At 44.8% G+C, this 136,753-nt stretch overlaps 1 protein-coding gene and 1 long non-coding RNA gene across 6 annotated transcripts; both read left to right on the forward strand.

Moving 5' to 3' along the window:
* Positions 1-42,396: 42,396 nt before the first annotated feature.
* Positions 42,397-119,044, forward strand: STON2 (stonin 2). 5 transcript variants are annotated; one of them, XM_058655387.1, is made up of 7 exons: positions 42,397-42,676; positions 42,725-42,849; positions 43,575-43,850; positions 61,274-61,465; positions 109,648-111,486; positions 116,900-117,102; positions 117,651-117,993. In XM_058655387.1, exons 3-7 carry the CDS (start codon positions 43,709-43,711, stop codon positions 117,735-117,737), a joined length of 2,463 nt encoding a protein of 820 aa, XP_058511370.1. In that variant the 5' UTR covers positions 42,397-42,676; positions 42,725-42,849; positions 43,575-43,708; the 3' UTR covers positions 117,738-117,993. The 5 variants fall into 5 exon arrangements, with proteins under 5 accessions (XP_058511370.1, XP_058511369.1, XP_058511368.1 ...); XM_058655386.1 differs by lacking the exons at positions 42,725-42,849; positions 117,651-117,993 and adding an exon at positions 118,461-119,044; XM_058655385.1 differs by lacking the exon at positions 42,725-42,849 and having other exon boundaries at positions 117,651-118,007.
* Positions 119,045-122,795: 3,751 nt separating this feature from the next.
* Positions 122,796-127,393, forward strand: LOC131478031 (uncharacterized). The gene is made up of 3 exons (XR_009244260.1): positions 122,796-123,005; positions 123,046-123,305; positions 127,033-127,393. It is a non-coding gene; the product is annotated as an uncharacterized LOC131478031 (long non-coding RNA).
* Positions 127,394-136,753: the final 9,360 nt, after the last annotated feature.

The following is a 136,753-nucleotide window of genomic DNA, read 5'->3' on the forward strand; positions in this document are numbered from 1 at the left end:
TAGTCTTGACACTTTGAGTATCAAGAGACGCTCTACATAAAAGACTAATTTGTAAGTTTTACCACTATTTTATTTCTGTACTATTGTGAAACTTTAGAAAATTTCTTCAGTGTCCTGGTGATGATCTGATGATTTATTCAATTAAAGAGCTGGTTCGTGCCTCCAGGAAGCTTAAAGATTTTGTTATATGTTGGGAATTTGGGCGGCTTTTGGTTTCTTCTTGCTTTGTTTTCACTCCCTGCTCTGTTCCCCGTGTTTGTTCTTAAAACTGTTATGTTGGAAGTACGCATGGAGGCCTATGAATGAAAACCACAATTCCTTGTGTGTAGCGTGTATATTAATGTCTAACTAGATACGCAGGAACTCTTGCTAGAGAGGACTGAGCCATCACCTGCACATTTCAGAAGAGATGCGTCAGGCCAGCAGCCCTCCGCCTGCCACGGTGAGCACGGCTGTCTGTCCAGTGACAGCTGGTATTTGTTCTGAGAGTCAGTTCGACATGTATTACACAGTATTGTGACTAGCAGCATGCATGAACTAACCAGAGCAAAAGAAAACTTCTTCCGTTTTCATACAGATATTTTTCATTGGTCATCACTCTTACATGTAAGTGAAAATAAAAATATCTGGATGCTATACTGTCTTGGGCACTGCCTGGTTTTTAAATGATGTAACTTTCATGAAGAAGGAAAATTTCTCCATTCTAATGGTATCTCAAGAGTTTAAAACAGGTAAAAATGTTCTGCATTTTAAAGTGACTATTTGACACAGGTGAAAATCTGACGTCATGTGCGTGGCAAGGATCTCTTGGTTGTGTGCAGGGAGCCATCTCAGAGAACGTTGTTTTTCCTGTTTGGACAAACAGACTGACCCTCTTCTCATTGACTGATTGAGATGTGGATAATGATCAAGGCATAACCACTATAAATATTTAGGAGAGGAAGTTTAAAAAGAAAACTGTAAGCTGGCATTGTGAAGGAACACCATGGTAGACTTCATTTTGTAAATTTATTTTGTATTTAATGAAACACAGTATAAAGGGTGGTGAAGTGTAATATAATTGTGTACACAGATCCTGTTAATAAAGAGTTGTACAGATTTGTTTTGTACTGTATCTTAAACCTTGTGAAATAAAGATCCACCTCTGGTTATCCTGGATACTGTAATATACCACCCCGCCCCACCCCCGGCTGCACTTCTTTTTTTTTCTTTTTCTCTTTTTTTAAACTGAATGCTTCCACTTCTTAATGAACCTTTTGAGAAAGAATTTCAGGGAAACATGTGGCTATTTGAATCCATTTTCTTTTTTTACTTTTAACACTTGAAATTTAGATTCCTGTAAGTCTAATATTGCCTTAAGGAGAATATAGATTTTCTAACCAACATCACCATTTTTAAATATGTATTTTTTTCCTGAATCCATCTGTGATGTGTACAGTAAGTATGTGGTGTTTTTAACTTAGCCTGATTATAAGGTTCATGTATATAAACTGATAAAACTTATTTAGAACAAGAATAGAGAGGAAATTATAAAAAAAAAGTACTAAAACAGGCCTGACCTTTATACACAAGACAAATTATAAGTGGGCTATATATTTGGCTCTTCACTTCCCTAATAGCCAATGCCAAAAGACACTTGAAGTAAAATATTTCGTCTTAGGATATCCTTGGGTTGAGATCACGATGATACAGGTTATAACAAGTGAATGCTGATTTTTACTTCTCAAAGTGTAGTCAGTCCCCTGGGTAACCATTACTGACCTTAGGCCAAAAAAACAAGGTGAGGGCCAGTGAGGTGGCAGCACTGTCGCGTCTGCAGGCTGGAGTCGGACGTGGCACTTTTCCCGCTCACCGCCTTTGCTGCATCTTGAACATGAGGCGTGTGCTGCTCCGTGGCAGTGCACCGAGCCACGGCCGCGCGCTCTCCAGCTCCATCAGGACACTGACTGGGACGAATGACAGCAGCTTTCACATTGGCTTCTACGGACAGCGTGCACATGAGGTATATGCAGGTTGAATGTTGGAAGTAATTTATGTAACAAACTGAGAAACAGGAGAAGGGAAATTATTTTCTGGGTATCTTCCTCAAAACAAGAAACAACCAAAGAGCTGTAGAATCTACCAGCTTGACACAAGTACTGCTGGGTCGTGACCTCCGCGTGTTTCTTGTGTCAGTTCTGCAATGACTCTTAAAAATTGTCAGAATGAACAAGCTCATCCTGAAATTCCACCATTCTGGCTAAAAGCTGGCCAGTAGTAATGTGTTGTTAGTGTTGTATTTTGAGCAGAACTGATTTTCCTAAAGAACAAATGATCTCTGGGCTAGTAGGCTGAACTTCGTATTAGACCCCACATAATTTTGTCCCACAGAAGCTAACTAGAATGAAACGAGTCAACTCACATGGGAATATTTGTGAAATCATTTTCGTCCTTGCCCAGGCCAGTTCCTTTTGCTCCTCACCGTCACCCAGTGGAACTCCATGCATTGGCTTCTCAGGACTGGACCGAATTCCTCCAAAGTCTTGTAGATGGAGATTCAGGTCTCTGGAGGAAGGGTTGTGACTTTGAAAATGAAGCTGTCATTGAGCTGTACATGGGACGAGGTTTAAATAGGAACAACAGAAACCTCCTTCTTGGAAACAGGTTTATTTCAAAGTGTGAAAGTCAGCTGTGGGTTTCAACATTGGCCCTCTGGGTTTCCCCACACTCCCCAGAGCCTTGCCACAAGGTACCTTTCTTAGGAAAATCTGGTTAACTGAATTTGTTTGTCATGAACAAAGTCTCTTTTTAAAATGGTTGGGGAGTTGGGAGAGTCTTAAGTGAGGAGCGCAGGAAGCCTCCAGCGGTTTCCGTCCACGCGTGTTAGTCGAGTGCATTTCGATCTTGCTGATCTGCACATGTGTGTCCTTTTCATGGCATGCTGTATGGACATACTGGCGGGTCACATGCTACAGAGAGCAGGGACATTCACTTCAGGTTTCCTCGATGGCCGCCCTGTGAAAGGGCCCAATAAAGCTGGGAACAACAGCCTCCATTGTCTCAAAGGCAAGCGCAAGATCACGGAAGAAACCTTGTTTATTTAATTGCTGACTGTTATCACTCATGTGAGCTTAAGAGTGCTTAAAATGCCATAGCTTAAGGGATTCTTGGCGTTCTCATGTTCCATGAGGTCTCAGCAAAGAGTAAAGTTGGACTGGACATTTATGCCTTGGAGCAGACAAGAAGAAGGCCCACACACAGGGCTAAAACCATCGCTTCACTACAGAAAAACTGAATTGCATTCCATTAAACCTATTGCTGCTGTCTATTATGCAACCATTCTAGGGCAAGTCAAGTGTGGAAAAGGAACTAGAGACAACCTCCACGAGCTGTAGTTAGTTGGCTCTTTTTTTTTTTTTTTTTTTAGATTTATTTACTTTTTTTGCAAGGTCAGATATGCACAGAGGAGGAGAGACAGAGAGGAAGATTTCCGTCCGATGATTCACTCCCCAAGTGAGCCGCAACGGGCCGGTGCGCGCCGATCCGATGCCGGAAACCAGGAACCTCTTCCAGATCTCCCACACGGGTGCAGTGTCCCAAAGCATTGGGCCATCCTCGACTGCTTTCCCAGACCACAAGCAGGGAGCTGGATGGGAAGTGGAGCTGCCGGGATCAGAACCGGCGCCCATATGGGATCCCGGGGCGTTCAAGGTGAGGACTTCAGCCGCTAGGTCACGCCGCCGGGCCCATAAATAAATCTTAAAAAAAAAAAAAAAAAAAAAAAAAAAAAAGATCTTCAAGACCGAAATTGTTTCACGGGCTTTGGTTTCTAAGCTGCTCAGTGCACTGCTACCAGACCTCCCACATCCATTCTCCTGAAATAGCTGAGTCAGTGGCAAAGATTAATGGCGGGATATGCCTGTGCAGTGTTCATCATGCCTGATTCAGTTCTACCAGCTGCTCCCTCCAAAGGCCTTGTCAGGCCTGTCTTCCCTACCGCAGCCCTCCAGCCAGGCTCTCTTCCTGGTCTTTGCCCAGACTTGCCATGCCCACACTCACGGGGCCATCTGCTCCTCAGCCCTGTGCTTTCCCGTGACAGCTGTTTTGATCATTGATGGCAGGATTGCTTCGTCTGGACCTTCCTAGCGGTGAGTCTCATAAGCCAAGGCACCGGCCCCTCTTACCCAGCAATGTGTATGCAGAGTTTGGCATTTTGCCCTACACGCTAATAAACTTGGGCGTTTGGATCAGCAGATGGGCTTTGCTGCAGTAATCGCGTTATCAATAATGGTTACGATCTAGAATGGGCTCTTGGGAACATTTGCCTAAATGCAAATTTCCCTGGAGGGCTGCTGTGGCGGTATGTGACTCCATTGCTTTGCTTCCCAGGAGGCTCCCTGCATTCCCTGTCCACGTCTCCCTATTCCCAAGCAAGCAGGGCAAGTCCCTGCTGGAAAAACAACTTAGAAGAGGGAGAGCAAAGTGGTCATGTCCCCTAAGGTGCTTTCAACAGGCACGGGGGTGCCCGGGAATGCCAACTCCCATCTCACAGAGCAGTGGCCGTGGCCCGTGCTGCGGGCATAGCGGTTCCACACCCTGAAGGTGGCCTCTTGAACTGACAAACAGTTGGCCTCTGCCGACTGGCAAGCAGCAAACACCAAGTACTTAAACTGCCCACAAAAAGAAACTAAGACAACCTCCTGGCGGCAGTGTGCAATTCCACTCCATACCAACACGTGAGCCTTTGTGTCAGGATGGACGCCATAGGAGCTGGGACTTACTGGCCTGCAGATTCTCCCTAGGGCTGTTGTTGGGTCAGTGTTGTGTGTACATGTGAGGGGTTTGCAGAAACTTTGTGGAAGATGGAACTAAAAGTTTGAGAGAGAAAAAAAACTTCTGAAATCCACACTTTGTTTTTCGTATGTGCTTTTCTTAAGCTTTTGGAAGATTCCTCATGTGTCTGGTTTTCAAAAACTTTCTGCACCAAAAATAAACTTACCTCTTAATCCCGTTTCCCACAAGCTTCTTGAGGAGTTACTGGAGTTTTCTTAAAGCAACATAGTACTGTGAAAGATTGAAAACTCGAGATGTCCAGGAGCTCTCCCACCTCCCTCCCGTCTGAGGACTTTTTGGGCCAAGAAGACACACGGCTTTCGTCACGGGTGGTTTCCTTTGCCCGTAACCTTGCTCTGTTTAGCTTTGTTTATGTAAAGGAAAGGGAGGGCAGAGAAACAAATCCCTGATGTCCACGGCGTCCTCTTCTCTGTCCAACATAAATTCTCTCAAAGAAGGACAGGGAGCAGTATGGGGTTGTACCATATAATAGATAACACTCCAAGCTGCTTCAGCTGCCTTGATGTTCCGCCACCTGTCTCACACTCACAGGGCTGTTGGCAGTCTGATGTGTAGGGTGATTTTGTGGTTTTTTGGTGGTTTTTTTTTTGGGGGGGGGGGGTGACTGCAGTTACCACAATACTCCGCTAGATGTCACCAAAGAGCTTCCCGAGTTTTCTGACGGGCGTTGTGAGGATAGAAACCTGAGGAGCGTGTGTTCTCTGCTCCCCTACAGCACAATCGTTGTCGCTGCCAGAAGCCTCACGAATGTTAACAAGTACTCTGAACCAGCGACGGCAGCTGCCAAGCGGACACTCTGTCAGGCTTTCCTCACAGGATGGCGGCAAGGAGCCGACCTCCCTGCCTTCTCGAAGACGGTTCTAACCGCAGTGAGTTCAGTGGAGGCTCCCTAAAAGGCAGTTCCCTGTGCTCCTCCTGGAAACTGTATGCTGCGTTAGCCTGAGAGACCATTCTAGATGGTTGGGGTGGGCCCCGGTGAAGGGTAAGCAGAGGGAGACCTGAGACAAGAAGAGAGGACCGAGAGAAGAGATAGGAAGACACAGAGACTTGACGTGGCGCTGACCAGGCCAGCCAACCACACCTGCAACTACCAGCAGCTTCTCCCCTGGAGCCCCCTGGGAGCGCGACCCTGCTGACACTGCACCTGCCATGCGCTCCCGGCTCCCAGGGGGTGGGAGAAGGCGCCTCCCTTGTGAAAGCCACCAGGTCTAGGGTGGTGTGATAAGGCAGTCCCGGATGGCCAGGACAGCCTTCTTGGACCACGTGTTCTTGACAGGAGTGACGTGAGTGACCACTATCAGCGTTGACACTTTGGCCCAGCCCAGGACAGAGGTGAGTACGCATATCATCCCAGCCGATCATTTCGTCTGCTGACCACAGAAGGCCCACACGTCCCACAGGCCATGTCCCCACACCTCCTATGCCAGGGTGTTTCTTTTACATCCATGAGGCGTGGACAACCAGAAGCATTCGCCTGGTGTGTAAGCATCTCCAGTGGCAGGTTGCTGGGAGATGAGCCCCAAGGAGAGGGCAACAGACCTTTTAATAAGGTGGTCCCTCTTTCCTACTAAGCCTCTCCCACATGTTCTTGATTGTGGTTTGCATTTTTGTTTACAATGTATTTATTCATTTGAAATTCAGAATAAGAGAAAAAGGAGACAGAGAAAGAGGGAGAGAAACAGCTTCCATCTGCTGTTTTACTCCCCAAATGGCCACAATGGCTCGGGCTAGGCCAGTTGGAAGCTCGGAGTCGGGAGCTTCGTCCTGGTCTCCCGTGTGGATGCAGGGGTCCAGGTGCTTGGAGCGTCCTCCGCTGCTTTCCCAAGCACTGTAGCAGGGAGCTGCACCGGAAGGATAACACCCAGATCTCGAAGCACCGCCCAGATGGGACAGAAGCGTTACTCAGTACCTCTCAAGGTCATTTCCTTTATCAGGGAGGCTGACCATTGGGCACTGGATCTGCACGTGTTTTTCTGTTATTAATCGTGTTTTCTGCACACATTTATTGATTTCTGCGAGTTCTAATGTCTGAAGAAGTTTGTCTCTTGCCACTCAATGTGACCTTGGCTTTTCGACCTTGGCCATCATGAGTTCCCCCTGCAAAGGCTTGTGTCACATGGTCCACCGTGTCAGTCATTTCCTTCACAGACTCCAGGACCTGAGGGATCCTTGGAGACTTTCACCTTTTTTTAGTGCAGTTTTTCAACACACAAAGAAAGAGGATCTTGGAAGCGAGGGACACCCATCGGCCCTGGTGCCCTGCAACGGCTGGTAAGAGAGTCGTTCCGATCTCCTATTCGGTGATTCTTCATTTTAGTTCACTTAGAAAGCAGGTTGGAAGCAGCCAGAGGAAGACACAGGGAAGACGCACACCCAGCCCCTCTGACCCGGGAGGGAGCAGCTTCCTTGGCTGGGTCCCACCCCGCACTCAGACACACCTCTTGGGCCCGCCCCTGATGGGAATGCAGCTTGTGTACCCTCGTTGTATCTCCAGGGTTGTTTGTGAGACATTTCCGAGCCCCTACCCTGGGCCCACCACCCCTGTGGCGGCCTGATCCGATGACGAACGGGAACCGAGACTGTCTCCGCTGTCTGTCAAAAGCAGGAAGTTGGATGGTCCCAGGCAGGCCTGCAAGGGTCACCGGTGGTTCTGGAGGAAGCAAACAAGCCGATACAGGGACCACGAAAGGAAGCAGCTGGAGGCGGTGAGGAAGTAGCTTCCTCATCTCTGAGCCCCAAGGGCTGTCCGAAAGGCATGAAACCGCATGCGCCCCGCCCCCGCCCACTTGGTGTGTGTTAACCTACCCTGAGCTAGAAAAGGACCCGCCATCGCTGGGTTTGGCTTGGTTGTTAAGATTCATGTACTAATTTGAAAGGCAGCGTGACAGGGAGATGGCTGGGGAGAGATCTTCCACCTGCTGGTTCACTCCCCCACATGGCTGCAGCCTCCAGGGCTGGACCAGTGTGAAGCCACGAGAGCCTGGAGCTCCAGCCAGGTCTTCACTGGGGGAGTTAACCTACTTGGGCCAGCTCCCCCTGCCGCCTTAGCAGGAAGCTGAATTGGCTTAGCCATTGTGCCACAGCACTGGCCCCCAAAGTAGCCTATCTGCACACATATATAAGCTGTCCCTTTTTTCTCCCAAAACAGTTTGGGGACATCACATCAGCACAGAGAAGGAACCCCTCGTCTCTTGTGCAGTAAAGGCCCATGCTGCTTGGATATAGCATCGTTTAGGCATCCTGTCCTTTTGATGGGCGTGTATGTCCCATATTGTCTATTACAAGCCGGCTGTAAGGTGATGGAGCTGGTGGCTGGGTCCTGTCCCTGTGTAGGAGGCTTGGCTTCAGCTCTGGGCTCCTGGTTTGACTAGCCCAACTGTTAGGAGCTTTAGGAGAGTGAATCGCCAGGTGAAAGGCCTCTCTCTAAACACACACACACACACACACATTTGTATAGCTGTCTTCCTGCCTTACAAGCAAAAATGGAAAGCAATCATGGCCCTGAAATTCCCACACTGTTCACACCGTTCAGTGGTGTGAAAGTAGATTCTTGGCAGGGGTAAAGAACTATTTTTCTTTTCATGTGTAAGTACAGATATGCGTATAGCACATAAGCAAACAGTATATGTCAGACATTAAAATTTCTGAGGGAAAATTATCTGTTTCTCTGGCTTTCAAATAAGATAACATTTTTTTTTTTAAATGCTGGGTCTGGTTTTGGGGCATAGCAGGAGAAGGTGCCGCCTGCAGCATCCCCTAAGGGTGCCAGGTGGAGTCCTGGCTATGCTACTTCAGGTCCAGCCAACCCAGCTCCTTGCCAGTGGCCTGAGCAAAGCTGCGGAGATGGTCTTAGTGCTTGGACCTGCATGCGCGTGGCAGCCCCGCTGGGGAGTGGACCAGCATGCGCGTGGCAGCCCCGCTGGGGAGTGGACCAGCAGGTGGAAGCTCCCTCTCACGTGCTTTTTCTGTTGCTTTTCTAACTCAAAGAAATAAATTTCTTCTTTCAAAGGTGCACTTTGCTTAAAAATGTGGAAGAGGTTCTATGTGTTTTTATATGCCAAATGACCACGTAAACGACAAATTTAGGAGACGAGTGATCTTAGTGTGCTTATAGTGGGGAAAAAACTGGATAGAGCTGTAACATAAACTCCCAACTATGTAAAGTGAACTATGTAGGTGTATCATTTGTTCAAACTCTAAAGTTTAAAATTTAGAACCAGTGTTGTAGCATAGTGGATGAAGCCGCTGCCTATGAAGCCAGCGTCCCCTATGGGTGCCGGTTCAAGTCCCAGCTGCTGCATTTCCAATCCAGCTCCTTGCTGATGTGCCTGGGAAAGCAGTGAAGAACCACCCAAGTACTTGGGCCTCTGCACCCACACGGCAAACCTGGAAGAAGCTACTGGTCCTAGCTCCCACCTGCAGTCTATCCCAGCCCTGGCCACTACAACTATTTGGAGGGTGAACTAGCAGACGGAAGATCTCTCTCTCTGCCTCCATCATTGTTCATTTATATGACTTTGGGCTAAGGTTCTGTCACCTTGGGGTTTTCCACATCACCTCCATAACTGAAAGGAGACTTCATGCTGAGCTGGCAAGTGGAATTTCTCTAAAACTTCCCATTTCTCTGCTTAAACACACAGTCAGTTCCCATAGCTCCATGTTGAGGATCAAAACTGTGGTTCACTCGGTGACATTTCACACCTGCCATAGTAATTCTTCCTTGGGCAAAGGGTCATTTCCTGTTTGGCAAATATTCTAATATCAAGTATTTTCCCCAATTTCCCTACTTTTAATGATTCACTCCCTGCATGGAGACCAATAAGGATCTCTTCTCACACTCAGGGTTCTAGATCCTTCCCCTCCCAGTTGATTGATGCCTCTGTGTGTTCTACTGAAGCTTGGTTTGAGCTCTGGTCTGAACTTAGTCCTGGGATGGCTACCAACATCCATTAAATGAGTGTTGACCATGGGCTGACTCATGGGCTCAGCATCTGATGTTCTGCATTGTGGCTCTTGAGTGTGATGCCTGACTTAAAAAAAAAAAAACCTCCTGTGGAGACTTTTTGGTGATGGTTAACCCATAAGAAGTTATGCGCCACTGACATTCGTATCAGATGAAGTGGAGGCGCCGTGACTGTAGAGGCATGTCCACAGCTGTCGGCTGTCCACACTGGTGGTGGTGTTCTTCCACCGTCTTGAATTCATCAATATCCGATCTTCCAGTATTTGCAGACATAATCTTCAAAACTGATTCAGTGCTGGGCTGGCATTGTGGCACAGCAAGTAAAGACACTGCTTGCAATGCTGGCATTCTGTGTGGATGCTGGTTCACGTCCCCGATGCTCTGTTCCTATTCCAGCTCCTGGCTGATGGCCTGGGATAGGCAGAGGAGGCCGGCCCCAGTGCATGGGCCCCTGCCACCTTTGAGGGAGATCTGGGAGATGCTCCTGGCTTCAGCCTGTGTCCACCCTGAGCCTGGATGTTGTAGCCATCTGGAGAGTGAACCAGCTGAAACAAGGTCTCTCTCTTCCCGTCTCCTTTTTTCTAACTTTCAAATAAATGAATAAATTCTTAAAAAAAAAAAAAGGCAGCCCCTCAGTGCTGCCCCTCTGGCTTTGGTAGGTGGACACAGGCCGAACTCTAAGCTGTGGATGCATGGAAAGGATCAGTTGTGTTGCTTCCTGATGAAGTAGTAGGGTTTGTGGGGGTGAGCTGGGTTAGAAGCATGGGGCTAATGCCAGGAAGGGTCATGGTGGGTACAGGAGGAGCAGCTGACCCTCTAAGAGACCCTCTGGGGTAAAAGACTCAGTCTTCCCACGGTCCTACAGGCAAGTGTGGTCTGGCCATGTCTGAGGGGCTGGGGTACAGGACTCCACATCAGAAGCTGGAATTCTAGCCTTCCAGCTTTAACAGGTACCGGCTGGAAACTATTTCACTTTCTTCCCAAAGTCTTTGCCTAATAGCCTTTGCTGATTTTCTAACCCTACCTAGAAACTATCAAAATGTAATATACTTTCCATTTTTATGGAAGCCTCAATAGGAAACAGCAAAACAGAACAAGCAGATGGCTTTCGGAGCTCCCGGAGACAGCTGGCCCAGCTGACGGCAACGAAGCAGGGGTTCTCCTGACCGCCTGAAACTCAGATCTGTGGGCCCACCGCTTAGCTAGAGGAGGGAGGGCATTTGATGGACAGCATCACTTTAACTGCGTGAGTTTCCAAGGCGAAAAGAGAGTGTTCTAGACCAGGAAAGAGAAGAGGACTCCAAGCAGGGAAAAACCCCTACAGGCTGCAACAAATATCATGTGTACTGTTTAACCAAAACAATGGAAGGGGATAGTAACTCATTTAAGAACCCAGAATGTCTAGAGTCTAAAGTCAGGGCTCAAGTCTTTCCCTTGAGGAGCGTGTCTGAAGAACAGACACACTGATACAGCTACTGGTAAACTTGGATCCTGAGATAATTGTGAGAATTGAATGAACACACCCATAAAGCAACGGAATTCAAGAATGTGCAGCTGGGCTCCCCTGAGACTGTCCCGCCGGCAGCCTGAGATGGAAGAGGCTGTTAGAGTTTGTACCGTCAGTGCGTGGTTGTTTTGAACTTTCACTTCAAGGACCACTGCGTAAGAGTTGTCCTGTTTTATAGAGTCAGTGTCCACAAATGTGTTTGCCCGCCCCTTGCAATTACTCTGACTTCCACCAGGGGGCCTCAGCGGCAATGATTCTTGCCACACCATTTCGTGCTTTGATGATGTGAGCTCTAGAAATTCACTTAAATTTATGAATCCACGACCAGTGTAAGGATGGACTATACATAACTGCCTTGGAGATGAAAGGAAACCCTAGGCTCGACTCAGATTCTGACTGCCGCTCCGCTTCCGTGTTTGTCAGCTGTATGATGCCTGCCTGAGAACCTTAAGTCGAAACATTGGGCGTGATAATAACCAAGCCCTGCCTTTCTTCCACTGCCCGCTTTCCTAGCGTCTATGAGAACTCACAAATAAATGACCATGCCCCACCCTCAGATGCTGATGTAGTTTGGCAGCAAAGAATGGTCTCCTCCCCCCCCCCACCCCGCAGATGCAGGAGAAAGAGAGAAAAACTCCAAACTTTTATCCCACTCACTTTCCTCCACGCCTCGACCCTCTCTGCCCTAATCAGTGGCCCACACGAGCACGCATCCATCTGAACGATGTAAACCACACTCAAAATCAAATTAAATCAAAGAAAGAATGAAAAAAATGCCAACACAGAAAGACTGCTCCAGTCCCTCCCTGAGAAATTGTCATTTAGTAGGTGCGGGGTGAGCCTGTCAGTCTCTATTTTTAAAATGTCCCCAAATGATTCTAGTTTTCAAGCTAGTTTAAGATGCCCTAAATTAATTGATAGGTATGTATAACTCCATGGAAAAGTTTTCCAAGTTAGTGTACTAATTCATGTCCCATGATGAGATTTTTATTTATAAAACAGGATTCCGTGTGTGTGTGTGTGTGTGTGTGTGTATGTGTGTGCATACATACTGTGATGAACAGAAAAAAGTTAGGGAGAACAGAAGCCCAACTGCTCTGTTCAGGGAGAAGAAATGGGCTTTCCATTTTCATTCTTGTACTTCAGTGTTTGTTTGTTTATCTTTCATCTGGAAGAGGAGGAGTACCTCCTTGTGATTTCATCAGTTCGCAGCTGTTTGGAGACAGTGAAAAGTGGAGGAAGCCAGGGGTGTGGCCAGCAGCTGGGCTCACAGCCGTAGCCCTGCAGACCAGGGCTGACCCACGGTGAGGCCTCCTGGGGTGGAACCACCGTGTGACGGTGTCCTGTCTTCCCTCTACAGCTCCCCTAGTGTGCCACTCTCCTCCGGCCATGGCCCCCGTGCAGGGGCAGCCCCTGTGTGGACAGAGGACTTTGCAGCTCGGCCTTTGGCTGGCGGCAGCGCCACAGCAATGAGGTCACCCGGCACAGCTGCAAACTATTTCAAGGCAACAGGTGGTGGCTTTGGCCTCTTCCTAGGCTTGCAGTTTGCTGGGAGAGGATTCAAGGGCATCCTCAAGCCCCAGCCATGGATCCCTCCGTGAGAGGGGAAGAACACTGGGCAAGATTGGGGGGGGAGGCGGGGGGGGAAGGAAGGCGTGTCCCCAGAAGTCTGAGCAGGTTGCCTCCCTCCAGGACAGCGGTGGGGCCTGACTGCAATAGTCACTCAAGGGCAGGGCAGTGAAAAGGCTGAGCCAGAGCACACTGAGAAAATCCAGTTCTCCAGCAAAGGGCCCAGGATTCGGCACTTTGAAGACCCTTGCTTGATTCCTGTGTGTGGCCAAGGATATGACCACAGTCCCTGGGGGCATATTAGAAATACAGAATCAATCCCAGGCCCCTATCCCAGACCGTGTAAATAGGAATCTGCACGGACCTGAGATCTGCGGGCACTGTGGGATCTGTAGGAGCCGCTGCTGGGCTGGGGAGCGGGCTGAGGCAGGAATACACGGCTCTGAGCACGTGCAGCAGGGTTGAAAGGCAAGCCAAAGCCCTGACGTCTCTAAGGTGCGTTGTCCTCAACGATCCAATGAAAATACTAAAACTCTGTCTTGAACTCTTGTGATGAGTAAGCTTAGTCATGCTGGTAAAAGCACCTGTGCTTGGCACTCAGTAACTATGAGCTCTGGTTTTGCTAGGATTCTTACTGTAGGCAATCCTGAAACAACCTGCTCAGCTGGATAGCCCGGCACGGGCATGTGCTGGCTGTGTCTCCTGTCCAGCTCAGCTTGCATCGTACAGCGTCGGATGTCTTTTCTCTCCTGGGTCTCAGACACAGGGACCAGAAAGTTCATGGCTCTAACAGGCTGGCTCTAATTCCAGTTTTTTTGTTTTTTTTTTCTGTTGAAATCATGTGATGGTTTCATCCTTAGGAAAAGAAAAACAACAAGAGGGTGTAAGTTCTTGTAATTGCTGTGGAAGCTGCAAATGTGCTGTCTCTCCGCCAGCTGGAGAGGAACAGCGTTTGGGCAGGGGGCTTGCCAAATCCCTGCTTCCTGTGCTTCTTGGTTGCAGTTCAACTCTGGAACCGGAGTCTGAGAAGCTGTGTAGAGGCAGCCCAGCGATGAAGTGGGGAGTACTATGCTGATGAATCGTGGACCACGTTAGGTGATGCCATGCTTTCGAGGAAAGCACGGCTTCACTCAGTAATGATACTTTTTTTTTTTTAAACAAAGAGTTCTCTTTGTTCATTAACTAACAGTCATGATGCATCCTCTAAGTGCCAGGCACTGAACTATTATTTCATTATCAAAATTACTGCTTTAGGCTGGTATTACCCTAATTTTATAGGTGGGAAGCCAACTCAGAGAGGTTGGCATGTAGGCTCAAACAGCCCCTGGAGTGACTGCCTTGGAATCCATCCATGGGTCATCTGGGGTCAACAGCCTGTGCCCTTCCCGACCTGGAGGAAGTGGCATCGCAGCTGGAGCCCTTCCAGGGACTGGGTTGTTGCTTCAGTTTTGTGCCTTTTTTCTCCTAATCGAGAGAAGCACCATCTCTAAATTATTCTGCAAATTCCTCATCCCTTTAACTTGCTTGAATTATACTGCAGCATTTGCAAACTACAAGAGCTTAAATTTATCTCTTTCCCTCTTTTTCCACCCTCTCACCACACCTTTTTTCACACTTTAAAAAAATTCTTAATTATTTTATTTTTGATGATTTATACACATTTGATTAAGGTGATTAGGGTCAAGGGCTACAGGAAGGTGGGTGAGAATACCTTTTCCACATTCTCTCTTTTTCCTTCCTGTATCTGGGGGAAGAGGGGAGGTAAGGAGAGAAGTCACACCCAACCTCCCAACCACGTCTGTACCTTGGGATGAGGGACAGCCACCCGGTACCACCCCAGGGTCCCCAACGTGGGGCATGCTCAGAGGGTCCTGCTCAAGAGGTTTCGAGAGTTCAGCAGTTCCAAATTAATGCCAATCTTGCCACTCAAAGCACAATGAAATCTCTCCAGAATCCACTGGTTGACATAGATACCTTACCATCTCCGTTTGCCCAGTTATTCACTGCCAACACATGGCTGGGCTGGTTGATCGATTTGCTCTGCTGTCACCACACCTTCTTATTCAACAAGCATTCACTGGAAATCTCAGCAAATACACAGGGGAGATGAATCTTGTCCGAGGGACAGGAGCGGGCCAACAAATCCTGACCACTATGCAAATGAAGAATACCAGTTGGGGCAAATACCAGATCTGGGGCAAACAAAACGGCAGAGTCAAAAGCACAGACAGGAGATATACCTCGTGGTTTTGGTGGGGCCACTATAGGACCAGCTCCGTGAAACAAACATTGATTGATTTTTGAATTTTAAGTAAATTCAGATCATAAAATTGGCATTAGCTGATCATTCCTAACATCACACAGCAGGTACCTGCCTAAAATCCCAGTGTCTGTGCCTCCTCACCCAGCTCCACCTTGCCCCGTGGTTCTTGTATTGTCATCCGCAACACAGAGAGCTTGTCTGACATAAAATAGGCAGGACCTCAATAGTCCTTTGTGCGTCGAAGGAGTCTTACTGTGAGGTTATCACATTATAGGAGAAAGTTATGACATTCTAGATCATTGCTTTCTAGTTCAACGGAAGTTCATATGAGGAAGACATGAACACGAACCACAAGATGTATTGAACGAGTTAAGGATGTCACACAAGGCTTTAGATGGAAACAAGAAATCCAAATTAAGATTGTTCAGTGTTGCTTCGGTGTCTTCACAGCAAGATTTCCCACTGTGGGGAAGAGTGCAGAATGAATGCCCCAAAGAGCAGGGGCTGCCGCAGGGAAGTGCAGTCGGGACCGGGTCCTTCTTTCCTTTTACCCTTCCCACGATCCTCCCTATGGAATTTGGGTGGCATGGTCTATGATCCTTTGTATATCTAGTACATTTTACAAAATACATGTCTCACAGATATTTCTGGAATGGAAGCACCTTGCCATAAAGACAAACCTGATCTCCTATTATGGACTAAGGTTTGTTAAGAGTCACTGAAAGGAGGGTCCGGCGTGGTAGCCTAGTGGCTAAAGTCCTTGCCTTGCACACCCAGGACCCTGCACCCGTGTGAGAGACCTGGAGGGGGCTCTGGGCTCCTGGCTTCAGATTGGCTCAGCTCCAGCCACTGTGGCTGCTTGAGAAGTAATCAATGGACAGAAGATCTTCCTCTCCGTCTCTCTCCTCCTCTCTGTATATCTAACTTTCCAATGAAAATAAGAAAAATCTTCAAAGAGTCATCGAAAGAGAATGATGGGAGCAGTAAGGTCATCCAGGGTTGAGCTGGGCTGGGAGCCGTAAGCAGGCTGACTCCTGCTCACAGTGGGGCTAGCCGTCCACATGAGCTAAGCCGATCTACCATATCGATAGCTACTATCTGCTTGTGACTGTACAACTGAAATTCAGTTCTCTGAGTTGCACCAGTCACATTTCAAGTGCCCAATAGCCACATGTGTCTAGATCTTTTACACCGAGTAAGTCTGTTAAAGAATGCTTCCACGCTCACAGAGTGTGCAGCTGTACAGCACAGATCTAAGGAGTAGATTTCCTCTGGGTTGCTAAAGATAGGTGCACAAGGAAGAGACCAGACAGATTTCTTTCTTTCTTTTTTTTTAAATTTGAAAGTCAGAAAAACGGAGACAGATTTCTCCCATTTGTTGGTTCATTCCTCAAGTGCCCATGACAGCCAAATCTTGGCCAGGACCACCAGGAACCAGGATTCACTAGCCCGTGTGTGTGGGGGGCAGGATAGCGTGAGTCAGTGTCTGCTCCCTCCCAGGGGGTACATTAGCAGAAAGCTGGAATCGGGAGCAGTCAGGACTGGAACCTACGTCCTCCTGTGTGGAGCGTGGTCATCTCAGGCAGCATCTTACTGCTGCACTAAATGCCAACAGGCGGTACCTAACAGCGTCTCATAGGCTTCGAGAAGTTGCTTGATGCTTCCACACTTCAGCTGCAACTCCCAACATTTAACTGGCATCTGCCTCTCTTGATAGCTTCTACAGCCTGCCTGCCTTGTACGTTTGACGTAAATCAGGAGTTTGTAGTGTATTCACAAAGTTGTTAAGCTGTAAGCACTATCCAATTACAGAAAATCTTCATCACCCCAAAAGGAAATTCTGTATTCATTCAGCAGAGCTTCCCCATTACTCTTTCTCTGCAGCCCTTGGCAACCGTCAATCTGCTGTGTCCCTGTGGATTTGCCATTTCTGGATATTTCAGAGAATCACATGGTTTGTGGTCTTCAGCTTCCAGCCCCTTACTTAAGGCTTACAGGATTCACCCGTTTTGTAGCATATACTGGTATGTAATCCATGTTTCTGATTGAGCAGTATTCCAATATATGGATATACTACATTTTATCTATCATCAGTTGATGGCCATTTAGACTGTATTCACCATTCTAGCATGGTTTACAATGTTACGTAACACTCAAGTACAGGTTACGTGGCTTATGTTTTCCATTCTCTTAGGTCTATAACGAGGAGTAGAATGACTAGGTCATATGGTGACTCTTAACTGTTTTTTAAACCAAGTGCACTGTTTTCTCTTGTGCACATTGAAAATGGAGCTCATTCTTTTCTTTACCTGAGAATGCCTGGAGACACACCTGTTCACACTCTTGCATTGGATGAATGAAAATCTTGATTTACACAAAGTATGTGTCCAGAATGGACTGAGGGTGCCCCATTGAGGCCCAGGGTAGGTGTGTGACCAGTACCTAATGCTGCCCTAAACAAAAACACAACGGGAGAAAGGATAGTGGAGAACAACAGTGACTCCCCACCGTTCCTTTTTGTTCAACAAGCGGTGCTTCTCCACCCGCAATAGCCTTTCCTGGTGAAAATCGCTGCAAACTCAGAACTTGCCTCTCTTACCATGCCTTAGTGTTTTCGCGTGTTCCTTAGCCTGTGGGAGGCAGGGAGCTGTCACTTGGAACACTGCCTGGCAAACAGCACGCGCCAAGGAAATATTAGGCTCCTTGTAGCTTCAGCCTCATTGTCTTAGCTAGGTACTTAAATCTTTCTCGGTAAATGACGCTCCCCGTCTGCCCCCACAACACCTGGCGAACAAGACTAGTCGTTTGGACAAGCCGTTTCCCCTTCGCGAGCCCGGGGAGGATCCCAAACAGACTGTGTGTAGCTTCAGCTGAGTTGAGTCCACAAACTTGTCCTCCCAACATTTACTAGCTGCTGCCCTGAGCCATACACCCGTTGCAGAATTAAAGGTAAACCCTTCCAGCAGCGGTGAGGCCAGGGCAGCGAAGTCGGTGCGAAGGGGTGCGGGTGCAGCTCCTTGGCCACATCCGTTTCCCGCCAAGTCTGGCCCGGCGCTCCGGGCTCGCCCTTCTCGCGCCCCGAGCGCCGGGAGCGAGCCACGGGGTGCGGCGCGGACGCGGGGCCGGGACGCCCGAGGCTCGGGGCGCGGGTCCCGGTGCAGCCAGCCCGTCCCACCGCCCCGGCGGCCGCGGCCCAATCAGGGCGCGGCCGGGCTGCGCGCCGCGGCCAATCAGGGCCGGCGGGAGCGGCGCCGGGAGCCGGTGGGCGCCGAGCGAGCCCGGGCGTCGGGAGCCGACGGCGGCCGGAGCGAGCGCGGCGAGAGAGCACCCGGGCGGCTGCCCTGCCGGGCCCGACGAGCGCATGGCGCTTCCAGCGAGACTCCCGGGGCCAGGTAACCGTGCGCCGCACCCCGAGGGGCCGGTGCGTTCCCCCGGAGAGGGGCCCCGCAGGTGGAGCGGACAGGGGGGAGGAGGGTGGCGGGCCCATGGCAGGTCCTAGCGCCGCTCGGCGTCCCCTGGCGCCGGCTGCGCCTCGGCTGGGGCCACCGGCCGGGGCGAGCCTCCCTCGGGCCGGCCGCGGGCGTCCCGGGGTGGGAGGCGACGAGGCTGGATCCCGTGAGGCAGGCGGGCAGGCGGGTGGGGCTGGGAGGGCCACCTGCGACCCCCGCGCTGGTCCACGGCGCTCTTGGCCGCCTCGGCGCTCCTTCCTCGGAGACCTGGAGCGCTCGGACGGCTCGGCTGGTCTGCTGAGGGAGGAGGCGACAACAGGTGTCCCCGGAGACGACGGTGCCCCTGCGCCTGCAAGCCCGGCCTTGGCGTCGCGCGCCACCTTGGGGTGTCTGAGCCTGGACACCCCCACCCCCGGCTGGCCTCTGCGGCGCGCTGCCCGCTGGACAGCGCCCAGGGCCGGCCTGGACGCGGGGCGTTGGATGGAGTTTCTGTGCGCCTTGCCAAGCGATTTGCTGGACACCCGGCCCTGGCAGGGTTTGGGAGAGTTGAAGATGAGCCTGTGGAGGCGTGCGTGCGTGCGACTGGAGGTTTTGGTGTGACTGTGTGACTGTGACTGTGTTTTGTGTATGGTTGTGTTTCTTGTGTGTATAATTTGTTTGGCTGTGTGTGAAGTGACTGTGGAACTGTGTGATTTGTGTGTGTGGCTTATGTATGATTGTGTAACTGCACGTGTGTGTGTGTGAGGCAACTACCTATGTGTGCTGTGATGATTTCGTGTGTGTATATGGGTGTGGTATGTGTGTGTAGCTGTGAGGTGGCTGTGTTGTGTGTGAGGTAACCACGTGGCTGTGTGGCATATGTGTGATTGTGTCGGTGTGAAGTAGCTGCATATGTGTGTAATTGTGTAAGGTAACGTTGTGTACGTGTGTGACTGCAGGGCTGTGTGTGTCTGCTTGTTTCTGCATTTGTGTGTGGTTGTGTCAGCATGTGTGCGTGTGCATGAGTCCATGCTTGCCTGCGCTCTCAGGATCCGTCACTGCTGCGCAGAGCTGCCTCAAGGCTCAGTGAATCATTAATGGTCTCAAGCAGCCGCTGGCAGCACCCAGCCCCATGCTTCCTGCTCCGGGGCTTGCCCTCGGGATCTGTAAAGTGGTGATAATGGTTGCACTCGCCTGATAGCATTGCTTGGAGGACTCTGTGACCAGTGTCTAAAACACAATAAGCATGGTGCTAAGTACTCAATAAATGCTGCTTCTGATTTTTTTATTAGATGGACTGAGTTGTAATCAGGCATGTCCAAACTGGCCCAGCAACCATCTGGAGCTCCGAATAGCTTTCTACACTCAAGGGGAAAAATTCTGTTTTTTAATGTTACTGATAGTATCTTTTAAAGGTTGTATGTCCTGAAGTGAATGTTGGAGGTTTAAAAAGAAAAAAAACTCCATTCTGATGGTGGGAGAGATAAGTGGAAACTGAGAAAAGCTTTGTAAAAATTGGTGTGAAAGTTGCTTGAAAAGATTATGGTGCTTTAAAAAATATCCATGTTTCCAGTGACATGATCAATTTGGAGGAAAGTGTTTGAAAGTTTTTATGCTTTGTATTTCTTCCTTAAACATTGTGTGCTTGTGTATTTATAAGAAAAAGAGTGAGGGAGAGAGGCAGAACTCAACCAACCGTACAGACATTAGGTAGCAGCTCTCAGAAGCCTAAAATTGCCGTTGCTACTTTTAGGTGTGGGTTCCCATCTCTGACCTGGGTGGTCTAGTGCAGTCTTTTGCTACTGTGTCTTTTTCATTTCTTTGTTTAATCTCAAGATTCAGATAAACATTTGGCCCATTTGTGTTTTTTTTTCTTTCTTTTTAAAACCTGGAATGTCAACATGTGCCAGACCTGCTTGAAGTTTTGGATCCTCTGTTCCTTGCCTCCCACCCTGTGACAAACCCACGGGCACCCTCTCTAAGGTCCCCAGGGGATGCTAGTGGGAATATGCCTCTCTCATCAGCACCCCTATGGGCTGATGGGTGGGTTGAGATGCTCCAGCTCTCCTAGAGTGGCCAGTGCCTTTGCTGAGCCTCAGAATACACACATCCAGTAAGAGAGGGGATTACTGCTTAAGAAGTCCACTCCCAGATACAAATTTTTCAGCTCTCTAGTTAAGGAAGCTGCCTTTGCAGCTCTTGATAAAAAAAGACTTTTACTTTCTCCCAGGGAGTCAGAGATCTGAAAGTTTGTTCCAGGAGGGAGAGAGAGCAGGGCAGGGACTACAGAATTCACCTGGCAAGATCTGTGCTCAGACTGAGACCAGGAAAGTTGGAAAACTTGCTTCACTTTTCTGAGCCAAAGTCTCCCACTCTTTAAAATGTATACTCACACTGTTGTTGCAGCTGTTTTTAGAAGGATTGGTCTAGGGATCATGGAAAATTCTAGGCACAGTTCCAGGGACTGGTTACAGGTCTGTCACTTCTAGATGAGGTCCTGAAGGTGAGGGCAGGGCTACCTGGGGCAAAGAAATAGACTTGATCAAGGAGTGACACTGAGATGAGGAAGAAAGGAAAAGGAAGGCTCTTGCACAGACAAGGGTAAGATGGGATTGCAAGGAAGGGTAGAGGGGGAGGGGAGAAGACCTCCCAGAGGGATAGGAACAGGTGGTATCAGAGTCAGTTTAGGATAAGTAGCAACTTCCAAACCTTAGTGGCTTGGAACAACCCGAGTTTATGTCCCACTAACACTGCACGTGGTATAGGCCAGGTGTGCATCTGCTCCTAACATTGACTGTAGGGCCCACTGAGACGTTTTAAAAAATTTGAGAGGCAGAATGACAGATGCAGGGAAAGGCAGGCTGAAGATCTCCCACCCACTAGTTCAGTCCCCAAAAGCCTACAACAACTGTAACTGGGCCAGGCTGAAGCCAGGATCCCAGAACTCCACCTGGGTTTCCTGTGTGGGTGGCTAGGATCCAAGTATTTGGGCTGTCATCCACTGCCCTCCCAGGCACATCAGCAGGAAGCCTCATTTGGAAGTAGAGTAGCCAGAACTGGAACCAGCACTCTGATATGGGCAACTCAAATGGTGGGTTGACACCCCCGCTCCTATCCCTGACTCCCCTGCCAGGGGCTATAAATATCGGCCTCTGTATCTCTGATACAGTGCACATCTTGTTTAGACAAAAGGGGAAAGAGAAGAAGACAGTGGCACTCAGAAGTTGGAGCTGTCATGCTGTTGGCCCAGAGATGTCCCACGGCCAGCTGTGATGGCAGAGGGTGGGAAGTAGATGCTTCTTGTGGAGAACAAGGTGTCTGAGGAGGAGGGAAGGGGCAGAGGAAGCCAGTCAGGGAAATGGCCTGAGGCAGGTGAAGCAGGGCTCGAGGCCCTGTGCTAAGGGCTTGCAAAGCAGCTGTGCTCAGCAGGATACCACCAGTGCTGCGCTGAGGGCTTGGTAACTGGCTTACCAACAGAGGACAGCAGTTAAAGGTTTTAAGCTCGTGTTTGACAAGAGGAGACCTTCAGGTGGAGTGGATCTCTAGAGACAAAGCAGAGACTGTTGAAGTAGGTGAGATCGACGGCAAGAGATGATAAAGGCTGAGCCAGTATAGGAGCCTCCATACTCCCTGTCACTGTCACGCGACTTGAAAGGTCAGGAGAATTGCTCATTGGGCAAATGAGTGGCTTCTTTTATGCACAAGCTTCCTCTTCGTAAAGTCATTTTGTCATAACTTCTAAAGCAGTGATTGGTAAACTTGTATTCGAGAGTTGGGTGGAGGGCTTGAGGCACCCACAGATGCCTACCTAACCCCTGTGTTTCTGTTTGGGGAGGAGCCTAAAAACGAGCATTTCCATCCAGTGTTGAGGGGCTGTGGATGCTGCTGATATGAAGACCGGACTTTAAAATTCTCCCAGCTGAAGGGATAGATGAAAATGTGGCCAAGGGAGTGTCAGCGCAGTTAGAAGGCCCTTAGTGAAGGAGGAAATCAGTTGGAAGGTTCTAGTGTTCTCCAAAGAGCAGTTTTGCTTAAGGCTGACTGGCCGTGAGCTGAGAAGTCTGTAGGAGTGAATGATTCATAAGGTTTATGTTAAGCTGCAGTTGCAGTTCTTACAGTGAGGAAATGAAAAAAGGCTTAGATTAAGAGAAGGAAGAAATGTACAAGTGCTGCTTTGTCTCTTCCCTTTGTAACCGTGGCCAGACTCCCCATCCTGTCATTGCGCACACACCCTTTGGTCTGTCTCCAGACCACTCAGTCAAGCCTGTCACCATAGGCCAAACCTGACCCATCACACTGCTCGCCATTCCAGCTGTCATTTCTTCTGAAGCAGAACTTGCCTACTGGGTGGATGTTTGGCTGAATCTTTAATATAACCAGGCCAAGAAATCTCCTGCTTCACTTGAGGTCACACTCATGAATAAACATCTGTACCATGTGGTGATGCAAATTGTGATGTCTCCCCCCAAGATAAATAACGCCCCGAGAACTCAGGACTGTCGGTGGTTTGGCATGTACTAATAGGTGGAGCAAGTCGCAACAATTCCCCTGACTGTGTGAGTCATCACTCCTGTAGGGACAGAGCATTCCAGAATGGTCATTAGGAGGAAAATATGTTGGAGCATAGAGCATGACACAGGGAGGCTTGCTTATTATGTTTTTCTCAGCCATGGACAGTCAGGGATTGTGAGCATAGCTGGGGTCCAGAGCATCAGTGTTGTGTCCAATCAACAGAGAGCGTGTGAATGCTTGGCATCCTTCTAGGGCTGTCATTTCTAGTGCTGGCTACAGGTTGGAAATTGGTTTCCAGGTGAGATGAGTATAAAATGGTCCATTGGGGTGTAGACAGAAAATTCTGTCTGAAATTGTGTGAGATAATAAATATGGTAGGCCAAAGCTATAAAATGTAGTGAATTGAAAGACCCTTGTCCTAATTGAGATTTCACAGAAGACAAATCATGCTGTGAGGAGACTTATACAGGATTCTGTATGCCTTCAGGGATGGATGAGAAAGCATGGAACTGTAACGTCTGCCATGAGGCCCAAGGCCAATTCTAGTTCCTTTTCCTAGTGATTGTGGAAAGTAAGCTGTTTCACTTCCTCCTGCATGCTGGCCCCAGTTCCACCTTCCCGCTGTCACTCCACCATGACCTGTGACAGCATCCTTAACCTCAGATTTCCAGAAGACCTGGCCTCAAGTTTTGAAAGATGGGGCAAATAAGACTCTAGAATTTACAGGAAGAAGCAGTAAGACCAAGGACATGCACCCAAGAGGGAGGGAGGGAGGAGGGGGGAAGGCATTGCAGCACAACGAGCTAAATCACCAGTAAGACTTCCCCGTCCTGTATCAAAATGCCTGGAATTCATTGCCACCTCCTTTCAGTCCGGCTTCTTGCTAATGTACCTGGGAGGTAACAGATGGTGTGCCGAGTGCTTGGAACTCTGCCATTCGTGGGAAACTCCTGGATGAAGTTCTGGGCTCCCGGCTTCAGCCTGGCCTGCTCTGACTCTTGTATCTGGGGAGTGACCCAGGAGATGTTCTCCACACTGGTGAGACTTTTCACTGTCATTCTGCCTCTCGAATCAGTAAGTAAGGCTTTGAAGCCTAAACCAAAATGCTGAACATATCCATTAGAAAATGTTAGTATTCCAGTTAGATAATATTCTTTTAACAATTTGATATTTAAAAAATGTAAGTATCAAATCACTAGATAGTGTCTATATTGAACAAATTATATCATACTTTTTTATATCTAGAAGTTTTAGAATTATAGATTTCTGGTGTCATTGCCATATTTCTGAAATTCAGTAATTAAGATGGAAGGAATTGGCTAAAATTATATAGACAGAAGGGCAGGACTGAAAAATCAAGGTCCTTTTTCATGCATGTGGATACTTGTGTCATGGCCCCGTAACCAGTGAGGGGAGTCAGTGGTTTTGGCGTAAGTAGATCTGAAGCATTTTTGCATATTGCTAATGGCTCAGTAAAACTTACAGTACATGATGCCATGTGAATGGCGTTGACTGTCTTCTAGGTGCAGAACTGCCTAAAAAGGAAGAATTCAGAGTTCTGTTCTCAGTCTTCTACACACAACTTCTATTCTTCTTTACTTACCTATTAAAGATTCATTTTGTAATTTGAAAGGCAGAGCAACACAGAGAGGAGAGTCAGAGATCTTCATCTGCTGGTTCATTCTCCAAATGGCCACAATGGTCAGACTTAAGCCAATCCAAAGCCAAGGGGCAGGAGCGTCTTCCAGTCTTCCCAAATGGGTGTAGGATTCTAAGGATTTGAGTCATCCTTTGCTGCTTTCCCAGGCCATTAGCAAGGCGCTGGATCAGAAGTGGAGCAGCTGAAACAGGAACTCGTGTCCATAATGGGATGTCAGTGCTTCAGGAGAAGCTTAGGCCACTACACCATGGTGCTGTCCACTCTAATATGTATTTATGAAAATCAGTAATAAACAGCAATGAAAATGAGATCAAGAGTAGGCAGAGACTCAGCTGTGTGCTGAATGCTGTGAACTGAGACCAGACATCACTCTGAGGTTGTGCTGGGCTGGGAGGGTTCACAGCAGAGCACTTCCACTGAACTGAATGTGGATGTGGCGAAGCTTGGTGGGAGCAGTGGTTTAGGGGATGGACCTAAGTAAACTGCACCTCTGAGTCGGTATGCCAGTCTGCGTCTGGTGCACCAACGAGAACTCTGCATCTACACAGAAGGAGTTGATAGGAGAGAAGAAGGGAGCTAGCTACATGATTTTACGAGCTTACCTTTGCCTGTATCCGACCACCTAATCTGAGTGTCGGTGCCTTTGGCGTATGTTACCTCCCAACGAATGAAGCCATGCAGTGACTCATCAGCAAATGAGTAACCCTGTGCCCTCATCGACCTTAACGTGCTCATTTTATTAATAGGAAAGCACGTTGGAGCTAAGGATGTCAGACCTCTTTATAAATAAAATCTAATCCTACTATAAACTCTTGAGCTGGCAGGTGGTTGGTGTCTCTGCATTTCCCAAATGGTCTGCAAAGATCAAGTGACTTGTTTAAAGTCATGCAGGAATCCTCTGACACCTTACCTGACCCTGCTGTCCCCTCTGACATTTGGGAGAGTACTCAGTCTATGTTGCCCCACAGAGCGTTACGCACTGCCCTGCCATCTAGTTAGGATGGTAGAGCTGATGTTAGCTCCCGTGGGGGCCCTCTGGTATCACCCCAAAAGGTCCTCATTAGTTTTAAATAGAAGGTAAAATAATTACACCCTTCTCTTCCAGGCTTCCCCTTGGCTCTCACTGAAAGAGCTGAAAGCACCACATGGGTGCTGTAGGTCTGTGCAAACACACCATCTGAACAGAATGACATTTAGTAGTTCTTAGGAATGCCAACCATTATTGCAGCATTATCAGCGGCTTTCTGTTTGCTTGGACTTTGAAGTGAGACATCAGACCTGTACCAGCCTCATGGAGTCACTCCACCAGGCTGCCTTTGGAATTCTGTTAATTGCTTTCTTTCCTTTTACAGCAATGAAATGGTTTAAGTGAAACCAGATTTTATTTCGCTGTTTTCTTAAGAAACCGAATACATTTTTCTACTTTTTCTGACTTAAGCTTTTGATTTTTGAAAATTTGTTTCTTTTCAAGGCAGAAGGAGTCCTCCCATTTGCCCACTGACTTCCTCAATCCCAGCCACAAGGTAGAGCCATGCTGGGAACTCAGTCCTGCTCTCCCACATGGGTGGCAGGCACCCAGCGGTCATCACCCACTGCCTCCTGTGATGTGCATTCAGGGAGGCTGGAACCTGGGAGTGTTCCAAGCACTCTGCTAACGAGTGTGGACATCTGCAGCGGTGTTGTGGCCACTAGGCCAAATGTCCACTCCAATTGAATTTTTTAAGACAGTTAATTTTAATGTTTCAGTTAAATGGATAAGGCTGGGGTGGTCCCTAGCTAGAGAACTTAGTTATTATTGCTTAAATAGTCTGTTATGTGAATCCAGAACTGTCAAATCATAGTGTGTGTATTTTTCCATTCTTGCCAAACGTAAGAAAATAATTTTTTTTTATATCATTTGTCTCTGAATTCCCCTCCATTGCAGACTTCAAACACTTGGAGGGTGTTGGACACGTTCATCATTGAAATGATCAAACTCACTGAGTGGAGCTATCATGCCTCGAGTCTTACTGTGCGCCAGGCTTTGTGATGAGTGACCAACACTGCATTGTTTCACTGAATGTGCATATCCGTGCCTTGAGGTCCTCAGTGGTGATAGCTCATTTTCACAGATGGGACAGAGGCTAGGATTGAGAAATCTGTCAAAGATTGTAGCAGAGCTGGGCTTTGAATTGCTCTCTCACATTTCTTAGCCCTAGAAGCTGTACCAGTCACTATGGGGTCTGTAAACAAAACCAAGAGTTCTCTGAAGTTAACTGGACCTGGATGCCCCTTCTGGCTGCGTACTTGCACAACAAGGTGGGAGGGAGATAACCATTGTTTTCAGTTCACACTAATAGCAGGGTATTTGAAGCACGTTCTTTGTCTTTTCCTAATTTCTTCCTCAGCTTTTAAAATCTCTAACATAGGTGGTGACTTGCAGAGTGGGGTCTGTCCCATTGGCTAAGGATGTTTCCCAGTCACTTACCCAGCAGTCTGGCCTGTGTTTGCTGGCTTCCCTAGCTGTGCCACCCATCACATGCAATGCCCTGGAATTCACAAGCTCCGCTGATGAGTAATTTCAACTTCCCAATCCCTTTGGGATCCCTTTGAGCAGGCCTTTGGGGCACAGTTCCAAGCCGTCAGAATTGTTGTTGGTCACATATCAGCTGCTGGCCTGGGTGACGTGGCTATTCACAGCACAGTGCTCTTGGGACCAGGCGCTTCAGTCCCCTGTCATTTGGTTGTGTTTTGCTGTGAAGCAGCTGGAGAATGTGTACCCTCCAAGGCCAGCCACTTTGCAGGGGTCCTAACTGTAGGGAAGTGTAGCAAGAGTGTAAGTTCCTATGTGTGTATATATCTTCCTTTTATGGGAGAAAGCCTTACAAGGGAAGAAGGTTCATGTTAGAATGGAACATGACAAAGTAATTGATGAAGAGTCCAGGCTTGGGTCTGAATTTGCAGCTTGGGGTAAGATAATTAACTTCCCTGTGCTCACGTTTCCTTATCTCTAGGAAGGGGATAATAAAATCTATTTCATGGAACTGGTGTGAGTGTTCCATAAGTTATTTAAGTGGATGAGCTGTAAGCATGCTGGAATCCATGTCTGAGGGATGGGGAATGTTCCATAAGTGTTTATGCCGTGTAAAAATGTAGTGGCAGGTATAATCCTGTGTTGCAGTGATGTGAGGCCTCGTCATCTCCGTCTTGGTATTAAGGAGTGCTGCAGTCACACTGTGAAGCTATTCCCATTTTCACCATGAAATTGTTGCTGTTCATGCCACTTGTTTGAAATGGGAGACCTGGAAGAAGCTCCTGGCTCCTTCCTTTGGACCAGGTCACAGCTCTGTTTGTTGTGGACATTTGGGGAGTGAACCAGCGGACGGGACATCTGTCTCCCCTTCTCTCTGTAAATATGATCTGCCTTTCCAATAAAATAAAAATAAACCTTAAGAAATTAGAGGAGCACCGAGAGCTCACATATATTTGAAATTTCCCAGAACTGAAAATCACATTGTCATGCAGCTCATTTCTTTTTATTGAAGAATAAAGGATATGCAGGAGATGTTGTAGTAAATTCTGCACGTGTTGCTCAGTGACTTAGGTTTCTTCTGTAATTGAAACGTTACGTCAGGAGATGAGTCTCGCCCTGTGTATGTAGCCATTGCTGTGAATGACAGATGCGCAAGCATTCAGAGTTGTGGAACCGGAAACACACACACAAAAAGGGCTACCTCTGTCAGTGTTACACGCACCGACCTCATACTTTTGATGTACCAGCATAAGCCATGTAAAAAGGCACTGCTTTATATTTTACAAATATTCGAAAGGCAGAGCAGTTCACATATCTTTCACCTGCTGGTTTACTCCCCACGTTGTCTTAATAGCCAAAGCCAGGATTCAGGAACTACTTTCTGGTCTTGTGCAAGTGTGTCATCCTAAGCACATAGGTAGGAACCTGGGTTGGAAGTAGAGCAGCTGGAAAGCGAACTGGTACTCTGATATGTGATACCAGTGTCACAAGCAGTGGTTTAACCCACTGTGCCAAAATGCTGATTCCCTCCTCAATTAAAAAGTTTTTAAATGTGTATTTTATTTGAAAGAAACAGAGATAGCTCCCATCTGCTGGTTCATTTCCCAAACGCCTGCAGTGGTAGAGCAGGGCCAGGCCAAGGCTGGGAGCTGGATGTCAAGGTCTGCTTTGTGAGTGGCAGGAACTCAAGGTCTTCATGATCAGGAAGCTAGAATTGAGAGCAGAACCAGGGTTCATCTCAAGGTTGAGTTGGTTTTCTAGCTAGTACTTTAACTGCTGGTTCACACAGTCTCCCCTGCTCACACTTTTGTAATAAACTGACTGATCCTTCCTGCTGTTTTTAAGTTGAAATTGTATGATTTATTTTAAAATGTGTCTAAAGCACTTTTGTATTACTCAGACCCTATTTTACAAAAAAAAATATGTCACCATTGAAACCGAGTATGAACCCAGGGATATGCTGAAGATGACATTCTGAAGTCTTGTCTCTTTTCTGTAATTAGCATGTCTGCTGTGTTTGCATTTATGGTTTATATGCTTTGAATTTGTGGCTTTTCTATTTTGCAAGAGTTACTGTCAGTAAGAGGTCTACACAAAGAAATGCTACCATTAGTGGTAGCACCAGATATATGTAGTGGTGTGGTGTGTTTTGTAACTCCCTACTAGAGTGTTTGACAGTCTTCTCCAGATGGATGTGGGTGACACGCAGACAGAAGAAAACACCAGCCACTGCAGAGCAGCCAGATTAACAGGAAAGAGCTCCCAGTGAATCGGTTTTCTTTTGGCTCTTTCAGCTTGAAGAAGTAAACGGAATAGGCATAAAATGGTGGGAAATTTCCATCACCTTGGAAAAAACAATAGAATAAGTAATTCTTAGCTATAGGGAGTCTCAAGGTCTGAGAATCCTGTCACATTTGTCTGCCATGACAGCCTCTCCTTCCCCTACAAGGAATGCCTTTCACCTAAACAATGGCAGTGACCCTGGGAAACTGAAGTGCAGGCTGACGGAATTGTTATAAACGAAACCAAATTGTTTTAGAAGAACACCAGGGGATATGTTTTTCTGTATCTTCCAAATTCTCTTCGGTAAGATTGTATTCTTTTTATGATAGAGGCAATGGAGTTACAGAAATGTGCTTCAAAGAAAGACACTAGGGAGATGGAGAGGGGTGAATGGTCATCTTTTAAAGATGCTCAGTTGTTCACAGTTGGTGATGTGGAATTGCTTTATCTCACAAGTCAGGACACTTCCAGAAGTTCTCTCCAAATTCATAATTTGTAAAAAGTGAAGCATGTGCATTTCACGCATCCAAATCTCAGACATGACTCCACCAGAGCAGAGCCAGCCTCACTCAGCAGGTAAGGTATTCAGTTTCACACTTTGCCCAGTCCACCAGCATGCCCTGATCACCTGTGGCTATCCGTGGCAATTGGAGACACCCACATGCACCCTCCTCATTTAGCAAGGATGCTTTGGAAAGTGTCTTTTGAGAATCCTGGTGCACAAGGGTCATGTTGCCATCAGCCCTGGGTCCCTGTGCAGGTTTGGCCCACGAGGCTCACTACTGCAGGTGAGACTCAGTGTTTGGCTGGGATATTTCGGTTTTATTCCTGCATGTCAGTTTTGTTGCAGGGTGAGGAAGGATCCTCAGAAAGGGAAGGAAGCAAGGAATTGTCAGGGCAAGGTCAGTAGACGCCACAGTGCCTGGTTTCCTTTGACTGGGCAGCTCAGCAATGATTTTGCTCTGTTTTTGTAAAGACTGAAAGGAACTCAGGCTAGGTAATTGCTCTGGGGTTTGAGCTTTTGACAGGGACCCCCTAAATCCCCAGTGCTCTTGGATGAATTTTGGGATGGGTGTGAAGCTCCTTCAGTTATAACTAATCTTCCCTGTGTATTTTTCCAAAGTCAGGAGTCTCTGGCTTAAATTATATCTCAAGAGACACTTAGAAAGCCATTTCTTCTTTTTTTCCTTGAAAATACTGCATGCGCGCGCACACACACACACACACGAACCACATCAAGCAGGTGTCATTAAGTTTGAGTTGTGCATCCTGACCATGACCCAAATGAGCAAACTCATCCTGAAAAGTGATGTGTAAGCAATGGATGTGTCAGGACAAGTGTCGGAGACATCTTAGGGCACCCACGCAAACCCATGCTACAAGAAAAGGAATACAAGTTCATCTCTTGGAGTGCTGGGAGGCTGGAAATCCAGAAATTCACATCTCTTGTGGTGCTGTCTGAAAGCCTCCGATTCTTTTCCTAACCTGTGCTTGTTTTTAAACTCAGAAACCGATTTTCAAAAAAAATTAATCTTATATTTTACTTAGAAAGTGAGCTCCTGTCCTGATTTACTTCCCAGATATCTGTAACTTGTGCTGTCTAAAGCTGGGAACTCAACCCAGGTCTGCCACATAGGTTGGAGGAACTCCATCTGAAGCCATCACTGCTGCCTCCCAAGGGTCTGTGTGGGCAGGCAGCTGGGTTGGGAGTTGGAGCTGGGGAAGCCTTGTTCCATGTGTCTTGAGAGTTGTAGATTCCCAGTGCCTCAGGAAGCCACTTTCCCCTCTACCCATCATCTGGCAGTGCCCAAACGCCGTAATGACTGACTGTCTTCCTCCTGCAGCCCATCTTCTGCACTGCTTCCAGTATGATGTTTTGGAAATGCTTATGGCGACCTTCTTGACGTGGCCTGCAAAGCCCTGTCTGGCCTGACTCTCATCAGTCTCCTGTCTTGCTGATCTCTGACTGGTTGCTTTGTCAAACTAAATGACTTGTACTTCAGAAAGCATGCAACATCTTTTCATTCATCTCCTAGGCTCTAAGTAGACACACTACACTTAATGCAACTGTTTTGAGTGCGGACCTTATAAAAAATGATGACACTTCTGACTTCCAAGTCGCATGTAAGCAGAACTCCTGCCTTTATTTTTGTGCATCCCCATGTGCCTAGATGATGTGTGTGACTTCCAGAGGTGTGTGTTTCTCGCAGTTAGCAGGCAGACACTCAGCAGACACCAGCTGGGGCTGGTATTATGGTGTAATGGCTTAAGCTACCTCCTGTGTTGCCTGCATCCCATTTGGGCACTGGTTTGAGTCCTGGTTGTTCTACTCCCAATCCAGTTCTCTGCTAATGTGCCTGAGAAAAAAAACAGGTGAAAACTGAAATTATATGTCATGTGCCACTGTTGTATCTGAAACACACTGCATTGGTTAGGATATGGGGTGGTTAACGTTCAGGTGTGGGGTTTGGTGACAGGGAGGTCTGGGGATTGATGTAAGAACCAGGTATGTACATTGCACACATTTGGTTAACCTCTCCCTTGAGAATGCAAGTATCCCACACAGTGTCTTCACCACCGTGCCGAATGCCCACCCCCAAACCTACCTTGGGAAATCTTTCTTATCATCATGACCCTAGAGGTCTCTGATTTTTCGCTATTACTCTACCCACTTGCCTGTGTCTCCTTAGGATTTCCTCTCTGTTCCCAAACCCTTATCTCATAATAAAACCATACTACAGGAGTCAGCCATCTTTTTTTTTTTTTTTTTAATTTTCACTGTTGATAACTTGTTTATTCCTTTGGTTTAGGATATCTCATTTTAAAAATGTTTAATTATTTGAAAGAATTACAATCTGCTGCTTCACTCCCCATATTATGACAATGGCTGAGGCTGGACCAAGCAGAGCAGGAGTCAGGAACTTCATCTGGGTCTCCCACGACGGCACTGGGGCCCAAGTACTTGCACCATCCTCTGCTGCTGTTCCCATGCACATTAATGTGGAGGTGGGCCGGAAGTGGAGCAACTGGTATTTGAACCAGCACTCATGTAGCATACTAGCATTGCAAGCAGCAGCCCTAACTCCCTCAGCCACTCTTCTGTCCTCCATATGTCATCTTTATCTTTAGATGCCTCTAGAATCTAACTTTTTCCTCCCAGCTTTTTTCTCTAGGCTCAAAATCTGTGTTTTCTGTAACCACTCTCTTATCTCACAGACCTTCAATCTCAGGTTGAATTTGTTCACATTCCCACCCCTTAGTTAATTGCACACTTTATCAGCCACTGCTGATGTTCTATGATCTTCACTGGTGTCTGCTCCGTCCTCAGTTCAGGTACCAGTGGCAAATCCTGTGCTCCTCATCACCCTCACTTCATTGTTGTGTCCGATCCCTGAAATTTCTTTCATTTACATAAGTCTTATGTGGCCATAGGTGTTTTCTGTATTTTGATCTTTGTGCCTCAAATGTGTTTTCTCCTGAACAGTCAACACTTCCCTGTTTATATTCTAAAAAGTGAGATTGATGGTGTGCATGGATGTATACTATTGTGGGACTGCTGGGTTATATGGCTCCAGGGGCAGCATCCAATTAATGAGGCTTGGTACACATGGCATTGTCTGTGAGTGATGCCTCCTACAGATGTGCCTGCAGGCCTGTGGAACAGTTGGGTTGTTAGGGTTGCAGTGTTGGTGAGGTGTCTGGCATGCTGGGTGCTTGAGAATCAGGAAAAAATGGAGAGAAGTAGAAGTTCAAGCCAGGAAGGGAGTTTCATTTCCACAAAAAGGATGAGGAAATAGTTTTATGTATCTGTCACCTCCCTGGGGGAATCAAGCTCTGTGTTTTTCTAGACAAATGTGCGTTGAGCCAACTTCATTGTAGAACCATCCATTAAGCCTGAGATTTGTGTCCTGCAGCTCTGCTCTCCTCTGAGCCTTGTTATTCTTGGTATGAAGAGTGTTGGCAGGAGCTTCTCAAATGAAAGCTTCATGTTCCCGCAGCTGTCCTGATCAATAACCTCAGGCTGTCATGTCACAACTGGACTGCTTTGGATGTGGTTTCCATGTGGCCTGGAGAGTTCCGTGACAGGTCTGGTCATTTTGTTGGCTTGTAGTGCTGGTAGTGACCTGTGTAATTTGGATGCAACCATCAGTGGTGCTTCTTGCTTATGCCTAGAACAGTGGTGTCCATTGCTCACGGATCCTTGGAGCACCTGTTCCGGCAGGTTGCAACCTTGTGCCCCTGCCTCCAGTACTTTAGCCACCGCCCATTTTCAGGTCAGCGAGCAGGCCAGGCTATTTCCTGTGTCAGGCTGGAGCCTACATTACTGCTTCTTTTTCTCCTCAAATTTCTGCATTCTCCTTCCTTTTGCTTTCACTTCCTGAGAAATGGAATCAGTCCGCTCTTGCCTTTTTTCTTTGTCAGAGTAACTCCCACTCATTTTTTTTATTACTAGAGATAACAATGGTAATGGAGAATACTGAGCACTTAATAGTCACTGAGATAAAATCTTCCCTGAAGCATCTTTTATTGTGCAGGGATCTCTAAGGTAGGTATTGTTAGATGAAGCACTGGGCTTATGCATTTGAGAGGCATTCCCATGGATACTGTGAGCACTGGGGGTTCTTGATCTGCCTGCCTGCCTGCCTCAGCATGCTGTGCGCCCACTGAGATCTTCCTTCCACTGATTGACCCTCCAAATGCCTGTTGGGTCTGGGCAACGCTGAAGCCAGGAGACAGGAACTCCATCATCCAAGATCACATTCTGCTGCCTTATCATTGCATTTGCAACACATTTGATCTAAACAAAGGCAGGATTTGATTCCAGGCAGCCTGAGATGCAGAATTCCCAAGCTGTGACTTACCATGCCTTACCACGTGCCCATCCCTGATTTTACTTTTGTTCTATGAAGACTTGTTTGCTCATTTGAGAGAGTGACGTGGAGGGAGTGAAAGAAAGATCTATTGGTTCACTCCTTTAGTAGCTGCCACAGCCAGGGCTGAAACCAGCTGGAGCTGAGCCAATCCTAAGTCAGGAGCCAGGAACTAGGAGCCAGATGCTTCTTTTGGGTCTCTGATGAGGGTGCGGGGGTCCAAGAACTTGATCCAACCTCTTTGCTTTCCCAGCCCATAAACAAGGAACAGCCAGGACACAAAGCACCAATATTGGATGTGGGTGCCTCCGGTGGAGGATTAGCCTGTTTGTCACTGCGTCATCCCCTAACATTCTTGAACTAGTCATATAACCTTTCTAACCCAGTTTTTTTAACAAGTGAGGAAAATATTTTATCTTTTGGCCATTGTCCCCATTAAATAATCTATGAAGTGCTTTCCATTCTGAACTTGTAAACTAAGTGTGCCTCTCAGTAGCTATTTGGCATAACTGTCAGTCTATATTTCATTAATTCTAAGAAACATGTATATAGATACATTTTTAAAGATTTTGTACCTCTGAAATGGATGCACTTTTGCAATCCATGGCACCTCAGCTTCAACAAAACAGTGATAACATTTTGTTAATATTACTTGGAAGACCTTTAAGATTATGCTTAGGAAATAAGGTCATCATTGGAATCCAGATCATTCCTATAGCCTCCTAGGAAACTGATAATCTCATGTTGGAACATCCAAAGTGATTAAGATCTAAAACAAAGATGAGAAGAAATTATTCACACCAATGCCCTACCTTTGTACCTGCAAAGTATTAGTATCCTCATTCAAAAGGAAGAATTGTGATGATCCAAGATGAATTTCCAAGATGAAGTAAGTTGATCCCTTCTGAGAGTTCAAAGGATTGGAAAGTGTTCTTGAAACTAAAGCTTGACCTCCCATCAGAGCCATTCATTGATATGACACACTGTTTAGGGCCCAGAGACGTCATTCAAGGTCAGTACATCAGGAGTACACCACAGATGAGAAGCCATGTTTTTCAAGCCAAATTTGACTTTGATCCTTGAGTCTGAATGTGGGCCATTGGAATTGTTGGTTATCGTAACCATCAGGATTGTTTATTTGAAAAAAAAGTCATGCAATAGAATATTTTTCTCATTATAATCCTGGGATCTACATGTGCTTAGAACTGCATATATAGTCAGTGCTATATATATGTGCATGTGTGCACACATGCACACACACACACACACACACACACACCCATACAAGCATAATGTGACATTAAAAAGGGAGATGACACCTAGGGATAGGGGAGTAGGCAGGGGAGGATGGTGTGTGTATGTGAATGAAAGAGAAGACTAGCAGAGGATAGGTCATAGAGAATCATGAATAGATTCTGACTGTAGTTGGAATGCAGCTCCTTCTGGAGTTCTTTCTCATATGTTTTGTGCTTGATTTCAGGTAGATTTGTTGAATTAAGAGTAGTTGGCCTCCTGTCTTCAAAAGTAAAATATTTAAAAGAAGTTTGAGATAAGAACAAATAACTGGGATCACTCATTTTTTTTCTCTAGGAGCATCAAGACACCTGCTAATGAAAATAAGCCATGTGTATGTATGCGTATATTGTCCAGTGAATTCTGAACAGTTCTATTAATAAGACCTCTGTTCTTTCATAAAGGAAAAGAATCTAGAAGAAGGAAAGAGGAGAGAAATGGTGTTCCAAGATCTTAAGCTGATTTAGGTCTTTCTCATGGGGTCATGGGGCCTTCCAGGCTTTTGTTTATTGTAAGAACTTACACAGCAACCAGTACGATTTCTTCAACTTCCTTAGTAAACTGTTGTGGTTTCTCTGGCCCATTGTGACAAAGGTCTCAGAGTATAAAATCATGCTTGGTAAGATTTTGCATTGTTGCGTCTAATTCTGAACACATAGTAAATGCTCAATAAGCTAGTTGAACATACTGCTTTAGAAGACAACTTAAGAAAGTCATGCACTCTTCACTAGTTAGCCACAGAAGGGTGATGCGTATGAGATAATATTTGCAGACATTGTGTATTTTATTAAAGAATGACTCAGTTTGTACTAGCCACATTTCAGTAATCTTTGTGTGCAGGAACTACAGTATTAGAATCGAATATCACGGGCCCGGCACGGTGGCCTAGCACCTAAAGTCCTCACGTTGCATGCACCAGGATCCCATATGGGCACCAGTTCTAATTATGGCAGCTCAGTTTTCCATCCAGCTCCCTGCCTGTGGCCTGGGAAAGCAGTTGAGGACGACCCAAAGCATTGGGACCCTGCAACTACATGGGAGACCCGGAAGAAGTTCCTGGCTCTTGGCTTTGGATTGGCGCGCACCGGCCATTGTGGCCACTCGGGGAGTGAATCATCGGATATGGAAGATCTTTCTCTCTGTCTGTCCTCCTCTCTGTATATCTGACTTTGTAATAAAAATAAATAAATCTTAAAAAGATTGAATATCACAGTTTTGCATCAAAAAGAAAGGAGAGCGAATGTATTGCCTTATATCTAGATTTTCTTCTAAGCTGGCTTACATGTGGTACTTAGTGAACTTCCCTAAAATATTACCATTTTTATGATTAAAAACAGTATTTTCAGTAGTATGAACATGTTAATGTTGATTGTACAGATCCAGGAACGTGGTAAATTTATTCATCTTTTAAAGTCTTCATATATTTCTTCTTTTAATGTTTTACAGTTTTCCTCACAGAGGTGTTCCACATCTTTGGTTAGGTTTATTCAAAGGTGTTTAAGGTTCTTCTCTGCTGTTTTAATAAGGGACTGTTCTTACAAGTTCTTTCTCAGCCATCGAGTTGTTTCTGTATATCCAGGACCATCGATTTATATTTATTGATTTTGTCCCCTGCGACCTTATAAGTTCCAATAGTCTTGGTTCTCCATATAGAATCATATTATCTGCAAATAGGGATGACTTGACTTCTTCTCTTCCAATTTGAATTCCTTTAGTTTATTTTTCTTGCCTAATAGCTCCAGCGAGAACTTCTAGTATTATGTTGATTAGGAGTGATAGTGGACATCCTTGTCTAGTTCTATGTCTTAGTGGGAAAGCTTCCAAGTTTTGATGCTGGTGTTGCGTTTTTCATATAATACATTGATTGTGTTGTAGAGTGTTCCTGCTATGCCTATTTGAGTATGATTTTAGGTTGAAATGGTATTGGAGTTTATCACATGCCTTCTCTGCATGAATCCCTATACCTACAAAACTATATCATAGAATGTATTAAAAGTTATTTTTAAAAAAAGTTGTACTGTAACAGGAAAAAGATCTAGTCCTCCCCCGGCCCACTGATATTTCACAAGTTGCTTGGCAAGAGCAAAATTCCATTATAATTTGGTAAATGATTATAGTTTAAAATTCCATTATCCTATTGGATAAAGAATATATGGGACAATTAGTAGTAGTGAAAGTTTTTTTTTATAACTTTTTTTCATTTAAAATCAAATGGTGGGGGGAAAGAGAGAAAATGAATGGAGAATTTCCGTTCACTGGTTCAGTCCCCCCAAATGGCTTCAACAGCCAAGGCTGGGCCAAGTTGAAGCCAGGACTCTGCTGGTTTTCCACATGGGTAGCAGGGATCTTACTACTTGAGCCATCATCTACTGCCTCCTAGATGTGTTAGCTGGAGGTTGGATCAGAAATATAGCAGTTAGGATTCCAAGCAGGCATACTGATATGGGATGCTGGCTTCACAAGCAGCAACTTCATGTGGTGCACAGTTCTGATCTCATTGAGGATTTTTTTTTTTTTTTACCAGAGCTGTGGCATGACCATTGTCTGGTTCTAGGGCTATAATTGAGCACAGTAAGTTGTATAAAGGTTGGAGGGAGTGATGCTGAAGCCAGGACAGATAAGAGAGTCGTAACTGGATGAGAAGTAATGAAGGGCTGAACCATGGCATTGGCAGTGAGAAGGGAGAGGGTAGATTCCAGAGTTTGAACTCATTCTGACTTTTAGAGCTGTCAGTATTTCAGCCCTTCCTTTCTGGTGCTCTTGCCGCCACTCCCGCCCTCTTCAGATTGTTTAAGCAAAGCTTACCATTCCTTTGGCTCTACAAGACTGCTGCTCCTGCAACCCATTCCTAGAGACCTTTGCCTCTCTGCCTTTTTGCCAAGAGTCCTCATTTCCAGTTTAAGGTACAGCTCGAGACCACTTGCTGTTCAAGCCTAAGTCTTCTGTTAATCTACTTGGTCTGCTGTCATCATCTTGATGACCTGTTGAACAGTTAGAGAGCAGGTATTATTTCGTACTGCTGCTGTGCCTCTGTACAGGCAAACCTAAGCTGCTTGAGTGTGTTGACTTTGTTCCTCCTTGAAGTCGCAGGTCCTGGAATGGGTCCGCTAGAGTGGCCTCAGTGCGTGCCCCTGGTGGTGCTGTGCTTGGTTTACAGCGGTACTGCTGTGCCTGATAACTTCCCTTACCAAGCAGCTGCTTAGCACGATGCTAGGAGCATTAATCTTTTTTTTTTTTTTTTTTTTAAGATTTGTTATTATTGGAAAACCGGATATACAGAGAGGAGGAGAGACAGAGTGGAAGATCTTCCGTCCGATGATTCACTCCCCAAGTGAGCCGCAACGGGCCAGTGCTGCGCCGATCCGATGCTGGGAACCAGGAACCTCTTCCGGGTCTCCCACACGGGTACAGGGTCCCAAAGGTTTGGGCCGTCCTCGACTGCTTTCCCAGGCCACAAGCAGGGAGCTGGATGGGAAGTGGGGCTGCCGGGATTAGAACCGGCGCCCATATGGGATCCCCGGGGGCGTTCAAGGCAAGGACTTTAGCCGCTAGGCCACGCCGCTGGGCCCGAGCATTAATCTTTTTGAAGTACATTTCTTGAGTCAATCTCTATTCTTAAACCTTCAGCAACTTCTTACTTGCCATCGAACCCTTCTTAGCTTTCAAGGTTCATCATTCTTTTGCCCACATAGTTCCTCAGTTAACATTTCTGCTGTCATAAGACTGGCCCAGAAGGAAACCTGTCTGAGGTCTTGAACTCTTTACCCTTGCTGAATGTTTCTGTCTGGGGATATACCAACTCTTCCCTTTTGGGTGTCTAGAATCAAGAAAACTCTTCAAATCCAAGAAATCTACCCAGTTTCTGATGGTTCCAGCCCTTGAAGATCTCCCTTTGGCTTACCTGTCACAGCCCTTCCAGGGTATCCTGCAGAAGGCAGGCATTCCCTGGGCTTGTGTTTGCCATTCTGCATATCCGCATCTTTCTAACTGGAGAGTCATGTGCTTGAAGTTTCTTACCTCACAGGGCACTAGGTGCATTTTCAGACACAGGGCTCATGCATATGTATCAAAGAAGCGGCATGATAACTAGAATTTTAGGACTGCATCGTCTCAGCCAATTCCTTTCTTCATTCTTGAAGTTCAATGCATGAGTGATGCTGAGAAATACCTCTGAAGTGGCAATCTGAAGACGCCAGTGAGACGTTCAATGTCTCTTGGTCAGTCCTGCTGCTGATTCTGAGTCACTACTCATTTGTGGTGATTCTAAACCTTACTTTGTGATTCATATTCTAAAAATGGGGTGGGTTTTTTTTTTTTTAACCAAACAACTCATTCCAGTATGGACTTAGTCTGATGTTTATCGGGTTCCTCTGTGGGTTTCCAGCTGCTGGTGCAGCACTTCTGAAGTCTGGTGACTTGTGGCTTCTCAGATGTGGCCATCCTGTGGCACACAGCTAAATCCATTCCGTAGAGTTATGAGGGAGTTCCTTGTGGTAAGTTTGTTCTGCCAGCCTTTCTTGGGGCTACTCGTTATCGTTAAGCACCCTGTGTGTGATCAGAGATGAACAAGCTGAGGAAGAGAGATAAATCGCTGGGGGCCTTCTCTCCCAGTTTCTTGGTAATGATATTGATTCCTCAGCTGGAATGCTTCTATCTTATAAGAACAAAGTTTCAGAATGAGTCTTCTGTGCTGCTGACTCCACCTAGCATCTGAATTGCTGTGATAATGACTGAAAGGGGAAATCATGAGAACCAGAATGTGTAAATAACAGAGAGGTGACTTTATGCAATTTACATTCCAGACACAGGACTTCTGTTAACAAGCTGTGCAGCACTGGGCCACAGAAGCTGTGATAGCGTGGCCCTTTAGAATGGGTTGGTACCAAGGAAGCCCTCTGTGAGGTTGTTTGATGTTCTTATCATAGTCAGTATTACAAAAATTTTATTATACCCAATACCAAGTACCTGGTTTATGTTATCTAATCCTTAGGGTTATAGCATTTTTTTTTTTGTTCTTGCTGTACTTTTGTGAACTGAAGCTTAAAGAGGATAAATTATACATGTCAAGACTGTACAGGACTCAAAATCAAACAGTCTTTAACACTCAACTTCCTGGGTTTCAGTTTTCTCATCTGTGACATTTGGGAGTTGGATTATTAATCTTTAAAACCCTCATGTTTTAAGTGGGAGGAGGGTAAAGTGGGGGAAAAGAGAAGGGGAGAAGGTAGTCCCTGTACCTACCAAACTGTATCATGGAAAATAATAGCAATAAATAGAAAATAAAGTCCTCATGTTCTAATATTTGTAGATGTTTCCCCCATCACCTTTCCCTTTTCCTTCTGTCCCTACCCTGTTCACTCTCCTGCCTGTTTATCCATGAATTTTACTGGGTTCATCTTCAGAGATCTGCAGGATGTTTTCTGCTTTTGGGTTGTGAAGTTGCATGACTAAAATGACTATTGAATCAAATGCAGGATTATATCAAAATGTGTTCCTAAAAACTATAGAGTCTATCTATGCTTGGGATATGCTTGCAATGAAAGAATCTCAACTGAACTTGAACTGTGGTAATGCAGCAAGGTGGAGGAATCCACCATGGGGGGAGGGTTTGGGGAACGGTGGGGGGAATCCCAGTACCTGTAAAACTGTGTCAAATAATGCAGTGTAGTTAATAGTAATAATAAAAAAAAGAAAAACAAAAAACTATAGAGTCTATACAAATACTAGGTTTTTTTTTTTAAGTATCATGCAGGGAAAATAAACCCTAAAGCTAGTTTTCCTGAAAATAGGTAATTTACTGCAGATAATAACCTATAGAAAATTTCTTCAATATTTTGACTTAATTGTGTACCATTTGGAGGACTTTAAGTTGTCCTAGAAATTATCCAAACATTGTAGATCCTCAGTAAATAGGAACTGATAATAAAGTAGAGAGTAGCTCTTTTGTAGAAACACATTAATTTTTCATTAATTCCAGTTTTGCTAATTCATTATTAGATCAAGAGCTATGTTCAAGTTGTAAAAATGCATCAAGAGCAGAAACAAGATCATTAAGTAAATACTCCTCTATTGGTATGTGGGTAAAGGCGAGCCCTTTATGTACTTAGATCGGCTTAGGTTGCAAGTGTTCTTTCTTTCACTTAGATTTTTCACTAAAGCAAATCTTCCCTTACTCCAAAATGAGAGAGATGACTCCCCCTCTATGTTTCTTAATTGGATACCAGACGTGGAGGTACCATCTGGAGATAATTGGATTTCTGCCAAAGATTTAAATCAAGCTTGCAGAGTTACCTGCCTAAGGCAAGAAACTGAGTTAATAGGACAGAACATGCTTTTATTTCACCATCTGGGAAAAGAAAGTGAAAGTACTTTGAAAAGTTTTAATATTTGTTTTACAGTGATAGTGCTGTATGATTGATAACATCATTTCTAAATTATGCTAATTGGGGAAATTAAGCAATCTAACGGTAACATTTGCATGATGTTTACAAGTCCGATGTGAGGACTTTTTCAGAGGTCTTGGTGCTGAGATAGATATTTTATGCCAAAGGAAGATACAAAGTAAGGGCGTGACAGAAACCAGGAAAAGTACAGTAAGTTGGAAAGCACCTCAGATGTTTTGTGGGCAGTGATAAAAGCCCTGAATCTGTAGATCACATATAATGTGATGATTACTCTTCTAAATTTCCTGTTTGTTTTTTTAATAGATTTCTGCATGGCGGGTTAACTAAAGGCAAGGAGGCTGATCTATCTCCATTCTAAGTACTGTTCCTGGCAAGACCCTGTCCCAGCCTCGAGCCCAAGTTCATCGTGCTACCCTGTCTCTGTTCCGCCCCAGCCGTCATTCTGGGGTGTACCTGAGGACTGCAGTGTGAAGATGACCAGCGTCTTAGCATGACGACCCTGGACCATGTGATAGCTACCCACCAGTCTGAGTGGGTCTCCTTTAATGAAGAGCTGCTCTTCCCTGTCCCTTCCAAGGGTAAGCAGTGTTTTCATTTCCTATGATTTGTATCTGATTATTCTTCAGTGGGATCTTAATATCAGCAGTGAGCCAGTTCATGACTTCCTTGAGATGCATGAGTCCTTCCATTTAGAAGCTTGGATGAAACATCTGGGGAAACTTGGGGTTCTAAAAAAGGATTTGTGAACACTGTAAGTGTTGGCTCTTCCAAGGAACATCATCTTCCTATTCACAGAAAATACCTAACTCTCAACCCTTTTGGTTGGTACTTCAACCAGCCATTTAGATGTTCTCAGTTTTTGGTTTGACAGACGCTAGAGCTCTGTCACTCAGACTCAATTCCTGCCCTCATCACAGATGTATAGTGTAGTATATCCTAAGATGTAATTTATTTAGCATCTCTGTGCATTTGTTTTTATTACTTGTACCATAGGGTTAGTGCATGTAATGTGTTTCAAGCAGTGCCTAACACATGGCAAGAGTCTCAGCAGTCCTTGGACTGGGTAAGTTCAGGAATCTTCCCCAGTCACAAGGAAGATGGTGAAGATCAAGGTGGGGTCCAGGAACTGTCTGCGGTTGATTTTGTCCACTGTTTGGCAGTGCCAGTTCAACTCATCCTGCTTTCATTTACTGCACCTGGAAAGCATGAGGCTACAGGGCCACAAGCAGGTACAGCGTGGGATGCTGCATCTCAGGCAGCAGTTTACCTTGCCACAACACAACGTTTTCCTGAGGTCCTACTTTTCAAACATTGAGAAACACTCCTTTAGTGCAGTGGCAGATGGACATGGCTGTTTTTTTCTCCTTTCTCACGCCCACTGCAATGGTGGGTCCTGCAGTCATTCTAGCCCATCCTTTGTTTTTTGCCTCAGAGAAGCTCCCTTCACTTCATGGTGGTATCTCATATCTGTTTCAGGAGGCACAGATGAGCACCCCCCAAGACTGTCATCACCCTCAGACCGGTCCGAGAGCTCCTCTGGGGAGAACCACACAGTGGATGCCGGCTCCCGGGACCTTTCCCACTCTGAGCAAGATGACTCCTCGGACAAAATGGGCCTCATCTCTGAAGTGGCCTCCTGCCCTGGGAGCCCGGAGCAGCCTGCACCTGACCTGGCTTCAGCCATCAGCAACTGGGTTCAGTTTGAAGACGACACATCCTGGGCTAACACATCACCACTTCATAGAGAAACAGGTGGGGTAGTAGGAGGTTAAAGATTCAATGTGGGAACAGGCTTTTCCATAAGGAGTGTACATGGTTCTATCCAGATGTTTTGAGGTATCAGGAAGGTAGGACAGAGCAGGCAGAGGTCTTCCCAGTTTAATATTATAACTCATTTTTGTGTGTTTATAATGCATTCATATGCCTGGGGCCATCTCTAGACTTTTACTGTAGTCCCTAGTCATTGACTTGTTTTTGGAAGAATGCATATACATTTACCTAGCAGGGGTTGAAATTTTGCTTACCTGGGCTCTAAACTATAAGCTCCGTACGTGTAGAAATGAGTGTCCAAATGTGGACCACTGATCATCTCCAATAAAATCACCAAGAGGAGCTTGTTAAACAGCCAGTGATGTCCTGCTGCTAACCCCATGGGTCCAAATCAGGGCTAGAAGTGGCCACTAATGGAAAACCTCTTAGTTCATGGCCATTTTGATAGCCAGAAGCAACACTGGGGAGTTTAGGGAAACATAGAAATTGTTATTCTCTGCATTGGTGACCTGAAGACTTATTTTGTTGTGCATTTAGTGCACCAAAAAGGTAATTGGGTAGTAACCTTTGAGACCGTGTGTCTGTTCACTTTCTGCTTGCTGCAGTAACTGGTCAGCACAAGCTTAGTGGCTTAAATGGCATGAGTTTGTCATCTTTCAGTTCTGTATTCTGCACACATGGATGTCATTCCATTAAAATAAAAATGCCGGTAGGACAACATTCCTTTCTGGAGGCTCTCAGGGAAAACATGTTCCGTGGGCCTTTCCAGCTTCTAGACCTGTCTCACTCCTTAGCACATGCCTGTTTCCTCTGTCTCTAATCAGGAATGCAGCATTGAAGTGGCTTCTTCAATGATTTGTACTCTAATCTTATTTTTAAGGACCTCTGTATTACATTGGGTCCACCAGGGTAATGATTTCTCCATTGTTAGGTCTGTAATATCATTGCAAAGGCCGAGTCCCCTTTGCCATGGAAGGGGTCATGTTCATGGGTTCTCTGGATTAGAGTGTGTCATCTGAAGGCAGGCTGATATTATTCTATCTGCCATAGACAGCAAGACTACTTTTCTGTTGATGGGTTAAATGTGGCAAGTTTTACTTTTTAAAAATGAACCTTTTTTTCAAACATGGTTTTGCTGACAGATACAGAGAACCTATTCTTAGATGGTATAAAACATGATTCTTTACAGACAGACTTTGCATCTGCTGCTTTACTCCCCTAGTGGCCATAAATGGCTGGAGTTGAGTCAATCTGAGGTTAGGAGCCAGAGCTGCTTCTGGGTCTCCCATGTGGGGTGCAGGGTCCCAAGGCTTTGAGCCATTCAATATGGCTTTCCCAGGTCACATGTAAGGAGCTGAGTGGGAAGTGGAGCAGCCAGGACATGAACTGGTGCCCATATGGGATCTTGGCACATGCAAGGTGAGGATTTACCCACCAGGCCATCATGCTGGGCCCTTGTCTTCTTATTGCGTTAAAGTTTGTGTTGATGATGCAAAAGTAAGCTAAATGTCTGACTTTTGTGTACTGATATGTTTATTGAATCTCAGTTCTTGAATTTTAAAATGTTTTTTAAACATTCTGTTTGGCATTGAGAAATAAGCATGAAGCACTTTTTGCTAAATACCAAAGTATAATGTTTGTCTTGAAGAAAAAATATTTCCTTGAAAATAAAATTGGAATTTTTTAATTTAAAAAGTAAACTTAAAGCCACGAGTATTTTGTAAGAAATCAAAGTAGTACAAAAAACCCTTGATGAATATAATATTGTACTTGAAAGACAAAATTGCTTTTTTTTTTTTTTAAGATTTATTGATTTGAAAAGTATAGTGACAGAAGGAGAGACATCAGAGTGGTAAACAAAATGGTCCAAAAAAAAAAAAAATCCAAGGGGAGGGGGCAGGGCTTTGCTATGGGCACGTGGGGCTTGCGGCCCAGTGCTGTCTCACCCTGCCCCCTGCCAGCATGGCGATGTTGTACTGAGCCCTTTTCCTAGTGCTTGAATAGTCCAGGCCGAAGCTGAAGAACCTTCCGTGGCTGCACACCCTGTTGGCCACAATGGTGTATGAGTTGGTGTTGGTGTCCCACTTCCTCATCACTGGAACAATATTTATGATATATATTTATGATGTATATAATATAGAAATATATAATAGCAATATAAATATTTATTGTATTTTTATAAATATAAATATATATATATGTGATACATATTTATGATAGTTGCTGTTGAACTCCAAGTGTTGGCTCTATGATTGATGAACCCAGGCACCAGAGGCCAGTGGCTTTCTTGGCTTACAGAGTAAATGAACAGTGCAAGTTTCCTGTTTACAAGGAAAGATTTAAGTTTCCTAATTGCAGACAGATCCAATGCACGAATATTCCAAAACTCAGTTGTTTTTTTTTATCCTTCTGTTTATTGGATTCATTTTTATCCTAGTGAGTTTCTCATGGCCAGGGAATTCATGAGGCTAAAATTGCTGGGTTATCTGACATGGGTAGAGTGTTTTTCAGAAGAAATTACTAGATGCTGGATTTGCTCCTGTTAGTGAAGTTTTAAAGGCCATACTAACCTGCATGAAATATGGGAACGAATGAAGAACAGCAGTAAGAGATATACTAAGAATAGGAAGCATTATGAAGCTTGCACCAGAATTTCTTCTTAGTATCAGACAGTTTCATGCTGTATTTTCTTCTTGCTAACCAGTACTGACATACCAATGCTGATAAGTGGCATTTTCCTTCTTTTCTTTTCGTTTTTAAAAGATTTATTTATTTTTATTGCAAAGTCAGATGTACAGAAATGGGGAGAGACAGAAATATCTTCCGTCCGATGATTCACTCCCCAAGTGACCAGCAGTGGCTGGTGCTGCGCCGATCCAAACCCGGGAGCCAGGAGCCAGGAACTTCTTCCAGGTCTCCCACATGAGTTCAGGGTCCCAAGGCTTTGGGCCGTCCTCGATTGCTTTCCCAGGCCACAGGCAGAGAGCTGGATGGGAAGTGGAGCTGCGGGGATTAAAACTGGCGCCCATATGGGATCCTGGCGCATTCAAGATGAGGACTTTAGCTGCTAGGCCACTGCGCTGGGCCCGGCATTTTCTTTTTAAAAAGGTTTTTGCAGTTATGCAGAGAGGAGGAGAGACAGAGAAAGTCTCTCCACCTGTTGGTTCACTCCCCAAATGGCAAGAGCTGAGCTGGCCTGAAGGCAGGAATCAGGAATTCTCTCAGGTCTCCCACGTGGGTGCTCGGGGGTCCAAATACTTCATGTCTCTTCCGCTGGTTTCCCAGGTGCCTTAGCAGGGAGCTTGATGAGAGGTGAAATAGCCAGAATTCAAACCATGCCTGTATGGGTTGCTGACACAGCAGCTGAAGTCAACGTGGTATGCTGCAGCACTGGTCCTTACACTTTTTTGTCGGCTTTTCATTTCTAAAAGAAAGCCAAAAACTCTGGACAGCTAGTCGGCTTTACCTATGTTGTTTTTTCTTTGAGTGTGTAATAGTATAATATTTCAGATATTTATGCAAGACTGTTTCCTGACCAGTATGATATGTAAAATGAACAGGACTACATTTTCTTAAAAAACAAATAAAAATAAAGGTGCAATCCTGGATATCCTGCCAGTACTCAACCTGACTCATAGTGAACCTGTTGGATAAAAGGTTGCAGGATGAGTTATTCTTTTAGTTAAGTTATTATTATTAATATTATTATTATTGGGAAGTCAGATACATAGAGAATAGGAGAGACAGAGAGGAAGATCTTCCATCCCCTGGTTCACTCCCCAAGTGGCCGCAACACGCCGGTGCGCGCCGATCCAAAGCCAGGAACCAGGAACCTCTTCCAGGTCTCCCACATGGGTGCAGGGTCCCAAGGGATTTGGGCCATCCTCAGCTGCTTTCCCAGCTCACAAGCAGGGAGCTGGATGGGAAGCCGGGCTGCCAGGATTAGAACTGGCGCCCATTTGGGATCCCGGCATGTGCAAGGCAAGGACTGTAGCCACTAGGCTACTATGCCACTCCTCCCTCCCCCTTTTTAAGATTTGTTTTTAAAATTTTTTATTGGAAAGTCAGACTTACAGAGAGAAAGAGAGAGAGAGAGAAACATCCTTTGCGTAGAAGGCAAGGACTCCACCAGGCCCCACAGGATGTGTCCTTATAACTAGCTTCCTCCCCCCGCCCCCCCAAAAGCCAGTGTGTTTTGTCTCACAAAAGTGTGTTTAAAAATAAGCAAAGCTGATTGGTAGAGCTTTGGCCAGGTGATAGGCAGGAGAAACCAGGTTTTCATTAGTTTATTTACTGAAGACATTCTCCAAGTTAGATAGTTGCTCCACTCCTGAATGCTGTTGGATAGCTGAGATTTTAATTTCAGTTCCAACTGTTTGGCTGCACGTGCTGACTTAACCTCACACTTGGAACCGCGCGCGTGGCACCAGTACAGCAGCGCCCTGCACAGCACGTGGTCTCTGTAATGGAGAGCATGTGAGATGCAACATGCTGTCTGCTCTCTGTTCCATCATACTCAGTTTTCATGGTGTAGTAAGCTGAATAATTTACGCTGCAGCCTGTCAGTATTACCTTAGTTGGAAAAAGGGTCTCTGTGAGGAAGGGGATCATCCTGGATTATCTGTGCGATCCTTGAATGCAATAACACCATCCTCGTGGAAGAGCAGCAGAGGGAGATTTCACCCAGAGGAGAGAGCAGGGTCAAGTTGGAACAGAGGGAGATGTGAAGATGCTGGCTTTGAAGACTGTGGCGATGAAGGCGCAGCCAAGAAGCACAGGCAGCCAGAGACTGGGAGAGACAAGGAACAGATTGTCTGCTCGTGCCCCTGGCGAGAGGGTGGTCCTCCTGACATCTTAATATCGGCTCAGTGATTCTAATTGCAGACAACTGACCCTCAGAGCAGGGAGGGAAGGAGTCACTGTTTTTTTGCAACCAAATTTGTGGTGATTTGTTACAGTAACCAAAAGAAACCTATGCAGTAAGACTCTAAAATCTGAAAATGAAACCATTTGCCTAAGGCTGAGGATGAGCCAGTTTGGGTTATGGAGCCAGCTGTGATACAGTGGAGACTGTAAACAGCTTCATCTGCTGTGCAACCACTTTGTAATTTGTTGAACCACCCAACATTTACTTAGCATTTGTTGTTCTGCTAGATGTGGATATTCTGAGACATAACTTAATGCTCACAATATAGCACAAATCCCTTAAACTTCTTCCTGGATCCTATTATTTCCCCATCTACTTTAGGTTGATTATCTTGTAACTATAGCATGTCCTGCTTTGTTGTCATTATTTTTATCTTATGGTAGCTGAGGATTTGGAGCTGACTGAAGAAGCAAATGAAGAAGCGGATATCAGGAGAATTGTTTGCCTGCGAGGTTTGGTTTACAGCCAGGTGCATTTATTCTCATGTCCTTTGAAGGATTCAAGTCAGAGTCTAAGACCATTTCCCTTTAGTGTTATCTGGGACATCCCCAGAACTCTGTTCTGTGGATCAGTGGTGCTTATGTGGAAAAAAACTCATAGCTAGGTAGCCAATTTATATAAAACGAGGGACCATCAGCCTTTTAGTTTACTATAACAACATACAAATGACTTGTCCATTAATTTCTCAGTTATCTACTTTCTGCTTTTGTTGTCAACTTTTGTTGCTTTAAGTAAAATATCTAAGAGAAGTAACTCAAGGAAGAAGGTTTATGGTGGCAGTCTTTGAAATGAACACTTTCAAAGCCAGTGGCCCCATTGATTTAGTCCTCTGCTGATAGAGGAGAATGGTTGAGGGACAATCACATGGTGAGGCAAGAAGCAGAGACAGACACGGGCATCCTGCCTGGCTTGTCTCTATCCCAGCTTCTGTGGATAATCACCTTCCCAGGGCAAGCACTTAATGACCTCAAGACCTCCTGGTAGACCCACTCTCTTACGTCATGTTTAGATCTACTCTTCACTCTTAAATCCATGAATCATTAACTAAGAATTTGGACTTTAAGTCTGTGTGAGTTTGGGGAGCCAAAATCTGTCCAACTCTCCATAACCATTGTAAACAATGCTTTTGTCATTTTATTAGTTTTCGTCAGTCAAATCCTAGATCTTTTTTTGCTATTGCCCCACCCATGTATGTCAAGCATACTTTTTTGATATGGATAACACATGAATGAAGTGGAATAGGGCAAGGGAGATGTCTGATTTGCCATATTTCAAGAAATAAGTATAAGGACTCCCTCACGAGGTGTGGAGCGTGTAGGTGTGCTTCCATGCATGCAGGTTGCTAAGTTCAGCCTGCAGAAAGGAGCCCGGAAAACTAACTTGCGCATCGGCCACTCTCCCAGTCATCAGGGTATCCCCAGAGCCGGTGGACTCTTCCCTGTAAAATGGAGTTGCAGTTTTCCGTTTCTTCCTATTTTGTTTTACTATTTACTATTTGCTTCTAGTAAATACTGCGACTTTTGGAGTAGATAGGTGTCCTTTTAAGTAAGGAAAGGGAAAATGCTCATCTTGGTTCCTGTCCTATTTAACTTCTCTGTAGAGAGCCTCTTGCGAGAAGATCATGACCTTGGCCCAGGAGCAATCGGAGCAGGATCGAGGGAGAGTAGATGGGGGCCTGAGGAGTACCATCCCCTATCTCAATTTCCAGAAGGCCAGCCATTCCCTTGCTGAACATCCTGACTTGTGAAAAGAAGTTGAGATGGAGAAGTGATATGTGGAAAACTTGCTTCCCATCCTGCAATTCTCTTTCCTCTATTCTTTGAAGGTTTTTTTTCTGGTAAATAAAGCACAGAATAGCAAGAGTGTGTCTTTTAAGCGGTGCCACCGATGAATAAAGCCGGGAGAGCCCTGGATATCGGCCTGGAATGGGGGTGTACTATTTTCCCTAATTAAAATGCAAGGAGACCCTGGGCACAGTGGAGTCTGGGACAAAGAGACTGTCGCTAGTGACAGATCTCTTGTTTTTATGGCTTTGCAGTGGCCAGAGCCTACAGTGGGAAATCTAGAGAAGCCCAGGAGATGTTAGTCCCCACACCAGTGACCTGGTTACTTGTTTCACTGTGCACTAAGTACCAAGGGTGACTGGATGACCAGGAGCAATCGCTGGTGGGGAAGACAACTCCAGAAATGCTCTAGTCCATCAAGGTGATACCTTTCTTTTGGACTCTTAAGTAGGACATGAATGTAAATGAAATGTCATTGTGGTTGGCCTGGGAAAAAGGAAGTGCACAATATTTAGAAAAGTGTGATTAAATAAAATAGCAACAGAAGCCTTTTTAGAGCCATGTATGTGGAAGGGGAAGCTGGTGTCAAATACTTGAGGCTACTAGATATAAGGGCACATTTAAGGTAATTCTCCTTGAACCTTTTGTGAAAATTGTTTCCTCCATTAAAACCTTTCAAATTTAGTGAATGGAAAATGTAGGCTTGACCTTTTTGGTTTAATAAGACTACTTTGGATCAGATGATCTTTTAAAAATTTTATTTATTTCTCTTTGAAAGGCAGGTTCTCAGAGAGAAAGATAAGGATTTTCCATCTTCTCGTTCATTCCCCAGATGGTCAACTGCAGCCAGCCTGAAGCCAAGAGCTGGGAGCTTTCTCCAGGTCTGCTATGTCAGTGCAGGGACCCAAGGCCTTGGTCCATTCTCTGTTGCTTTCCTAGGCGGTAAGCAGGGAGCTGGATTGAAAGTGGAGCAGCTGGGACTCGCACCATGTCCTTACGGGATGCCAGGGCCACAGGCAGAAGCTTAGTCTAGTATGTCATGCGGTTGGCCCCTGGATCAAGACATGTTGGTATCTATTTCACTTTAGGAAAATTGTATTGAACTTGAGCATTTGTTGCTATGTTACATTGACGCCTGGGGTGTCCTCCTTCCATATTGGGGTGCCTAGTTCTAGTCCAGGCAGCTCTGCTTCTGATTTAGCTTCCTACTAAAGTAATTCTGGGAGGTAGCAGGTTATGTCTTAAGACTTGGATCGGTGCTACCTTTTTGGGAGACCTCAGTTGAGTTCCTGGCATTCCTTACATTAGAGTACTTCAAAAAATGTATAGAAAATTGAACTAAAACATAAATTTATTTTTGTAAAAAAAAAAAATTTAGGTTTTTTCCATGAGCTTTCTGAAGACTTGTTATACAAGTTAGTCAAGCTTTTGCAACTAAGTAGTCAGGAGCACCATCTCTGAAGGTTACAATGTGAATAAAGCACCAACTAGGTTTAGCTTCATTTTTTAAAATTTAATTTATAATACAGTTCCATAGGCTCTGGGATCTCCCTTCCTGTCATTCCCTTCCAAAATCCCCTCCTCCTTATATTTCCCTTGTTATTACAGTAGTATAGTCCTTCAAAAACAGTGATAAGTCCATCATTCTGCTGTTTAAGTGTATCTTGCTATTGTAGGACCAGAGAATAGTGTAAAGTCCAGCATTCTAGTGTCAAGATACAGTGAAGAGTTCCATTGGGAGTTCACCTTTGATTTGGAAGTAGAGGTGCATACTGCTTTCTTGATGTAACCGAATGTAATGCTTGTTCTGACTTCAAAATTCCACTGTGCTGCCCTACAAATGATACTTCAAGATGTTCTCTTCACAGAGAAGAGGAATAGCACCAAACAAAACCAAAGGCAAATGGGAAGAACAATCCAGTAAAATGACAACAGAAGACTAAACCAATGAACAACCCATTCCTAAATGACAGGACCAAAGTAACACCCATGTATATTAAACTCTGAATGTAAATGGCTTAAGTTCAATAAAGCGCCATAGATTAGTAGACTGGATTAAAAACAAAACCCATCTGTTTATTGTCTGGAAGAGACACACTTCAACAAAGATCAGTGGAAACTATATCGCATGGGTTTTGCTGTTTTCTGTTGGTTTCATCTCTTCAAAACAATTTCTTCTGATTAAAACATTCAGTGACTCATAGATCACGCAGTGGCATCATTTTCTTCAAGAAGGTTCTTGATTTTCATTTCTTCTGCTACACATTAGTCATTTAATAGCATGTTATTTAACTTCTTGGTGTTGTTAATTTCTTTTTTCTTCCTGATGTTGATTTTGTTTTGTGGCTCTTCATTTAAGGGGATGTATAGTAGCTGTGTAATGGAGACTGTCATATCTAGTAATATGTCATTTAACTTCATGGCATTGTAAATTTCTATTTTTCTTTCTATTGTTGATTTTGTATCATGACTTTTCATTTGAGGGGATGTACAGTAGCTGTGAAATGGAGACTAACATCCAGATGTGAGAATGCAGTGTGGTATGCACTTCTGTTTCCAGACAAAGATGGACTTATAATGAAACTGTTTACTATGTTTTGACAATAGGATACTGGACTCTCTGCCATTGTCCATGCCCGCAATGAGGGACCTATGACTGTGTATGAAGAACTATATGTTAGTAATGATATAGAGGAACTAGGTGGGGGGGAGGGAATTGGGGGGGGATAAGGAAACATGGAGCTGTATCATAAAATGATAGCAATAACAATAAAATGTATATATATAAAAAAAAAAAAAAATTCCACTGTGTATCAGGAAAGATGTAGCAGTCAGCTTACCTGTGCATCAAACATCTTTCTAAGGATTGTTGGGAGCAAAGACTGATTACCAGTGTGTGCATTTCGTGTGTGTGTGTGTGTGTGTGTGTACTTAGAATAGGTTTGTAAATGTCTACAAATAAACAGACTGAAAGAGGAAAGTTCATTTCCCAAATTTAAAAAAATAAAATAAAAGGACCGTTATCAGCATGAGGCTTCCTGCTCACTCGTCACATTGTATCCAGTGACCTTCCTCGGTGGACATGGCAGTTTTTCGGCAAGGCCAAGGCTGAATTGGACCCATTAAGCAGATACCGCAGGATGTGCATAATTACAAACTAAAAAAAAAAACCCTTTCATTTCCGGAGCATGTGTCCCAAAGGCCTTCCCATTGTGTCTGGGAAAGCTAATTATCTACCCCAGAGAATGAAGCACTTGTTTGGGGAGAATCAGAAATGACGTTCGCCGTGTGAGAAATAGGCAGGGGTGACAGCCGAGAGACTTGGTCTAGGAGACTCACCCCGGTTCATTTGTGTTGTGTTGTGTTGTGTTGCTCATTCTGGCTCCAGGGGGTGGCTGGTGGGTGGGGATGGAATAAGAGCCCAGCAGTTTGGTCCATGTGTGGACAAAGCCCACGGCATGCATATGCATTTCCCTTCTCAACAGAAGAGCTCTTATTTTCTTTTAATATCTTGAATTGTTCTCTGCATCTAAATGTACATGATGACCTTTCTGGAGCCCATCTCACATGGTGCTGTAGCCAGAAGTGAATTTCATGTAGTGTTTATTCACTCTTAGAAATTTATTTGAAAGGGAGAAGAAGATCTGCCTCCTTCTGATCCACTTCCTAAATGCCCACTACAGCTGGGGCTCGACTAGGCCAAAGCCTGGGACCCGGAACTCTATCTGGGTCTCCCATGTGAGGAGCAGAGACTCATTGCGCCACCACCTGCTCTCCTCCCCTCCCCCCCGAGTGCACACTGCTGAGAAGCCAGAGTCAGAGGCGAAGCCAGGACCTGACCCTGGGCACTCCGTGGTGGGATGTGGACACTAAGCACCTGCCCCCCAGAAGGGCATGTCACCCGAGTCCTGCTCCCTCAGGTCCGTACCTCTGCTCTACTCTAAGCCTCGCCTCTTGCACTGCTCACTGACTGGTTGCTGATCGTGCTGAGCCCTTCACCCTAACACTCTTCCTCAGAACCTTGTCCCAAGTTGCCTCCTCAGAAAGGCCCAGGACATTCCATGCCCACCCTCAGGCTTCTGTTGCTTTAGTAAGTTTCTTCACAGTCCATGTCTCTATGAGAGATTATGTCATGATGTACTAGATTACTAGAGGAAAGGAGCTTTGTCCCTATTATTCACTCTCATTGCCAGAAAATGGTATATAGTAGTGAATGAAGAAATGAAAGATGTATAGGAAATCTTCTGCAGAAAGACTAAGTGGCTCTTTTGTTTATGGGGCTAATGTAAAGTCCGGTGGAACTTGATAGAAGGATGACTTTCTCAGTCTTTATTTGTTTGGCTTTGTTCTTAAATAAAATACACAAGGAGGGATGGCGTTTGGCATGGCAGCTGACAGGCTGGTGGGGGACACGCACATGCTGTGGTGTTCCTAGGTTTCAGTCTCTTCTCCGTCCCTGATTCTAGCTTCCTGCTGATTGAGGTGCTGGCCCAAGCAGTTGGGTTCCTGCCACCGTTGAAAGAGACTCAGATGTTCCAGCCTCCTGGTGATTGTAAGCATTTGACAAGGGAAACAGTACAGGGAAGTTTCTCTTTCTCTTTTAGTATTTTTGTTTTCTCTGCTTTTTATATAAAAATGAATTTATAAAAATATTTTAAACAATAGAAAGCAAAATTAGTAAGGAAATTGCGCTACCTTCTTACCCCCCCCCCCTTTTTTTTTTTTAGAAAAAAGGACTTGTCTGTTTATTTTGAAAGTCAGAGCTAATGAGAGAAACAGATCTTGCATCTACTGATCCGCTCCCCAAATGACCACAGTGATCAGGGTAGGGCGCAGCTGAAGCCAGGAGTCAGGGGCATCCTCCAGGTTATCTCAGAGGGACCTTAAAATATTGTATCAAAACTTGCCTCAGTGAATGTTCTAGCTCCGCCAACAAGGCTTTCTGAAACACAAACTACCCATGCATGCATCAATTAAGTAGCGCATTCATGCAGAAAGCAATTCGATGTTGGGAGTACAGTGATGAGAAAGCTGGACTCCATTCCTGCTCTTGCCAAGTTGAGGTTACCTAATAGTTGGACAATCAGTCTGTCACTAATAGAACGTTCTGGGAGCCAACAAGAGCTTCTCTGAACCAGTGCTGGGGACAGCTGCTTCATTTTGCCTACTGGGAATCAGCACGGGGGCCACAAAGGAAGAATGGAGTTAGGTCTATTTTATATTCACATTTACAGCCTTGAAATAATTAAGTAGTCTCAGTGATTTGACATAAAAGTACAAATAGATGATATGGCATCAAAATATTTACACGAAGATACTTTTAAATGTTTGTGGAAAAATGAAATGTAAAAGGTAAGTTTACAGGCAAGTGTCGAGGTATAGTAGATGAAGCCAACCCCCGTGGTGCTGATGCTGGCATCCCAGTAGCAAGTGCTCTGCTCCGGTTCCATGTCCTTGGTAATCCATCTCAGAAGGATGGTTCAGGTGCTTAGACCCCAGTCACCCACCTTGTGGGACACTCAGATGGAATTTCTGGCTCCTGGCTTCCACGTGGTCCAGCCATGGCTGTTGGGATCATTTAGTGAGTGAACTGGTGGATGGAAGATCTCTCTTGCTCCTTCTTTCCTTCCCTCTCTCCTGTTTCTCTGTGTTACTCTGCCTTTCAAATAAATGTTTTCTTTAAAAGAAGCTTGTTTTAATGGACAAAAGTTTTTAAATCCATGCATTTTTTTAAAATAATGCATGCTTTTTAAAGTCCCTTCGTGCTTAACATGTTAATCTACCCAAGATCCCAAAGGAGAAAAAGCAGGGAAGTGGAATGTTATATTAGCTATATTGATAGTGCCACTGATCTTCAAAAAGTTCATGGAAAATATATCATGGAACACCACACATGGCTTTCAAACTTTCTTGTGTAACAAAATGAGTTTGTCATTCCATTTCGTTTTCCATCAACTTTTGGGAGTATCCTTGCATTAGCTGACAACTTGTAGATTGTTATTCTTTAGCCACTGTTACTGTGAGCACCATCATATGCTAGTCACCGTCCCGTGTGCTACGGATGTAGCCAAATAGTCCTCACTAAGGGCATGCTCTCTGCTGGGGCAGCCAGAATTACAGTGAAGCAGAACCAGAGTTAAGGATGGGATGTCATGTGGCAGGTGGGGAGGAGAGGAAAATGAGGCGAAAGAAGAGACTGTGGTGAGGAGGGTGTGAGACTTTTCTTAGGGCGAGGGGGCAACTTCCTAAGAGGTAAATGTGATGGAAGAGCCACGGCAAGGGAGGAGGTGAGCTTTGCATACAGAAATAGCAAGTGAAAACCCTGTAGCTGGGCAGTGTCCACGGTGTGCGTTGGCAATGGAGTGAGTACAAGGAGGGAGTTGGGGCCTCAGAGGCCACAAGCTGTCTGACATACAGATCCTTGAAGAGCTGGGTGAGGGTTTAGACTTCACATGGGTTAAGGGGAAGCCATGAGGTTTGAAAAGGCAGGTTCTCACAGTAACGGTCAGACTGCGACTACCACAGGAGAGCAGCTGAGAGCGGTGTGGTGGAGAGTCGTCTAAGAGGCAGAGGAGACATGTAGACACAGGGAAACCAGGGAACGAGTCAGTGTATCATTCCAGGCATGAAGGGAAGCTAGTTTGGGCTAGCTGGGATCCTGGAGGTGGTGGGAGGTGATTAAGTAGTCTCCGTCATTCCCTTGGTGGGAAGTGATTGGTTGGACTGAACCACAGTCAAGGATGGCACAGCGATACGGTGATGTCGTTCTGAGCAGCTGCAAGGACGGAGGCCTTGGTTTCGATGGACTGGCAAAAGCTTGGCTTTGGACACATGGAAATCTAATGGAGACTTCAAGTGCATGATATGTCTGTAAAAGACAACTCCATTCAACCCATTTTGAATACCCATTTTGTGTCAAGCATGTTAATATTGCTTTGTCAGGTTTAGGTTCTTTGTAGTCCCATTTTATAGGAAAGAAAAATCGAGGAACAGCTGCGTTGAGTAACTTTCCTAGGCCGCGCATGATGTGAACCAGGCTGTCTGGGTTCAGGCGCTTTGCTCTCATCCTCATGGGGGAGGATAAGAGGTAAGAGTTTGATTTTTCCTTTTACTTTTTTTTTTCTCGGTGGAAGTTTGTGGCTGTGAGGCACAGCAGTGGCATCAATCTGCTTCTCTCTGGCTGAGCATCAAAGAACTAGCTCCTGGGAGAAGAAAACTGCTCTGGGCTCGGTACTTTCTTTTTTCTCTCTTTCAGTTAAGCTTGTGGCCTGAGGACATTCAACCCAGAACCTAAATCAAATCACTCATGTGAGATTTCTAAGCTTATGAATAAATAAAGCGTATTAGACCGAATGAGAATCTTTTGTGAGCTGCAGGGACTTTGCCTCTCCCCCTGCATTATTCTTGGTTTCTCCTTCAAGGGACACACCGTGAATGTCAAGAGCCAGTGTGAAAATACAATTGTAAAAGCTTCCTTTCTGAGCCAGTAGAGTCCTTTCTGATGTGTGGTTTTAATAAGTTGCATTAGCTATTGAATACATGGAAAGGAACATGTTAAGATGCATATTAAATGATAAAGAACAGCAGCATGACTTGTCACCTGGTTTAACAAGTAAATGTTGTCATCAGCCGGAAGCCTGTGTGTTTCTCTACTGATCATATCTTCTGTCTTCATCACGTCCCTTCGCTCCCTCCTGTGTCACCACACTCCTGAGTTCTGTGATAATAACTGCATTACTTTTCTTGACAGCTCTCCTACCTGCACATACATCAAGAATGATGTAATTTAATTTAGCTGGGTTTTGAACCTCATAAGAATGAAACAGTACCTCATTTATGTTGTGACTTGCTCCTTCAGCACAACCTTATTTGGGAGGTTTGTCCTCACCAATACCTGTAGCTGTGGTTCATTTAGTTTTTATTGCTGTGTAGCATGATTCATTTATTCATTCAGTTACTGAGGGACATTGGGGTTATTTCCATTTATTAGTAGTTAAGAAAGTACTTTCATTATCATTCTTTTTATTTTATTAATAGACATTATTTTACTAGTTAAGATTTTATCTGATTTTATTGGAAAGGCAGATTCACAAAGAGAAGGAGAGACAGAAAGATATTCCGTCCACTGGTCCACTTCCCAAGTGGTCACAACTCGGCTGGAGCCGAGCTGATCCGAAGCCAGGAGCTGGGATCCAAGGCCCTGGGCCACCCTCTACTGCTCTCCCAGGCCACAAGCAGGGAGCTGGGTGTACAGCGGAGCAGCCGAGACATGAAGCAGCACCCACATGAGATCCCTGCATGTGCAAGGCAAGGATTTAGTCACTAAGCCATTGTGCCAGGCCCTGTTAATAAACATTATTAAATTAGGTCCTGGTGAACCCATGCAGATGATTGTCTTGTATAAAAACATAGGAGGCTCCCATACGGGGAGCTGGCACTGTGCAGTGCCACCATGCTGGCCCCAATTCATCTGTTCTTAAATCTCTGACTTTCAGATAATTACATTTAGGGGCCAGAACTGGGGTGCAGCCAGTTAAGCTATTGCTTGCAACACTGGCATCCCATCAGATGCCAGTTCAAGTTCTAGCTGCTGCACTTCTGATCCAGTTTCCTGCTAACATGCCTGGGAAGGCAGGGGAAGGTGACCCAAGCCTCCCTCCTGTGTGGGAAGCCAGGGAGGAGCTTCTGGCTCCTACTTTCAGCCCAGCATAGACCTGTCTGTTGTGGCCATTTGGCTAGTGAACCAGTGAAACGGAAGACTTCTGTTCCCTCTCCCTGACCCTCTGTCTTTCAAACAAATAAATTGTAAAATTTTTTCATAAGGAATACTAAAAGTTTTGAAACCAGTTGACCTTACATTTCCCTTATGTGAACTTGTAAGTACCGATTAACTGTATTTTATAATTACTGAACAAGTTAGATATCTCAAAGTTACATTTTTTTTAAGTCCTCTAAATTTTAGTTGTTTTTAAATATAGTGGTGTAAACACATTCATTATTTTCCCTCATTGCCTTCTTAAGATAGACTTTTAGTTGGATACTTTTATATTCTTGGTTTTATTTATGCTCTTTTTTCTTGGCAGTTTTAGACATTTCTGTTCATTTACTTTGAATGATTTGAAAGGAGAGAGACAGAGTCAGGGACCAACTGACAGAGGTCTCCCAGCACTCCCCAAATGCCAGGTGGAAGCCACGAGGCTGTCCTCAATCCTGCATGGCTGACAGAGGCGTTGGCCATCACCTGCTGTCTCCCAGGATGCGCTTCAGCAGGAAGCTGGATTGGAAATGAGCCCAGACATTGTAATATGTGATACAGCCATCCCAAAGTAGTGCCTTAACTGCTGAGTCACCCTCCCTCCATAGTTTTTTTACATTATTTTCATAATTGAAGCTTTTTTGTTTTGAGGCAGAGAGAGCACATGAAAACAAACGTGAGGATGTATTCCCATTAACTGATGCATTCCCCAAACAGCCACAGTGGCCAGGGCTGTGCTGGGCCTGAACCAGGAGCTGGGAGCTCACTCCATTTCCTCATGGGTGGCAGGAGCCCATTGCTTGAATCATCACCTCCTGCTTCCCCCATATATCTGACTGTCCTGAAACTTGCCCCATCCAATCTCTGTGGACTTCTAAGGGGGTGTCATTACTTAGGCAGTATTCATTGTGTTATTGGCCATTGGTGACCTAGTTAACCCGTAATTCCTCAGTCTGGGAGTTGAGAGTGGAGGAAGGTTGGAATGGAAAGTCCCAGGTCTAATCACATGGCTAGTTCCCCTGGCAACCAGCCTCTCATCTTGTAGTTGTCTAGGCCTTGGGAACTTAGCAAAAATTGCCTCATTAACACTAGTTCAGATGTGTCTGAAAGGATGTGTTACAGACGAAACCATCTTTCCCCTTTGTAGCTTACAGCTGCTTCAGGGACCAAGGACTAAAGCCAAAATACTTCAACAAATGATACTTTTATTTGCTTTAGCCACTTAGGAAATAACAAGAGCTGCCAGAGCTGTAAGCCAAGAATCATAGACAAGAATCAAAAACATATAAATATCATATCACAGTGTTGCATGCATGTCAGCAACTCCAGTGAATGTTTGTGCATGTGATAGTCTGCAGAATCTTCCACTGCTGTCCAGAGGCGTGTCACAGGCATGTGTGCGTGCACTCCCAGATCCACTCAGCTCTTAAACAGGCTTCAATTCTGCAGTGCCAGTTCACAGATTTTCTTGAAATGATTGGTGTGCCACTGAAAGTGGAGAAAATGTAATCGCGTGAGTGTGTTCAGTTTCGTTTTGAATGAAGCTATGGTCTATATTTAAAAATATTAGACCCCAAAATGTAACTCCTACTCTTTTGTTGTGATTCCCTTTGATTGAAAGGTCCTGAAATCTTAGCTATAGTAGCTGTAGTGTTAACTTACCATAGGCTCTCAGCCAGTTTCCAGCCAGTTTCTGTCATGTGTGATTCTTCCTGTATTTCCTTGCTTGTGTGACAAAATTTCAAAAGTTCACAATGAGATGAAATTAAAAGATAAATTTATTTTGGTGCAAAAGCTGTTTCTTAATGCACATTTGCCATCACTTCTTGAAAACCTCTTGTCTAGCTTTTGAGATTTCAGACTCTGAATAGTATCAGGCAACTAAAGACGAAGTACAGCTATTTATACCACATGTTCTTGGATTTTGGTCTATCCCCAGCCTTGACCATGCCTTGCTGGACGTGCCCTTCATTTGACTCCTTGGGCAGATGCCCTTTGACCTCCGAAAGCAGCTGGACAACCCCTTCTGAAGATACCAGCAGTCCTAGTTTTGCTCCTTCATACACAGACCTGCAGCTCATCAATGCTGAGGCGCGGACGAGTGGCAAGGCTTCTGGGGCTGACTCGACTGGTAAGATGGAGCTCCAAGCCAGAGGGCTTTGCAAATCCTTTATGCTGTTCCTAGATGCTCTTTAAGATCCTCTTAAATGCATGCAGCCTGCATGGCTTCCCAAATGAGTTCAGGTGTAGTCATCTAGTGAAAATGCTAGAATGCAACAGGATTTGAAATTGCAGTGGCAAAAACATAAACATATTGGCTGGTTGGCACATGATTCATAGCATGAAGTCATTTAATGGTCTATCAGTGTGTTCTTTTCTGAATATTTGGTGCATGCTCTGTTCCCTGCCAACTTACTTTCTTCTTGGATTAACTGAATTCTGTGTAAAATGCACAAAGCTGAATCTCTCATCTTACCACCCACACATCCTCTCTCGACAGCAAGAGGGAGGAAGATTTAAGCAAAGCAAAGACTTAAGCAAAGTGGATGTTATATGGAGCGGAATGAGGATCAGGACTCAGCCACTGTGTCCAGACTGCATATCATTCTGCAGTAAAATAACAGTTCTGTTGTGCCTTCAGTTAGCCTTTTTGCTGGTCTGTAATGTCCCTTGATCTCATTTATTAAACTTTATGAAAATCATAGGAATGTTGGGCTTTCTCTGCAGATCAAATACGAGCCTGTCACTAAGCAATGCACAGTGGCTGTCATTTGGGACAGCTGTGGAAAAAGTACCTTTCTTAGTGTTTGGATTATTTAACCCAAGGAATGGTTTCCGGTGAAATTGATGGAGGTACCAGTAGGTTCTCAGTGGATAAACACATCCAGTTTGTCAACCTCATTTATTTAGCTTCTCAAAAATGTTGTTGAGGACTTTGCAGATTATTTTTCAAGTGTGGGTAACACTCTCATGTTGTGTGCTGTTCGGTCCTACAAGTATAACAAGGCCCTCCTGCAGACTAGAGGGCTCAGACAGAATTGGTTTGATTTTATTTGTGACATTTATTTTCACAGACAAAAATTAGGCTAACATGAAGTATCTTTTATTCCATTTTTTTCTGCAATTTCAAGTACTTTGTGTGTTCTCCCACAATCCCATTTCTGCTGTGGGAGAGCATCTTGTGGGTGGGAGTACCCCTGCAGCCACTAAAGCCATTGGGAAAGAGGATGAGCTGGCCTGCCCACTCTGTTTCCCCTTGCCCTCTGCTTCCTTTCCAAGCCATCATGGGGCAGAGGCATGCAGTATATGTATGGTTGGGAAATGCCCAGCTTGCAACATTAGCCTGCTCAGGTTGAGATCTGTTCTCTGCCATTTACCAGCTGTGTGACCTTCAGCAAGATTTTAACTATTCTTAGGACTCAGTTTCATCAACCGAACAATAGGAACAATAGTACCTACCTGCCTCACCCAGTTGTCAGCTCCTAGTAAGACAATTTATATAGCACAATCTGCAGGAGAATAAATGATCATCAAGAATGAAACTTGTCCCTTCCTCCTGTAGGACTTCTGTTTCTAGGTGGCACAAATTGGGTGCCTTACTGAAGGAAAAGATAGGATCTCTACTTTCTTGTAAGTGAAAGTAGCTTTAGTTTTGAAGGTTCAGTTGATGAAAATTGGATCTAGGCTGCACTCGATGTTATTCACCTGTCTCAAAAGTGAAATTTGTTTTTAGTGAGGCTGGTATTACATAAAGGATTAAGTTCTACCTACAATTCTCGCATCCCATATGGATGCTGGTTTGAGTCCTGGCTGCTCCACTTGCCATCCAGCTCTCTGGTAATGTGCCTGGGAAAGCAGGAGAAGATAGTTCAAGTCCTTGGTTCCCTGTCAGCAACGTGGAAGACCCAGCAGAAGCTTCTGCTTTTGGCCTGGCCTAGTCCCAGCCAAGCTCTTGCCAATGTAGCCATCTACAGAGTGAAGCAGTGGATGGAAGTTCTCTCTCTATAACTCTGCTATTCAAATAAAGAAAATAAAGTCATGCTAGCAAAGTGGCAGTCCACATCAAGTAAACCCCCTTCTGGGTCATTGTGGTCACAGTCCCAGGAAGAGGCACAGCGGGCCCTGAAAGGGGTTCACTTGGAGAGACTTTAACAGAACTGCTTACGGATGCAGAAGGAGCTGGAGTCTTAGGCGAAGAAGCACCCAGTACATGTTACAGACTGAGAAACGACAGGCCCATGGCAGAGATTTGGTGAGGGAATGAGATGCTGGGCCATAAGTACCCAGGTCTTATGCTTTTGTTTTCCACAGACAAATCCAAGCCAGAAGCCACAGGGCACACAACCGTGGGAAGGAAGGTTACAGAGGTCAATCACCAGGGGACACAGCAAATAGTGGATTTGGGGTACAGGGTAGAATGGAGCAAATGGAGGAGAGATGCCACCAGGAATTAAGTGGCCCCAATCAGGCCTGGATTGCTTTGGGGACTCACATGCAAGCACAGGACTGGAGAGTAGCGTGTTATTATCTTCTTTCCTTCAGCAGGAGGCTGTTTCCATAGCTACAAGGAGCAAGAGATATGTGCGTGCTTTGGTGACCTCAGTCTAACAGTAGTGATAATCACAGCCAGCTCTTACTGAATGTTTGGTGTGTGCCTGTCTGTGTGATGGGTTGTGTCTGTGTCTGCTGTGTGCCTGTCTGTGTGATGTGTTGTCTCTGGATTTTATACTACTTCCACAGGGTAGGTGTTCTTCTTTCAATTTTCTTTTCTTTTTTTTTTTTTTTTAAGATTTATTTTATTTACTTGAAAGGCGAACTTAAAAATTAAGACAGAGAGATCTTCAATCTACATTTGGTTCATTTCCCCAAATATCTGAAGCCAGGAGCCAGAAGCTTCTTCTGGGTCTCCCACGTGGATACAGGGGTTCGTCTTCCATTACTTTCCCAGGCATGTTAGCAGGGAGCTGAATCAGAAAGCTAATAGCCAGGACTCCAGCTGGTACCTATACAGGATGCTGTCTTTGCAGATGCAGACTTTAACCTCTTACACCACTGTGGTGGCCCCAAGATTGATTTATTTTATCTCTCTCTCTATCTATTTAAAAGCATTAATGGTGAAACAACTGGAGCAAGGCCAGGCTAAAGCCAGGAACCTGGAACTCCGTTTGAATCTCCTGTGTGGGTGTTAGCATCCCGAGTACTTGGACCATCTTCTGCTGCTCTCCTAGGTACTTTCAGCAGGTTGCTGGATTGGAAGGAGAGCGACTGGCACTAAAATAACTCTGCTAAGGGGTGCTGGTTTGATAAGCAACTGCTTAACCTGATGCACCACCAATGGCAGGCTCTTTATTTAATCAAAAGATGGAAAGCGAGATGGCGGAGAGTTCGCCTCTGCTGATTCATTCTCCAAATGCCTATAAAAACTCAGACTGGACCAGGCAGAACTAGAGGCCAGAAACTCAGTCCTGATTTCGCACATGGGTGGCAGGAATCCAAACCAGAGCCTTGCTTGCTGACTCCCAGGGATTGTGGTATCAACTTAGACTTGGAAACAGAGCTGGGAACAGCCAGCTCTTATATGGGATGCGGAGATTTCAACCAGCAGGCTACACAGCCACGTCCTTCTTTTCCTTTAGAAATGTCCAGGAGCTGGGAGGTGTTGTCATCTGCTTATGATTGCAGCAATGTCCCTTACATCCTTCATCCCCTTCCACTCCCTCAGGCCTCGAAGTGACAAGCAGGACCCTGAGAAATGGGAGGCAGTGAAGCGAATTCTTGGGGGGCAGCTCCCATTCTTAGGGTCAGTGTTAGGATACAGTCTGAACAGTGTAACCCGGGAAAGCTCTTCCTGGTCACACTGACTTGTTGAATGTTTTTGATATGTCTTTGAAAAATTCTTTAACTCATCATAGGTCCTTGAAAAGAAGGAAAGGAAGGAAGAGGAGATTTAGGAAGGATGGTAAAGTATTTAGAAATGATGACTTTTTATCTGCCTACCCCTGCAGTGCAGACTATAAACAAACTTTCAGTTGAGCCAAGGGGAGCTTTGAGGAAGGGCCCCAGCTAAGTGAGCACCTCTTCCTGTCTGGCACCAGACTTGAGGCAGTGCTGGGCTCAGCAAGAGCCCTGCTCAGGCTGCAGGTGTCTGCCTGGATGTCCTGCCCCGCTCTGGGACTCTGAAGCAGCTTGCCATCGAACCCTGCCTCCTGGGAGCAAGGCATCAGTCTGGAGCCTGCTTCCTTACCTGGGACCCAGACAGAGTCTCCTTCCAGGCAGGGTTTGCGATGTGTGGGAAGGTGTTCTGTGCAAAATCCTATAGGGACTTTTTTTAAAATTCCTAATTTTAACTCTCTATGCCTTGTCCTTTGACACGTAAAACAAGGATAATTATGACTTGCTCCTTTGTTATAAGGAGTTAGAAACTGACACTGGAATGAGATTAGAAAAATACTCTGTACTTCTCAGCACTAGCAGTAGGTAAGTATGGAAAGACACTGTGGTGGGTTTGCAATGGTGAGTGTCTGTGCTGACTGCTAGGGAGTCCTTGCAATGAACTGCATTGGGGAGACACTTAGAGTTGATTCGATGCCTCCCACCTCCCAGGCCCACTATCAGCATGCTCTTTAGGCTTATGGAGGGAGTTAACAGCCCAGAGGACCTTCCGTGGCCACGCCAGCAGGGAAGTGTGTGAGGGAAATGGGGCAGGTGCTCTGTGCTTCATCTCTTGCATGGAGAAGGATTATTGTGCCCCGTGCTTAGACTGCCTCCCTTGGCTGGGTCAGGGCCCTCCCCTGGTGGTCTGGGCAGGAATTCAGCTGGGATGCAGCTGCCCCGGGGGCAGTCTGAGTCCTGGCATAATTGTGGAGGGAAGAACTCTGCGATCAGCCTGTACTTCCTTCTCATTTTCTCACCAAGGGAATAATTAGGAGGAGAGTGGCAAACCCACCCCCTCACCTTGGTTAATCACAGGGTGGGGCCGAGCTGGAGTGCTGCGGTGATGTTTGCTCTGGTGTTCAGCTCTGCAGACAGATCAACAGCAGAGCCGGGAGCAGGCAAGATCCCACGCAGCGCTGCTTCCCTCTGACCCCCATTGCCCTGTTGTCTTCTGCAGTCAGAGCCAGTCTGTTTTGCCACTGGGTTTACGTGGGTTGTTAAAAGGCCAGAGGGCCAAAGAAATTAGAAACAAGCCTCTAACTTTAAAGAGAGAAACCATCAACGTTTCTAGGAGTACAAACTGCTGCTCAGTGGTGGCTTTTGGTCTTGGTTTTCCTCGGCACACAAGAAAAATAGATTTCGATATGGGGTTAACGCTCCTGTATGCCAGCTGAGGACTGTGAAGCATGCACTGAGCTTAGAGCACCTCTTCAGTAACTGTCTGTTAAAGAGATCCTGGAGTGGATGACATGAGAGTGCATGGAATAAAAACCGTCTGCACCCCAGATGCTTGTATACCATTTGGATGTACAAGTCTTGCGTTTTCCAGCAGGAATCTCATGCAGCAACCCAAGAAAAATCAGGAGGCCAGGGGCCAGTGTGTTTGGTCTCTGTCTGTTGTAGAGCAGTAGTGTTTAGTAACAGCTTGTTATATTAATAACTTCAAAAAGTCCTGGAGTTATATATATGTGTATCATTTATGTTTGTGTATGTGTAGTGTATATATTATAAATGAACACATGTTATAATTATTTATATAATTTATGTTTATACATGTATACCATATTATATATATGAGTGCTCATAGAAGTTATATACATTCCCATCTACATAATTTTGCATCAATGTGTACTACCTACATTTCAGTGTACAAGGAAACAGATAAACTGGAAAATGTGACTTAGAATTATTGCTTTTCCTAAAGTGCTGAAAACCAGAGAAACCAGAAAGAAATATTTTGATGAACTTGCCTGGATTGGTTAGTTTTATAAGGTTAACCGCATTTTGTCACATGATTTGTTAAACTCCTGACCTTTAAAAAAAATTTTTTTAAATTCTGGATTCAGCAGACCCAAGACTACATTTTGCAAACCTTCTTTGTGTTTAAACCCCTTGTTAGCTTTAAAACAAATTTGGACCAGATGTTCCTGATGCACTTGCATTTAACTGGTCACAGTGGAATTCTGCCAGAGCAGTAGGGTATCTCTAGAGATTTTCTATCTTCTCTCTTTTCTTTACCCTCAGAAGTGAACGTTTGTGTGAGATGGAAAGTCATGGACCAGTACCTCCGTTTTTGTGACGGGTTTTTCCGTGGGCAGGATGGCTTGTGTCATGCCTTGTGAATGGGTAGCATGAGAACATCACTGGGCTGTATGTCTGACTGCAGGATGAGGCAGGTTTATCTCTTCCGTGCTTTGTTCTAATAATGCTGCAGCAGTGGGGGTTGGTACCAGACTCGGGGGCCTAGAGCCATAGGTAAACAGTAATCGGAGTGTGTCACGGGATTACCTGGGACTTTTGTTCTTAAAGCACATCTTATTCTATTTTTTTTTTGTCGTAAACATATTTTGCTTGGAACCAATTAACTTATTATTACTTTAAAAACAGTTTAAAGACAGAAAGCTCCCGTTTGCTCATTCGCTTCCCAAATACCCATGACAGCCAGTACTGGGCTGGACCAAGGTTGTGAAGTGAGAACTTTATTCAGGTCTCCTGTGTGGGTGGCAGCACCTGCTTGAGCCAGCATTGGTGCCCTCAGAGCATTTTTAAATAAATTGCATCTTTTTACTTTCATTAACAAATACAAATTTAGCCTATTTTCTGTTCTTGTATATTCTTATCTGCATAAGTCATACATTTCGTATTCTAATCAGCGTTCCAGAGACAAATAGAAGCAGTGGTGATTGCTTGCTTTGAGAGTTTCTCTGGATAGATTGAAAATGTCTCAGAAGCACAAATGTTCCTCCCATTTATTGCTCACTGAAACTACAAAGAAGAAGAAGGCATTTGACATTTTCTCATGAGGAACTGATTATCTGCAAATAGACATTTTTGCATTGAAAAGGATTTTTATATAATTTTAAATATTATTCCTATTTATAGAACATTTGCTACATGTCAGGAATATGTGATACGTTTTGTGTATTGATTGTCTCCTTTAACCTTCACAATTTTAAAAAGAAGTACCTAGTGCTGTACCATTTGGTAGATGTAGACACCCCCAGAAAATCAGTTGCTCAAAATCATGTGACTTACCAATGACAGAGCTGGAATTTGACCCACATTTCTTTCTGTCATCCCCTGCTCTGTGCCTGGCATCCCTTGCTCCTTGCCTGGCACCCCCTGTACTGGTATCCTCTGAAAGCCTGGTGTTGTGAGTCGGTGAGTTCTGGGAAGGTGTCATTAGAGGGCCTTCTGCATGCCTGGTGCTGTTACTCTGGCATTTCCCAGGAGTCATATACAAACCTCTCATTTACTCTACTGAATGGCATCGATTTGTTTAGGAGTTTCCCACTAGACTGAGGAAAGGAACATGTGCATTCATGTCCCCAGCTTACTTCCTGGCACATTGAAATTACATAGTGGATCTTCATGGCTTAAATGAACTGTGCTGATATAGAAGGAAAGCTCGTTTTCCCCACACTTGAGTGTGTTGCTCATAGCCGCGTAATTTCATGACTGAGAAGAATTACAAGAGAACAAGCAGATGTGTCTAGCATGGAAATAAAATTTTCCCTCCTTGTGTTCAAATGTGAGGCTATAATCCAGTAGTTTCCACTCATTTCCTTAATTGGATTTCATCTAAGATTTATGTATGCATATATGTGGTTGCAGTGGAAAAATGCTAAGTTTGGGATTCTCAGAATCTCAGTCTTATAATTATACATTCTATATGTTCTGTCTATGTTTATTCAACTCAGAGTGTAAAGTGAGTTGGGAAAAAGCTTTTCCATGATATTGAGATAGATTCTTGTAGTTACTGAACCATCTTTGTTGAGCCGCTTCTGCTCAGGAGTGGTAAGATGCTGTATTGCACACAGGTGATCTGAACTAGATACTTTGAAGTATCTTAATTAAAGACCTGTGGTCCCCAACCACAGGTTTGCGGAGTGTGCAGAACTCTTCCAAAATTGCTAACATGGTGATCCAAAGACAAGGTGACAGCGCCTTGCCTGGATTGCCTCCTGTGAGGTTCTTGCTGTTAGGATCTGTCTTCTTCAGACGAGGACACTGTGTCCATCAGGGTTCTCTGGAGAGACAGCAGTGCAGGACATCTGTGTAGCTGTACTAGGGAGGGTTTTAGTTAGGGGAATTGGCTCATGTGGTGATGGCAGCTGAGAAGTCCCACAGTAGCCCCTTTGCAGGCTGGAGCCCCTGGGCTGCTGGCAGTATGGCTCAGGCCGAGTCAGAGGCCTCAGACCAGAGGGTGTGACTCCCCCGCGGAGGTCAGAAGCCTGAGGACGAGCCAAAGGACTGCAGGTGTTAAGCTTGGAGTCCAAAGGTGAGCAACAGATGTTCATGGCTGGTGTTTGGCATACTGCATCTCAGAGAATGGGGGTCAGGAGGGAGGAGACGGAGAGAAAAAGAGAGCGAGCGAGAGAGATATCTGTTCTGTTTCTGTATTCAGCCTTTTTAGATTACCAGCCACTTGATGACCAGGTTGTCTTCACATCTGGTTTACTCACATTCTGTTCTGAAAACTCCCAAAATAATGTTTCTCCAGGTTCCTAAGTATTTCTTAATCCAGCCAAGTTGACACCATGCAATGAACCATCATGGACACCGTCCCTCAGTCACGTGTTAGTTGAGTGACAAAACTAAGATCACCTCCTACGCTTGCCAGGATTGTACATTCCGTGCCCTTCTTCGAACTTGAGCCTCTGAAAAATCTAGACTTCTGCTGTCAGATCTACAGGACAGTGTTTAAGATGCTACATGCTCTTTTGTTTTGCTTTGTTTTACTTCTAAGCAATTGATCAAAACGTAGATATTTGGAACCTTTTAGAATCCAGAGGGCCCAAGAACTTGGATGATTGACATCTTGATCGTCTCCACCCTCTAGGTGGGCAGTGAAAGAAGTGTTGCCCTCATTTGCAGACAGAGATAACAAACCGCAGTAGGATTAGCAATTTCTCACTAGCATAAATCAGATGCTCCCAAAATATACTGTAGTTGTGGTGATGGCACAAAATATCATTCTTATTTTGTTATTTATCATTGCTACAGAGGACTCAGAGCCTTTGGAAATAATGGTTTCTTAATCGGTTTTTAGAGATTTAGTGAGTGCTTTCTATAAGCATCACAGATCTTTAAAGTTATAAGACATTTGGTGCTGGTGCTGTAGTGTAGCAGGTTAAGCCTCTGCCTTTGGCACCAGCATACCATATGGGTGCTGGTTCATATCCGAGCTGCTCCACTTCCAATCCAGCTCCCTGCTAATGGCCAAGGAAAGCAGTGGAGGACAGCTCCAGTCCTTCGGCCCTTGCCGTGAGAGACCTGGAAGAGGCTCTTGGCTCCTGGCTTTGGATCAGCCCAGCTCCAGCCACTGCCACCATTTGGGTAGTGAACCAACAGACAGAAGATCACTATGACTGTCTCTCCTCTCTGTAATTCTGCCTTTCCAATACACATAAATATAATCTTTAAAAATGAGCAAATATAAAAGCGTGAAAAGTTTTTAAAAAATGTTAAGAGATGTTTTAGAGATTATGTGTGAGTTGTAGAATTTCTACATTTTACCAGGGAGAAAGCCAAGTCAAGTACCCAGGTCTTGAGTTGGGGCCCATATGGAGTGCCACAGATGGAGGATTAGTGTGCTAAGCTATAGTGCCAGCCCAGTGAAGTTTAAGTATTGGCAATTTGCAGTGTTAGGAGTGCATAGATAGAGATTCACAGACAGGGTTTGGAAAGACCCCTCATGTACTTACACATGCACCTGTGTACAGTGCTTTACTAATTAACAAAAACAAAGCCCTAATACCCAGCAGAATATTAGATGAATTATATTCATACAATAAAATAATGTTCAGTCATGCAGTCATGGAAAGTATCCAGTTATATCAGTCATTGAAATGGCAGGTAACAGGATAAGTAATAGCTTGCTCTATTGACCTGTGTGTAGTTTTGCTGTATTGTATGTATTTGTATAGGTGTATGTGGTGATATATACTCATATTTCTAAATCTATAGAAAAAGGTTTGATAGAGTGTACCCCAAACAGCTGCTGCTGTCGGCTGTTTTAAGGATGGAGGACTTGTATTTCCTAATGCATTCATTTGTATCAGACCTAATTTATTTATAATACTGATAAGTTAAAAATCAGGAAAAATATTTGCCATCAGTAATAAAATTGAAAATGGTAGTGGAACTTCTATTAAGTATTTTATGGGAGACATGTTTGTTTTGCAGCTGGTCTATCTTCTTGAATAGTGGGGACCTGGCCCATTTATCTTGGGATGTGCCAGAGTTTCAAATATTCGTGTGTGTGTGTGTGTGTGTGTGTGTGTGGACCATGTGCTCGTTGTTTAATTTGTGCTGCCATCATGCTGGCTGCTTATTCCTTGTAGGGCATAAACATAATGGAAAGCTGTTGTCTTTAGGGCCTAGCCGACAGGAGTTCAGCTCTGTCACTTCCCTCCTCTGTGATCATCACCTAGCATCATCAGGTACCTTCAGTTTTTCAACTGTCAAGTGGAAATACCACCAACAGAAAGTGTGAAGGTTTGTTCTGAGGGCTGAGTGAGCTGGGTCTCTCAAGTTCCCAAAACTTGGTGAGGAATAATTTGACAAGAGCAAAATAGGAGAGTTTTCAGAATTCCTGATGCTTTAAAACCTAGATTTAATGAATGTGTAGGATTTTTTTTTTCAAATCACCAGCTGCAAAACAAACAAAACAGCTAAATCTAATGAGGAAAGGTTGATTTGATGCCCCGGTCGGTCTCTGTAAAGGCAGCTTCTCTTTAATGTTTGACTGAAGCTGTTTGAGTTGACCCAGTATGCTTTGCGAAGCAGCGCCTGCCAAGGTGTTTTGCTGTAGAACTGGAACCAGGAAGGAGAGCTTGTCTGAGCAGAGGGAGGAGGGAGGAGGGCTGAGTCGGGGAAGGGAGCAACTGCCAGCTTTACGTTGGTGAGTGGCCTCCCTCTTCTCTGAACTGGTTTGTTTGCACAAATTGGTTGCCTCAAGCAACACATTATTAGGTTGAGCTGCAGTGTATCCCAGGAGACTCACTGCTTTCCCTCTTGCCAACTTGTTATGCTTTTGCTGCAGAGGATGCTGGAACTGGGGGGACATTTTCCACTTGACGTGTTTCAGGCCAGCTCCCTGACCCTTCAGTGTGCGTGTGCTACGCTATAAAGCCTGGGGTCACTGCATTCCATTTCAGGAGCAGCCGCTTAGAAGTTATTAACTGTTATTTTCAGAACTAGACTTGGGCCTCCCTGCATCACCCTCGCTGGTGAGAAAATTCCTGTGATTGGGCCTCCTTACAAAAGGACAACACTCCCACTCTGTTGCCATAGGACTTTGCCATGTGACTTGTTTTGGAGCCAGTGAAATGCAGGTGGGAAATGAGCATTCCAGCCTGGATTTCCAGGTGCTTCCTTCGCCACTTCTGTAGTTCTGTCAAAGCTCCAGATTACTGCCCCTTATGCTGCCCTCAGACTGGCTGGGACTCTGTTCTGTTGTCCCTCTGCTTCTCGTATTGCCATGCCCCACCTTCCAGATCATAGTCATGTACCCAGGACTCAAGAATCTTCAGCCTGCACAGCCTTGGAGTGACTTCTGGGCCTCTTCCAAAGTCTGTGCACCCACTTGCAGATGCACTGCGTGTGTGTGTGTGTGTGTGTGTGTGTGCGCCCTTAGACTTACAGGAGCTAGAAATAGAGCTTGAACTTGTGGTAGGGAGAGGAGGCACTTTCAGGGCCTTCACCGCGTAGGATGGTGCCACACAGGGAGGAGGATGGATGTGAATACTCCCTTCTGATCCAGGGCAACCCTCATTCTGCCCTGTGCTGTTGTGCCTTAGCCTTCTGGGTTGTTGTAATTATATCTTGGTTGAGAAAGTTAGGGTGTACTTAAACAAAACTTTTGGTTAAAAACTTGGCTTGAATTTTTAAATGCTCCTGTGTTCTGTGAACCTGTCTCCAGACTCCTAGCCAGGTCCGTGTGATGTTCCGGAAGGGGGCTGCTCCTGGGAGTCAAGGTCCGTGTGATGTTCCGGAGGGGGGCTGCTCCTGGGAGTCAATGTCCGTGTGATGTTCCAGAGGGGGGCTGCTCCTGGGAGTCAAGGTCCGTGTGATGTTCCGGAGGGGGGCTGCTCCTGGGAGTCAAGGTCCGTGTGATGTTCCGGAGGGGGGCTGCTCCTGGGAGTCAAGGTCCGTGTGATGTTCCGGAGGGGGGCTGCTCCTGGGAGTCAAGGTCCGTGTGATGTTCCGGAGGGGGGCTGCTCCTGGGAGTCAAGGTCCGTGTGATGTTCCGGAGGGGGGCTGCTCCTGGGAGTCAAGCTGTGGAAAATGATCCACTGTGCAGGATTCCTGCTAGGTGTCACAAGAGAAATAAACCTTTGTAAGTCACCACGAATCTGTTATTCAGCATATTGGAAAGCGACTGTACAATGAAAATGTACCTTTATTGAAAAGTTTCTGACTTCACCTGCATTAAGTATGACATTGTCAGAAGTTTATTATAGGCTGCCTGAGGCAGTGTTGAGGAGTCTGGAATAGGCAGCAGGAGTTTGTTGGAGTTCTGAGGCTCCGTCTGTATGTGCCCCATGTGGGCCCTGTGGCTGCTTCTGCACTGATAGCCTGCAGAGATACTGGGAGGGTCCTCTTCCTGTAGTGCTGGATCAGGTGATCAGTGCATTGTTTGGTCTGGCTTTGCTTCTCTCTGGCCTTCCAGAAATAGGATCGGGACTAGACTTTATGGGACTGATAAAATGGGAAAATATAAATAAACCATGAAGGATAGCTGATGATATTTTTTATTTTTAAAAATGTAACCTTGTCTGAATTTACAGGGAACATGTGCACCCATTCTTCTCTTTCGTGTCAAAATGAATTGTCCCATTGAAGAGTCTTTAGGTCATATCAAATAGGAGGTGATTAATAGAACTAAGAGTAGTGTCTTTCTAACTTGAAATAGTAATGTCACAGTGGACCATGAGCTTGGCCTAAGGAAATGTGATAGAAACACTTTATAATTACCATCTTATATGTAAAAAAAATACATTTGTTTTCTTTTTTATAAGATTTATTTATTTTTATTGGAAAGGCGGATATACAGAGAGGATGAGAGACAGAGGGGAAGGTCTTCCGTCCCCTGGTTCACTCCCCAAGTGACTGCAACAGCTGGAGCTGAGCCGGTTCGAAGCCCGGAGCCTCTTCTGGATCTCCCACTTGGGTGCAGGGTCCCGAAGCTTTGGGCTATCTTCGACTGCTTTCTCAGGCCACAAGCAGGGAGCTGGATGGGAAGCAGGGTGGCTGGGATTAGAACATGCGCCCATATGGGATCCCGGTGCGTTCAAGGAGAGAGCTTTAACCGATATGCTATTGCTCCTGGCCCAAAAATTTTGAAAGCCCTATGATATGTGGTGGAAATAGAATCAAATATGATGTGTACACTTGTCTTTTATAGATGCTTTTTAGACTCAGTACTTACAGCAGAGAGGAAATGATATTAGGTTTGATCAACTACTAAGGTCCTACCGCTGTAATCAAGACCTTGAAAAGGGTACTTTAATGGAATCTTACAGGGTTAGTTCGTGTCCTAATCACTTCTGGCCTTATTGTCCTGGTTTGACCTTTGATGTTCATTCTGATTGGGGTTTGTTTCAGGGTAGCACGAACTATAGATACTGCCATGGCACCTGCCTCACTCAGGAGCATTTTGGTTTTAGAACAGAATTTTGGCAAAAACACATTAACCATCTGCTTCCAAAAAAAAGAAAAAGAAAAAAAAAGGAAAGAAAGAAAAAGAAATGGAAGCTGTTTCAGAACAGATGTACATATCTAAATCTTCTCTTTAGAAACTTGGATATTACCTGTGATGACAAAGTAAGCCCTTAACTTTTTTTTTTCTGGGCTCGCTACTATGAATTTTTTAAATTGCATTTCATTTTATGACATCGTTTCATAGGCTCTGAGGCTCCTCCAACCCCTCCCTGGACCCTCCCCCCATGGTGGATTACTCCACCTTTTTTGCAGTATTACAGTTCAAATCCAGTCATGCTTCTTTTATTGCAAACTTGTACCATGCATAGAGTCTAGTATCTTATTGTCTAGATCAATTCAACAGCTTCTTGGGGAGACCTTTTCTGGTCTGAAGGCAGAGCTGGCAGAATATCATCCCGATCAATTTAAAGCCACAACATAACATCAACGGCAATTTGCAACGTTATGGAATTAGTTGACATGGTATTGAGTAACCAATATGTTAAAAAATGCAAGTTTTCAACCACATGCTGTGACTACTTCATTGACATTTCAGTTTTAGTTTATATACTACCAGCTTCTATACACCTTAAAATGACTGTAGGGTACTATTCAGCTGTCTTGTGTCTATTTCCATTTTAGTAATTAGAAGTTTATAGTGTTGAAGTATGATTTTGCTGAACTTGGCAGATTTTAGGATAGTCTAAACTGGGTTATAACTGTAACAAGGCATATGTCGACAGTTGAGGCACAGAACAGTTTTAGGAGGAGTGTGCAGAGAAATCTTCAATACCTTAGTGAGGAGTGACTTATTTTCATGTCCTACCTAGTAAGTTATATGTGAGTCCCCGCTGACTGTTTCCTGTCTGGTTCTAAGCTTTCCTTGTTGTTCTCTGTCTATCTATTCTAATTTTTTTGTTGTTGTATTTTGGTTTTGTTTCGTTTTTTTGGGGGGGGCCTCCGGGGCGACCCTGATGGTCATTGCAGGAGGAGGTGGGGATCCAAAGTTGGAACTAAGTAAGGACCAGAGGCCCTTAGCTTTTTTTTTTTTTTCTCTTGGTGATGTTGCTGAGAGATAGAAAGAAAGGAGTTAGGCACTGGCTAACTCCTCAAATAACTGCAAGAACCGGGAGTAGGCAGAACTAAGTGAGGAGCCAGGAACTCAGGCCAGTTTCCCGCATGGGTGGCAGGAATCCCTTACCGGAGCCATGTCTGTTGTCCTCCAGGGTCTACATTAGCAAGAAGCTGGAGATGTGTATCGAGTCCATATGTTGTAGTTCAGGACATGGGTTCCTTAACCACTAGTCGCATGCCTATGTTACTATTTTTTGCTTTTCGGATTAAATACTAGGTTCCTAACACAAGTGAAAATTGTAATCATAAAATCTCTTCAGAGCTAGAAAATTGTGTTGCTACAAAGTAACTCAATGCTCTGGATTATGAACTTAGCATCCCTGGGGACACGATGGAGAAGTTTGCAAATATACCAGGGTAAGTACCGGTTCTTGCTACAGGGGACAGTTACTGTCTGGAGAGGCGGCCTGCTCCATGTTCAAGCAGTCTGAAAGTGAACTGGGTAGAGCACTTTAACATCTGCCCACAGCCCGTTGGCAACTGAATGCCCATTTAGATAGTGGCATCCTGTTTACTACTCATTTGAGTTGTTGCTACAATATCCATCATTTAATATAATGGATCCATGAAGAACACAGGTAGTCTTTTTTTTCCCGTATGACCTCTAATCTGTTTGAAAAGACTTAAATATTTCTGGTAGCAACTTACTTTTATAAACTTGACAAAAATTTCAAGGCACAGAAGTAGTTTTTTGACAACAGTAAAATATTTTTTAATATCTGAGTAACAGTAATTTCTTCCCTGGGATTTGCATCTCTAAGACAGATTTTAAAGAGTCTAAGTAGGGGCAGTGGGTGCTGCAGCACAGCAAATTTGTTTGGAAACTTAAATGCTGTATCTGCATGCCTGAGTTCAAATCCTACTTCCACTTCTAATCCACCTTGTTAATGAACACCCTAGTCAGAGCAGGTGATGGCTCAAGTATTTGGATCCAAACCACCATGATAAGGTCTGAGTGGAGTTCCAGACTCCTGGCTTTGGCCGGGCCCAGCTCTGATTGTCGAATGCATTTGGGAAGTGAACCAGCAGACAGAAGATCTCTCTCCCCTCTCTCTGGATGTGTTTCAAATAATAATAGTTTAAAAAAAAAAAAAAAACGTAAAAAGTATACATAAAATCTACTAAGAAAATGTTCGGGTTTTTGCTGTATTCAAAGATAGGCCTTGCTTACTTATGAAGTATATAAAGTACTTACAATTTTCAAATGTCATTTTTGTGAGGAAATGTTGGACATTTCTGAGACTGCCTGGAACTTTTTACAAAATTATCCCAAACCTGCAAAGCAAGCAGGTAACCCTCAGTTGCTAAGTGGTGGCACTGGGTGCATATGTCTGTGACTTCTGTAAACAAGGTGAGCTCTGGGCCTCAGGAATGTCTGTAAGGTCACCCCTCCCCCACGCTGGTGCCCCAGAACTGCCCCAGGAGTCAGGGCTTTGTCAGGTCCTGGACCTGAGAGAAATCCACTTGCCTACCCTGAGGGGGTTATAACCCCACAGATACGTTTCTATGCCCCATTTTATGGCAGACTTCTGGCATTTAACAGGGAATCTGCTATTTTGTTTGAGGGTAAAAGTCAGTCTCTCTCAGACGGCCTTGGACTTTGTTCCCTGGAAAGGTGACAGGCTGGTCTTCATTAAACTACAGGGAAGAGGGGAGGACTGGGTCTCCCTCTCGCCCTCCTCCCAGCAGCTGGTATTAGCAGCACCGAGGCTAGGGTGCTGGGCCTCCAGTCATTGGTTTATTGGTTTCTATGGTGCTAACCTCAGTTAGCAGCCCTGCATGAAGAGGTGGGAGAATAGAGCCTTATTTATTTATTTTTGACATATAGTCATTCTTTTTTTTTTTTTTTTTTTTTGAGAAGCAGAGAGATTCATAGACAAGCAAACAGAGATTCCCATCTGCTAGTCCACTTCTCAGATGCCCACAGCAGTTGGGCTGAAGCCAGGAGCCTGGAACTCATTCAGGGTCTCTCATGGGTAGCAGGGACCCAGTTACTGCTGCCTCTTGGAGGTCTCCGTCCAAAATTCATTGCTCTTATTGTGGGAAGTGTCCGAGAGTATAGGGAGAAAAAAGACCAGGGACTAACAAGTTTATTTAATGCCGGCTTTGTGCCTTTCTCCCCTCCATCCCAGTTGTGTTGTGCTAAGGGCAGAAAGCTGTGCTGGAGTTGCCTGTGAGGTCTGGCTCTCTCTTCTCTCTCTAGGAAGTTTCCCAGCCCAGGAAACAGGCTTCGTCCTATCTTGTAGGACCTCTGAGTGCAGTAAGTGAAAGAACAAGTGTAAAGAACGCAGTGCAGCATCTGGCCTTTTTCCAAGGACATATGGGCTGAAGTCAACTAGTTGATTCCAGCAGGTACCCAAAGCATCTGTGGCTGTCAGGAAGGAACAGTAAATTCTACAAATCATTGAGAAAGGCTGGTTTTCTTTAAAAGCCTCATCCTAAGAAAGACTTTCTGTCCTGTATCCTTGAGGTGATACACACGTGTCAATGCCTGTGCACAGTACAAGCAGGCAAGCACACACTGTTGTTTCGGTCACAGCTGGATGGTTGTCCCACCTGCGTTTCAGCGTGGACCAATAGGAAATGACTAAGCAGACCCCAGAAGTGAGCAGACCTCTTAGTCAGCCTCTCCTGCTCTCCTGCTTGCCTTAACACAATCTCCAGGAGCTTGTTGTGGCTCATTGCCCAGAAGGATGGAGAAGAGCTTATTGCCCTGTCCTGTTTATAAAGCCAACGCATCCTGGGGCATGGTGGGCTTCTGAGTAGGTGATAACAGACAATGTGAAAGTAGGTAATTACTGCCCCCGAGGTAGCTGAACTGGGAAAATAAAACCAGCACACCTGAACTATTTAGTCATCTATTGAATGCTAGCTCCTGTGCTGTTGACCCTGTGCTGGAGTTCAGTGTGGGTGAGGATAAAGTGGAGGAGGAGCACTGTTCCCCCATTCTGTACTTAGTGTTCTGCTGTGCTATGAAGTTGAGCAGTGTTATAAAAAAAGAAAAGTATTTTTTAAACAATGTATGTGGCAGCTTTCCCATTGCTTTTTAAAATATATTTATTTATTGTTTATTTGAAAGTGAGAATTAGAGCCAGAGAGAGAAATATTAGGAAAAGAAATATTAGGAGAGAGATCTTCCATTTGCTGGTTCGGTCGCAACAACTGGGGCTGTCCAATGTCAGTAGCCGTTTCCAGGTCTCCCACCTGAGTGCAGGGCTGCAAGGACTTGGGCCATCCCCTGCTGCTTTCTCAGGTGCGTTAGCCAGGGGCTGGGTGGGAAGTGGGGCAGGGACTCCCAACTGGCATCCAAATGAGAGGCTGGCACTGTAGGTGGTGGCTTTATTTGCTACACCATAGCACTGGCCCCTTGTATTGCTTTCCTAAAAATTAAGAGTTTTAAATTGTAAGCTATCTTATTATTGAACATTATAACATTAGAGAATATTGTAAGAGACAGCACACTATCTCTGTTCTTTGGCCCTAACACAGTTCATTTATCAGGGATTCCTGATGTTTCCTTGTGTCCTGCTTGTGGCCAGCACTTACTGAGGGGCTGATGAATGGCAATGGCCACCACCAGTCTTATTACAGTGGCTTTGTAAAGGGTGCCAAATCTGCACCTCTGTCGTGCCAGGTCTCTGGTACGTTTTGTGCTGGGTTCTTGTCATGGTGCTCGGGGACGAGGTATGTGGAGGCCTGGCTTGGCCAGGTAAGTGGGGCTGTGCTTGTTCTGCAGTATGTGGACATTCTGTTCCATTAGCCCCCAGAGCTCTCCTGAGATGCAGTGAGGAATGACTGCTGGATGCCCAGCTTACAATGCCCCTCGCGGCATCCCCAGGCTGCACGAATCGTCTCCCTTTCCCACCTGTGGGAGCTGCAAGGAGCATTCCCATGCTCAGGCTATCAGGTGGACAGGTTCTGCGACTTCTGCCCACCAGTCTTTCAGGTAAGGCAGGCTTGCTTTGTTAATACTTGTGCCGCTTTGAAGAGTTAGCCATTAGATGTAAGACAAATGAAAGCTGATTCTGTTTCTCTTGTCTAGAATTTCCCCACCCCCTCCCTCTCTCTTCCCCACTAAACACTTTAAGCCACAGGTAGATGCAGAGATCCATACTTCTGGTCTGAGTTCCCTGGATGCTTTTAATTTTCCATGACTACTGTCAACAAATCACCACAAACCAAGTGACTTTAGACAATAGAAATGTATTCCTTCATAACCCTGAGGCTAGAAATTCACTATCAGTGTGTCCGCAGGGCTTCTGGTGGTTGTGGTTATCCTTAGCATCTCTTGATACAGAGTAGCACAACTCTAACCTCTACCACCACCTTCCTCACGTCATCAGGACTCCTCTCCAAGCCAGTAAGACCTCATTTTAGCAGTACATCTGGAAAGACCCTTATTGTAAATAAGGTCATATTTTCAGGTTCCAGGGGAGTACACAGTTGAGTCCACTGCCTCGGGTGAGTCGTCAGTGAACCTCAGGTCAAGTCAGAGGTCCTGACCGCTTTGGAGGAAGTTGATGTCTTCTCACATCCTCCGTGGCGGTTGGATTGATCTTGCTCTTCTCTCAGTCCTGATCTGTGGGTACCGACAGTAGCTGTTTCCCAGTCAGCTGGGATGATTGAATTTGGGAGGACATTGTATTCTTTTCTATTTCTTCATCCAACTGCAAGCAAATTCATAAGCTGAGACTTTGTTTTCCTCACTTCTGTGTGCTAACCAGGTTGAACTGATAAAGCCACCATCAACTTGGGACAAAGTCAGCCGATCATCCCTTTATTTACGTACCCAGCATTTACTGAAGTATCGCTGCTTTCTAGGCACGGGGTGAGGCATGAGGAAAGTACGGTGAAATGTGTAGTAACTACACTTTGTGGAATATCTACTATTTGTCCATCACTGAAGCATGCTCTTGGCATAGGTCTAACCATGAGTTGGCAAGAGATACAGGGGTAGAGGAACATGTTCAATCATACCCTCATTAGGACAGTCATCTGGAACAATTAAAATGTGATGGGGGACACCCGCATGCCGTATCAGGTTACCTCATTCAAGCTCTGGAGGCGCTTCTAGTTCCAGATTCCTGCTAAGGCACATGGTGGAGGCAGCAGCTGATGAAGAACTTGTGTTCTTGCCATCTGTGGCTGAGAGCTGGATGGATTTCCAGGCTCCTGTTTTCTTCCTGGCCTGGCCAGCCGTTGTGGGCATTTGGGGAGTGAACCAGCAGATGGGGGATCCCTTTTTCCCTCTCTCTCATGCTCTCCCTATCATCGTCTTGTAAATAAAATGAAAACAAGCAAAGAAAAACCAAGACCATCCTGTCATCAAAATGTAGCTCTGGGACAAACTAAATGACAAAAACCAGGTTCTTCTACAAATAAGTTGCAAGGGAGAAAAAAGATTACAACATACAATTACTGTCAGCCAATTACTGTCAGCCAATTGTAAGGCAAAAAAAAAAAAAGTAATCTTTGAGACACTGGTAGGAATTTAATACTGTTTTGAGTATTAGAGAATGTTAAGTAAGTATGGTTCATTTTTATATGTAATGTTTTATGTTTTGAAATAAAATCCTTATATTTTGGAGATGTATGCAGAGACATTTCTGAAGGTAGAAAGTTTAATACTGGGAATTCAAAATAATGCAGAGTGATAGGGCTATAGGGGAAACAGGATTTAAAAGAATTGATTATGGATAAGGTTGATGGTAGTGGAGTTCACTTACCTTTCTATGTATTTTGTATATATTTGAAACTTTCCATAACAAAGACTGGAAAAATAGTTTTGTAAGTATGCTAAAAGGAAGCCATTCAGAAGGTCTGATGAAGTAACAGGAATGAAGGAAAAGGTGTGTCCATATGCAAATAATAAGCAGGTTCCATTTTCCAACTGACCTGAGCTCACCTGCTGGTTGATGTTCAGCGGGACCCCTTCTGGGAACAGCAGCTGAGTAGGCCCTGTGCTGGACAGGGGTCAAAGGCAACAATTTGGTTTATGTTTTACAGCAAGTATCAAGCTTCACTGCTGCCCCATTCAGAGGGCCAGAGTGAGTAACAGTCATGACCTGACATTTGTACAGAGTTCTGCAGTGTACAGGTGTTTTACAAACTTCTTCTCATTAATCTACAATCACAGCCTTGGGAGGTGGAAAGGCAGCACGACTTGGGTTCAGACCCTGCCTTCAAGGTCACTGTGTACTTGATCTTTCTGTCATACCATATTTGCTAGAACTACCAAGAAAAACGTGTATCTATCTTTAAAATACATGTGCATTTCAAAGCAAGAATGCTCTGCCTAATCCCCTTATAGATGTCTTTCTGGGTGGACAGTCAATGTTGAGTATGATGAATAAGAAGAAACATTTATCTTGTTATCCTATGTGAACATTACACAAAACTGGAGAACAGAATAGGGGATATATACCCAAGTAATGTGTAGATTCTTCTCATGTTCTCAGTACTATACTACAAGATACACAGTCCTTCATAGGGAAGGGATAGGTGTCAAAGCTGGAAGAGAGGAGGGATTAGTTTCTCTGCCATTTTTAAAACAACTCCTACAGTGAGATGCATAGTATCCCTTGAACGATTATATTAAAGGAATGTGAGTCACTCTTACACCTTCCTTCTCTGTCTTCTACTTGGTGACCTACTTCATTTACAAGTCATCCCTGATTTGGAAAAGTGGGTGGCAAGCAGACAAAGACAGAATGAGAATTGGCAAGAAAATTTGGTCAGTGTACCACACTCCAAACCAAGCTGTGGAGATGCCTCTACGGCTCTGTTGGGAATGACAAGACACAATGAGCTTCTTCCGAAGACCATGGTCTTTACAGAATGTGTTTGGAAAGCAGGAAGGCATTGCTTCACAGTATCCCAGGATAGTTCTGAGAAATGAGTCAACCCAATCATTGCTCAGATGATCTTTTATATTATAAAGCAGGCAAGGAAAAGCTATTTCTAGTTACAAGTGTAATGCTTACTATAACTTGAACAGTAGTATGTCAAGTTTATGACACAATATGTTCTGTATGTGCACTGTAGAATATGTTACAGTCCCTTTTGCAGTATGAGTAAAATGTGCAAATGCTTTAAGCTTGTTTGATTATAGTCAGATAGTGTAACAGGATATGCACCCCTAAATAAGAACCCCATAATCTTCTGAATGGAATCATGGGTCAGAAGGAGGGGTGATATGAACCAGTCTCTTGAATGATGGAACACCACTTTACCATTTGAAGTGATTCTAGCATTTGTTGCTGTATTTCTGTTCTGATAAGATCTTATTGTTTGTGTTTGGAAGTTGTACAAGTCATAGTGAGGTCTTGGAACAGAATCCCCAATTATAGTATTGTTCCTAAGGGAAAATGGGATCCTCTCTGTACTGCTGCTTTTGGGGCCACATTGTGGCAAAGATCTGGGCTTTGACTATCCTGTTTACTGTGTTAATGCCACACATTCACAACAGTGCTTGGTACGGAAGATGTGCTGTGTCCGTTTTGGCCAAGATTGGCTGTGCTTCTCTCCGGGGGGTATTGCCTTCATTGTTACCGATCCTTACAGCATGACCTGTGAGGTCGTGGCTGGACTCCTCCTCATATTGTACATGAGTGTTAAGTATGTTGGTTATGCAGCTAAAACTGGAATGGGAAGCCAGACTTTCTGATATCAAGTCATAAAGTATTCTGTGATCCACACCAGGGGAAGGGGCTCTTTATAAAGTGGTAGTGTAGAATTTTTGAACATCTTCTACTTTGCTTGAGTCTGACTTGCTATGGCAGGTCTGCATGCTGGTATTGAAAATCTCAAACATATCATTAGGTGAAGAATAATGCTGAGTATCACATCCTTGGGTATACTTAAATTCCAGTAGTGTTTTTTAGAGAGTATTCCCAGATGCTTTATATACTTAAAAATTCCTGAACCCGATACCCAAGAAGTTGCTCAGCAGTGCTTATCTCTGGGGAATAGGACTGATTATTAGGGATAGTAGAGAGATTTTTACTTTTTATTTGATGCCTTCCTATATTGCTTATAATTTTTTGTAAATACAAGATAAAGAAAGCTATAGTATCCCATCTCTCTAAGTGTGTTTTCCATACTTCAAAAGATCCTCACCTTTCAAAGGGCAGCACATCTTTGGGCAAGGAAACATGACCCTCCAAGTTTGGAGAGCCATGGTAGATATTAGTGTTTTGAAGTCTGGGAAAAGCTTCAGTAACCAATACAGTATATGGTATCCTCTCCCCAGCCTTTATTATGCTTGTTAACATCCCACAGCATGTGATTAAAACTATGGCATATCAATTTTTGAGAAGCCATCAAAATTAAGGTGACTTGGTCTAAGGTTTATGCAAGTGGAAGAAAGGTGAGTGTGTAGTAAGACGCTGTAGGAGATGTTCCTGGCTGCTGTGGAACAGTACACGGGCTTGCATTCAGGCACATTTGGGTGTCCATCCTGGGTCTTCTGTCCCAGCGCTGGCCGGGAGCCAGGTTATCCGGACTGAGTCTCATGTGTGCTCACGTAACAATAGCTTCCTTATCCAGGCATTTTCAGCGCGCAGTGAATTAAGGGCCTCGTCTTTGTTCCTAGGATGGTTGGCCTCTCCTCACCTTGGTTTTATCTCTTCCTGCATTCTGCAGGTCACTTGCTTATGAACACCCACATGTACCCAAACAAATTCCTCAAGGACCCCTCCATTTATGAGGTGACTTCCTTTCAGGAGTAATCAGAGGCCAAGCTATCAGGTAACAAGTTCTTGCATTGACAGTGACTCCATTTCTGATATCTTGTTTTTACAGGTCTTTATTCCAAGAATGTGCCTCTTGTCCAAGGCAAAGGTCATAGACCCTGGGAGACTGTTGAGAATCTTGGCTTTTCTGAAATTGAGTCTGAACGTTGGCCTCTGGAAATTCACTGTTTAAACCACATCCAGATTTGTTCCCTGCCGGCGGGCTCTTGCAGGCCCTTGGCCCACAGTAACCCTTCCCTCTCCTTTCCTTTGCCAGTGTGAATGCTCTCACAGCAGCAACACATCTCAGGGCTGAATTTAAAGGGATGTGAGCTGAAGCATCGCCTTGTAAGTAACCTTTGCTGGGCGCTCTTGGAATCCAGTTACCCACGTGTTATTTGCCTCCCTTAAGTGCCAATGCAGACTGAGCTGAAAGTTCAGGAAGTAATAACAAAAGGAATCAGAAGCACGATCTTGGGCCCCCGCCTGGAAGAATCTCTCTGTCTGGGCCTCGCCTCTCCCTCCTCCTGGGTGTGTCCTCCCAGGAAGGCCAGTGAGTAACCTGCACTTTTTTTTTTTTCCACGTCTTGGCCCTTCCCACCCAGACGAGAGGACGGAGTGGCAGACAGGCAGTCAGACGGTGGAGAGTCCTGTTGAAGCATGCAGGGAACACACCTCCACCCGCACACACTGCCTGGACCTCTTGCCACCTCACCCCACCTCAGGAGGAGCCAGAGCCCTGGTGAGAATCCCAATGGTAAGGGCTGCGAGTAGCAGGACCATATCATCACCTGTGTTTGCTCCAGTGTCGGCTTTGCCTCTCGATGGTGTTAAGAGGGGCAGAGTTTCTCAGAGAATGGAAGGTGTTTTGTTGGGTCGGTTGTTTAGTTTTTGAGGGTCCTAAAACAAAGAAACTTCTTTGCCTCACAGGGCTTATTAGAACTTGTAACCTGATCGCATTGCCTTGGAACAGAACTTAACACACTGATTACCGCTGGTTAGTACTGCTTACCCTTTTGGCCTTGTACAGGGAAAAAAAAAAACTCATAGCTTACGGAATAGATTTTAGGGAAGGAAAAATACTGAGAATTGTGGGTGCCTTAATACTCAGGCACCACTGGCTAATTGTAGTGTAGTCTAATTGTGACCACAGTTTTAAAATAGACCAAGATGACATTTCACCACTGTTAGGAAACAAGCCACAGAAAACCTTATTAAAAGGTTTCTGTGTTGAATGTTAAGGTGCCAGAAGTGAGGTGTGAGGAAAGCCTTTAAGAGATAAGTTGATGTATTGCAAATATATATGAATGTGAAAATGTTGGATTAAATCTGTGTTGTTCTGGGAAGGAAAAAAAAGATCTGATGTTCAATGTGGAATTGGTGTGGTATGTAAGGGAGAAAAAGAGAGTTCTTTGTAGAGGGTTGAGAACTTTGTAGGGGAGGGTCGGAAGGCAAACGGAGGCGGCTGGGGAGCAGGTTTTTTTTTTGCTTGGGGCTGATGCCAAGGATTCCGTCCCTGGATTGCTGTGCCTGGGAGAGTCATTCAGGGCAATCAAGCGCTGCATTGTTAACCGGCCTCTGTGCTTCAAATATTTATTCTAAACACCAGCTTTTGGTTGCAACTGGCATGTGAAGGAATAAAACCGCTGCCTCTGGTTCCTGGTCTAGCCGAGACTGTTGGAGGGATTTCAAGGGAAACGTCGTAGGGAAGATCGGGCTACCTGTAAAGTTAATGTGATACTACGCTGCTATCATGCAGTATGCGAATCAGCCCCATTCTTTTGACAGCAGTGAGGAATTACAGCATGATCACATTAGTGTTAAGAAGCTGAATTTAAGGCTTTAGTTTTTTAAAATTGTATTTGTAAGGCAGAGATAGATCTCTCATCTGCCGGTTTATTCTCGGAATGCTGCCCGCAGCAGCACTGACTGTGCCAGGGTGAAGCAGAAAACCAGGAACAAAATCCAGATCTGCCCTATGGGCTGCAGGGACCCAAGTACTTGAACTATCACCAACTGCCAACCAGTTGGGTGCATTAGTAGTAAGCTAGAATTGGTAGCTGAGCTGGGAATCGAACCCAGGAGCTGCAGTAAGAAATGTGTGTGCCTCAAGTGGTGGCTTAAGTGCTACACCAAATACTACCCCTGTTTTATAAGGGTGTGGCGCAGGAAACTGGGATAGTAGAGTTCCTGTCACAGAAGGGTTCCCGTGACACATGCCAGAGTTGGACCCAAGCCCAGGTGTTTCTACAAATGCAACTCAGGTTCATTCTGGCTTCTCGATGCAGCCAACTTAATGATTCTCTTTAGGAGCATCCTGTGTTTAACATAGCTAGGTATTAAAACTGTGGTGAACAACAGTTCTAAAAACATGATTTGAGAATGGAATGCTTAAGCTTTCTGGCGCAAAAAAAGAGGACATGAAGTGCATTATGTCTAAGTATGTCTGGCGGGGGCACAGGCCTGAGAAATCTCCTCTCCTCAGAGTGCACACCCCCCTCCACCGCTATGCTGCAGCCTTTGAGGAAAGCAAGGTGTATTCTTTGCTGAGGAGAGCTCTGGATCTCTCCCACATTGTCATTCTCAGTGCCCTTGTGCTGATAATGCCAGTAGCTTGCCTTTCCAACAGCTTTGGCTTCCCCTTCCCTAAGTAATCAGAAGCGAAGAATGACTTCAGCCCAATCAGCCAGTTTCTTCTTCTTCTTTTTTTTTAAGATTTATTTATTTTTATTGGAAAGGCAGATATACAGAGAGGAGGAGAGACAGAGAAGATCTTCCGTCCAATGGTTCACTCCCCAAGTGGCTGCAATGGCTGGAGCTGAGCCAATCTGAAGCCAGGAGCCAGGAGCTCTTGCAGGTCTCCCATGAGGGTGCAGGGTCCCAAGGCTTTGGGCTGTCCTTGACTGCTTTCCCAGGCCACAAGCAGGGAGCTGGATGGGAAGCGGGGTGGCTGGGATTAGAACTGGCGCCCATATGGGATCCCGGCATGTTCAAGGCGAGGACTTTAACCACTACGCTATCACACTGGGCCCAGCCAGTTTCTTAGATGATCCATGGGAAACCCTGAAGAAGCTCCTGGCTCCCAACTTTGAATCAGCCCAGCTCTGACCATTGCAGCCATTGGGGAGTGAACAAGTGGCAGCAGATTAAAGATCTTTCTGTCTCTCCCTCTCTATGTCTAGAACTCTGATGTTCAAGTAAAATGAATACATCTTTTTTTTAAAAAGGCAAAGAGACTGATTAATTTGGAAAGATCTTTTGTCTGCTGGTTCACTCTCCAGTTGCACACGTAGCTGTGGGTAGGCCACGCCAAACACAGGGACCCAGACTCCATCACCCACATGGATGGGTAACCAAAGTCTTGAGCCATCATCTGCTGCCTTACAGGGTGCATATTAACAGAAAGATGGAGAGAGAGTAGAATAGCTGGAACTCAAGCCAGGCGTTCTGACAGGAGACAGCATCCTAGAGAGCCCCGGTTCTTCCTCCTGATTGCCACTCTGGTCTAATGACCATTTGCCTGTTGGGTGTTGCATGCTACAGGGCAAGAACATCATGAGTCTTACCAAGCCTGCTTCCCTCCCAGAGCCAGTGCTCAGAGAAAATCCAGTTGGTGAGAGGGTGGGCATTATTTTCTCCCAGTGATTGCCTTTTTCAATATGTTTTTCAGAACTTCCTAGGGTTTCTTTGTAAACCAAAGTGAATGCACCATCTGCTTGAATTTAGGTTGTTTTGAAAGACAACTTCAATGATGACTTTAGCATTTCTTTTTTTATTTCACAGTGTCTTTTGTTCACTCTTGATGCCTAGTCCTTTAAAGCAGCAATGCTATCGGGCTCGGTGGAGTGGCCTAGTGGCTAAGGTCCTCGCCTTGATCCCATGTGGCCGCTGGTTCTGATCCCGGTAGCTCCACTTCCTCTCTGTCTTTCCTCCTCTCAGTACATCTGGCTTTGTAGTGAAAATTAAATAAATCTTAAAAAAAAAAAAGCAGCAATGCTATCAAGCAGAACAAAAACTGAACATAAGCATAGGAACTAGACTGTCCACTTCTGCAAGTCTTGCCTGTAAACATCATGCACTTTTTCCTTCCCATTTGCGCTATTCCCTCCAAAGAACCTTTAGACACTGTCTAGCTTTGATGTTCCTTTACCGTCCTGGTTTCTGGGCTTTTTTTCTCTCCCATCTTCTGCTGTCTGAACTAAGTGTTAAAATAATTTGAGAAGAACTAACCAAAGGGTCATGGCAATTTTTCAGTTATAGGGATGTTGCACCCACTGCTTCTGCGTCCGAGTGAGGCTGTGTATAGCTTACAACCCTCTTCTCTGGGAGAGCCCTTGTAGATACAAGTTTTGTAGTATGAATGCATTTCCTAAGTGGTCACAGTTAGGCAAAGGTGAGTGAGGTAGGGAAATGGAAAGAAGGGTACTTAACCTTACAGTTGGCCCAACTAGAGCCTTTAGTAGGTCCCAGTTTACTCCATGGGGCGATTGGCTGGTCTTCTTGTGTTCTCCTTCTGCAATTTCTTCTTAATTCTTTAATGCACCTCTTGCTCTGGGGACCTTTGGAAGCTGTAACCTTGATGGTCATTTTCACATTTCATCTGTAGGCACATCCCAAGCCAAGCAGCAGCATCCCAGAAAGGTTTGCTCCAAACAAGTCCTCATGAGGATGACGTATGAGCCACATCTTCAAAGAGTCAAAGAAAAGCATGCTGAGAATAAATAGAGTATTTTGCTTTGGCTTGAGTTAAATAATGGGTAGAAATGAAATTGTTAAGGTAAGCCTTCACCTGAGGACTCTGAGATGAAGGTTAAAAGTTTGGCTCCGACAGAAATCCCATTATGCTGTGAAAATAGGTTGTTTGCAAAAGTGGTCCCAATTATTCTCCTCTTTGCATCAATTCTCTAGTGATAAGACTTAACCAATCCTCTTATCAAGATGGGGAAATGTCCCGAATCCCTGAATCTGAGGCTGGCGTTATTATTTACTGTAGCCAATAGAATGGGTAGACGTCAGCGTGTGTAGCTGCCAGCTTCTTTATGAGGACTCTTGCATTTATGGTTGCTTTCTTGGAATCCAGCCCTGTTCATCATTTTGACATTCCTGGGCTTGCTTGCTGAGGCCCACTGATAGGGGTCCTACACCAGACATAGAGTAGGGGAATCCTAGGCCAGCCAGTTGAGCTCAGACACTTGAGTGGGTCATGCAGAGATCAGACAAGAAGGCCAAAACTCAAGGACACATGACAAATAAGAAGTGTGTTTTTTTAATCATTATTATATCTAGAAATAATTTATGTGCCAACAGTGACTACTTACAGTGTAGTTCCCTGGTCCACATTTCTCAGTGCTCAGTTCTCACTCTTATACGTGCTAATGTCATTATAAATACTTGGTTCAACTCAGAAGAGACTCAGCCACTGGATGCAGGAGTGCTATTATTTGGGGTAGCAAGTCTTAGTTCTTGTGGTCTGAAGCATTTTTTTTTCAATATAGATGCCTAGACATTGTGTCAAAATATTCATTCAGATGTCTATTGATGGAAACTGGAATCATTTCAGAGGCTCTGGTGTTTGTCTAAGATTAAAAAAAAAAGTAATTTAGTTTTATCAATCTTTTTTTTTTTTTTTTTTACCAAAGAAATGTAGTGATCCTATTCTAATCACCTGAACTTAAGCAAATAACACTCAGGCAGTTAGAGTTGCTTAGTGACTTGGTGTACTTCCAGCTTCAGAAGGAAACTTTATTATCACCTTTAGGCAAAAGCACATTGACCCTGCTGCAGGTGCAGAATGTTGGCTGGAATTGTGTATCATTTGCTGTTGTAATCCCTGAGACATAGAACATGATATGGACTGATAAACATATCCTGGGCATTGGGAATGTATTGGAACGGTCCTTGTAGGATCTTGTAGTCTAACTAGGATGGGAGAGAATTATACTTCTGTCATCATAAAAATAAACAAGTAAATAAAATAAGGCAAACTCTACTTTAACCCTAAACTGTAAGTGAGATTTCACTGTTGCATGTGTTTTGATTGTTGCCACCACAGCGCTGCCACACATACTACCACAAAATCTCAGTGGAATGCAGCAATGCATTTGGGACCCCTGTGTCTTCAGGTTGAGGGTGGATCAGCTGATTGTAGGCTGAGCTGGAGGTGACTGCCTGACAGGTCCCTCATGCTCACCCTGGCACCTGCTACTGGCTTGAGCATATTATCCTGATGACAGCAGACTCAAGGGCACAGACCTCAGTGTGCAAGCTCATTTCAAGCTTTTGATGTTATAATTTTGTTAACATCCTATTGGCCAAAGCAACCCTCATAGCCACACACCATGTCAAGGAGCAGGGGAATATCTTCCACCATTTTTGTTGAGAACAACTGCAGAGCCTTGCTGCAACAGGCATGGATGCAGAGAGCGGTGGAGAAATAGGGCTGTTAAGGTAAGCATTTGCAGTGGCATTTGAGGAAGTGTCTTCTTTTCCTACCTTGAAAGTCCCCTTTGAAGCCAGAGCTGGATCTCAGAGCAGCTGACAGAGAAATGTCACTGGAGCCAGCCTCTTCTTTGTGATGTCAGCAGGTGCAGGTGACTCTGGGACTCTCTGCTCCATGAATGGGCTGTTGGAATTTCAAAGGAGCAAGAATTTCCCGAGGTGTTGAAGCTTGGTGGTTGCAGAAGGCGAGTGAACAGTGGAATCCTCAAGGGGTGCCTCTGTTTCTGTTTGTACCTGGCCCTTCAGTTCCAGAAGCAGAACAGTCACACAGCACAGCATCCCTGTGTTGCAGTCTCTTTCTCAGGCTGAAAAGGAACCTGTTTCCATCTCAGCCGAACCTGAGGTCTTTCCCTAAACCGTAGCCCAGCATCGTGTCACGGTGGCTGAAAAGTCTTGAGTGCCCATCTTTTCCTGACTAGTTTCATGGAAGGCTTGTAGCCAAAGTCTCTCCCATTGAGAAAGGAAACCAGTATTCTAACATATGATTGCTGTTCTCAAATGTTTACCAGGGCGGAAATCATGTTTTATGGTTAGTGACTGAGCATAAGAATGGAGCACTTTATGGCAGATCAGTCATTGATAAGCCTTGCTATTGCATAGTCTGTGCCTTTCAATCTGCATGGGTTATCAAATTTACCTCTGAGGACACTGAGGGCCAAAGGATTAAGTAACGTCCCTGTGACCACATCTGTTGGCCAGTGAGATTAGCAACTGTCGGCTTTATTTCTGGCTTTTTCTTGGCAGTCTGATCGATGCTGTCATATTTCACAAAATGCTTCTCAGGATATCATTACCTACTGAGTTTATCCTCGTGAGAAACCCCACCTTCTTAGTATTCATGCTCCATGGGAAACAAGGAAATCTACAAAGGGGGTGTTCACCAATATGAGATTTCCACACCAGAGTGTTAAGGAAAGCAAGATGGATTGCAGGTTCATTTCTAAATTGTTACTTCCCAAAGTTTCATTACTGCCTTGACTACAGACATAATTTTTTTTCTGGTGGGGACTGTTTCACAGGTTATTACAGGTTCTTCTGTGTGTGTGTGTTTTATTTTTTGTTTGTTTTTTTGTTGTTGTTCAACATTTGTTTATTTGAAAGGCAAAGTTAAAGAGAAAGAGGGAGAGGGAAAGAAGAAGGGAGATATTTTTCATCTGCTGCTTTGCTCCCTGAATGTCCACAATGGCCAGGGATGGGCCAGGCTGAAGCCAGGAGTCTGGAACTTCGTTAAGGTCCCAAGTTCTTGGTTCTTCATCTGCTGCTTTCTCAGACACATTAGCAAGGAGTTGGATCTGGAGTGGCCAGAACTTGAACTGGCATACATATAGGATGTTGGCAATCACATTTAGCAGCCTAACTGGATAAGCCACAATACTGGCACCCCTTCTGTATATTTGTTAAGTTGGTTTTTTTTTTTTTTTTTTAGTTTATTTGAAAGGTGGAATAAGAAACACGGAGATTGTCCATCTGCCTGTTTACCCCCCAAGTGCCCACCTAAGTCAGGGCTAGGTCAGGCCAAAACAGGGCCAGAGCTAGGAGTAGGGGAATTGTAGGTCTCCATGTGGCACAGAGACTCAACTACTTGAAATGTCACCCAGGAATCACGTTAGTAGGAAATTGCAATCAGGAGACAAGCTGGGCCTTCAACCCATACCCAAGTCTCATGCAGGGTTGTAACTGTGGGGCTGAATGCCTGCCCCTCGTGTGTTTTCTGAGACCTCCCCTTCCAAGTTAGTTGCATGGCGACTGAGTATAAATGCAGGATCATCACCTCATCTTTAGCCACCAGTTGCAGTGGTTTTCTAATAGATATTTCTGTTTCTATTTTGTGTAGAATATGGATTTGATCATTTATCGAAGGCGTGATATAATTGGAGCAGGCTTTTCTAGTTCTGGTTTTGTCAGATTAATACATGCAAGCAGTAATTCCAGTGACCCGGAATGTGTGGATCTACCTCAGTAAATGGGTGGGCGGCTTGTTACAGAGAAGTTATTCTCCTTCCAAGGATTTCATCATTGAACACCTTCTACGTCTCACACACACACTGAGGCTACATAACATGTTGCTGTTTGAGCAATAATTTAATATCCTCCTGTTGCTCACTGCCCGAAGGCCACATCTAAGCCTTATTTACCGTCGAGAGTCCAGGAGGCAGAATACCAGGATAAATAGATAAGTATTGAATGAGTGAAAGAATGAATGTACAGACCTTGACATCCAGCTCCCAAGGGAACACTGGAGTTCCTCCCAGGTGCTTCTGCCCCGGTACAGGGCATTGAGGGGTTAATGTTCTCCACTGAGCGGGAGGATTTGGATCTGAGCAGAGCTGCTTGAATCACATTCTTTCTGCTACTATAGCAACAGGTTGAGAATTCTGCCAGCATTGTCACCAGCCTGCATTGGAAATGCCGGCCTGCAGGCGACCTCATTGTCTGGGGGAACAACTGTGGCAGGGTGTTTCATTTTATTTTATTTTATTTATTCGTTTATTTATTTATTTATTTAGTAAGTAATGTTTCAACGAAGCATCTTCTTTGCAGAGACAAGAGACCCCCCCGCACAGAGCAGGGGCTAAGAATCACAGAAAGGCACTGGGCGATCTTGTTTTGTTGGGAGGGGCCTTTCCTACCTTTTGTCCCCTGAAGAGGCATGAAGCGGGGAGGAAATTGAGATCTAATCTGTAGGCAATGGAATCTTGTTCTCCTTTCTTAATGAGGCCTCTTTTTTTTTTTTTTTTTAGAAATACCCACCCCCAGGCAGCATTTGAAATATTTTATTATTATTGCTCAGCAAATACAGTTACAGCAAAAACACTTGAACTCATGCCCATGTTCACCTCTAAGTATTGCAAGCAGCCAGACTGGACCAAGATGTGGGTTTTTCCTCCACATTTACCCGTCCGTCTAACCAACTCTGTGCCAGCCTCACTTACCAAGGTGAAAAGAGAATGGAAACTGAGAATTGGGTGATTTTTACTTGTTGTGTAAGTATTATCAAGGGAAGAAAAAAGAAATGGAGACGATACTGAAAAGTGTTACTTAAGTAATCTTAAGTGCCCTGCAGATTTCACAGGCACTTAAAAGAAAAAGTGTCCAGCCTATTATTGAGGGCTCCTATTTCTTGTTATCTCTGTGAGGGGCAAGGAAAGCTCAGGTGTGGTGAAAGTCAGAGCTTAGCGATAATTGCAGTTCATGCTGGACTAATGGCTAAAATCAATGGACCCTCAGGCTCACCCCGGATTGATTGATCCCACTGCCTCCTTTCCATTATCATCGCTACATCTTGCTTTCACTTTTTATGCAGAAAGGAAATCTGCTTGCCTGCCTCCCTGTTCCTGGTTTACACATAGAACACGTTGAGCCTTTCTCAGCAAAGCTGAGTTTGTCTGAGAAATGTTCCACAGTGAAACCCTTCAACCCCCAACACTACATGTTCCTGAAGTGTTGGATCAGCTGTTCGTTTGTTTTGTTTGTTTTTTAGTTTTAAGGGTGCCATCATCACTGCCCCCCAATCCTTGTGGCTGCTGAATCTGCCATTCTGTGATCATGTAGTCAGATGACACTGGGCTGGGAGTCTAGCCAGCAGTGGGGTAGGGACTTCATTTCTTCCTTGGGTGAGGATATTTTACTCCCTTTAAGGTAAAATAAAGAATTTAGATGTGATTCCTGGGATTTCTTCCACCTCTCTCCCAAACACAAAAAAGTAGCATTGCAATTCCGTGAAAAGTAGAACAGTCATTGCTTCATAGGGGTCTTAAAATTTCAAGGTGCTGGAAAGCTCTGCTGCTCCCTCTCCCCTGCATCCTGCTCACATCTCAGGTCTCATTGTTAAGGCCACCTCCTCAGGGAAGCCTTCCCAGAATCCCCGGCTAGGTCAGGAATCATAATACACTCACTTCCTGGGGCATTCTTTCTTTAGCCACAGTCAGAGTTTGTAATATTTCATATGTACATTTTTTTTTAATCCCATTCCACTGGTCACCAGGAATTGGGGAATTCTAGGGCTAACTCCTGATCTGTTTTGTTCACCATTGCGTCTGTACCTTGGGAGCCAAGGAATATTTGTTGAAAGACTGAAGGTGTTATATTAGGCTGTTTGGAGGGTTCCAGCTTGATTAAGTCAGTCTGCCCCAAAGATCTTAAAGATGGGTTTTGGGAGCCAGCATTGTAGCATAGCAGGTAACATTGCTGCCTGCAAGGTATTTGAGTCACAGCTGCTCCTCTTCCTCCGATTCTCTGCTAATGGCCTGGGAAAAAACAGCAAAAACCAGAACCCTTCACCCACATGGGAGACCTGAATGAAGCGCCTGACATTGCTTTTACTGAGTATGGGCTGTTGTAACCATCTCAGAAATGAACCAGTGGCTGGAAGATCTCTCTGGCTTTCCATCCTTGCTGTTTGTTTGTTTGTTTGTTTGTTTTGTCTCTTTTTTCTTAAGATTATTTATTGAAAGGTAGAATTACACAGAGAGAGATCTTCCATCCATTGGTTCATGGCCATTTGGCCACAGTGGCTGGGAGTGGACCAGGCTAAAGCAGGAGCCTGGAGTCCCACCTGGGTCTCCCATGAGGGTGACAGTCCTAAGGACTTGGCTCGTCCTCCACTGCTTTTCCAGGCACATTAGCAGGGAACTGGATATAAGGTGAAGCTCCTAGGCCTGGAACCAGTGCTTGTATGGCATGCTGGCTGGCAAGCGGTGACTTAACCCGCTACTAACCCTTCTTTTCTTCCTTTAACCATATCTACCTCAGGCCCAAACTATGCTGCAGGAAATGGAAATAAAAAACCCTGGGTTCTTAACGTTGATATGATCAGTAAACAGATTTTCCTTCTCCTTGGTTAAACTGTTAAGTCTTCTGTAGTGGAACCCATGAAATGTGACCAGGCCTTGGAAGGAGATGTTAGAGAAGGGTACATATAATGGAAGTTACTAACCAGAAGAGAAAGAACAAGGGAGGAACAGAACATTGGGAGTATGGGGCTGGGCCTTTTTCATAAGCCTAAAGGGGTCTTGCCATTTGATTACTGGGCTTTATAAACAAATAAAACCAGAATTTTTACCTGCTGCATTGAGTACTGACACAGAGTTTGCTATCAGATTTCAGGAGAGGGAGTCAGACACAGCTGAACCTGGTCTCATGTCAGAGGGATTGGATTTGAGTACTTTTGCTGCTCCCTGATTCCAGCTTCCTGGGAGAGAGGAGATGATGGCCCACGCAGGAGGGTCCCTGTCAGGCATATAGGAGACCCAGACTGAGTTCTGCCTTCCTGGCTTCAGCCTGCCCCAGCCCTGGCCATTGCAGGTATTGGGAAATGAGCCTGCAGATGGGAGGTCTTTCTGTCTTTATCTGTCTCTTTGAAATAGATAAGAAAGAAGCACATGTTTCTAAAAAGAAAACAAGACAAATTTCTCATTCACAAGAAGTTAACTGCAGTGGATACCAGAAAACATCTCACTTTAAAAAGCAGCAAGGTCCCAATTTGCAAAAGGATTGACAGCTTCCTGTAAACGAGAACAGTGTTTGGATCATGAATGCAAGCTAACCATAATACCCTTTGCATTTAAACAGTGCAGAACAATTTGATTTCCCCCATATTTGTGCATCCTCTGCTTACATAGTTCACCAGGGTGGAAAGGATCAAGGGTTAGGGAGAAGTTGGTGTGATCATGGTTTCCAAATTTTCTATTTGTTCTTCCTGTTTCTGGGGCTGGGAGAGATAAGGAGAGAAGCCATACCCAGCCTTCCAGCCACCCCAGTACCCTGGGATAGGGAATGGCCACCTGATACCAACCCAAGGTCACGATGTGGCACACGCTCTGAGTGTTCTGCTTAGGCAGTTTCAATAGTTCTGAAATGTTGATCTCACTGGTCCAAAGATGAGGGAATCCTTTCAATGTCCATTGGCTGACATAGTTGACCTTAGAGTCTCCACTCACCCAGATATTTGCTGTCATCGCTTGAATGGGGTAGTTGTCCACTTTGTTATGCTGTCCTTTCTCTGCTGTGGTACCAGATGTTCTCTGCCATATCCTCTATGTGGATCTGGGCCAGCTGTCCACTACTCTGTCTTTTCCACTGAGGAGGACTAGTTGAGGAGCAATTTGGTTTTAAGTTGTAAGCCCAAGCCTAGGTGTTGGGAATGTGGAGGGAGAATTGCCCTTAGGCTGAAGACGTGGGAGCTGCTCGCCAGCACATGCAGATGGGGAGGGGTTGATTAAACGATAAACTATGGCTTCTTTTGGTTTCAGTGCCTTTGCAATGTGCGGAGGAAGTGGCTTAGGGAAACTTGAGCAAGTAAATTAAATATCTGTAAGAAAATATGAAATCTCTAAAGCAGCCTCCATCTATCTCAAGAATGGGTGTAACAGATGAGAGAACATAGGTGGGTGAGGTGGGGAGGTTTCTCCTTGGTTCCCTTCAGAGGAGTTCAGCTTTAGTGGCCGAAGATATTCCTGATCTGCATAGCTGTCACTGCTCACTTTTGTTAGGAACACCACATCACAGAGGGTATCAGCAGCCTGCCTTTAGATGTGGTACAGTTGGTAGTTTCATTCCAGTCAGACTGTATTCCCTAAACCATTTCAGGAAGAGAAGAAAGGCTAAAATAATCACATAATCTCTTCTCTCTGTGAGGAGGAAGGGAAGTTAGCCAAGAATGCAAAGTGTGCCTGTGGGCTTTGTATTTGTACTGCACAAATACTCCATGTATGTACACACATACACACACACACACACAAACCATCCAGTCTGCTTGCTTACAATAAGACTGTGTGGTATGCTGTCTTGGCCAGAAACCAGGAAATAATTGTGTTGTATTGACAAGTTGCCATACACGAGGCTCCTCTCTCATTTGGCACTATAGCCACTCCTTAAGTCCACTAAATAAAGGTTATGAGGGGAGTGCAGGAGGGGGAGGAGTATGGTACATGCCCATGTGAGGTCCTCTGGCTAGTTCTGAGGTCTGCTACAAACCTTTCCGTGTGTTGCCTCTTTGTAAACCTTTCAGGAAAAACTAATGTTTCATACAGTTCTTCACCAAGCACATCCCCTTTTTCTCCCATGGCAGCCTCTGTCTTTGGTCTCTGCCACTTCCTAAGTATGCAGCAACCAGGCGTATGGATCTTCTCTGGGCTTTGTGTTCTTCGTCTTTATATCGAATTAATAGGAATGTCCACTGTGAGATTTCTTGGGAGAAGCAAATGTGCTCATCATAGAAATCAGTTTTTGCACAGTGCCTGGCACGTATCATGGAATTTGAAGTTGTTACTGTTTTTACAACTACTTCTCAAAGATACCTAGCCTTTTCCTTTCTCCAGTACCCTTTAAAAATATCTAATTTTTTTATTTGGAAGCCATAAAGAGAGATAAGAGAAACACCTTGCATCTGCTAATTCCACAAATTCTTACAGTAGCCAAATCTTGGCAGGCTGAAGCCAGGAGCCTAGAACTCAACCTCCTGCAGGAGTGGCCGCGACCCAAGTACCCAAGCCACCAATACTACCTCCCAGGACACACATTTGCAGGCAGCAGAGCCAGCACTCAGACCCAGGCTCCCCATGTGGAGTGCATCTTCACCACTGCATTAACTACTTTCCTTTGCCCCTTTCAAATTAGAAACACCTTCAACAAGGTGTTTGGAACTTATCAATACCATGAATTTCATTGGGTTGACGGGTGAGAGCAGAAAAGGAGTGATGGAGACCCAAGCCACACATTTTCCTCTCTTCTATTCCATTGCCTTTCCCAGCATACCATTCTGCTTTGTCACCTGCTGTTGGTTGGGTACAGTCCTAGGTACGATACAGAAGAGGACTGTGAAGCCTGCTTTAACTTCCACAAAGTGGCCATCTGAATTCAAGGCTCACCTTGCCCTCTTCCGTGTTGTTTAGCACAAATCCTAGCTTGTCCTGTCATGTGGACTCATCGCTAACACTATTTGCTCATCATGAGCACTCCAGAGATATGAATGAAACCAGTTGATTTCCTTTGGAACATAGAAGTAGTCATAGGACCATTTGGCCCATTTGGAGGAAAATACTTTGTTAAGAAGTCAAAGAGCAAGTCTCAAATTCTGAGTCAGCTAGTTTGTTAGGATCTGCAGGTTCGAGAAGAAGGGATGTGAATCGCTGGACCTGGGAACAGGGCACAGGGAGAGGAAGCAGGAAGTTTCCTGTTCTTCTCTGCTGTAAAAAAGCTGTCAGCATCCTGCAGCTGTGTAGCATGGCCAGGACCCTGAGCTCTTGCACCCTGGTTTCCTGACCTGCAAAACAGGGTTAACCAGCAAGTATTAATGATGTTAATGTCCATAAAGCATATGGCTGTAGGGCTTGGTGTATAGCAATAATAAGTATCAACCATAATTAGCTCATGAATAACTCTCAGACACTCAGCTGCTTCAGGCTAGTTAGACTTTCCAATCCAAAGTCTGAACTTTACTGTTGAAAGTGTACTTTTGTACAGAACATGAATTTAGAACTTTTTGTTTCATTTTTTTGTCTCATCTGAAAGCACTATGAGGTAGCTGATATTGTTTTGTGGTAAAAAATAGAATGTATATGAATTTTTTTAACATGTTTTAGTTATTTGAAAGAATGATGGAGACAGACTTTATACCAACTGGTTTACTTCCCCAAATGACCACAGTGGCCATGGTGGACCAGGCTAAAGCTAGGCTGCAGGAACTCCATCGGAATCCTCCACATGAGTGGCAGATTCCTAAGCTGTCTTCCAGGCCATCCTTTGCTGCTTTCCAGGCTAATTAACAGGGAGTTGGCCCAAAAGCAGAGCAGCTGGGACTGGAACTGGTGTTCCAGTTTGGGATGTTTGCCTCTCAAAGAGGTGGTTTGAGCTGCTGCATGACAGCACAGGCCCCTGTAGTGGTTTAAAGACAACAGGTTCAGGATCATGTAACCCAGCCCCCTTCACTTTAAAATGTGGACATTGATGCCTGAGGATATAAAATAAATTCCTTAGGGCCCAGTGTGGCAGCCTAGCGGCTGAAGTCCTCGCTTTGCACGCACCGGGATCCCTTATGGGCACCCGTTCTGATTCCAGTAGCCCCACTTCCCATCCAGCTGCCTGCTTGTGTCGTGGAAAGCAGTCAAGGGCGGCCAAAGCCCTGGGACCCAGCACCCAAGTAGGAGACCTGGAAGAGGCTCCTGGCTCCTGGCTTCAAATCGGCTCAATTCCTGTCATATTGGCCACTTGGGGAATGAATCAGTGGATGGAAGACCTTCCTCTCTGTCTCTCCTCTGTATATCGGACTTTACAATTTTAAAAAATAAATAATATAAGTTCTCCAAGTGACATAAGATAGATATTTCAGCCCTAATCAACTATCCTGCATATGTGGTCTCTTGGCCTGGTATACAAAGCCACCACAAATGTAAACCATTTGCACAGCCATTGTTTTGAAATGCAGGGGTGTTCATCTATGTGAAGGATTCTCAAATGAGATAGCATGCCTTTGACCCAGTTTCTTCCTGTCTCTGACACATCATCCCTAACTCTCCAGAGAAAATGTGCTTCTGTTATTCGAAAGAGGCAGTGATGACAGAAGGAGCAGTTCCTGTTTTTCCCTCGGTAGAGTAACTGCCCCCACAGATGTCCTGCCCTTAGATACACAGTCGTAGTCAAAACAGAATGACATTCCTGAGTTTCACACATGCTCCAGAGGGTGAGCTGGAACAAACGTTTCATGCTAAAACTTCATCCTCTCGTTTTACAACTCCACAGAAGGCTTACACCTACAGAGCACAATGCCTGGGTGTTTATGAATAGAGTTTCTCAAGGGTAACTGATTCCTTAATGCTGTTAACTAAGTAAAACTTGTAGAGTATGTGTAGAATGAAGAAGTAATAAAGTATTTGGAAAAAATACACATTCAGAATATAATAGTGATTCAAATAAAATTCAGCAAGTTCTAGAAATATCCAGGGCTCTGTTTTCTCTCAACCTATAGATTAAAATTTTAGAAAATATATTATCATCTCCTGTGTTAAGGCCAGTGATAATGACACCTTTCATCAAAGTGACTGTTATCTGTCAAGCAGTGTAATAAATGCTTTTCATAAGAGTTCATTTAGCTTGTACAGGCTGTGAGTTAGATGTTATTCCATCATGTTGCTAATGGGACACCAAGGCTCAAGGCCAATACAGCCACACGCATTGGGCATTTGAATACTTACCTTTCGTCCTTACAGAAGCTGTCTGGGAAAGGTCGTTAATCCAGCTGCTAAACCACTTGAAGTACTCCTGTTAGAAGCCCAGGCTGTTCTGCTGGCCGTCTCTAAGAAGCCAGCCCTTGTGGATTCTGAAGGTGCAGGCCAGTGGAACAGCCTTCCTGGCCCCTCATCCATTATGTCCCCTCACTGTATCTGTTGAGTGTGTCTAGTGCTAAAACAGGTCCTCTGGGTGAATCTGGTTATCCCTTGAGAAGTTTTCTGTCCACCTTCAATTCTTTCATTCCCCCCCCCCCACCATAAAGTACTCTTACTTCACTGACCTCCCCCATAGCCATTAAGTTGCTAAGGACAGTCTGTGGTATGAACAGCCAGTTCTTGTTAGCCACCAAGAGGTGCACTTGTGAGCTAATGTCCCAACTTTAGCACATGAGACTCTGGGATCGTGGTTTCTTTCTGCTCTAAGTTTGTGCATAAATCTGGAGACAGTTTTAAGTTGTGGCAGTATTTAAAAACTTGCAAATTTCCCTTGACAGAGTCCTTTTAAAATCAGTGTACATTCGATAGACAAAAGCCTGTCTTGTTCCTTATTGTAATAAAAAAAAATCATAGCTTCCTGTACATTATCCTATTTATCAAACACACCTGTCAGATTCTTAGTTCCTTCTCTGAATCGGTGACATCGAGGCTTCACTAGGCAGGGTCATGTTCACAGCCCCATCCTGGCAAATGTTCATTGGTCTCCAGATTTCTCCCAAGCCCACGCTCTTTTGTACTGTGTTACAGTGTCCCTTAAAACTAAAAGGACAAATATACAGAAATTGACTCTGCAGCTTTGACTGCAAGTAAGTTTTAGTGTCTAGAAAAATTGCACCCAGTCAGCCTCAAGGAAAGGATTCTATGAGAATGATGTCTGAGCTAAATCCCTGAACCCCCTTCCGGTTAGAACAGTCACTCTTGCTGTACGTGTGTGCCTCCCCAAGCTTGCTGTTGAAAATGAATTTGGTTTTACAAAGTGCTCCTTATGTAAATAATATTTCACCCAAATTATTGTTTGCTCTTCAATTTAAATGGCCAGTGTTTGCTATTATCACCACAAGCTTTAAAAGATAGTAATTATCATGGTCAGGCACAGCTGTAGAGCTGTCCTGGCTTGCTAAATTTGTTAAGACTTAATGATCTACTGTTCCTTTTTAAGATTTATTTTTATCTGAAAGTCAGAGTTGTGGGGGAATTGAAGGGGGCGGGGAACAGAGGGAGAAAGATTATCCATCCACTGATTCAAATGACCACAATGGCCAGAGCTGAGCCAGTCCAAAGCCAGGAGCCAGTAGCTGCTTCCAGTTCTGTGTGGGTACAGGGACCCAAGGGCTTGGACCATCTTCCACTGCTTTCCAAGGCCATAACCAGGGAGCTGTATGGAAGTGGAGCAGCCAGGATGCAAATAAGTGTTCATATAGGATGCTGGCACCGAAAGTGAAATCTTACCCAACTATGCCACAGCACTGGCCCCACTATATATAAATTAAGATTATTTATTTGAAAAGTAGAGCTATAGCAGGAAAGGGAGAGACAGAGATCTTTCATCTGCTGGTTCACTTCTAAGTGACCACAGCAAGGATGGGGCCAGTCTGAGGCCTGAAGCACTGGACTCCATCTGGTTCTCTCCTGTGGGTGGCAGTGTTACAGGAAATGTAGCAAAGGAAGGTTCCCTTGGTTTTTGTGTCACATGAAAGAAGAATTTCCAAAAGGACAGATCGGTGAGCAAAACTGAAAATTCAGGAGTCTGATGTTTCGTCTCTGTTAAGGCAGCTTCAGGGCAGAAGCCATCTTGTACACGTTTTAAAGAGATCCCTCCTTTTCTTATTCCAAACACCAATTTGACCCAAACTACTTAGTTCATTTAACTGTCACAGCAGAAACTCAAGTACTTGGGTCATCTTCCACTGTCTTCCTAGGTGCATTAGCAGGGAGTTGGACCAAAGAACAACCTGAACTTGAACCTGAGTTCTGATATGGGATGCCAGTGTTGCAGTGCCTTAACCACTATGCCACAGTGCCTTCTCACTACTGTACTTTTTGGGCTGCAGTACTGGAGCAGGCCTAGCCCTAGCAGCATTTCTCCTTCCCTTTTCTGAGACCCCATGAGACACTTTTTTTCTAGCACAGTGCCAGGTGCACCACTCTGTGTGTGTTTGTGTACTTCATAACAATGACAAAGGTAGTGGTTTTGAAACCTAATTGATATCTGATCAAATTGAGTTCTGTGAATATGAATTACCTTGAGGATTTAATAAAAACAATGTAGAGGAACACCTAGTCCAGAATGGGACAGTCAAGTATTTCACACATCTCATTTGCCGACAGGGGTAGCAGTTTTAGGCAGACTGTTCCTATGTTAAGATTTGGAGCTGTATCTAGGGCTTGCTGCTTTGCTGGAAGAATGGCTTCATGTCGTTACTGGTGTTGTGGACAGACGTGGTGCGGTGACTCAACCAAGGGGGCAAAGGGTACTTCTGTGAGGCAGAGCCATGGCTTGGCACTGCTCATATCACCACTGTTGGTTTCCTTCTCTGTGTTTAGTCACAGCAACATGTACAAGTCGCCCAATGCCTGATCCAGGTGTGCACTTAGCAAAATATTTAATGGGTGCCAGGCAGTATGTGAGCCTCTGATGTAGGGTGCAATGATGATGAAGAATAAAAAAATAAAAATAAAATGGTGAGGGTGAAGGCTTTGTCTATGTATGTTTCTTCTGAGGGCTATTTCTTCTGCTCTTTTCCCCTTATCCTGTACAAACCTGGTACTCATTTTCTCATTCTCACTTATGTTTATTGCCTATCCCCTCTTTCCTCACCACACACTTCAGCAAACTCCATTCCATATAAGCAGATTAAAATCCATTAGCATGTTCATCTCTCTCCAACAAAAGCAATGTATTCATAGCAGTTATCTATCTTCCCCTTCTGTGCCCTCCCTAAATAAAGTACTATAGATGGCAATGCCTTAATTAATTACTGTGGTAGCAGAAGCAAGCATTTATTAGGCATCTGTTCTCTGTGGGGCACTGTGCCAGGCACTTGATCACATTTATGTAACTCTCAATATCCCACAGGGCATCATGATCCTATTTTATAGGTGAGGGACCCAAAATTGGGATTACTTAAATGGTTTCCCACTGTCAGCCACTGCCCACACGCTCTCCATGTGTAATTCTCTTTGTAGAGCCATCCTCAGCGTCCCCTGTGATGACACGGTGATGGCAGCAGCCTCTGGGTCAGTTCACCAGTGCACCCGGTGAACTCCACCTGGGCTTGGTGGAGGCGGCCCCGTGGTACACATGCAGTCAGACAGCTGTAGTCCTCCTCATCCCTCTGCACTGGTCTTCAGGCATCTGTGATCCCGTGTAAGAGCTCCAGTTGTGTTCTTTGTGGTCACCCACCAGCGTCACTCACTTCTCTCCAGGCCAGATTTATACAGTCAGCTTTTGTGATGCAGAAACTCCCATCATTGTGGCTCAAAATGATCAGACTTTGAATCTGGCCTGTAGCAGAATGCGTCTCCTGTATAACTGAGAGGTGGGAGACGGAGCCCTCAGCTAAGACAACGTGAGGAATGTGAAGCTCACTAAGCCAGGGAACCAGGAAGCCATACTTCAAAGTTTTGCTGTCTGAGGAGACAGGCCAGAATAGGAATCTGAGGGTTGGGAACTGAGGAAGGCCAGCCAAGGAGACGATGGTGGAGTAGAAGCAAGGTTTAGAACCAGAAGGAAGACGTTGACTCTTAGCCACTGCATGAGGAAGAGCCTCGGCAACACAGGAACGCATCGTTGGGACCTATGTTGTGGTGTCAGTGGGTTAAGCCTCCCACATCTCTGATCCAGCTCCCTGCTAATGCACTTGGGTAGACAGAAGATGGCCCAAGTGTTTGGGTGCCTGTTTCCTAGGTGGGACATCAGGATGGAATTTTTGGATCCTGGCTTTGGTCTGGCTCGGACCTGACAGTTTGCAGCTGTTTAGGGAATAAACCAGCAGATGGAAGATCTCTCTTGTCTTTCTCTGTCTCTCCATCTATGTCACCATGCCTTTCAAATAATCAATTAATTAATTGTTTTAAAAGACCAAACATTAAGGGGTTAAAAAAAAAAAAAAGATTTTCTCAGCCATTCAACTATTGACTATATTGCACTTGTTTCTCTGAACAGAAACACACACTCAGCCTGAAATCCTTTGGGTCAGACCATCTGGAGAAGCAGGGGAGAACCAGCAGAGCCAGACACATCAGTCCTTTGAGGACGGTGCTTTGTACTGCTTGATAGATGGCCTTACTAAATGAAAACCGGATCACAGTGTTGAGGATTCTTGACAGATTTCTATAAATGGTGGTAGGCAGTGCTTAAGATGGGCGTCATGGGCCCAGCACAGTGGCCTAGCGGCTAGAGTGTTCACCTTGAATGCGCAGGGATCCTATGTAGGCGCCGGTTCTGATCCCGGCAGCTCCACTTCCCATCCAGCTCCCTGCTTGTGACCTGGGAAAGCAGTCGAGGATGGCCCAAAGCCTTGGGTTCCTGCACTGACGTGGGAAACCTGGAAGAAGTTCCTGGCTCCTGTCTTCGGATTGGCCTAGCACCAGCTGTTGCAGTCACTTGGGGAGTGAATCATTGGACCAAAGATCTTCCTCTCTGTATATCTGACTTTGCAATAAAAAAACAAAATAAATCTTAAAAAAAAAAAAAAAAGATGGGCGTCATGACTCTGGAGCTTCCCTGAGCAGGTGGTTTCACCAGCACCAAAGCATCCCGTGGGAGTGTTAAAGGCAGGGGAATAGACTTAGCCTTGGCTCCTTTTCTTCTCATCTCCCTCCTTCCCCACTCCCTCCCCTTGCCCTTCCCCTATTTCAGATAGCTGTGTGTTGTGATGACTAAGCAGGGCAGGTCTCCACATCTTTTGTTCAAGTTAGACGCTCCCTTGATAAGGTTCAGATGGTTCATGCCCTACTCTGAGCTGTACACATTTGCACATTAGATGATTACATCACTTGACTTTGGGCCTAAAGACATCTCTGTATAATTGGATGTTGATCCTTATTTAATTAACTTCTTTTCCCCATTGAGCAATGCTGTTAAGAAGTTGTGTGTCAGAATAACTACTGATAATCTCAAAGGCAAAAATTAGATTTGAGCATAATGAATAATCATTAAGAGATATTAGGATTGATGAAAGTGAAAAAGGAAACTTTAACTTTGGATCTTTTTGGGAAGTTCAATTAAAATCGCTGAATCTCAGCTTCCCCACTTAATGAACAGGTCAAATCTTACTACTTTAAATCTTATCAAGCCAAGAATTCAGTGCTTCCCCCTTGTACTTTACAGGTTAGTCCATAAATATTTAAGTGTCTGTTGTGGATCTGAAGTTGATTATACTACTTTAAATATATGCTGTAATATATCAGTGAAGGCTGTTTTGAGAAACTTGGCAACAATCTGAAAACACTTGTTCTTGATATTTCTAATAAATTCCAGTGAACAACTTCCAGCATGTTTTCTGCATTTGCTATTGTAATAAATTAATTATTGAAAAATGATGACAGAGTGTCTGCTACATTTGCAGTACTTTTAAAGCTTTCATGTTCTCTTCCATTTTTGTAGCTTTGATTACTGTTGTCATCATATAAATTAGGAACTTAAAATAGGTTGTGGTCTAACAGTAGGAGAATCCACCATTTATCTGCCTATCTGCCTACCTGTCTTTTGAATAAAATTAAAATAAATAAATAGAGAAATGATCTTGGAGGAATAGTGATGAACTCCCTCAGGGCCAGTAAAGGACTGTTTAGGTGGCAGTACTTTATCACACAAGCTCCACAGGGCTGCCTCGTTAGAAATGCAGGAGTCTGGAAGTCCAGCCCTTCCCCAGCTGTGCAGAGAGGACCGTGTTGACGTTCCAAGTTAATGCTCTCTCCGCAGTCCTCCCTCAGCCCTCATGACAGAGTAATGCTAAGTGAGTTACATGTGGTGCTTGGTCGTTTGCAGTTCATTGTTCAGACACTAAATCACTTATGTGCCTAGAAAAAATGAGTTCATGATTACTTTGAAGGAAATCCTCATTTTTTAATTTTAAATGCTTTGAAATCCCTTTGTAGTGCTGTACATGTAAAAAATGCTTTTTGCTCGTTGTATTCCTGGGGTACGTATGAATACATGTGTATGCATACTCATGATTATCCTATATTTTGAAAGTGACATTTTTAGTTGAAGGAGTTGCTCTCTGGATGGATTGCTTAGAAGATGGGAGACAAGCCAGCCTTTGCACCCATGCGAAATTGCATGCATAGCTGGTATACCTCTCTGCTGAAGACCTCGTTTCCCCTCAGTTGCCATAACTCCTGCAAGCCCTTATCATAAGGGCCATTAAACTAGTGGAAAGGTTTGGCATATCTCCTTTTCAGCATTTGGGTCTCACATCTCCTCTGAATGCTGTTATGGTGAAGTCTTATCTGTAATAAGCTTTTAATTATGAAATAGACATACCCCAAGACAGAAAAGCAGTTCAGAGGAAAAAAGACAAAATTATATTATTTGCGTTTTTTTCCTGTTAATACATACTAGGAACTATTTATTTATTTATTTTTAAGACATTTTATTTATTTGAAAGGCTGAGTTACAGAGAAAAAGGAAGAGAGAAAAACAAAGAAAGCTTTCTTCTGGTAATTTGCTTCACAAATGGCTGTAACAGGCAGGATGGGGCCAGGCCAAAGCCAGGAGTCAGGAACTCCTTCCGGGTCTTGTGTGTGGGGCAGGAGACCAAACACTTGGACCGTCTTCTGCTGCCTTCCCAGGTTCATTCACAGGGTGCTAGACTGGAAGCGAAACAGCTGAGACCTGGAAAGGCACTTCTATGGGATGCCAGAGTTGCAGGCTGTGGCTTAACCTACTGCGTCACACACCTCTTCCATTTATAAACATTTTGATGTCTGGATAGTACTCAGTTTCTGAACATTCACCCACCTGTTGGATGTTTAAAATGCATTACATCTTTCCTCCGGCAGTAAATAGTGCTAAAATGATGCTTTGTTCTTCAGGCCTAGTCCACAGTTTGAATTTATTTTCTTAGGGAAGAGTTCTTAAATCATTGTTGTGACCAATGGTACAAATTTTAAATTGCCAAGGCATAGTTCAGAACCTTTGTAGCAATATATAATCTCAATTTAGTGTTTTTCTTAAGATATCTGCAGCTCACTGAGTTTTTGCTACCTTCACTTTTGATCTTGCTTAATTTGCATCTTCTTTAGTACTGGTGAGATTGGATATTTTCATATATTTATTGAACATTTTCAGTTTCTTTTTTGTAAGTTTTCTACTGAAATTTTTATGTTTTTCTTATTTTCTTGTGTAAATTTGTCACCCAACAAAAATGTTAGCATTTTGTCTTTAAAATTTGTTGGTCATATTTAAACTTAAATCTCAGCAAGTATATTATTTACAATCATATTATCACTTAACAGAGGATAACTCATTTTCTAAAACAATCACATTTTATATAGGGTGTGGTTTTAGATGTTTAAAGATTATATACCATAGAACTAAGTAAGAAAGCATCTATTCCAGAAACTTTTCTATAAAATGAAGGGAAGGTATTTTGATTTAAATTACAAAGGATCTTGGTTTCACCACTGAGTGCTTCTATATTGGCTGAGCCAATGTGCTCTTACTGAATCTTCTGTGATGGTCCTCTGGTTTACCAATCACAAAATGACAACGAAGCATTTGAGGAAGGTAATGAGCTACTTTGCAATGGGCCATATTCTAGATAAAATTCTAGCCACTTCTCATCCCTATACTTCAGTGTCCTACACCTAAAGAAGCCTCTAATGGCAGCCCTCATATGTTCTCCTCTTCTTTGTAGACAATTCTTCCTCGCTCCAGGAAGACGAAGAAGTAGAAATGGAGGCCGTTGGCTGGCAAGCTGGCAGTCCGGCCACGAATGGGCACCCTGCCCATCCAGTGACCTCTACTCGTTTCCCCAGTTGGGTCACTTTTGATGACAATGAAGTTCTGTGCCCTGGGCCACTGGTCACTTCTCCTCTGAAGCCAAATACACCACCTGTTGCCTCTGAGATCCCAGATGTAACATGTAATTCAACTGGGTCATTTAAGAAGAGGGACCGTCCCAGAAGCACTTTAATGAACTTCTCCAAAGTTCAGAAGCTGGATGTTTCCTCCTTAAGCCGCCAGCCATCCAAAAGCGAGGCTCCACCGTGGAGCGCCACCAACCCTTTCCTCAATGAGACTCTGCAGGATGTGCAGCCCTCCCCCATCAACCCTTTCAGTGCTTTCTTTGAGGAACGGGAAAGACGCTCCCAAAACAGTTCTGTGCCCAGTGTTGCTGGCCAAAGTCAGAGAGATTCCCTCATTGTCGTCTACCAAGATGCCATCAGTTTTGACGACTCAAGCAAAAGCCAGTCACACTCTGTTGCTGTTGAAAAGCTCAAGCAGCTCCAAATTGATGACCCTGATCACTTGGGCAGCGCAACATTGCCAGATGATGACCCTGTAGCCTGGATGGAGCTAGATTCTCACCTGCCTGGCTCGGCCCAGCCCCAGCCCAGAGACGGGTGGCCCATGATGCTGAGAATCCCCGAGAAGAAGAACATTATGTCCTCCCGACACTGGGGACCAATCTACATCAAACTGACTGACGCTGGCTACCTGCAGCTCTATTACGAGCAGGGCCTGGAAAAACCATTCCGTGAGTTCAAGCTTGAGATCTGCCATGAGATTTCAGAACCCCGGCTCCAAAACTACGATGAGAATGGCAGGATCCACAGCTTGCGGATAGATCGCGTCACGTACAAGGAGAAGAGGAAGTACCAGCCCAAGCCTGCTGTGGCCCATACAGCGGAAAGGGAACAAGTGATCAAGCTGGGCACCACCAATTATGACGACTTCCTGAGCTTCATCCGTGCGGTGCAGGACCGTCTCATGGACCTGCCAGTGATGTCCATGGAGCTCAGCACGGTTGGTTTGAATTACCTGGAAGAAGAGATAACAGTGGATGTCCGAGATGAATTCTCTGGCATCGTGAGCAAAGGCGACAACCAGATCCTCCAGCACCACATCTTGACACGGATCCACATTCTCAGCTTCCTGTCTGGGCTTGCAGAGTGCCGCTTGGGCCTCAATGACGTCCTCATCAAAGGGAACGAGATTGTCTCACGGCAGGACATCATGCCCACCACCACCACCAAGTGGATCAAGCTCCACGAGTGCCGTTTTCACGGGTGTGCGGACGAGGATGTTTTCAACAACTCTCGAGTCATTCTCTTCAACCCCTTGGATGCATGCCGCTTTGAGCTGATGCGGTTCAGGACGGTGTTTGGCGAGAAGACCTTGCCGTTCACGCTCAGGACGGCAGCCAGCATCAATGGGGCGGAGGTGGAGGTGCAGAGCTGGCTGAGGATGTCCACTGGCTTCTCCTCCAACCGGGACCCTCTCACTCAGGTTCCCTGTGAGAATGTGATGGTGCGCTACCCTGTGCCCAGCGAGTGGGTAAAAAACTTCCGCCGCGAGAGCGTCCTGGGGGAAAAGTCTTTGAAAGCCAAAGTGAACCGGGGGGCAAGTTTTGGCTCAGCTGGCATCTCCGGCTCTGAGCCTGTGATGAGGGTGACCCTGGGATCTGCCAAGTATGAGCATGCCTTCAACTCCATCGTGTGGAGGATTAACCGGCTACCAGACAAAAACTCAGGTAGGAGCTGCTTTCTCTTACGTCATTACAAAAGGGCTGGGATCCAAGCCCCACATCACACTCCTGTGTGAATCGTTGTTCATTGTCACATGATGGGAATGGTGATGGCACGGGGCAGGTGAGAGACAGTAGAAATACTTAAGCGAAGTGAAAAATAAGCATAGCTCAGTTCACTCGGCCACCACACATACACCACTACCACACACACACCACCACCATGTACACACACCACCACACACACCACCACCACGCACACACACCACCACCATCATACACACACAAAGCACCACACACACACATCACCTCACACACACATCACCATGCACACCCCCTACCATGCACACACCACCACTTCATTATCCCTTCTTCCATAAGACTGTGTTATTCTTCCCACTGGGCAACTAAGAAGTTTCCATGGTGTCCTCTGAATTTTTATTCTTTTGGGACTCATCGAATATTAGCTGTGGGGGTGGACACTTGATGCAGCAGTTAAGGTTTCTCTTGGGCAGCCTGCATCCCACACTGGAGTGTGTGTGGGTTGGAGTTCAGGCTCTGTTCCTAATCGCAGCTTCCTGCTAACGCACTACCTGGGAAGTAGCGATGCTGGCTTGAGTATGTGGACCCCTGCCAGCCATCTAGGAGACTCAGATGGAGTTTCTGGCTCCTGGCTTGGCCCAGCCCTGGCTGTTATTTGGACATTGGAAAGTGAACCAGTGGATGAAACCTTTCTCTCTCAAATTAAAACCAACTGAGCATAACATCTGGCATGAGGCATTCAGGCAGCCTGTTTCTGGATCCTGGAAGGCTCATGGGCTCTGAAGAGGCATCTTCTGCCTGCACCCGACTTGAGTCCAGATAAGAATACAACACATGGGAGGGGTTCGATCCTGACTCCAGGCGCTGTGTGGAGGCTGATCAGTCGTATCCCCTCAGACTCAGAGTTTGGATCTTGAAATTTAGGATGGGAAAGAGAAGAGACTATCTCAGATCAGACAGAAGATCCAGCTAGTATGTTAAGATCCAAAAGGGCTGAAAATCTGCCAGTCCAAAAAAAAAAAAAAAAAGTAAAGGAAGGAGTGTTTGGTTTAAGCAACTAAAGCTTCCAGTCCTTGCTGTCCTGCTCAAAGTTATGTGCAATGCGTCTGCATTTGAGTGAACCCAGAAGGCTATGACTTTGCTCCTGGGTCCAGTGGTACTTCCTGAAATGACAAAGCTCAGGAGCCATCAGACCAGCCAGAATAGCCCAAGTTCTAAGAATAAGTGTCCTCAGGCACTGACCTGAGTTGCAGGCAACAAGCCTGGAAATCCTGAGACCACTCCTCTGTTTTTGAGCTTTGCCCGTCTGTCAACAAAAGTGGATTTGTTGATGTTGTGCTATTATGAGACCAGGCCTTCTTTCCCCCTTTCTCACCTGTAAATCCTGACAGTGTTCAGAGCATCCTTGCCCTGCTCTGAGTGGCCACGGCATCATATCTTGAATGGAACATGGTGGGAGGAAGCAAGAGGGCCTGGCAGCTTCCCAAGTGGTCCAGAGAGAGTCACAGAGCAGGGTCGTCTGTCAGACACCGGGCAGAGTAGTACAGACTGAAGGGGGCTTAGACCTCGGGGAGGGAGGCTGCGTTTGCCATCCTTTGTCTCTACACTGACAGACTTCTTAAGACAAGGTCTTCCTCTCTGCTTGCTTATCCATTTCACCTGAAATCAGCCCTGGGTTCTCCTGGTGACACTGCTGTGTTAGCCGTGTTGACTCTGAGGCCTGTCAGAATTGACAGAGGAAAGGGCAGAACCTGTATTCTCTTAGGTCCCAAAGCCCTTAAGGAGAGAGAACTGTGGCAGAGTTACTGGATCTTCAAGCTGGACAGGACCTGGGGGATAACATGGTTAATTCTCTTTATCCTCAAGGGAAGCCCCAGGAGGTAATGTGTGGCACATCCAAAGTCACAAGGCTGCCCTCCAAGTGGCCCAGCTGCCTGTCAATGGCTAAAAAAACTGGAGTTGGAATAACTTCCACCGGGAGACCAGAGAGCTGCAGATTTTGCAGTGTGTACAAACATAGGTCGTCTGTTCCAATTGATTTCTCTCACGTGTTTACTAAGTGAGAGATCTTTGTTTATAAGCATCAGAGACTTTAAAGCAAAGGAAAGGGGAGCTGTTGCTTGGACTTAGGAATCTCAGGGGGAGTTGGAGAGATAGTCTTCAGGGTAGATGCAGTAACAAATAGATATGTGTCTGCTTGGGGTTCAGCTGCCGGAGCCGGCCACCCCTGTTCTGTGTGTCATGGCCCATGGCCTGGAATGGGCAGTCAGTGCATTTTCACTAACTTGACACCAAGATGACATTCAGGTGGAAAATGAGATGACAAGAAAGTCAGAATGGACACAGGACCAGCAGAAAAAAATAAGGCTTTAGCAGGGACATTAATGCTTAATGGAGAGGGTTCTGTAGGCTCAAGGCCAAGATGATGCAGCTTTTGTGTTACTCACGTGTATTTTCAGCTTACTAGAGCCTCACTTGAGGAAGATTTTGGAGGTGCAGGACAAGCTAAGGAGATTTGGAGATGTTTTTCCTTGGTCTCCCACCCCCATTGCTGTGTTTAGCTGTTATGGTTATAGAATGTTTTTGGTGGTAAAACTCCCCAAGTGAGTTTCTCGTCCTTCTGGCCAACGATACATTTCCATTATCAACGCTGGAAGTTGGTAACAGCCCCTTCTGGAGACTGCAAATGTTCAGGTTCTGAATCCCAGTCCGAATGATGGTACTTGTCCATGGCCAGTATACACTGTGCCCAGCTCCTGGCCCTCCTGTCCAGGGCTCCACTTGGCCAAACCAGAGATCTGATGAGCTATTAGGAGTAATATGAGCTCTTCTGTCTAGCTGTTAGCCTTGGGAAGCTGCCCTCTGGAGATTATTTTTAATAATTCTCTCACCTCCATTAAAGTGACGTAGCTGGGGCCCACATGAGGTCACTAGGCTGAGCTGGTGGGGAGGCCAGAACCCTTCCACACCCATTCCCTCTTGTGTTCGGCTCTGTATCCCCAGACCTCAGAAGGCGGGGTTTCAGGCTGCAGGCAACCAGGCTGGGCCAGCAGCTCAGCTGCCTGTTTTTTCTGCTATTGCAAGCTTACATCCACAGAGGGTTTGTCCCAGCCCCAGCCACCAGGGGACTAAATGGCTGTCTATGAATTCCAACATGACTCTGGCCAGCAGGGCCCTGCCTTGCCCAGCCCTGTTCATTTGCAACTCCCCTAACTGAGCCCTCCTAAGGATGCCTCCCACCTTCATCTCAAAGAGTTTTTCTTAATCCTAGAAGGTACTGGAACAAGTCATCATATACCAATAAAATAAACATTCTTTGCATTGGTAGATTTCTTTGTTAGAATTCCATTCTCGTTAGCCTAGGTAAGGAGAAAGCAACCCTTTATGGAAAATAAAAACCTGAATGTTAAATTTTCTCAACTTCATCAAGAAAGATGGTGTAGTGGGTTTCTGTAGTTCATGACCATGAACTGAGCCATGGTAGTTAAGTTTCTAATTGTCTTCCTGCCCTGTACCGCTCATAGTGCATGCCAGGAATGTGAGGACATTCTTCTCAGAATCTGGTATGAATATTGTTTGGTGAAGTAGAAGGGGTGGTGTCTTTGTGGTTAAAATGGTTTCACAGTATTCCAACATGTTCAAGTAAAAGTCATTTGATAAAATGTTTATTCTAGCTGCTGTTGAATTCAGCTCTTTAGTTTGCTTTAGAATGATCTGATTGCATAGCAGTGTATTGAGAAGGATTGGGGACATAGTTTAGAATCAGTTTTTAAATTTTATCCGCAGCTCTACCTCTTAATAGTGGTGTGACCTCAGGCAATTCATTTAACCCTCTCAGGGGACCTCATTTTTATCACCTATAAAATTGGGTTATTAATATCAAGCCAGTTCTGAGTGAAATTGGATAATGTTTCTAAGTGCCTACCCCATTATCTGGCATGTAATAAATGCCCCATAAATGAGAACTATCTAATTACATCTGTGCTGCACAGTCTTAAAAATACTGAATGGACTAATTTTCAAATAATGTAGTTTTTACTATCATATGTCATTTAGATCCCTTCCCTAAGAATCAATACAAAATTTTCAATTATTTTCCAAACATTATGACTGTAGAAATAACGATTTTAATATGTTACATTTGTGAAACCAAACACTTCACCTTGCAGCGTTTCTTTGGAGAGCTGGTATCTATGTCCTTACTCTCTGAAATGAAAAAGTGCTGCCCAGACCGGCAAAGAAGGTTGGAATTGTTTCATTTCGGTAAGCTAGGGTAAGGAAGGGGTGTATCAGTTAGATATTGAAGTGATCCATAGCTAATTGCCATAGGAGGATTCCAGCACTTCACTCCCTCCTCACCTGTCTGGAAGCCTTGCACATGTCACCACTGTGAAGTTTAGAGCCCCGGAGGTCATAACTCACTGTGGTCAACAGCAGTGTGGAATCAGACCCCTGGCTCCAGGTCTCAGTCCTAGCACTCACTGGTCATGACCTGGGGCGGCTCGCTTGACTTCCTGAAATCTTGCTTTCCTCATTTTCCACAGAAATAATAAACATTAACAGTAATAACAAACAATGCTGTGACCTCAAAGGATTGTTAGGAGTATTCATAGACACTGCCTTATTGCTTCAGTGGTTGTAGTCACAAAACTACGTTCTGACTCTTTTTCCTTAAAAACCCAAATGAAAAATCCAACGCTAAGCTTGCTGTCCAAGTGCTGTAGGCTTGCCCATAGGTGTTTGGAATCAGTTTATGTGATTTTGTTACCGAATTCTAGGCTACTCATTTCCTCTCTCTCCCCCTAATCTGCATGTGAGGAATTGAGATGAGGGAAGAGCAAAAGCCACAAGTGTAGGATCTCTGTGGCTTCGTAAGTGAGCCAGAAATGAACCCAGGTGTTCTGTCCAAGCCACTGTATGCTTCTCTAATACCTGCGAGCTGTGCATAAGGCCTTTGTGACTCACATATATCACCCACAGACATGCCAGCAGCGTTTCTGAAAGTATGAAATGCTATTACGGGAACTCAATTCATCTTTCAAAGGAAAGCCACGATTGTGCTCCAGGTGGCTGTCACTGGCGTCTTATTAGGTGCTAAGTGCTGCTCCCTCTTGTTGTGTTCTGCCAGCCTGCAGCCCCTATTTCTCGCTGTATCGCATCTGCTGTGACCTGAGTAGACTCTCAAGCTGTGGGTTTCATTGCTAGGATCCCAGGACGACTGTACTCAGATGGTGTTCTGGCCAACAACCCGAGCATGGTTTCCACAGAGGCCCATCTTCTGCTCAGCATTGTTACAGAGCAGGCTTCTTTGGCCCTCCCATTCCAGTGTCTTCCCCCACAGAACCTCACCTCTGATTACTCTGTTTTTCTCTCGTAGCTTCCGGTCACCCACACTGCTTCTTCTGCCACCTGGAACTTGGCTCTGACCGGGAGGTGCCTTCCAGATTCGCCAGCCACGTGAATGTGGAATTCAGCATGCCCACAACCTCAGCCTCCAAGGCCGCTGTAAGATCCATCTCTGTGGAGGACAAGACTGATGTCAGGAAGTGGGTCAATTATTCCGCACACTACAGCTACAAGGTAGCCTCGGCGTCTACCATGTTCCCAAGTACCTCTGTTCGCCCTGTTCCCCTCCCCCACTGAGCTGCATTCTTCGCTTCCTGCTTTCAGGGAAGTTCATGCAGAATTGTGGAGGAATCTGCTCTGATGCAAGTGAATCCCTCTTGGGTGCCAGAAAGGTTGAGAACAGATAAAGAGGCCGGTTAAGGTGGAGAATATAATGTTTCTGTCACTTTGAACAACCACAAAAAAGAGCAATGGGATAAAGTGATCATTAATTTGCAATATGACGTATTGAATTGTCAGGAAGGTGCTAACCCAAAGCGTGTAATTGAGCTGTAGGACTGGACGGCGTCTGAAGATCTCACATGAGGATCATGGCTGTGGACAGGATAAGCACTTTTAATGCTTCTGAGATACATAATGATACTTTCTTGAAGAATTAAAAATTCAGTTGACGATTTAATGACAAATACTGAAAAGAGTTATTGAAAAAGGAATTTGCAAGATTTTATAATAATGTTGTACTCGTGACAGTATCCTTAAATTTATTGTAAATGTTTCCTTAGCTGTGTGGGCTGAAACATTCAAGCTACTGGAAAGAGCGAACACTCCACCTTGTGGCCAGAAATAAGATAGCACTTCCCCCAGCGTGATCATGAAGTGTTAACATCTTAAATTAGACATCCAAGTACATCTAGTGCTGCTGAGAAAAGCAACTTTGTTAAATTCTTGATCTCAAAGTACACCCTTAGCATTGAATTCAGTTGAAGTTTCTTATTTTCAAGGCAAGATGAATGTATTAAATCCTTTTATAATTATAGCTCAATATTTTACAAAAAATGTAAATTGTAAATACTCCAATAAAACATTTTGGAGGCTTTTGAAAGGGATGACGTTTCTGAGAAGTGAGACTAGATCATTACAAAGCAGTTCGTTGATTACCCACTGTATTCTTAACTGATGGATGAGATAGTGGACAGGATCCTGCCGCTGCCCTCTGCGGGCTGTGGTGCAGTGAGCTGGACACATGTCCCAGGGGCAGCAGAAACAGTCACCGCGGAAAGCCTCCAAGTCAAGTCAGTGCGTTAAGAAGCCCTTCACAACAAACACTACCATTGAGCTCCAGTACAAGGCAGAGAAAAAGACTGCTTTCCAGGCGGGCCAAGAGAGAATTCCAGATGGAGTGAAGAGTGTGTGCAGAGAGAAGTCATAATATCCTTAGGGCCAGTAGCTCCAGCGTGGCTGAAGTCATGAACTTTGGCAAAATTACAAAGAATCTCAAGGAACCCACTGAGATGCCTCCTTTCTGTTTATTTACTTGTTTGCATGCATTTCTCTTCTTTCTGGTACTCATTTCCATGTTCTCTTCTTGGCAGGTGGAAATTGAACAGAAAAAGAGTTTGAAGCCAGACTTTGAAGGAGACGAAATGGAAAATCCCAGGGAGTGTGGGGTTCAATGACCAAGCCCTACAGCAAGGAACCCTGACCCGAGCGTCATGATAGGGTGTGTTCCTGGATAGCTGAGATTGAAGTCAGTACTGCTGTGGCCAGTCCTCACTAGGAGCAGGGTATCGGCCTTGGCTGTTGGCAGTTACATGCATTTTATCAGGGGACCCTGAGGTCGTTGCATCGGAGAGCTCGCTGGCACTGAGCCCGCCTGCAGCGTGCAGTTCGCCTGGCTTTGGGAGCTTGTTGCATAATCAAGCCTCCTTATCTCCTCCCTGCTTGTCATGCAGCACTGGTATGTGGTTTATTGAGACTGTTAGTCAGGAAACCAACCTGCCACATCAGTGTGGGCACCATTCCTCGTTCGTGTTCTCCTGTCACTGCGGAGCTTCTGCAGAAAGGCAGTCCCGAGGAGTTCACTGTGGATCCACCTCTGTCACTGCCTCCACGCAGAGGTGGGCCCGGGCCCTTGGCAGACATCTGCTTTCTTTCCATGTGAACACCAGGCCACAGGGCTCTTATGGACTGTTCCTTCCTGGTTCTACATTGTTTAGATTCATACGCTTTGGGTTTTTGTTGTTTTGTTTATCTTTGTAAGATTTGGTATCCTGAGTCACAATACACAATGGGGAAAGGTCCCCATCGGGAAATTTTTATTCTCTGGGCCCAGATTTTGCAAAAAAAAAAAAAAAAAGTGGGGGGGTGGTGGCTGCTGAAGGGAAATCAAAATCGAGCTTGTTTTACTTCCTTCTGAGAAAAAGGAACATGAAATAGTGGCTTGGGAGACAGTTTCAGTCTCACTGAATTCCAAGGTGTAGGCCACATCTGATGCTTGAAATCCATGGACATGTATTTATTATACCTCAGGGCATTTAGGGGATCTTTGTGTACCTCATAGCCAATAGACAGCTGCATGTCTCTTTAACCCAAAATTAATACGAAACTTACACTGAGACTATATTAAAATAACTGTTTCAAACTAAACTTGAATGAGCTTTCCCCTAGATTCAGAGTTTGATACTATCAGTATTGAAACAATTCAAAAAGGCAAAAGACTCTAGGGTAGAAATGGAAAAAAACATTTTTCTAATGTTGGGGACATTAAATCCTGATTCCACGAATCACCCAGTCTTCCCCTGTCTCTTCAGCTTTTTATTTGTATCTTGGTAGTTTTCATGATGAATGAAGCAGGGATGGAAACTGTACTTTATCAGAATTGTAGAACCAGAAATCGACAATAATCTCCAGTTTCTGGCCACTAGATGCAAGATTGATTTTTCCAGTGAACAGTCAGTGTACTGACAAGTAGGATAGAAAGCATAATGTTTTGAAATATCTTGAATATAGAACTGAAACTAAAAGGATGAGATTGAGTGTGCATTAGTGGGCCATCGTATATTCTAAGTTCCTTAAAGGCAACCCTGAAGCACCAAGTACAGTGTACAAATGTGTGTTTTTGTGTCTGTGTTTATGTCATGAGTGTTAGTAAGATATGGTTTCACAGCAGTTCATTTAGAAAGTTTTCCTAGGAAATGAGTGTTCATTTTTTTCTCCATCAGGAATAGATTGTGATTATTCATAAAGCTAATACATTCAACCTGTGTTAGTATTTGTTCAGGGACCCCTACATGCAATGTGTGTTAGTTCACATGTGGTTATAGGATTGAATTCCCTTATTGGTGCCATATTTTTAAGTAGTGATATTAATAAATTGTGTCCACAGACAGGTGACCGGTTTGTAATGAGTCTGCTTTTATAAGACACCAGGGAATAGGTTCCTTGAAGAACCTACTGGGAAGAGAGAGGAGAATGCTCTTAACTGCTTCTGAATTCCTGCTCAACTATATAAGGGAAGAGGGATGAGACTTACTCTCTGTATCTTCAAACAGCAACAGCAAGAATGAAGAGGAACTTTACAAGTGACAAATGGTTGCTTCAATACAAGAACTTTCTAATAAAAGTTGTTCTAAACAGGAATGGACTCAAGTAGTAAAATTTCCTATTGCTGCAAATATCAGATGTTTAAAATAACTGCCTGTGCCAGGTGCTTTGAATGGAACTCCTCCAGTGGATGTATTTGGGATAGAAGACTGCCACGGGCCCTCCTGAAGTGCAGGTTTCGTCTTTGCAGTGGTGATAGGGCTCTCTAACTCCAGTTGCCTTTCCCTCTGCAAGTGGTTTCTAATGCTATGTGCAATACACTGACATCCCCTAGAGGTCATTGTCAAGGGATTCTAAGTGTATCCCTTCCCCTATTGACCTAAAGGCACTTGAGATTTCTCCTAGAACAGGTGGCAGAGCCGGAAAGGTAAATGAAGGTCATTGCCATCTTCCTTAGTCAGCCTTCAAGACGCTGCCTCCCTTGCTAGCTAGCATCACTGCAGATTTTACTCTTCTGCCCCCTTGGTTAATTCTCATTGTCTTCGTGCTTTCTCTTGGACATTTATACTATGTATATTTTTTAACCAAGTTGGTAAAAATCCCTTTTGTGCCATCTGCATCCAGCAAATGAATTTTTAAGGTTTATTATTATTATTATTATTATTGGAAAGGCAGATAAGATTTACAGAGAGAAGAGAGACTGAGACAGAGCCTCCATCCACTGGTTCACTGTCCCAAATAGCCGCAGTGGCCAAAGCTAAGCCGATCCGAGGCCAGGAGCCAGAAGCCTCCTCCAGGTCTCCCAGGTGGATGCAGGGTCCCAAGGCTTCGGGCCTCTACTGCTTTCCTGGGCCACGAGCAGGGAGCTAGATGGGAAGTAGAACAGTCAGGACACAAACCAGAGCCCATATGGAATCCTGGAACTTGCAAAGGGAGAATTTAGCCATTAAGCTATTATGCTGGGTCCCAAATGAATTCTTTTTAAAATTACTACCATTTAGTTCATTTGTTATTTGCCCTCTATTGTTTTTAAGAATTGATTCTGGGTAGCTTTTGGGGTCTTGGGGAATGTAATTCATGCTGCATATCCCTGATTGGAAAATCTGAAAACTAAAATGTACCAGAATCTGAAAGTTTGGAAGATTTGCCATGATGCCACAAATGAAAGCATTGTTTCATGCACAAAACTGTATATAAAATTATATTCAGGCCATGTGTATGAGATGTATATAGATATTTCATTGTGTATATACAGTTATTCTACAATCCAAAACTGACATCTGACATACTCTGGTTCCCAGAATGTAAGCTTAAGGGTTTCTCAATCTATACTATATATTTTAGATCTATCATTTGACCACTGACCTGCATAGAAAGCACAGCTAGACAAATTACCTATGTGATAAGCTTACTTGACAAGTAATGTGTCCATTCTATGCTTACCACCCCTTTTTTTTTTTAAAGATTTATTCATTTTATTATAGCCAGATATACAGAGAGGAGGAGAGACAGAGAGGAAGATCTTCCGTCCAATGATTCACTCCCCAAGTGAGCCTCAACGGGCCGATGCGCGCCGATCCGAAGCTGGGAACCTGGAACCTCTTCCGGGTCTCCCACGCGGGTGCAGTGTCCCAATGCATTGGGCCGTCCTCAACTGCTTTCTCAGGCCACAAGCAGGGAGCTGGATGGGAAGTGGAGCTGCCGGGATTAGAACCGGCGCCCATATGGGATCCCGGGGCTTTCAAGGCGAGGACTTTAGCTGCTAGGCCACGCCGCCGGGCCCGCTTACCACCCTTAACGTTTTTCTTCGTGGTTACCAATAATCCTTCCCTATTATCAGTAATAGAAAGATATTAAAAGTGAGCTTATTTTACTAATGGGTAGTATTCCTATCAGAACATAAATTGGATGTCATGTAATATCAAGAGCTGTGCTTTCGTTCAAGTTCTGGCCTTGATTTTTGAATTTACAGAAAAGAATTAAAAAATACTCATTATATAATAAAAAAACAAAAAAAATACTCATCTTCCACACAGGTACAGGTTCCCATGGCTTTGGGCTACCCTCCACTGCTTTCCCAGGCCACGGGTAGGGAGCTGGATCAGAAGTGGAGCAGCCAGGACATGAACTGGAGTCCATATGGAATACAGCACCTGGAGGTTGAGAAATAGCAGTTGAGCCGCTACACTGGCCCTGGCGTTAGTTATTCTCTATTAACAGTTTGTATTCTGTTCATATTAGACATTATCTGGTTAGTTTCTTTTTTTTTTTTCTATTTGCTGTTTGTCCCTACTCACTTCCTGCCTGTGTTATTGAGAAGGCTCATAATCCTCGAAAGCTTTTTTATTAAAAAAAAAAAAAAACGTATTATTTGAAGTAAGATTAATTTCTACTGAAATCTAATGGTTGGGAACCAAAATGTATTTCCCTAGGAACTGTGTTCCTGAAAAATGCATTGCATGAAGGCAAAGAATGTAGTCTTACTCCTTATGTTTCCAATACTTAGCACAAAGCTTGGAATACAGTAGGATTCTGCCACCTTCAGTCTTCTGGTAGAGTAAATATGTATTTGTGAAATAAAGGTAAATGATTAGGTACTTAATAAGTGTTGGTTGAAAGAATACTGGCCTTGAGACTCCAAGTCCAGTTAACCCATACTTATCATCAGATGCTCAGATTAAATCACACAAGCATGCTTTCACTTCCTAGAGGACGTAAGTCATTTTGCTTTCCTTTTATTCTTGTCTCTAGAGTCTACCAGTAACTAGCATCATGGAAACACTTCAGGTGCTGCTGATTTTGAACGACAATGCCCCTGACGTTGAAATACGGATACTTGTGCCAAAGCACAGGATGGCCTAGATGCCATCCATGCTGAAGGATTGTTCTTTCAGGTTTGTTGCTGTAAGCAAAACAGATCTCTGAGCCTGAGCCCTGTCCATTCATGGCCAAAGGGAGAAGAAAGCATTTGAGAGAGTGCGCAGCCAGGCTTGGTGTGTTGGGCCTTTCCCCTAACATTAGCCACTGACCAGTGTTGCTGTGTATTTGTTTTGTCGCCATAGTGAGTTGGAGGTTTGAGAGGGTAGGGCCAAAACTCATCCTGATGAAGTCATGGTTTCTGAGATGATTTATATTACATAAGGAGTGTCCTGGTGGGAAGGCAGAGTGAACTGAAAAGTACTTCTTAATGTTTTAGGTCTTCACTTCACTGTGGTTCACAGATGGTTGCCATGGTTCTGGCTAGGTCAGGCAAGAGCAGGGAGCTAGAACTCAGACCAGTCTTCCAGATGGGTGGCAGTTGCCCGGCTCCTTGAGTCATTATCTGCCTCATCCCAAGATAGAGACAGGTGGAATCAGGTGTCAAATGTAGGCACTTCAGTGTGGGATGTCGTCATCTTAACCTAAACATGGCTGAGTGCCACCTCTCTGAAGTTTCCTTCTTAAAAGCTTTGTGAATATTAACTTGGTGTGAGTAGGAAATGCTGCCGCCCAGTCCACTTTTACAAATGCTCCCAGTTGAGAGTGGGAACTTAACTCTTCTAAGAATCATGACTATGGATTAATTCCAGTGTATGTACAGTTAGGTGTAGGTCATGCAGTTTAACAAGAAATTCAAACAGAGCTTAAAAATAAAATGTACACACATGAAACTGTAGTGAACCAATCACTTCCAACACTTCACTACCAAGTTTCATCGAAACTGACAACTTTTTATATAAAATTAGTCAAGACATCTGTTTTCAAGGATTATTTTCTAAACCAACGTCTAAGTGCCAGTTCCCTACAAATCACCAATCTTCATTATGCTTTCTGTAAATGAGTCTGGCTTGGGATATTGTGACTCAGGGCTATGTGTTTATGGAATTAAAAGCGAAGGAAATATATATGGTAATAGTCAATGTTAACTGTGCATATGACAGTAATATTTTCCTATGTGTTAACTAAATCAAGGATGGAATTTTCCATTTCTTCTAGTATGCCTTAACAAGTGTAAACCTGCCAGGAGAAAGTCAAGTTGATAGTGTGTTCAGTAGGAACTGGAAAGAGGCAAGTAAACTGGATGCATACGAAGCAAAAAAAGAAAAGTATAAAAAGAACCAGAATTTCATTATGAAAAACCAAAGTGCAGAGAAATGACAGATATGACATTAGCCACCAAACTTCAAAATACTTGAACCACAGCCCCTCTCTTCAAGTAAGGAGCTCTAGGGAAAAAGATTGCATAGCATGGATCACCAGTATGATTGATCCTCCTCAACATGTAGTCACCCAGTCATGGTGCTGTTAGTAACCTCTCCCTGAGGGTGGCGGGGGGCAAAGGCCAAACACAGGGGTACCATGTCCCAGTGGGGAAGCTGGAGTTGGTGTGAATCTTGACACGGGCATGGAGACAATCGCTGCATCAAAAGACTTGCTCTTTTCTGAGTTGAGCTCGAGTTTCCTAAGACATGCTTAGATCCTTCCCAGATCTAGCTTTGTAAGTTATTTAACAAAATAACATTGGGTACCACTTTTAGTGTAAGAACCAAGAAATTTAAAAGTTAGAATGTTGTGAAAATCATCTGGTTCATTTTTTCCTTTGCAAGTCTGTATCTGCATTTAACCATTAGCCCAGAAAACAGAAGAACCTGGCACCATCTGTATTTCAGTTGCTATCAAAAGCATGAATGAGAAAGGGGCTCAGGGATGGTGGGCAGAGTGGCTGAAATGTGGAAATGCTGCTTTGGAAGTTCAGTGTGAGTGTGAAGAGGAACAAGATGGTGTGAGGATTTCTGGGCTACTTAAAGCAAACATAGGTCTAATCCTCCAAGTTACTGAGGATGTTGGACTATAAACTGTTAAAATCATCAATAATTTATAAATAGATATGTCCTTTTAGTTAAAGCAAGACTGCATAAATTCAGGCAAAAATAGTGAACATTTTTAGATGAACTCAATGAACATTCTGAGATGATTTTCTTTGCAAAGTAGAGCAACACCAGGTGAGAGAAGGGGTTGGAGCATCCGCCCTCCTCTCCTGCCATCTTAGTGACATGAAAATGTAGTTTAAATTTTTTTTTGGTACAAGTTACAAAATAGCATGTCTTGTGATGTGTAGGGGATTCTAGTTTCATTTCTGGTTATAGATTACATGAAATGGATCCAGTCCAACTGGTTAGAGTAAGGCATTCCAGCCTCTTCTTCCTAGTCAGTCCTGTATTCTACCCCAGCTCATACCCTTGGTTCCGGTTGTCAACACCGTGCAGCTTTCTGTGATGGACACCATTGTTCATCTCTTATGCTTATCCTACGTGAAAGTTCTGAGAACACAGATATACGGTCACGTCCTGACAACTCGATAGATGTAAGGGTTTTCAGTAGGGCTAGGGGACGGAGCTCTCTGATCATAAGCCAGCGTTTCCCTTTGTGTCCACTTGCCAACAGACCCTGGAAAAACCAGCACACTCAAGGGATGACTCAGAGTCAGTATTTCCACCAGGGTGTGACACAGGAGCCGTCCATTTTTTAATTGTCCATAATGAATTCAAATGTGTCAGAGTAGATGAATCCAGTATCTAATGAATGATTCATCTGACCCAAGTCTTGTATTTTCCTTTCGTCTTAGTCTGTCTTCACTCGATGTAACTTCTTTCACTGCTGTGGGAAATGTAAAAACCAGTTTACCTTTCTTTTTTTTTAAGACAAATATGTGCCTATGTAATAAAGTCTACACACTGGGTGTCTCTGTAGTGAGGTTTTCTTTTCATTGTTCTGATTTTAATTTGTAAAACCTTTTGGGCTATGATAATGAATTATTAAAATGTAAATGATGTCACCATTGCAAGTTTTATTGAGGTCAGGCTCAGCAACCAATTAACATGGTTAGTGACCATAGAGTGACAGTTCTGTTTACTTGGTTTGCTATGTGTTGAGTCAACTTAAGATATATTGTATCCCTATTTTGTGCTCATTTCTGACAAAATGAAAGTCTTCAAGGTGACCCTGCAGTAGATCTTGCCTCCAACATGCAGTTAGATTCAATCTAGTCAATAGGATGAAACTCTAGTGGAGCTGTGCCAATAAAGCATTATTCTAGAAGGACTGCTCTATCAACAATGGACTGGAAATTTTTGAGCTGTGAGAAAGATTAAAGGCAAGAAGAATAAGTGAAAGGTTTTTTGGAGTGAACAAAACAAACTTTCAAATCTACCGTGGCCCTTTTTTTTTTTTTTTTTGGAGAGGCAAAAGGAGCAGAGCAAGAAGCTCTCCTTTGCTTCAATCCCGCTTGGCCGCACCTGCAGGGCTGGGGCTGAGCCAGGCTGACACTGGCATGGAAAGTCAGTCAAGTTCTGCGTGGGTAGCTGGAACATAGTTGAACCATCACCTGCTACCTCCTAGGGGGACACATGGGCAAGAGGCTGAAACGGAGCAGGACCAGGACTTGAACCCGGATCCCTGATGTGGGACACAGACATCCCAAATGCCACCTTTATTCCTAGGCAAAATCTCTACCACGTCCAGAGCCATTCTGTTGGAATATGGGAGGAATCTTTAAAAAAAATTCATGAAAATACATATCCAAAAAGCATGGGTTTCAAAATTGTTTTTCACTAAAATGACTTTCCTTTTTTGTAATTTCAGAGGCTGAGACAGATGAAATAAATAGTGTTCCTGTTCACTACTTCACTCCCCACACACCTGCAGGAGCAGGCCTGGGCCAGCTTGAAGCTCAGAGCCAGGAACCCAGTCTAGGTCTCCCAGGTGGGTAGCTGAGACAAGTGTTTGCCATCACCTGTGCACTATCTAGTAGCTAAAATCTGGAGTGGAGACAGAATTCAAACTCAGTTATTCTGCAGGGTCTTGTGGGCTACGCCAGATACTCACCCTGTGAACTTTTAATCCACTTTTTCATTAACTTTTTGAGTCCCCTATACTAGCCATCAATGAGGATGAATTCAGACCCGTTCAGTGGCATACTGTTGTTAAGTGGTCTCTGCTTTGCATACACAAGTATACAATCTATTTAGCACAAAATCGGGGCCACTAACTGAAAACATATGTATAAAACCATTAACAACCAAATAAAGGCATAGCCTTCTTATAAATCGAGAATTCTGGGTTCTATTCCTTCCACTATTCTTCCATGCTTCTCTGCCAGGTTCCTTTGAACAAGCGTGATAGCTGATTTTCTGGGATCCACACTGTCGCAGAGTTTTGGGCTCCCATGGCTCCCACTCCCCTTTCTTCCTCCCAGTACAGTAATACTTGAGTGGCTGTTTCAAGAGAGGCCTGGAGTCAGCGATGTGGTGCAGATGGTTAAGCTGTAACCATGGACCCCAGCATCCCACATCAAAGGGCCAGTTCACATCCTGGCTGTTCCACTTCCAATCCAGATCCCTTCTAATGCACCCGAGAAGGCAGTAGTAGATGGCCCAGGTATTGGGGCCCTGCCAACCTGCTGGGAAACCTGGATGGAGTTACTGGCTGCTGGCATCGGCCTGGCCCAGAAGCAGCTCTTGTGGCCATTTAGGGGAACAATTATGAAACCTCTTTCTCCTTGTCTCTCATTCTGCCTTTAAAATAAGCAACATAAATTTAAAATAAATTAATAAAGACAGGCACACCCCCTAATATTCTCCGGATTTAAGCAGGGGGAAATTAGGATGAAAAGATGTGAAGAAAAGAATTGAAACAGCCTCAGTATCATTTGCCCCATTCCAAACTCTTCATCTTCCTTGAACACCTCCAACTATCGCCTCTGTTCCTTCATGCCTGGGCTGCTGTTTCTATCCCTAAAAAATAATATTAACTAATATTTATGTAACAGTATTGAAATCACTGGTACTAAGTCTTTTAAGTGTATTATTTAATGCGGGTAGCATTGTCCATTCTGCAAGGACTCAAAGCTGGTGGGTGTTACTTGTTTAATGAAGACAAACAATCAGTGGTGAGTTTCTGTAGCACCAGAACAGGAAAGCACTTGAACATGAGCTTTACATGTCCTCCTAAGCTCAGTGTCCACCACCATAATGTTGGGTATTCCATCACAGTGGGAGACTCATCTCAAGTCTCAAAACAATGTCCAGTTGCCAAGGGAAAACAAAACTTCTTAAAATCATGCATGTTTATTCATTTTCATTTATTTGAGAATAATAGATCTTCCATCCTTTGACTCAATTCCCCAATTGCCTGCAACATCCAGGGCTGGGCCAAGTTAAAATCAGAAGTGCAGGGCCTGGAGCAGTAGCCTAGCTGCTAAAAGTCCTCGCCTTGCATGCACCGGGATCCCATATGGGCACTGGTTCTAATCACGGCAGCCCTGCTTCCCATCCAGCTCCCTGCTTGTGGCCTGGGAAAGTTGTAGAGGATGACCCAAAGCTTTGGGACCCTGTACCTGCATGGGAGACCCAGAAGAAGCTCCTGGTTATTGGCTTCAGATCGGTGCAGTTCCAGCCATTGTGGCTGCTTGGGGAGTGAATCATTGCATGGAAGATCTTCCTCTCTATATCTGACCTTCCAATAAAAATAAAATAATTAAAAAAAAAATACACAATCCCACTTGAATCTCCCACAAGAATGGCAAGGATCTAAGTAGTTGAGCCACATGGGTTGTCTTTGGAGCACATTAGCAAGAAGCTGGGTGAAAAAGCAGGACCAGATCCCATCCTTGATGTGGAACGTAGTGTCCCAAGTAGCAGCTTAATCACTTGTGCCATGACTGCCTTCTAAAATCCTTGCTTTAGTGATAATTAAGCTCCAGAGTCAACACTGAAAAATCACCCAAGTGGCTCACCAGGTAAACAGAGGTGGGTTTAATGACAGGTGCTGTCTGACCCTCCAATCATTTTCAGTTTCTTCTTTGAGGATACTGACAGCGTTATCACCAGCTAAGATCCCGGCCACCTAAACATTATGCTCCAGTTCATGGTTAGTGTGAGCACACAATCTTTCCGGTTTTCCTAACGTGAATGGGTGGTTTTACACTTGACAGCATTCTCATCTGCCCGGTGGGAAGGCAGACGAGTCACTGCGATGGAACGACCCGGAAGCCTCACTGTAGTCACATCTGCTATGCAGGGCAGTGTTCAGTGTGATTCCAGCTCAGCTCATCTTAGACACATTGAAATCTCTTTCCAAACAGAACAGAAGTCTATCTCAGACCCCCAGAAATGGTGACATACAGACTCATACATTTTTTTAGAGGCCTCAAAAATTAAGAATAAGTTTTTTTAGAAAGTTATGGTGGAAGTACCTGTACTTACTTCCTATTCCACCGACACACATCCAGTCCTGGTCGACAGAAAGGGACAAGATGCCCCTATGCTCTGTACGGTACAAAGCCCTTAGGTCACAATACTATCCTGCCCCTTTTCGTCTTCCTTTTACTCTTCTCCACTAACTCGGCATGAAGTACTAATTACTTTGGTGGCAGTGGCAGAGAAAGCGACATGTCTTAGAGATCTGAAACAGCCCCCAAGTATGTGCCCACATCGACCCCTTTTGGCCAAACTCCTATTGTGTATATCACCTACTGCTTTTAGCACATGTCACCTTTTAGTATTTTATATTTAATTAGTTTAAGATGTATTTGAAGTAATAATTATAGAGACTGAGATACATCTACCACCCACTTGAAATGGAGAAGCCAGAGCTCAAACGGGCATCCATATTGGATGCTGGTGTCACGAGTGGCGGTCTAACCCACGGGGCCACAACACCAGCCCCAAGTATTTTATAAGGTTTGTCCTCCTCATTTAAAAGCAATAGTTGGGGGCAGAGGTGCAGTCCAGTGAGGTGAGTCGGCACTCGCCATGCCTACAACCCGTACCAGAGTAGCCGTCCATATCCTGGCGCTGCTGTTTCTGATCCAGCTTCCTGCTAAAGTACCTGGGAAGCAGCAGATGATGGTGGAAGTACTTGAACCTCAAACCTCCTGAAGAATTCAAGATGGAATTCCTGGCCCCTGGCTTTGACCTAACCTAGCCTTGGCTGCTGTGGCCATTTGGTGAGTGACAGAGCAGATGGAAGATCTGTATTTCAAATAAATCAGTTGAATGCATTGACTTTCTCAGTGTATAGCAAAAAACACACCAAAATTAACATGAACATACAAATATAAATCACATAATTCAAAACGACTGAAATTCTGTGTTCCTCTAAGGTGTGCTTGGGATTCCTTAGTCGGTCCCTTCCAGCTCAGCAGTCTGGAGAGCCTGCTCGGTATGCTTCCTTTGTCTTCCGCTTCACCAGGTGGCAGGAAGATCATTCCCTTAACTTCCTGCGCTTAGGTGAGCAGACACACAGTGGGGAACAATGTGCTTTCCCTCCAGTCAGTGCTGCCGTCTGAGTCAACGGCAGAAAAAGGCAAGCACCAAACACCAAGGCGCTTTCTGCTTTTCTCTTAATATGGTCACTTGACACTTCCGCTTTTTAAAGTTTATTTATTTGAATGACAGAGATCCTTCATGCACTGGTTCTTTCTTAAAATATTTTTTTAAAGATTTGTTTATTTTTATTGAAAAGGTGGATCTACAGAGAGGACACAGAGAAACATCTTCCATTTGCTGGGTTACTCCAATGGCCCTCGCTGAGGCCACCCAATGCCAAGAGCCAGGAGCCTCCTCTGGGCCTCCCACGCAGTTGCAGGGTACCAAGGACTTGAGTAGCGGGAACACAAACTGGCACCTCTATGCGATGTCGGCACTTGCAGGAGCAGAACTAGACAGTTGAGCTATTGCACCAGCCTTCATCATCCACTGCTTCTCTACCCAAATGCCACATGGCTAGGATGAAGCCAACTGCTCAATTCAGGTCTTCCATATAGAGGCAGGGACCTATCACCCACCTCCTGCCACCCAGAGTGTATGATAGCAGAAAGCTGGATTGGAAGCAGTGGTGAGAACGGAATCATTTGGGGATGCAGATAATCCAAACAGTGCCGTGACTACTGCCTACTGCACCAAACACTCAAATGCCATCCCACCCACTCGACACTCTTCAGCCTAGATGTGTGAGAATTTCAAAAGAAAAAGAAAGGGGGAGGACTGGCATTGTGGTGAAGCGGTTAAAACTGCTGCCTGTGACTCCAATATTCAATGTAGGCACCGCTTCATGTTCTGGCTGCCCCACTTCTGATGTAGATCCCTGCTAATGGCCTGGGAAAGCAAGAGAAGATAGCCCAAGTGTCTGGGCCCCTGCCAAGCATACGGGAGACCCGGATGAAGCTCCTGGCCCCTAGCTTTGACATGCCCACCACTGGCATTGGGGTTACCTGAAGAGTGAGCCACTGACTGGAAGATCTTCTCTCAATCCTGACTTTCTAAGTAAACAAGTTTTTAAAAATGTTTTTGTTTACACACAGAAACACGTAGGGCAGCAGGAGTTTCTATGCAGTGATCCATTCCTTAAATGCCATTAACAGGCAAGAGTAGGCCCAGATGAGCCAGATCAGGAGTTAATTAAGGCCTCCTACATGGGCGGCAGGGAAGGAAAGCACCGTCAGGAACCGAAGCCCACAATAGAGCCCAGGAGCCACAATACAGAAGTAGGACATCTTAATTACTAGGCTACATACCCATCTGCCACCCACCCCACCCTTTTTTTAAGAGGCAGAGACAGGCTTCAGATGCGTGGAGACTTCCCTCTATACATCAAGCAGCTCTGTTCTGGATTCAGTTCAGTTGTGATACTATCTACTGGAGACAGTTATTAGAGCCCCCTGGTTGAAGGGTTAGTTTCCATTTTAGTCCATTTTCTGTTGCTATAACAGAATACCACAAACCGGATACTTTAATTTATAAAGAAATTTGATCTAGAGGAGGTGGTATGGTGCGGAGAGTCACGTTGCCACTTGTGATGATGGTTCAAATGCTTGGGCCTCCATCATGCATGTGGGAGGCCTGGAGGGAGTTTCTGCTCCCTGGCTGCGTCCTCACTCGGCCACAGGTGTTCTCAGTATTTGGGGAGTGAACCAGCAGCTGGAAGATCCCTCTCTGTCACTCTGCCTTGCAACAATAAAAAATAAACATTAAATAAAAATTACTCCTTCAAATTCTGGCAGTTAGAAAATCCACACGTGTAGCATTGGCACCTGCTGAACACCTTCAAGCCATGTGTGCCCTTCTACGGTAGAAGAGAGGGAGGGCACACATCATGTCGGAAGCTGGGGGGGCAGGCTTGCTTTTACCACAGCCCATTCATGCGGTGGCACTTGGTGCAGCAGTAACAGGTCAGAGTGCATGCTCTGTAGTCCCCGCGCTGCTCCCAAGCCCAGCTTTCTGCTGCTGCATGTCCTGCGGGGTGACAGCTGATGCTTCAGGTACTAAAGTCCTTGTTACCCATGTCCATAGTCCCCCAAGAGTGCCCCTCAGTTCAAATACCAACTGTCCCCATTGCAGCTTCCCACTCCCTCTCCTGGAGTTTAATTTACTAAAGGCCAACTAAGGGAAACACTCCATGTTTGCCTCTGTATGATAAAGGGTGTTACCAAGGATAAAGATCAAAAGCTCTGAAGGGTTACACTGCACAGTACAGGTGCCCAAGTTTGTTCACGTGCAAGGCAGAGTGAACGTGCGGCCTCTGCAACAGCATTTCAGAGAACTAGATGCAACAGTGATATCCGCAGCTTGTTGTCCTTGATCAGAAATGTTTTAATGGGTGAGAGATGTGGAAGCAGAGCATGGCTCAGAACCATAAGGAGCATCTTCATCTTCCTCAGCGTAGCTTCCTGACCTGCCTCCCACCTACCTGCGTCTCTTACACTGGATTTCTGGTCATTAGAAACACGACAACCAGCAGGTTCTTCCCTTTACAAAACCCCTGACTCCAAGTTTAACATGTAACCTCTTCATCTCTTTGCTAGTCAAATGTTTTTTCCTTTCCTGTAAATCACCGTGTCACACAATGGTACTTCAGAATTAGAAAATGGAACCAAGTCATTTTGTTGCCCCAAATTTTGAAGTTCATGTATAGTTTATTTCATAATACACATTTTCATTAACTTTTTTTTTTAAAGATTTACTTCTTATAAAGTCAGATGGAGGAGAGACAGAGAGGAAGATCTTCCATAAGATGATTCACTCCCCAAGTGAGTGCAACAGTCGGAGCTGAGCTGATCTGAAGCCAGGGAGAGCTGGAGCTTCCTATGAGTCTCCCACGCAGGTGCAGGGTCCCAGGGCTTTGTGCCAGTCTCGATCGTTTTCCCAAGCCACAAGCAGGGAGCTGGATGGGAAGTGAGGCTGCCGGGATTAGAACCGGCACCCACATGGGATCCTCGTGTGCACAAGATGAGGACTTAAGCCACTAGGCTACTGCACCGGGCCCCGTTTTCATTAACTTTTGAACAAAAGGCTGATTTATCTCCATCTGCTTAAAGGGAGGATGACAAACAGGTATCTCCCTCACTGATTTACTCCCAAAATGCTTGCAATGAATGGCCAGCAATGTGCTAGCAAAAGCCAGGAACCTCCAGTTCCATCTGGATCACCACCAGGGTGTCAGGGCCCCAAGTAACTAAGCTCCCAGCAGGGATGCATGACTAAGAAACTGATGCCAATGCTATGAAGCAGCTAAGACTGAACTGGCACTATGATGCAGGATGTGGGTGGCCTGGCAAGTTTAGCTTGCAGTGTTATACAACACTGCCTCCTGCCGCGAACTTTTTGAAGACTCATCATATCTTATGACTGCATAAAACAATAGGGGCCAGCATGGTGGCACAGCACACTAAACTTCCACCTGCAGCGCCAGCGTCCCATAAGCGTGCTGATTTGAGTCTCAGTTGCTCCACTTCAATCTAGCTTCCCGCTTATGGCCTGGGAAAGCAGCAGAGGCTGAGTCCCTGGCACCTAATGCAGGAAGTCCATAAGAAGCTCCTGGCTCCTGGCTTCAATTCTGCCCAACTTTGGCCATGGTGGCCATTTGGAGAATGAATCAGAGGATGGGAGATCTCTCTCTCTCTCTGTCTTTCCTTCTCTTTCTGTAAATCTTCCTTTCCAATAAAAATAAGTAAATCCTCAAACAAAGTGAAACAAAATATCTATGCTGTAAACACAGAACTGGAATTATCAAAATATGACTACTCATCTTGCGAAAAAAAATCAACATCTTAAAATCCAAAGGTAGTGCTCCAGAAAGTTTGTTAAGAAGTTCTGTCCCGGGGCCAGCATGGTGGCACAGCATGTAAAGCTGCCATCAGTGATACCTACAGCCCATGTGGGTACCAGTGCCTGTTCCAGCTGTTCAACTTCCAGTCCAGCTCTCTACTCTCTCTGCTAATGGTTTGGGAGAAGCAGCTGACGGCGGCACCTAGGAGACCCGGCAGAAGCTCCTGGTCCCTGCTTTGGCTTGCCCTAGCCCCAGCTGCTGAGGCCATCTGGGGAGTGAACCAATGGACAGAAGTTCCCTCTGTACCCTCTCACCCTGTAATTCTCTCCAGCAAATAAATACATCAATCTTTTGCTTTGGTGTCTATTGCATACTTAGCATCAATCACATACCCCACCTGGTAGGCTGCCCGAGCTCTTCGGTGTGATTCCCAGTCATGAGAGATGGCGCTGAGTGTTCTCACTGCCCGAGAGCATGAGTCGTGCTGAGTCAAGCCTGACTCCGCCAAATGAACGCATTAATTTTGATAAGCCACCACTAACTGGCTCACACTTGGAAAGTAACGCCATGTCAGCTGGTGTTTTAAGATATTAAGTTGTAAATTCAGACCACAGAAAAGGAAAGGATACTAAAATACATTTCAGAGATCTCTGCGTATGTTGTTGGTAGGCTGCTACAAGGAAATTACCTGAGGTTAGATAGTATTTGAAGAGGTTTATTTAACTCACAGTTTTGGAGGCTTTAAAGTCCAGTCTGGCAAGGCCTCCTTGTAGATGGCGCCACACTGCACGTGTGTGCCAGGGAAAGTGATCACATGGTAGGGCAGCAAACAGGGCTTCAGAGAGCCAGCGCCGTCAACGCCCTCACCTTGCTTTCTATTCCTCCGGGTGCTAGCCCCTCCTAGCATTCCCACACTGGCGCCGACTCTCTTGTACTTGAAACTTGGGCAACACATCAATGTAAACCGTAGCATATATACAGAAGTTATTCGTGTGGACAGCAATTCCTTCTTACACATGCTGTACTATGTGTACGCAGAAATTGGAGGGGCCAGTGTAATAGCTCAACTGGTTAATCCTCCACCTTCAAGCATTAGGATCCCAAATAGGTGCTAGTTCATATCCCAACTGTTCCACTTTCCATCCAGCTCTCTGTGGCCTAGGAAAGCATCAGAAGATAGCCCAAAAGCCTTGGGATCTTGCCCCTGCATGAAATTTCTGGTTCCTGGTTTTGGACTGGCTGAACTCCGGCTGCTGAGGCATTGGGGAGTGAATGAGCAGATGGAAGATCTTTCAGTCTCTACTTCTCTCTGTAAATCTTTCCAATAAAAACAATCTTAGGGCCCGGTGGCATGGCCTAGTGGCTAAAGTCCTCGCCTTGAAAGCCCCGGGATCCCATATGGGCACCAGTTCTAATCCCGGCAGCTCCACTTCCCATCCAGCTCTCTGCTTGTGGCCTGGGAAAGCAGTCGAGGATGGCCCAAAGCTTTGGGACCCTGCACCCGCGTGGGAGACCCAGAAGAGGCTCCTGGCTCTGGATTGGCGCAGCTCTGGCCATTGTGGCCACTTGGAAAGTGAACCAGTGGAAGAAAGATTTTTGTCTCTCCTCTCTGTAAATCTGACTTTCCAATAAAAATAAGTAAATTCTTAAAAATTAGCTATGTTAAAAAAAATAGAAAAAAATTAGCTATGTTTTTCTTATTTATTTGCTTGTTTTCCTTTGTTACTTAAGGAAAAGGTAGCTGAAGGGAAGTTGCTAGATTTTAGTTTGTCAATTTCTATAATAAATCTTAGGTTTTCTTTCTTGGCATTGTCCAAACTGTCATTTGGAAAGCAAATCTTAGTTGCTTGAATGTCAAAGTTTGGAATCATTTTATTGTACTTGTGTATCAAAATTTAATTAACTGATTTTTCTCCAGCTTTACAGTGTTCAGGCAGCATATTAATTTTTTTAAAAGCAGTAATACTTTACTCTCCAATATTAAACATTTTGTAATTTAAAAAAATTTAGTGAACAGTACTATTCTGTATGTCCTTGTCTATAAATCACTTTAAAATATGAAGCCACATACTAACTGGAACTCCAATATAAATGTTTGGTACAAAGAGCTAATAATAAGTTATTGAAGGCTTGCGGCACAAAGAATTTTAAAATTTTGATTTAAAAAAACCAATTTAAGATGCTAGTTTTACATGGGTGCAGTTCTCTGCTTACAAATTTTCTTCTCTCTAAATTAAATGGCTAGAGCTTCCAAACT

Source organism: Ochotona princeps, chromosome 26, assembly GCF_030435755.1.
Source record: "Ochotona princeps isolate mOchPri1 chromosome 26, mOchPri1.hap1, whole genome shotgun sequence".
Taxonomy (NCBI): Eukaryota; Metazoa; Chordata; class Mammalia; order Lagomorpha; family Ochotonidae; genus Ochotona; species Ochotona princeps.

Excerpts from the sequence above, each read along its gene's own strand:
- STON2 (XM_058655385.1), top strand. The coding sequence starts at position 42,589 with ATGACGACCCTGGACCATGTGATAGCTACCCACCAGTCTGAGTGGGTC. Across the intron at positions 42,677-43,574 it reads CTTCCCTGTCCCTTCCAAGG|GAGGCACAGATGAGCACCCC; the intron begins GTAAGCAGTGTT and ends TATCTGTTTCAG. Across the intron at positions 43,851-61,273 it reads ACCACTTCATAGAGAAACAG|CCTTGACCATGCCTTGCTGG; the intron begins GTGGGGTAGTAG and ends GTCTATCCCCAG.